This window comes from Dama dama, chromosome 4 (genome assembly GCF_033118175.1).
Source record: "Dama dama isolate Ldn47 chromosome 4, ASM3311817v1, whole genome shotgun sequence".
Lineage (NCBI taxonomy): Eukaryota > Metazoa > Chordata > Mammalia > Artiodactyla > Cervidae > Dama > Dama dama.
This window is the reverse complement of record NC_083684.1, coordinates 14,681,210-14,825,388: the sequence shown is the minus strand read 5'-3', so window position 1 is coordinate 14,825,388 and position 144,179 is coordinate 14,681,210. Positions and strand designations below refer to the sequence as shown.

Genomic DNA, 144,179 nt, shown 5'->3' with positions numbered 1-144,179 from the left:
TCAGCACTGTCTGGATGGGAGAAAACCCTGCCTGCCCAGGAGTATAGGGGTAACCGTATGTTGTTGCAAAATTGCAACAGGATCAAACAAGACCATCCAGGTAATGCAGATGGCAATCTGACAAATACTGGCAGATGGTGACTCCCCGTGACTGGTCCCGCTCGTCTACCATTCACCTAGCTTCTCACACCCACTTCCCCTTCTCCGACCTCTGCTCTGATCATTGTCCCTGTGTCACTTTACCACATAAGACGCCCCTGTCAAATGGATCCTGTCCTTGAACCTGACACTTTGCTGCCCCCACCTCGGCTTCTCATTTGACCTCATTGGATCGGCAACGGCTCAAAAATGGAGAAGAACAATAAGCATGCTCTTCAAGCCGTGTGCCGATTCTAGGGTCCATGGTGACAGAGCACCTGAACTAAGTCAGTAGTATGAAGCATAAACCCACACTGGATCATCAGAGACCCTAGCAGGGGTTTAACCAAGACAGGTGCTGGTAATGGGGGACCCAGATGTCATCTGGAGAAAAGTAAGCCAAAGAAGAAACAGTTTCTCCAGTACCACAGCAATCACCACGCAGAGATTTGTCATTAAATGTCAGCCATGTGCCAGGAATATTTCTGAGATTACTCCACTGTTTGTCTGTTTAATAAATGTTGAGTTCTGACACTCAGCCAGGCACTGCCTTGTGGGCTGGAGATGTAATTTACTGTCTCCATTTTATCCATGAAGAAGCTGAAACACAGAGACATTCACTGACTCGCCCGATGGCACACAGCTTGTAAGTGATAGAACCAGGATTTGAACCCAGATCTACTGACCTCAAAGCCCACAGTTTTCCTCTCATGTCACTCCACAGGCAAAAGCAAAAGAACAGAATTGGGAAATAGGCATAAAATAGCATAGCTTCCCAAGACCCTGATTTTTTCCAAACAGAATCATTCAGAAGTACAATGTGCTACCTTATTTTCTTTTTAATATTTCCTTTTTTCTTGAATTTACTTTTTCCAAATGGTATGCATTCAGTTCAGTTCAGTTGCTAAAAAGTCGTGTCCAACTCTTTGCGACCCCATGGACTGCAGCACGCCAGGCCTCCCTGTCCGTCACCAACTCCCAGAATCTACTCAAACTCATGTCCAATGAGTCGGTGATGCCATCCAACCATCTCATCCTCTGTCATCCCCTTCTCCTCCTGCCCTCTATCTTTCCCAGCATCAGGGTCTTTTCCAATGAGTCAACTGTTCACATCAAGTGGCCAAAGTATTGGAGTTTCAGCTTCAGCATCAGTCCTTCCAATGAACACCTAGGACTGATCTCCTTTAGGATGGACTGGTTGGATCTCCTTGCAGTCCAAGGGACTCTCAATCCAGCACCACAGTTCAAAAGCATCAATTCTTCGATGTTCAGCTTTCTTTATAGTCCAGCTCTCATATCTGTACATGACTACTGAAAAAACCATAGCCTTGACTAGATGGACCTTTGTAGACAAAGTAATATCTCTGCTTTTTAACATCCTGTCTAGGTTAGTCATAACTTTTCTTCCAAGGAGTAAGCGTCTTTTAATTTCATGGCTGCAATCACCATCTGCAGTGATTTTGAAGCCCAGAAAAATAAAGTCTGCCACTGTTTCCACTGTCTCTCCATTTGCCATGAAGTGATGGGACCAGATGCCATGATCTTAGTTTTCTGAGTGTTGAGCTTTAAGCCAACTTTTTCACTCTCCTCTTTCACTTTCATCAAGAGGCTCTTTAGTTCTTTGCTTTCTGCCATCAGGGTGGTGTCATCTGCATATCTGAGGTTATTGATATTTTTCCAGGCAATCTTGATTCCAGCTTGTGCTTCCTCCAGCCCAGCGTTTCTCATGATGTACTCTGCATAGAAGTTAAATAAGCAGGGTGACAATATACAGCCTTGACATACTCCTCCTATTTGGAACCAGTCTGTTGTTCCATGTCCAGTTCTAACTGTTGCTTCCTGACCTGCATATAGGTTTCTCAAGAGTTGGGTCAGGTGGTCTGGTATTCCCATCACTTTCAGAATTTTCCACAGTTTGTTGTGATCCACACAGTCAAAGGTTTTGGCATAGTCAATAAAGCAAAAGTAGATGTTTTTCTAGAACTCTCTTGCTTTTTTGATGATCTAGCGGATATTGGCAATTTGATCTCTGGTTCCTCTGCCTTTTCTAAAACCAGCTTGAATATCTGGAAGTTCGCAGTTCACATATTGTTAAAGCCTGGCTTGGAGAATTTTGAGCATTACTTTACTAGCGTGTGAGATGAGTGCAATTGTGCAGTAGTCTGAACATTCTTTGGCATTGCCTTTCTTAGGGATTGGAATGAAAACCGACCTTTTCCAGTCCTGTGGCCACTGCTGAGTTTTCCAAATTTGCTGGCATATTGAGTGCAGCACTTTCAGAGCATCATCTTTTAGGATTTGAAATAGCTCAATGGGAATTCCATCACCTCCACTAGCTTTGTTCCTAGTGATGCCTCCTAAGGCCCACTTGACTTCATATTCCATTAAATTCACACTAAAAATCTGTTTTCAACACAAATGGTTTATTTTTTAAATAGGATATTCTCAACATCAGTAATCCTGTATTAAGAAAAATTTCACATGTGACTCTCTATGGTAATAAAGACAATTGGAAAAGCAATTATGAGTGATCACTTGGAATATAACTGTATGTCATCACATACTTGTTAAGGTCATATTCTATGAAATATTACCTAATTTGAAAGCAGGGGTTATGCCTCACTTTTAAAGTCTTTGTTGAATTTGTTACAACATTGTTTCTGTTCCACGTTCTGGTTTTTTGGCCTGGAGGCATGTGATCTTAGCGCCCTGACCAGGGGTAGAATCTGCACCCCCTGCATTGAAAGGCAGAGTCTTAAGCACTGGACCACCAGGGAAGTCACCTATGCCTTACTCTTCTTTGGTTCCAAGCCAAGTTCCTCAAGCAGGCGTTTGTTTAAAAAAAAAAAAAAAAAAAAGTAGGTAATTAAAAGATAATAGACTTTAAAAAACTGTTTTTCTATTTACCTAACTGCACATAATGTTTTTAGTGACTCTCCTGTGAAATTTGTTTAATAAATATTGGCTCCTCAAAGATTCTGCATACTTCACTGTTTTGCAAAATAAGTCTATCTGCAGGCATATATTCACAAACTCAAAGTCTTCAGTTGTTCAGTGCTCAAGAGTAATGGAGAATTTCTGAGTTTTCTCCAGGAGGCTAGAATTATGAAAATCTTAGTTTAGGATGTACTTCTCCCTTCTGATTTAATCCAGGTGCCGGACTGTACTCTCTCTGTCAAGCAGAAGATGCAAGGTTCTTCCCAGAAATTAACTACAGGGCCCACTACAACTAGTGATATCTGGTTGGGGACATTCCCAGGTAAACGTTAAAGGTAAATGGCTTCTTCTTGATGCCTATGATAAAACAGGTAAATGTGGTTTTAAGAAGCCAGATAGATGGGCTACAGAAGGAACTGTTTAGTTTTGTAGCAGAATTTAGAGAAAATGTGGGAACCCAGAGTAGTCTTTCTAGCCAAGCAAAAGGCCCTCAATGTAAGAAAATGCGAAGATTAAATCTGGAGAGTTTTCAATAAAATTTGGTCCTGGAATAAGTATTGAGGTAAATCATCAAACTCAAGGATGCAGCTGTACGATCATTTTCTGATTTTGAGATGTCAGATTTGAAGGTTTGTCTCCTAGATCTTCTTTGTTACGTAAGAGAGATTCTAAGAATCTTAAAGGGGGTGGTTTTTTATACAGCCACGCATAACAGAGATATCAACTTTGACACATTTCCCAATCTTGTCTATGAGGTGTTTCTTTCATCCACATGTCCTGGCTACTAGTGAGTTTAGGAATCTTTTTTTAATTGAAATGTGATTGATTTACCATGTTTTATTTGTTTCAAGTGTATAGCAAAGTGATTCACTTATATATATTTTATATATATGTTCTTTTTTGTATTATTTTCTATTATAGGTTATCATAAGATATTGAATACAGTTCCCTGTTCCACACAATAGATTCTTGTTGTTTATCTATTTTATATACAGTAATGTGTATCTGTTAATCCCAAACTCCTAATTTATCCCTCCCTCTCTCTACCCTTTCCCCTTTGTTAACCATAAATTATTTTTGTATGTCTGTAGGTCTATTTATATTTTATAACTAAGGTCATTTGTATCCCTTTTTTTAGATTCCACCTGTAAGTGATAGCATATGATATTTGTCTTTGTCTGACTTCACTTAGTATGATAATCTCTAGATTCATCCATGTTGTTGCAAATGACATTTGTTCATTCTTTTTTATGACTGAGTAGTATTCCACGGTATGTATGTACCATATTTTTTATCTATTCATCTTTTGATGGACATTTAGTTTGCTCCTATGTCTTTGCTATTGTAAACAGTGCTACCATACATGCACTGGGGTGCATTTATCTTTTCAAGTTAGAGTTTTTGTCTTTTCTGGATATATGCTCAGGAGTGGAATTGTGGGATCCTATGGTAACTCTATTTTTAGTTTTTTAAGGAACCTCCATACTGTTCTCCTTAGTGATTATACCAGTTTATATTCCCACCAACAGTTAGAAGGGTTGGGAATCCATTTTTTTTAATCCCTGTGGGTACCCCTACACCTGTACATTGGAAGGTTTGGAAGGGGGGAAAAATATGTTTCTCTGAATTACCCGGGAGAAATCAGCTCTGTGGGATAAACTATAGTGCAGATATTTCTGGAGAGAAATTTCAAGGGAAGCAAATAATCCCAGAATGTTAGGTTGCTAGCTAGCCAGGTTTTACACAGGATGCTGGTTATTACACAGGATGATGGTAACACTATAGCTGATTTCAGTGATAACACTGTTCAACAGATTATGGCATCTATGCCCTTGATTCTGGAAAAGTTGGCGTCTGGATTTTTAGACATTATAATCCATAGGACCAAATGTACAATTCTGAATGACTCGTATCCTCTGTAACAACAGTGGCAGAAGCCCCAGAGCCTCCAGCAGGAATCAAACGGGAAACCACCGGGTCAGAAGGCTCACTGATATAAAAGAAAGTGAGGCTGAAACCGACTGTCCTCATGTTGAGGCAGAGACAGCTGGGTGGCGGCAGAGGGTTTCAACACACCCTCCAGCAGCCCTGGATTGGCAGTTGGGAGTTTTCAAATCAAAAATTGTATGTTTCCAAGTGTTTATACCTGGGAGCAGAAGAGCAAAACTAAGAAATGCCTGAGGTCTCCTGGAGCTCACTTCGCCCAGATGAAGAGATTACGAAAAAACAAGAAGTACATGAAATAGATGCCAACGATTCCAAAGGTGGGAGGAAGTAAAAATTATGAAGCTAAGAAAAGCTGTCTCATGAATGTGAATTATGCATGTTGGAGGCTTATGGGTTTTAATACTTTCAAGTGTTAGAATTAGTAGTACTGTCTTGTTCCAAAAATTCTAACTCATATTAAATGAATTCTTATATAAAAAATTGACTATAAACGCACTCTTCATTTCCTTGATGAGGAATACTTTCCTCCTTAAGAAGAAAATGAAGGTGGGGAGGAAGTCCTGAAAGCTCTTTTTTCACTCAGCTTCCCTGAGAAAGGGGCTAAGGAAGAAACTGGCTTCAAGCTGAAGGTTTTAAAAGTAATTGTTTTCAAAGGTGGGGTCATCTTCTACATCCCTTTTATTTTGACACTCAGTCTACTGGTAAAGGGATTTTTTTTTTAAAGTCAGTATTGGAATATAATGAACACATGATAAGATTCACCCATTTAAGTCTATGGTTTGATGACTTTTGACACAAGTATTCACTTTTGACAAAACCATCACCGCAATGAAGATGTAGACTGTTTCCATCCACCCTAGAAATTCCCTCCTGCCTCCCTGTGGTCAGTTTCTGACCTCCTGTCTTAGGCAACCACTGATATGCTTCTGCCATATTATGTTAGATTTGCCTATTCTAACATTTTATATAAAAGGAATCTTATAGTATATTTATTTTTTTGTACCTAGGTTTTCTTGATCATCCTAATGGTTTGAGATTTATCCATGTTGTTTGCATATTTCCTGCACTTCCAAAATAAACTGCTTGCACTTGAACCCACATTAGGGTCGCCTTCTGGGGCAATCCAACTCAAGACAGCAACTGTGAGTCAGATATTAGAACAATTGTTATTGACAGAGTAAGGATAGATTGGCAAGCAAACAGATAAATGATAGGTAGGTAGATAAATAAATAGATGATAGATAATACATAAAATCAAGAAAAGAATGATTGGAAAGGAAAAGGATCACAGATTTTTTATCTGGAAAGTTTGTATTGATTACGTTCATATTTCTTATTGAATGTTTAAAAATGGCAAAATTTCTATTTTTTTCAAAGATTTTTATTGTGGAATTTCAAATCTATATAAAAGTAGACAGAATAGTATCATAAATTTCCATGTACCCATTTTCCAGATTCAGCTTTCTACCTACAGCCATTCTGTTATGTTTGTACTTTCATCCACTACCCAACTCTATATAATTTTGAACAAAATACTAAATGTCATACCATTTCCCCTATGAAATGGCTAAAATATGAAAATATTTTAGCATATACATCTAAAAGATAAGGTCTATCATAAAATGTAGTATTAAATTTTTCAACTAACAAATGCTTTTTTATAGTTTGTTTAAATCAAGATCCAAATAGGTTCCCTACATAGCCACTGATTGACATTTCTTTCAAGTCTCTTCTAATCCATACTCTCCCTCCTCTATCTCACTCTGTCTCTTGCACTTCATTTATTAAATAATTACTTGACATATTTTAATTTGCCAACATTTGGCTAAATCTAATACAAATTACATTTTGCTTCCTTTGAGTCATGCAATTTATAACCCAGGGTTAATCCAATGCTTTAACATGATTTCTTCTTTTTTTGCAGACTAATGTTGGGAAGTTTTATTTGTATTTTGAGAGGCATTCTCAAAATGTAAATGCTTTGGAGGCTGTGGAAACAGACATATGTATATGAAAGTAAAATCAGGAGCACTTAGAAGCTGGATAAGTAAAGAGAATGAGAAAGCCAGCAATAAGTGTCAAATTACTTTTTAAATCTAGAGATCGATCATGTCACTTTCTCGGCTTAAAATGTTTCTGTGATTCTCTATCACACTGAGAATAAATTCAAAACTCCTTACTCTGGCCCTGTGTGACATGGAACTGCCTTTGCAATCTCACCTTATTACCTAACTCTCTTATGATGATACGATCAATCAGATGATCAATCCGATAGCCTTCTTGCCACACTTCTCACCCCAGGAGGGTTTGTGCGCTTGCTTTGTACTCTGCTGGGTAATGCTTTTCCAGAATGTAAACAAGTCTGCTCAAGATGGAGGACTAAACAGATGCAGACTACGCCCCAAGTTTAAAAACACAGAGCCAAACCTGAAAACAAAAGACACTGTTCCCATGGCCACCAGAGGAATTTAGCCCCAGTAACAAGAAGAAGTCAAAACCGTGTGGCCTGAGAATGCAAAATGGGACAGCCACTTTGGAAGACAGTTTGGCAGTTTCTTATAAAACTAAAACACATTCTTACCATCTGATCCAGCAATCACGATCCTTGGTATTTATCCAAGGGAGTCGAAAATATGTCCACACAAAAACCTGCACACGGATGTTTACTGCAGCTTTATTCATAATTCACCCACCAAACTTGGAAGTAACCAAGATGTCCTTCAAGTAGGTGCAGGGATAAATAAACTGGTACACTAGACAATGGAATGTTATTCAGTGCTAAGAAAAAATGAGCTATCCAGCCATGAAAAGACATGAGGAAACTTAGATGTATATTACTTTGTGAAAGAAACCAATCTGAAAAGGCTACATACTGTATGATTACAACTATATGACTTTCTGGAAAAGGCAAAACTATGGAGACAGGAAAAAGATCAATGGTTGCCAAAGGTAGGGAGGAAGGATGGATGAATAGGCAGAGTATGGAGGATTTTTAGGGCTGAGAAATTATCTGTATGATATGACAATGATGGCTACATGTCATTATACATTTATCCAAACCCACAGAGCTTAGGACATCAAGAGTGAAGCCTTAGGTGAATTTTGTACTTTGGGTGATTATGATGGTTCAGTGTAGGTTCATCAATTATAACAAACATACCACTGTAGTGGGGGACATGGACAGTGGGGGAGCTTATGCATGTATGGGGACAGTGAGTATATGACAGATCTTTGTATTCTCCATTCAACTTGGCTGTGAACTTAAAACTTCTAAAAAATTATCTTAAAAAAAAAAAACCACCAGGTGACTCATGTGAGGCTCTATATAAAATAAATACTCTGGAATTTTGACCTTGAACTCATGCTTAGAAATGGAATTACTCATGGGGCTTCCATGATGGTCCAGTGGTTAAGACTCTGCATTTCCAATTCAGGGAGCATGGGTTCAATTCCCTGTCAGGGAACTAAAAATCCACATGCCATGTGCCTAAAATAAATAAATAAATAGAAAAGAAAAGAAATAGAATGGAATCACTCATGACAATAGCTCATTTGAGCATAGAATTCTGGACTGAAATTCACTTTCACAAACCCAGAAATCAAGAGCTATTATTTTTCACAGACCCTCCTTGAAAAAATTATTAAAGAATGAAACTAGAAAAATAAAGGTTGTGTCATGTAAGAATTAGTAAGGACAGAAATCAGCAAAAATTGACTGGAGAATCTAAATATTAATTGATTGTAAGTTGTGTAATTATTTAGAAATTTTAAATGTGCATTGATTGTAAGTAGCCTATTTGTCTGGTTTAAGAAATAATACCAGAAAAAAAAAAAATTAACAAAGATGGGAAAGGAGCACATAGAGGAAATTTCAGTTGTCCTCATCTTATTCAAGAGGAGAATAGAGATATACAAACTTATGTAGATATTGCATGCTCTCCAGGCCAGAATACTGGAGTGGGTGGCCTTTCCCTTCTCCAGGGGATCTTCTCAACCCAGGGATCAAACCCAGGTCTCCCACATTGCAGGCGGATTCTTTACCAGCTGAGCCACAAGGGAACCCAATTCGCTTCAGTCATGGCCAACTCTTTGCAACCTTATGAACTGTATCCCACCAGGCTCCTCTGACCATGGGATTTTCCAGGCAAGGACACTGGAGTGGGTTGCCATGCCCTCCTCCAGGGGATCTTCCCAACCCAAGGATAGAACCCACGTCTCTTACGTCTCCTGCATTGGCAGTCGGGTTCTTTACCACTAGCACCACCTAGGAAGCCCCATGTAGATAATAGTTTTTAAAATATAACCTTAAGTGTACATGTGAAATTTTTGAGTAACCACCAAAGAAACTGAAATAGAACATGGTAAAGGTTTTAAAAGGAGGCCAAAAATAAAAGAAAAAGAGAGCTCAAAGAAATAAAAACCATATGGTATTGGCATAAGATAGACAAATAGGTCAATGAAATAGAGTAGAATACAGAAATAGAAGAATCCAGAAATCTATACGATCAGTAAATGTTTTACAAAGTGTGACAGCCATTCAGTGGGGAAGATAAAGTCTGCTCAACAAATGGTTCTGGAACAACTGGATGACTATATGCAGGAAAGTGAACTTGATCTCTACTCCCACCAGCATGGGATACACAGTTCTATTCATCTCTCCAAACTCATTGAGCCATATGCTTAATGCGCGCACGTGTGTGTGTGTGTGTGTGTGTGTGTGTTTCTTGTACATGAAATAGTAGTTTTTTGTAATTGATTTATGTTTGGTTGCTCTGTGTCTCCATTGCTGTGAGCAGGCTTTCTCTGGCCGTGGCAAGCGGGGAGCTGCTCTCTAGGTGCTTTGCACAGGCTTCTTGTTGCCGTGGCCTCTTGCTGCGGAGCTCGGGCTCTAGGCGCCTGGCCTTCAGTGGCTGCAGCGCGTAGGCTCAGGAGCTGTGGCGCTCAGACTCCGGCGCGTGGGTTTAGTCGTGACTCACAGGATTAGGTGCTCTGCAGCATGTGGACACTTCCTAGACCAGGGATCGAACCCATCCGTGTCCCCTGCATTGGCAGGCAGATTCTTATCTACTGTACCACCAGGAAAGTCCAATACTCGATTTTTTAAAGTTCTACTAGAAATGATTAAGAATTCCTCTCAACCTTTGCTCTCAGCCTAAATATCACCTCCTCAGAGAGGTCCTCCATAACCACTCTAGACGTTTAGCACCTTCAGCATCTTGGATTGTACTGACTTCAGCCTGAAGAAGATAAAACGTTATCTGTCAGGCGAGTGCAGAGAAAAAGAGAGTGAGCCGGGCAGTCAGGCAAGAAAAGGAAATTTATCAGAGGGAAAAGAGAGGGTGACTGGCTCTTAAGGAGAACCAGCATTCTCCATTTCTGACGGAGTCCTTCTTATACCCCACCAATGAGAAATTCTCTGAAGGGATGGTCACGTAGCCGGAGGTCTGGAATCTAGTGGTCTCACAGCTTTGAGAAGACAGGCGCCAGTGAGATAACAGGATGCCATTTGGGCAGTTTGGTCAGCCTCACAGATCACTGTGATTTATTCTTTGTTTGCGAGGTCGACATAACGAGCCATCTTTTCAATGAGACCCCATGTGGGCCCTATTGTTATCCAGCCAAAATCCCTCATCCCTTTGCTCTACAATCTAACTCCATCCCCCCTGCTTCCTCTCCCTTCTTTTTTTGTCCAACCCCTTCCTCTGTATGTTTGTCCCATTCCCTCCCACCAGCTGCAGCCTCTGCTCTATTCATCATCTTGTCTTCCCATCCCAATGTCTTCATCTTCTTCTACTGGAAATGCTTTCCAGGCCTCCTCCTCCAAGATGCTGGGGATCACAAGATAAGCGGTGATAACCACTCCTAATTGTTAATTTGGATTTTGAAACCTCATGCTTGCCCTGCCTTCTGGCAATCCTGTCAGTCTCTCTGGTTTTTCAGTACCTAATGATTTGCTGTTGAGAATCGAAAATCATTTCTGATGCCCCTGGAACAGAAGGCTACACCAGGAAAGTGGACTTGAAGCTGGATTCCTGCCTTTTCTTCTCTAAATGTTACTTGCTCATCCCCTTGGATGTGATGTGAATTCTGTCCTCACAGGGTGCCTTTTAAGAAAGGTTGATAGAAACTGTCCTTGGATATCATAAAGCTCAGCAAGGCTTACATGCACAGTTGCACAGGTTGTGCATTTCACAACATACCCTGCTAAGGCAGTAAGAGGAGCCTGAAATCCAGTCTTCACTCCCCTAAAAAAGATTTACTAAAAAAGATATACAACTTGAGAGTTAAGTTCCATTTGGGACAAAATGAGGACTGCAGCCTGGGAGGCAATATCTCAGATAGCCCTGAGAGACTGCTCCAAAACAGCAGTGGGGGAAGGTCAATAGATAAGGTTTTGGTGAAGGGGGAGTTCAGTACCATGAAGCACTCATTTTACAAGAGGTTTTTTGTTAGTCATGAGAATCTGACATCACCATGAAGGGATTTAGTGCTTCTCTAGATATGAGGAGATGCTAGGACTGAGATCATAATATCTGTTCCTAAAAACATCCAACTATCTGAAGACCTGTCCCACAAGATTCCCTGGAGCACAGAATGCCTCACTCCACCCTGAACTCCCTCAGCGGGTATTGAAGTTCAACAGCTATAGCAGCATGGGGTTCAATCTCCATCAGTCAGTTAGTCAGTTCAGTCGCTCAGTCGTGTCTGACTCTTTGTGACTCCATGAACCGCAGCACGCCAGGCCTCCCTGTCCATCACCAACTCCCAGAGTTTACTCAAACTCATGTCCATCAAGTCGGTGATGACATCCAGCCATCTCATCCTCTGTCATCCCCTTCTTCTCCTGCCCCCAATCCCTCCCAGCATCAGGGTCTTTTCCAGTGAGTCAACTCTCTGCATGAGGTGGTCAAAGTATTGGAGTTTCAGCTTCAGCATCAGTCCTTCCAATGAACACCCAGGACTGATCTCCTTTAGGATGGACTGGTTGGATCTCCTTGCAGTCCAAGGGACTCTCAAGAGTCTTCTCCAATACCACAGTTCAAAAGCATCAATTTTTCAGCACTCAGCTTTCTTCACAGTCCAACTCTCACATCCATACATGACCACTGGAAAAACCATAGCCTTGACTAGACAGACGGACCTTTGTTGGCAAAGTAATGTCTCTGCTTTTTAATATGCTATCTAGGTTGGTCATAACTTTCCTTCCAAGGAGTAAGCATCTTTTAATTTCATGGCTGCAATCACCACCGGCAGTGATTTTGGAGCCCAAAAAAATAAAGTCTGACACTGCTTCCACTGTTTCCCCATCTATTTCCCATGAAGTGACATCCTGGAATGTGAAGTCAGGTGGGCCTTAGAAAGCATCACAACGAACAAAGCTAGTGGAGGTGATGTAATTCCAGTTGAGCTATTTCAAATCCTGAAAGATGATGCTGTGAAAGTGCTGCACTCAATATGCCAGCAAATTTGGAAAACTCAGCTGTGGCCACAGGACTGGAAAAGGTCAGTTTTCATTCCAATCCCAAAGAAAGGCAATGCCAAAGAATGCTCAAACTACCACACAGTTGCACTCATCTCACACACTAGTAAAGTAATGCTCAAAATTCTCCAAGCCTGGCTTCAGCAATACATGAACCATGAACTTCCAGATGTTCAAGCTGGCTTTAGAAAAGGCAGAGGAACCAGAGATCAAATTGCCAACATCTGCTGGATCATTGAAAAAGCAAAAGAGTTCCAGAAAAACATCTACTTTTGCTTTATTGGCTATGCCAAAGCCTTTGACTGTGTGAATCACAACAAACTGTGGAAAATTCTGAAAGAGATGGGAATACCAGACCACCTGACCCAACTCTTGAGAAACCTATATGCAGGTCAGGAAGCAACAGTTAGAACTGGACATGGAACAACAGACTGTTTCCAAATAGGAGGAGTATGTCAAGGCTGTATATTGTCACCCTGCTTATTTAACTTCTATGCAGAGTACATCATGAGAAACGCTGGGCTGGAGGAAGCACAAGCTGGAATCAAGATTGGAGAAATATCAATAACCTCAGATATGCAGATGACACCACCCTTATGGCAGAAAGTGAAGAGGAACTAAAAAGCCTCTTGATGAAAGTGAAAGAGGAGAGTGAAAAAGTTGGCTTAAAGCTCAACACTCAGAAAACTAAGATCATGGCATCTGGTCCCATCACTTCATGGGAAATATGCTGTCTAGGTTGGTCATAACTTTCCTTCCAAGGAGTAAGCGTCTTTTAATTTCATGGCTGCAATCACCATCTGCAGTGATTTTGAAGCCCAGAAAAATAAAGTCAACCACTGTTTCCACTGTTTCCCCATCTATTTGCCATGAGGTGATGGGACCAGATGCCATGATCTTAGTTTTCTGAATGTTGAGCTTTAAGCCAACTTTTTCACTCTCCTCTTTCACTTTCATCAAGAGGCTCTTTAGTTCTTCTTCACTTTCTGCCATAACTGTGGTGTCATCTGCATATCTGAGGCTATTGATATTTCTCCCAGCAATCTTGATTCCAGCTTGTGCTTCCTCCAGCCCAGCGTTTCTCATGATGTACTCTGCATAGAAGTTAAATAAGCATGGTGACAATATACAGCCTTGGCGTACTCCTTTTCCTATTTGGAACCAGTCTGTTGTTCCATGTCCAGTTCTAACTATTGCTTCCTGACCTGCATACAAGTTTCCCAAGAGTTGGGTCAGGTGGTCTGGTATTCCCATCTCTTTCAGAATTTTCCACAGTTTATTGTGATTCACACAGTCAAAGGCTTTGGCATAGTCAATAAAGCAGAAATAGATGTTCTTCTGGAACTCTCTTGCTTTTTCAATGACCCAGTGGATATTGGCAATTTGATCTCTGGTTCCTCTGCCTTTTCTAAAACCAGCTTGAACATCTGGAAGTTCACAGTTCACGTATTGCTGAAGCCTGGCTTGGAGAATTTTAAGCATCAATTTACTAGCGTGTGAGATGAGTGCAATTGTGCAGTAGTTGAGCATTCTTTGGCATTGCCTTTCTTAGGGATTGGAATGAAAACCGACCTTTTCCAGTCCTGTGGCCACTGCTGAGTTTCCAAATTTGCTGATTGCAATCTCCATGGCAGATGGCAAATGACTTTGTTGTTCAGTCGTTGGCAAAGTTCTTGGTAAGTACCTATTTGTAGTTGACACATCCTTGAGCTGTGTCTGTATAGTGGACAATTAGTAAAATTGTGTACTAATTTGCAAAAAGCACTATAGGAACTAGCACGCACCCTGAAGTTTAGCCTGGGGGAGACACTAGCCAGGTAACCGGCTATGACTGGATTCAGAAGGCCTGCAGCCATTCAGGAGCCTGATTTACAGGGCTTTTCTGAGAAGATATGAAAGAAGCCACCTAAAGGCTGTGCCAGTTTTCAATGAGGCCTGTTATCTGGTGTTCAGCAAGTTAAGTGATGTAAAATCACTTAACTTGTAAAATCAGCCATAGCCCCTTGCCAGACAATTTCCATCCATCCACTCAGCTTTGGCCAGAGAGGCCCTCACTTCTTCTTGGGCCTCTGCCTCCTAGTCTGTACCCAGATCAAACTGATTCAGCCATGCCAACTTTGCTTGTATTAGTATTTGCGTGGTATAATTTATCTTCTTCCCTACTTCCCTCCTGGTGGCTCAGATGGTAAAGCATCTGCCTACAGTGTGGGAGACCCAGGTTCGATCCCTGGGTTGGGAAGATCCTCTGGAGAAGAAGATGGCAACCCACTCCAGTACTCTTGCCTGGAAAATCCCATGGATGGAGGATCATGGTGGGCTACAGTCCATGGGGTCGCAGAGTCGGACAGGACTGAGCGACTTCACTTCAGTCTTACGATGTTTCTCTCGTTGACACTCGGTAGTCTCAATGCCCTTTTGGACGTTGACCCTCCGCAGGCTGTGGATAGTCCTGGTATACGCCTGTCTCCTGCACAGTGAGTTCTGGCTGGGCAGGGGCTGTCTTCTTTGCTTTAGACCTACGCATCCCTCCCATAGCTTCTCAAACAGTGCCGTTGCTTCACGGTCTTCCAAAGTAGGGTTGCCTCCTATCTCTCAACAAAGTAGGAATTTCACCCTTTTTTTCTTATTTCTTTATTTTTCCGCTGCCCTGGGTCTTCACTGCTATGCGCAGGCTTTTCTCTGGTTGTAGTGAGCAGGGGCTAGTCTCTAGTTGCCATGCACAGGCTTCTCATTGGAGTGGCTCCTCTCATTGCAGAGCATGGTCTGTAGGGCACAGGGGCTCAGCCGTGGTGCCTGGGCTGACCTGCCCCTCGGCATGTGGGAATCTTCCCACACCAGAGATCGAACCCATGTCGCCTGCGCTGGGAGGTGGATTCTTAACCACTGGACCACCAGGGAAGTCCAGGAATTTCAGCCTTAATGAACACTGAAGCAGAGGTCACAGAACCCCAAAGACACAGAGAGGGCTCCCATCTTTCACTTGGCCTTTACTGCGTAAAACTCATGAGACCGGATATCATCTACTCAGCTCCCAGCCTCTGCCTCCTTGTACTTTTCTTCAGCTGACCATTCACAGCTGTCCCAAGAGAGAAGGTTTCCTGTCCCTTCTCATCGTTTCACTCGGGACAGAAACGAAAGTCCTTTCATAACAGTGAATTAGCATTCTCTTACCTTATTTGAAACATTGATGAACCACCTTCTCCGAAATTTTGGGTAGAAATATAAATGTCAGGGGTAATTTTCAAGTGGGAGATTTTGTTGACAATTTAAACACTGTGTAACTATAAGAAAGAATATTTCAACAAAGGACACTGACACTCTACTTAAGTCTTCCCTCTTGCTGCAGATAGCCTTGCCTTTACTGGCAGAGGGGCACAGGTCTTGGTGTAGCTCACAAAGGAAACTTATATGATAGCATTTCATGGTCTTTCTAAGGAAGAGACTTCCTGAGTTCCAATGGACTTCAATAAAGCTTGGCTCATAGTGGGTGCCAGAGTATGCCTTGGAATGAATGATGACTGCCTCTTCCTGGAGGTCTGATCTTCCCATTTCTCAAGATTATAACAGGTCCATTTACTGGATGGATGAACCATAAACTCTGTAAGGTCACTAGCAGCACCCAATGCAACTAAGAACAAATCTCCCATCTCCTTCCAAGCTCCTCACCCGTTAACACTCAGCTCTCTACATTTGTTGTTATTCAGTGGCTAAGTCATGTCCAATTCTTTGTAACCCCGTGGACTGCAGGGACCCTGTCCTTCCCTGTCCTTCACTATCTCCCAGAGTTTGCTCAAATTCATGTCCGTTGAGTCAGAGATGCCATCCAACCATCTCATCTTCTGTCACCCCCTTCTCCTCCTGCCCTCAATCTTTCCCAGCATCAGGGTCTTTTCCAATGAGTTGGCTCTTTGCATCAGGTGGCCGAAGTATTGGAGCTTCAGCTTCAGCATCTGTCTTCCAGTAGATATTCAGGGTTGACACAAAACACTAGAAAAAATCAAAACATCCCATCCACATGAGATAAATGGCTCTGAAGCCATGTAGCTTGTCTGTGAAATACTGACTTTAGCAAGGGTAAGTGAACATTCATCTAGGATGGAAAAAAATCACCTTGGACCACCCACTTCCTTTGGCCTCTCGCCTTCTGTCAATGAGAGATGGTGCCTCTTCACGTCTTTCCTTGCAGCTAAGCCAGAGCTCTGACTGAGTCATTGGAATAACCTCTGCCAGCTGTGGGCGAAGCTGTTTGGAAGTTATAAATCAAGCCGCCGTTGTCATCAAGGGCTGGATGACACATCAGTTTCTCCCTTGCCCCAGTTTCCATCAACTGCTCACGGCCACAGGAAGCACACTGCTGGAACAGCACCTGAGACCTAATCTAAGGCTTGGTGGGGAAGGATTTCTAATTGCTCATCCATCCCTTCCATGGTTACTGTTACAAAAGAATCACCCAAAACTTGGAAATAAGGCAAAAGTCTTTTTATTATCAGGCTAGAGCATTGTCTAAAAGCCCTCAAAGGACCACCTGACTCTCCAAGGAAATGTGAATTTATATATTGACCAAAGACCCAGCTCTGCAAGAGTAGATAGTAACTTGGAAAAAACTTAGAGAGTACGAATTATTTTTATGTGGTAGAGATGCAAATGATTTCTGACTAGCAGAGAATATATACCCAAATAGTATGGATATATTGTTCTTATATATATTAACCAGTCTTACAATTTTATATATTACTTAGTAACTAAATTCTAGCATCCTTCTATTATTTTAAGAGCACTGTACTTTTATGTATCAGTTCTCATATCCTCTCTGAAGCCAACTCTGCCATCCTGCCGGTTCTCTCATTAATGAATTAAATAAAACTTTGGTACATGCTTGTTGTGCATTTGTTTGAGATTTTAATATTTTCTAAAATTATTCCTTGACAGTATGGAAGGAGGTGGGAGGCAGCTTGGGAGTTATGAGCTCTTTGTTTCTGACCTGGGGTCCAGAAGAAGAGAAGGCTTTGAGGATGCTACCTGCACAGCTTCTGTCCTGCAGGTCACCCTAAGCTCTCCATCTGCTAGGGACCCAGCTCTGGAGACAGAGATGCACATATGTGTTAGCAGTTGCCTGCTTGGGCCACCTAGTTACCTAGTGATGAGAGAGATCATGTTGCCTTTCAACATTAGAGGAGATATTGAAGATCTAATGAAACCCCATCAACCCCCTCCCCACCCTGCTCTTTTTTTTTTTTTTTTTTTTTTGGCTTCATCTGGCCTCATCATGCGGCATGTGGTATCTTTCTTCCCTGACCAGAGATCAAACCCACACCTCCTGCATCGGAAGCACAGAATCTTAACCACTGGACCACCCAGGTAGTCCTTCAATCCCATCAACTTGATTCAAGGAAGTGATGTATTGCCTCAAGCCCAGCTCAAAGAAGTGAATTTGAATAAGATCCATGTGGTCCAAAGCCCTCTCCACATCACAGCATCTTTCCTAATGCTCTGATATGCCAGCTTTCCTTCCATCAGGACCACAGCACCCTATAATTAGCAGTATGGAGTAGTAATAACAACTAATGCTGATTGTGTGCCTAATATTTACAGGTGAATTCTAAGTACTTAATATAAACTAACTCACTTAAAACCACTCTATAAGGCAGGCACCATTAATTATCACCCTCTCCATTTACAGAGGAAGGTAGTGAGGCACTAGAAAAACCAAGTAACTTCCCCCAAGATCTCACAGCTCATCAAAGGCAAACCTGAGGTTTGAATGCTCAAAGAATTTATACTCTAACTGCTTCACAATAGGCTCCATTCACAAACTAGAAGTTGAGGACATTCCTGGTGGTATTAGGGTTAAGACCCCATGCTTCCAGTGCAGGGGGTGTGGGTTCCATCCCTGGTCAGGAAACTTAAGGTCCCACATGCCAAGTGACACAGACAAAAAAAAAAAAAAATAGACACTGCACAAATTCAACTTAAAAAGCTCAACTTTTGGGATAGTGAAAAAGTTCTGGGAATGAATAGTGGTGATAGTCACACATTGTCGTAAATGTCCTTTATATGCCACTGAATTGTGTATGTAAAAGTGGTTAAAATGGTTAATTCATATGTTATGTATATTTTACCACAATTAAAAAAAAACAAAAACTCAGTTTTACTACATATAGCCGTATGACTTTGAGCAGATTAACTTTCTAAGCCTGATTTCCTACCTTAAAATGGAGATGATAATAAAGTACGTGCATCATGGTGTTATTGTAAGGGTTGACTTAGTTGATTCAAGTAAATTGCTCAGCAGAGTTCCTGGCACATAGGAAGACAGAAAAGATCGTTAGCCTTTAAAAAAATAAAAAGTAGAAATTCTTACCAGCAAGAGTAGGAAATGTGAACTTCACTGTTTATCTATGAAAGACTACCTTGTACTCTTGTGAGAGGAAGAAGCATTAGCCAACCACCAGTCATCCCACCATCCAACCTCAACCTAGAAGGGACACACCAAGGGAACCTCATCTCCACAGCCATTGTGCTCAGATACAAAGAAGAGAAAACCACCATCATGATCCTGTATTTGGGAGCCCTTCTTAAATGCTAGGCACCAGCTAAACCCTTTGCATTATGATCCTACTGTCACAATCATTATATGAGATCAGCATTACTACTTGCATCTTAGGAAAAAGAAGATCCCACAGATGCAGAGAAGTTCATCAGCTTGCTTAAGGTCACCCAGCTGCTGAACAACAGACCCAAGATTTGAACCCAAGTCTATGCATCTTAGTCAGTTCTGACTATTATAACAAATCACCATACGCAAAACAGCTTCAACAACAAACCATTTATTTCTCACAGTTCTGGAGTGTGGCAAGTTCAGGATCAATATGCCAACAGATCTGGTGTCTGCACAAGACCCACGTCGTGGTGTGCAGATGGCCATCATCTTGTATCTTCACAGCAGGGAAAGAGAAAAGCAAGCTCTCTCCTTTCTCCTTCTAAGGGCGCTAATTCCATCCTGAGGGCTACGCCCTCATGACCTAATTACCTCCCAAGGGTTCCACCTCCTAATATCACCACACGGTGGGGTAGGTTTCCAACATATGAATTGGAGGGGATGCATTAACACTCTGTAAAAATAATTCCAAAATACCTATACTATATACCACCTTGCTGCTCTGCCACCAAGAATGTGATAGGTTTGGAGCAATATTAACCAGAATTCAAAACACAAAACAAGAACAAATCCAAGTGAAGGAAGAGGAGAGGGTCATCCTTTGACTTTGAAATGGAAGAGACCAGGGGTCCTAGATGCAGCAGGAGAGGAGGAGAGGCCTATTGGGATGCTACACAAGAAGAAATGTATGCTCCATCCCTCTTTGTAGAGGGAGCATCCTTGAGACCCATGAAGACACCGGGCTGTGTTTTGGGAGTGAGACATTGAAAACACTGTGATGATGATAAGGAGGAGAAAGAGATAATGAAAATAGATGCAAGTAACAGAAACAGAGTTGCTTTGTTTTGTTTTTAAATTTTTGGCTATGCTGCGCAGCATGTGGGATCTTAGTTCCCTAAGCAGGAATTGAACCCACCTCTGTAGCGGAAGCATGGAGTCTTAACCACTGGACCACCAGGGGAGTCCCAGAAACTGAGTTCTGACCTCTTGGAACAAAACAGGAGTTGATTCACTTAATCAAGGCAAGCCTGGAAGAATAGATTGGAAAAACTAGAATCGATGGGACCAAGTGCTTCCAAAGGGTTAAGAGGCAGGAAACACAACAACTGTCATTTGTAGGAGACCGCCACCGTCACTCTTTATATCCCTCAACTGAGCCCCCATATCCTAGGAAGGTCATATGTCTGTTCATGATGCCCAACTCCTTGAGGCTAAGATTCTGGAAGAGACAGGCTTTAGACCTCTGGCTTCCATAACCGGAGGAAAAGCATTGCTTTCCACCAAGATCTCACACCTGGGGAATGACTTCCAAATGAGAAGATAAGTGGCTGCTGAAAAGCACAATGCCCTCCACGCCAAACCCCTGCCAAAAAATTCCAGTCATTGCAATGTCTATGACATATATTAATATTAATAGCCCTTTCATGATTTTTACAGTCCCAGTATACTTGAATAATATAAATATTCAAGATGAAAGGGTAAATTTTGTGTTCATCAACGAAAATGTCTTGCACAAACATTTAAGTCTTACCAAAAAGTCATACCCATTCTAAAGAATAGCGTTTTCAGTTAGGACCTTCTCTGTATGGAATTACTTCATCTCGGACAGTAAGGAGAGAGAGTACAGGACAAGTCAAAGAAAGAGGTTACATGCTATCCAGCAGTGAATTATTACCTATTAATCACAACAGGAAGAAGAACAGAAAGCAGAACCAAACAAAATTATCTCTGTGGTAGAATTCCTAGGGCAATTACCAGAGGCCAGAACACTCTCACGTGGATGGAAGAACCTGAGAAGAACAAATAATTGAGGACAAAAGTTTTAAGTTTCTTTGTTGCTCTTCCTGCTTCCCTTGGTAAACTGGGATTTTCACTTTACTCATCTCCATCTTTTGCAATATGGTAAACAGGTTTTGCGATGATTCAGGACGGGGCGTCCAACCACACTAGACACAGTGTACCTACCACTGTTCTTCTAGCCAAGTGTGATTTCAGTAGTCCACAATTGCCAGTGATCAGATGAAATCTTTGATTCCCACCATGGGGCCCAGAAAGAGTTTTGCATCACCTTTTCCCTGAGAGACCATCCTCACAGATTTTGGGGCATGTGTGTGTGCTCTGTTGCTCAGTTGTGTCTGACTCTTTGTGACCCCGTGGACTGTAGCCCACAAGGTTCCTCTGTCCACGGAGTTTTCCAGACAATAATACAGGAGTGGTTTGCCATTTCTTCCTCCAGGGGGTCTTCCTGACCCAGGGATTGAACACAAGTCTCCTGCATCTCCTGCAGTGCAGGTGGATTCTTTATTGCTGAGCTACCAGGAAGCCCGCACAGACTTTGGGGATAAAACCCCAAAATAAATTTTAACAGAAATAATTGCCTTTCGATGGAAGAGGGCCACTAAACCATCATATCACCTACCCTAACCTCCTTTATTTTTTTCTTTAGTTTCATCTCTTTCTTCCTCTCCTACGATATTGTGACATTGTCTTTTTTCTCCATCAAGCATTATTTTACTCTTCATTCTTCACTGAATTCCTCCTACAGTGTGTATTTTTCAGGAACTAATCCTGTTGCAAAAGATAGAAACCCAGCTCAAAATAGATGAAAGAAAATGTATAAGTTCACACAATTTGGAAATCAGTCCAAACAGTAGATATGCAGGTATAGCCAGATCAAGGGACTCAAACTATGTCATCACTCTGATTTTTCTTCATCATTCTGGTACATTTTCCTCTATCCTGTCTTTATTCTCGACCAGATTCTCCTCTGTGGGGTCTAGAAGCTGCAGTTTAACATGGACATTACAGTGAGAAATGATAGCCTTTTTCTCCCAGTGCCCATTAGCAATCCTCCCACAGTCAGGAGTCATGACTAGTTCTTCTTTGGTCATGAGTCCACCTCTGAACCAATCACTGGATCCAAGAGTATAAATTGATTGGCCAGCCTGGGTCACATGCCCACCCCATGACGGGGGTGTGAAGTCCGTTGAATGACCATCTCACTAAAATCCTCCACCAAAGGAATGCTAGGCAGGCAAAAGAATAAGCAACTTCAGACTACAAACTTATATTCAACCTTTACATTCATTCCCAACTTCCTTTCCTTTTGCTTCTTGTTTCTTGCTGTGGAATTCTAATCTGGATATTAAGCTGAGTCTCTCAAACACCCACCTCGTCCTGCCATGGACACCCTACACTTGAGATCCCAGGAGAAATATTGGCTTATAAGATAAATCAACAGAGAAACATTGTTTGGAACTTCTCTAGACCAAGTGTTCAAGGGTCCTGGGTCCCTGAGTGGACGTTTATGTGTGAGTTGGACTGGAGACTTACTGGGCGGGAGTAAGAGCCATTTGAATGGATTTACTCTTCCTCAGGATTACATCATCCAGAATGGCATCCCAAAACACAGATTTATCACCAGTATAATGAAACTCATGAAATTTAATGTTCCATTCAATAATGCAGTAAAGTTTATTTTTAGACCTTTATCAGCTCCCTATGTAATAAAAGAAATCATATTTTTGCCACATGCTTTTTTCTGATTCCTTCCTCCTATCCTAGGTTGTGAGGATGGCCCGCTTCCCTCTGCCAGCATTGGGAAAATACAGAAAATGAAGAGATAAATGGGGCATGGGTATGGGTTTGCATGTAATTTGCATGTGATGCTGTGTGCCCGGGTATTAAATGTACCTTGCATCCTGCCCTTGAACAGCAAGCAGGACTGGGGAAGATAAAATAGTTTTTGCCAAGAGTCCTGTTGTTGAAACACCTGTTCATTATGCCTTCCCCTAAGAATATGATAAATTCCCCAATATTTGGGCTTCCCTCTGCCACTAGCTCTTACTGTTTTATTGTAGTAAACCAGGAACATCAATTACTGTGCAGACATGGTCCAGACATGGAGCTTTGTATGTAGTACTTGTCTCTCTTATTTTCTGAGAACCTGTAGGTAATGTGCTAAAATTGAGATATACCTAACTTATATGTTTTTAGAGTTTTTTTAATCTGGACCATTTTTAACATCTTCATTGAATTTGTTACAGTATTGTTTTTGTTGTTTATGTTCTGGTTTCTTGACCATGAGGCACATGGGAGCTTAGCTCCCCAACCAGGGACTGAACCCACACCCCTGCATTGGAAGGCAAAGTCCTCACCATTAGATCTCCATGGAAGTCTCCGAAATTTATTTTAATGCTTATTAATACTTAAAGGTAACTTAGCCTCTTCTGATTTAAAATAGGGTCTCCAGGTGACTGTAAAGTAGAATTCCAGATCCCTTCTCCTACCAACTCTTTCTCTTTTGCTTGCCCTAATCCTCAGAATCTGGGTCCATAGGAGCTGGTGTGTTTTCGAAGCACCAGGGAAGCAGTGGTGTCTCAACTTCACCGGCTTTCTGGTTGGATTTCTCATCCTCACATCAGCCCCTAGCTCAAGTGGCCCCTGCTACAATATTCCCCTAAACCACGCTACAGACGCCCTGGGTCTTCATCCTGGAGTTCTCTTCCTCTCTCCATGAGCCTCAGTGACATTTCCAGACCTCCCACTTCTGCCCAAACCCAAGGGGTCATGGCCAGAGTGGTGGTGAGAGGTGGTCGGTCTTTCTCCAACCAAATAGACTGCACTGTGGTTTCTTTCCCTCTGTTGTTGTTTTTTGTTCCTAAGTCATGTCCATCTCTTTTGTGACCCCAAAAGATGGCCCTAAATCTCCATGGGGTTGAAAAATAGAAAAAGAACCTGCACATTCTAGAAAGGAAATGAGACAAAGGGAGGTTTGCGATGAGCAAGATGTCTGCTTCCCTCGTGTCAAGCTGGTTTTCTTTCTAGTTACTTTCATGCCCCCTCTGTTCACCAGCTCCTCCCCTTTTACCTCTACCAAGTGAACTTGGCTACACCTTCCTTAGTATCTCACGTTGCTCCCTTCAGCTGAACTTCTGCAAGTAACGATGCTGGCTTTTCCATTCTGCATGTTCATATAGAGGCCACAGGGATGGTTACCATGGACACCAATCCAGCCAAAAGACCTCAGGGCCCATGCTTGAGATGGGAGGCCTCATCCTGTTATCCCCAGGGCTCCTTGGGTAGACGAAGGGAGAAGAGGGGCATGGACCACTGGTTACAGACAATGAATCCAATGCCCTGGATGGAGTAGTTGCAGTGAGACATCAGTGTACAGTGAGAAAGACTCAATTTCACTGTGGTCCTTGCCATTTCTTCCTTTTCTTCTCCCATCCTGCTCTCTTTTCTTCCTTCATCTCTCTTTCTCTTCCCCTCTCCTGGCAGGCAGTGGAATCCAACCTGGATTTCAATTCTAGCTCTGCCTTTTGCTAGCTGTGTGACAATGATCGAGGAATTTAACCTCTCTGGTACTTAATTCCCTTGCTTATTAAACAGGGGTGAAGATACCTACCTCTGTTCTCTAATGAGAACTAGATGAGAGAATGTCTGATATCTATCCAGGGCAAAGTAAACACCCAATTAATGCTCTCCATGGTGATCATGTCTCCCCTTCAGTAAGTCCTATTGAAACTATGCAACTCAGATTGGGACTCAAACCCACTGTCCTTTTTTTTTTTTCCAAGTTTTTATTTATTTTATTATTTTTGGCTGCCTTGGGTCTTCATTGCTGCACATGGGCTTCTCATTGCAGTGGCTTCTCTTGTTGCAGAGCACAGGCTCCAGTGAGCACAGGCTTCAGTAGTTGCGGCGCATGGGTTTAGTTGCCCTGTGGCATTTCAGCACGTGGGATCTTTCCAGACCAGGGATCAAAACCTATGTCCTCTGCAATGGCAGGTGGATTCCCAACCACCGAACCACGAGGAAAGCCCCTCAAACCCATTGTATTTTAATTGAATCGGCCCACCTGGTCTCAGGACTTAATGAAGCTCAGGTTTTTTATGTCTCATCACAGAAGAGTGATAGGTAAAAAGTAGATTTATTGAGAAAAATATACACTCCACAGACCGAGTGTGGGCCATCTCAAAAGGCTTGGAGAGCAGCCCTGAAATATGGGACAGTCAGTTTTTATGGGCTGGGTGATTTCATAAGCTAATAGGTGAATAAATGGGAGGGTCACTCCAACTGCTTCGGGGAAGGGGTAAGGATTTTCAGGAATTGGAGCACTGCCCGCCATCTGGCCTTTTATGGTCGGCTTCAGAACTGTCCTGGCACCTGTGAGTGTGTCATTTAGCTAATAAATTACAATGAGCATCTAACGAAGCTCAATCCACTGGGAGTTGAATCTTCCAGCAACTCTGGCCTAGTTGGTTCTAACCAGCTTTTTTTGGTCATATGCCCAATGGAGCTATCATTCTTTTAAAAGTTGTGCCCTGCCCCCTTCCCTCCTGTCTCCCTATTCAACCAACAGAATTCACAGGGGCTGCAAGGAAGGAAGCCACAACTTTAATGAGAAGCTTGAGATTCCTTTTTATTCCAAGATGCTTAACATTTCCCACTGATTTGCCTACATAGCCTCATCCTCCCAGTTAGATGTGCTTAACACTCTGGGCATCTTCTTACTGTAGGTATATATTTTTCCGCTAAGATAATCAAATATGCCAGTAGGGCTGAAGGAAGCAAAACAGAGCCATAGATAAGACAATTTCCCCGGCGCATAAAATGCAAAGGGGCTCTGAGCAGAGATGGCATGCCTAACGTCCAGGAGCACTGGGGAGATGTCCGGATCGGAGGTTTTCATTAACCGGAGAAAACTACGTTCGCTAAGGATATAGTCCTGGCCGTAGTCCTCTTGCACTTCAGGGGAGAGGTTGTCCAGGACAGTTCTCTCCAGCTTCTCCCACATTTGACTCGTGCCTGAGATGTCTGAGATGCGAGGAAAAAAAGAGAGACTCAGATGCTGGGAAGGCCAGAACAGGCATGTCCTACCCCTGACTGGGAAGAAGGCTCTTGTGAATTGGCTTCTGTTAGGAAGGACATTCCCAAATGCCTTTTAAAGTAAGTGTTTTGCTTTTTTATTTTTTTAAGATTTTTGGATGTGCATCATTTTTAAAGTCTCTACTGAATTTGTTACAAAATTGTTTCTGTTGTTGATGTTCTGGGTTGTGTTTTTTTTTTTGGTCAGAGAGGCATGTGGAATCTTAGCTCTCCCACCAGGGATTGAACCCACACCCCCTGCATTGGAAGGTGAAGTCTTAACCACTTGACCTCCAGGGAAATCCTAAAGTATGTGCTTTATAATGGCAATTCTATTCTTTTAAACAGGCATACAGAACAGGTTTCCACAAACTGAACAGCTCATGTAACCAGCAGCCAGACCAAGAAGAGGAAAAACCAGCCAAGGCTGCTTTCCCAGAAGCAACCGTTCCAATGAACAGAATAGAGTTTTACCTGACTTTAAACGCATGCACACATGGGTACATGTATTGTGTAGTCAATAGCTTTCCATTCTGTAAGCATACCATAAATTATTGATCTGTTATACTATGATGGCCATTGGGGTTGTTTTCAATTTGAGGCTCTTACAAAGAGTACTGCCATAAACATTCTAGTACATATCTTTTCATGACTGTTATATACAATATAAAATATAATGTATGTATTATCTATGCCAATGTACCAAGTCACCTCTGTCCGACTCTTTTCAACCCTATGGGCTGTGGCCCGTCAGGCCCCTCTATTCACTTTTAAAAGTATAGCAGTAATGCCTGTGTATAAAGTTAAATATATAACATTGGGAATCCCTGATAGCCTAGTGGTTGGAATTCCAGGTTTCCACTGCCATTGCCCAGGCTAAATCCTTGGTCAGGGAAGGTCCCAAAAGCCTTTCAGCCAAAAAAGAATAAAAAGTTAAAAAATAAATAATTTTGAACATGATTTTTTTAACATGATTTTATCTATTTAATAAATATAATTTTCATTTTAAATAACACATTAAAATTTAACACATAATGATATGTGATTAAATATATAACCACAATTTAGAAGTATAATATAGAAGTAAATTCTTGCTTATTATAGAAAATTTAATAATATCTATGTGCTGTGCTGCGTTTAGTCACTCAGTCACGTCCAACTCTTTGTGACCTCATGGACTGTAGCCCACCAGGCTCCCCTGTCCATGGAATTCTCCAGGCAAGAATACTGGAGTGGGTTGCCATGCCCACCTCCAGGGGATCTTCCCAACCCAGGATCGAACCCAGGTCTCCCTCATTACAGGCCGACTCTTTACCATCTGAACCACCAGGGAAGCCCAAGAATACTGGAGTGGGTAACCTACCCCTTCTCTAGGGGATCTTCCTGACCCAGGAATCAAACCAAGGTCTCCTGCATTGCAGACAGGTTCTTTACCAGCTGAGCTACCAGGGAAGCCCAAAAATATCTATATATTTACTTTAAAATATAGTAGCAATGTCTGCTTATTGTATAAATAATGAATAATAAGGAGATGCATGTTTTTAAAAATTAATCTCCTCTGAGGTCACTCACAGTTTTGTGTGTCCTTTTACAGTCCCTTCTACTTCATAAACATATACGTGTATGTTTGACTTCAGCTTAACTTCATTTCATTTGTGTTTTCACAAACAAAACACAGAAAGGATCATACTATATGTGTTTTCATTGGAAAACACATAGACTATGTATTCTTTGTTTGTTTGCAGGTTTTAGTTTTGGTTTGCTTGCTTAGTAATAAATCACAGACCTGCCTCCTGGTCAATAGCTCAAGGTTTAAACCAGAGCTGCAGAATTTTCCACTGAGCAGTTTTTAGTCACTGCTTCTTAATCAAAGGACGACCCAGTCGTTCCTAGGTTTCCCCATTTCAGGCAGTGCTGCCATCAACAACCTTGCACAATATATTCTTTTGTTTTTCACCCTTTACTTCTTTGGGCTACTGTCCCCAGAGGGTGATGATCTGGTCAAAAAGCAGGTATATTTTGAATTTTAATAGCTACTGCCAGATTACTTTCCAGAAAGGTTGTAGCGACCCACACTCCCTCCTGCAAAGTGTGTGATTGCACATGGGTTGCCGTGGGGGTGAGTCTTGTTTGCCAGCCTGGCTGACTCCTGGATATCAGAACAGCGGGGGAGCCTGGCTAATCCAGTTATACTCAAAGAAATGCAAACAGGGTTTCAACTGCTCATTTCTTTTCATGAAGGCATGACACCCTGACACCCATACTTAAAGAAATGATTACCCTGACAATTACCACTCACCACTCGGGGGCTTCTTTGACTTGGAATGCATGTTTGCATGATCTATGGTTCCTCCAGCTGCTTCTTCCCTAGTCTCTGCTCTCACAGACTAGGGGGGTTTCTTTTCCTCTCCTCTTCCTCCCTCCCTGAACATCTCATGGACTTTCTAACCACTCTTGCACCTGCCCTGTTCACAATCCCCAAAGCTATGTTTATTGATGACAAAGCCACCAGCCTTTGATCAAACTTCATCTACCTCTTCTGACATACAGTTGCCCATCCCCTGCCACTTTGAGGCCATACACCATAAAACTGTTAAGATGACCTGGTTCCAAATCCAAACACTACCTCATCTCAGCTCTGGGGCTTGAGAAATTCCTTAACTCCTCTGAGCCGCAGTTTTCTACCTACGAAATGGGATTATTATGATGCCTACCTCATGTGTGCTCAGTTGCTCAGTCGTGTCGAATCTTTGTGACCCCCATGGACTGTAGCCCACCAGGCTCCTCCATCCGTGGGTTTTCCCAGGCAAGAATACTGGAGTGGGTTGTCATTTCCTTCTCCAGGGGATCACATAAAATCTTAAAATGTGCTTGGAGTGCAAAATGTTTTAGCTATTTTTATTGCAAGGGACCCCAAAAATCTGATGTCTCCTTGAATGTCTTCAGAAATTCTGTGTCCCTAAAGATTCCTTTCCTCATCTCCCAATTCAAATGTCATTCTCCAAACATAAGTCCTCAGCCCTTTATCATCTGGCCTCTTGCCTTTAGAGAGCCCAGCAAATATCAGCTTTATTTTTCATTTTACTTATTCTTTTTGGCCCCACTGTGTGGCATGCGGTGGGATCTTCCCCGTGATCAGGGGTTGAACCCCAACCCCCTCAGTGGAAGCACGGAGTGCTAACCACTGGACTGCCAGTGAAGTGAAGTGAAAGACACTGCTCAGTCATGTCTGACTCTTTGAGACCCCAGGGACTATACAGTCCATGGAATTCTCCAGGCCAGAGTACTGGAGTGGGTAGCCTTTCCCTCTCCAGAGGATTTTCCCAACCCAGGGACTGAACCCAGATCTCTCACATTGCAGACAGATTCTTTACCAACTGAGCCACAAGGGAAGCCCAAGAATACTGCAGTGGGTAGCCCATCCCTTCTCCAGCGGATCTCCCCCACCCAGGAATCAAACCAGGGTCTCCTGCATTGCAGGTGGATTCTGAGCTCTCAGGAAAGCCCACTGGGCCGCCAGGGTAGTCCCCAAATGTCAGCTGTAAATTGAGAGCAGCTTAGTTTATGATATAAAAGAACCAGGCACTACACCAAGGGATCTGATTTCTAATTCCCCACCATTGTGGTGTCATAGATGTCCATGCTGGAATATCTGTTACCCACCCTACTGCAGTGTCCTCACCTGGTGAATGATATCAATTAAACATACCCCTCAGGGCTGTGATGTAAATTAAGACATATACAGAAAGGATGGGAGTAAAATTGGAATGATAATTAAGGGAACAATTTAGAATTATCCAGTAAAGTTGAAGATACTGAAAATCTATGATCCAGTCATCTCATTCCTGGGTATGTGTCGTAGGAAAAGCCACACACACACACACACACACACACACACACACACCACAGTACGTGTGCCAGGAGCTCCACAGAATTGTTCACAATTGTCCAAAGAAGAAAGAAAGAAAGGAGAAAAAGTCACTCAGTCGTGTCTGACTCTTTGCAACCCCATGAACTGTAGCCTGCCAGGCTACTCTGTCCATGGAATTCTCCAGTCCAGAATACTGGAGTGGGTAGACATTCCCTTCTCCAGGGGATCTTTTTGACCCAGGGATAGAACCCAGATCTCCTGTATTACAGCCAGATTCTTTACCGTCTGAGCTACCAGGGAAGTCCAAAGCAACCCAAATATCCCATTGATAGTAGAAAAATTTGTGGCATATTCACAGAATAGGACACAGCAATGAAAATGAATGAATTACAGCTATGTACAGCACAGATGAATTGTGAAAACATAATATTTTGTGAAAAAAGACAGACACAAAAGATTACATACATGTTGATTCTGTTCAAAGCTCAAAAACCAATAAAGCCAAACTATTGTTTGAGGATGCATGCACTCATTAAACACTGTCAAGAACAGCAAATAAACAATTGTTAGAAAAAGTGCAGGAGGTTAAGTGTTGCAGGGAGGAGAGAGCCAAAAGTGGAGAGGACCATATGGGGGCTTCTGGGAGCTGGGAATGCTTTGTTTTTTTATCTGGATGTTAAGTGCGTTAGTTTCTATAACAATTTACTAAACTGTGTATATGTGATATATTTCTCAATTTAAAAAATAAGATCAACAGCATCAGGAAGGAATGTATGGAAAATGGCTAGTGCCTGATAAGAGCAGCTCCCCCCAAATGCTAGCAATGACAATTCACTGGGTCCTTGAAACAGTCACTTAATTGCAGGGCTGCTGTCTGGTCCATAGTGCATCCCACATCTCTGTGTTAGAAGTTTACGTTGGCTGTGTCAGCAAGCCCTCAATCCTCCTGCCAGTTCACCATTCTCCCCTTTTCCACTAGCTGTCAGGCAGCTTTCCTCTCTCTGTCTCTCAGACTGTCACATTTGGCATCGTCTCCGACCCACCCTCCTTTTCCATCAACTCCCCTCAACTCTTCTCCCCACCCAGAGAGTCCCCAAGCTGAAAACCCCTCCCAGACTTCACCTCCCCCCCACCCCATTCCTACTGTTCTGGTCCCACCTCTCAACCTGGATGGGTCAGGTGTCTTTCCCCAGGTTTCCTTCCCAGATGAACCCTTCCACCATCTCCTGGCTCCTCCTGGACAGCTCTGGGAGACTCCTGGCTGCCAAATACTTCAAGACAAAGTTCTGCTTTTCTCTTTGATTTACATCTGGTGTGTTTGAGTTAATATTCAAACCTCTAGGGTTTGTTCCTTAGAGTGTTAGGCATCCCTCTCCCAGTGTGTGGTTTTTTATTAGACATGCTCTTTTACATCTTCGCTTAAATCATCAATTAAATGTTTGATGGCCCAGAACTAAGGACTGAGCCATGGGGGTCATCTGCCTCTCCCTAGAGTCCAGAGATTCAGCAAGAGGAGAAGAAAGGACAACCATCTCCTCCCAGGGTAGAAGGAGGCAGATCATATCCATATCCTCCAGAGGGGATGAGGTGGTGTTTGAAAAAATACACGACATCAATATAATTCGTTGGTGTGAGGAAGCAGGGGAGCAATTATACATTGCAAAGCCGGGCACTTGACTGCCAGTGCTTGAAGGGGTGGTGGTGTTGATCCCTGGGTCAGGCAGATTTCCTGGAGGAGGGCATGGCAACCCACTCCAGTATTCTTGCCTGCGGAATCCCATGGACAGAGGGGCCTAGCGGGCTACAGTCCACAGGGTTGCAAAGAGTTGGACACTACTGAAGCGACTGATACACGCTTAAAGGAGGCCCACCCATCCCAACCCCATTTTGGCCCACCACTGGCGGGGTTGATTGGACCTCTGTCAGAACAGAACCTCTGTCAGAATCTCTTCCAGAATGAACACTGCAGGGCTCTTGGGCTCAGACACCTACTTGTCTTGAAGCCTCCGGGCTGGATGACAGAGACTTTAACTCCCCATTTGGACAGCTCTTGTCGCAGGATTGATGAAAACATGGTCAGAGCTGCCTTGGATGAGCCATAGGCTGCCATCTTCTGCATTGGAACCCCTCCTAGGGAACAACGAGAGGAAAAAAAAAAAAAAAATCAGGTCTGAGGTTTTTATTTGTTCATCCACTAAGTTTTTAGATGGTACCTACTTCATGCCAGGAGCTGGTATCAGCGATGACTAAGGCAGACAAAGGAAGACAAGAGCCCCCCGGCACCCAAGTGTGTATTCCTGGTCACGCTGTTTTCTGGCTTCCTTTCCTTCTGCTTCCCACTGCTGTTCCATCACAGCTGGTCCAATGACAAACCAAGTATAAGGCTCAGTCTCTCCCAGCAATGAAGCTAATATAATAAAGAGCAGCTGCCCAACCTCTGACCTTCTGGTTTGGCCAACCTACATTCTGAGGTCCTGGGTGGACATACGTTGAGGGAAGGAGGGGTAGAATGGGCACTGTTCACTCCATTACTGTACTTGTATTTGGGCTTAACACATTGCCACAAGGAGTAACAGACACCACAGGGAACTGTGTGACATCTCTGTAAGAGGGTATGACCAGTCAGAATGGCCATCATCAAAAAGACTCTAAGTAATAAATGCTGGAGAGAGTTTGGAGAAAAGGGAACCCAATTACTGTGGACAGTGACTGCAGCCACGAAATGAAAAGATGCTTGCTCCTGGGCAGAAAATTGCAGCCCAGTAAAACTGGGGGGCAGAGAACACAGGCATTGAAGAGATATCTAGAAGAGCTAATTTCAATTAGCACTATTCTTCTTACATGATTGTTAAAGCTTTGGTCTCAGACTTCCCTGATGATCCAGCTGTTAAAACCCCATGCTTCCAGTGCAAAGGGTTCAGGTTTGACCCCTGGTGGGGAACCTAAGATCTCACAGGCCAGGCGGTGCAGCAAAAAAAAAAATTTTTTTAAATAAATCTTTGGCCTGGCTCACATAACTTCCTTTTGGGAAACACTCTCCCTTACCCCTCTGTCTTTGCAGGAAGGCTGTCAGTCAGGGGTATTGTCATCATCAAGAGAGGCTGACTGGCCAATCATGCTCTTGCATCCCCTGGCCATGGAGACTGGGTTGGGGCTGTCCATGTGACCTCATCTGAGCAGAGTCCTGATATAGGTTGTGGAAGGGAGATAGCTTTACATTTATTCCTGGATTCCTACGTGTGATAATGGTGAAACATCAGAACTCCTGGGGCCGATTTTGTCACCACCTCACAGAAGGTAAGCAAAAGTGGCGACAAGCGAGTTCAGAAAGCTAGAGATGGAGGGTTGCGGACCAAAATGGAAATGGAGCTGGGAGAAGAGTTTATGATGACCTTGAAGCTTGTTTGCAACCAGTCAGTGAGCTCATAAACTCCTGCTTCCTTCTTTAAGTTCCTTTGAGGTTTGGCCCTGTCACTTAAAAGAAAGAGTCCTGAGGCTTAACTGATGTAATTTCAATATAGTATCTGGCAACTAATATTAAACTCTGATTCCTGCTTGCCACACATTTAAGCTGCTTCTTATTGAAGTGATTAAATTAAGAGTTCAAAATCCAATTCCTTCCTTTGACCCGTGAGAAGGGCCAAAGAAGCTAAAGCAACTTGTTCAAACTTTCAACCCAGTTTGGACAGTTAGACTTGTCATTTCTTCGACGTTTTTAGAGATGAGGAGTACATGGCCAGCTAGAAGACAGGTTAGCAGAGGGCAGCAGTTAAGGGCTGGCTTCCGGAGCCACCTGTGCCTGTGTTCAAAGCCAGCTAAAGTTAGGAAAACCAGTTCATGTTTATGACGCCAGTCTTTTGAACTGTAAATCAAGATGGTTGTGAAAGCTGAGTGAGTGGCATAAAACAGGCTCTCTAATAGACCTTCCTGTTATTTGCGCAGGCACTGGGTTGTTTAAAAGCTCCTCCAGGTGATTCCAGTGGTCAGATTTGGTTGTTAACTGCTTCTCAAGAACATCTCTGGGTTTTTTCCATTTATTTCTGTCTTCTGGACGTGTAAATGTTAATACAGCTTGGGACCTAGGAAAACTGAGGTCTATGTTTTAGTTGTAGAAGTTTTGACTCAGAAGTTGGATAGTGACCTGGCATTGCTGTCTTATCTTTGATCTAAGTCTCAGAGATATGGGAGGGGGTGGGGGGAGGGCAGGGGTAATGTATGTTGTGTTTAAAGAGACTGAAATTAAATCTAAGGCTATGCTGGAAGAAAATGTTCCTTGTTTATATGTTTGGTTTTGATTGGTCTTGAGCTGTATATGCCTTGGTCAAAATATATTTCCTTTAAATTATGTTGAGTGAAAGCATGTCTCCAAAGGTTGCATACTGTATGATTCCATTTATATTACAATCTTGAAATAAAATTATACAGATGGAGAATAGATTCGTGATCGCCAGAATAGTCCTGAAAGGGATATCTCAGGGAATCCTTGTGCCGAAACAGTCTGTATTTTGATTGTGTTGGTGGTTTTAGAAAGCTATGCATATGATGAAACTGCACAGAATTACAAACACACACATAAATGGGTGCAGATAAAACTGGTGTAGTCTGAATAAGCTCTGTGCATGGTACCAATGGTTTCGATGTCACACTATAATTATGCAAAATGCTATCTTTAGGGAAGGCTGAGTGAAGGGCCAACAGGACTTCCCAGTCCATTTCCTTGCAGCTTCCTGAGAATCTATACTTACTTCCAAATAAAAAGTTTTAAAAGGCGTATTCTCTTTAAGACATCTTAGGGCAGGAGAATTGCCTAGCTCCCGTGTAGGTCTTTGGATATACCAAGATCATAAGGTCTCTCAACATTTTGGTAAATAAAACTAAAAATTTAAGTTTTTTTTTTTAAGCTTGTCATGGGAGGCCCGCAGACTTCCCTGGTGGCTCAGTGGTAAAGAATCCGCCTGCCAATGCAGGAGACATGGGTTCGATCCCTGGGTCGGGAAGATTCCCTGGAGAAGGAAATGGCAACCCACTCCAGTATTCTTGAGGGGAATCCCATGGACAGAGGAGCCTGGCAGGCTACAGTCCATGGGGTTGCAAAAGAGTTAGACATGACTTAGCAATTAAATAACAACAAATAGAAGACCCCCAAATCAAGGTCTGGCTAATCTGAAACATAAAAGATGAGCCCTCTAAGCACACCCAGTGTTAAACATTTCTGCTGAGGCTGCAAGCAAATTTAAAGTGACAGTGTACTGTTCGTCACTCCATCCCACATGCACCCCCATCACAGACTTGGCTAATGCAAAAGAAAAACTTTGCATTAGAGGGGTACTCGCTTCAGTTCAGTTCAGTTCAGTCGCTCAGTCGTGTCTGACTCTTTGCAATCCCGTGAATTGCAGCACGCCAGGCCTCCCTGTCCATCACCAACTCCTGGAGTTTACTAAAACTCATATCCATTGAGTCGGTGATTCCACCCAGCCTCTGTTGTCCGCTTCTCCTCCTGCCCCCAATCCCTCCCAGCATCAGGGTCTTTTCCAGTGAGTCAACTCTTCCCATGAGGTGGCCAAAGTATTGGAGTTTCAGCTTCAGCATCAGTCCTTCCAATGAACACCCAGGACTGATCTCCTTTAGGATGGACTGGTTGGCTCTCCGTGCAGTCCAAGGGACTCTCAAGAGTTTGGCACTCAGCTTTCTTCACAGTCCAACTCTCACATCCATACATGATCACTGGAAAAACCATAGCCTTGACTAGACAGACCTTTGTTGGCAAAGTAATGTCTCTGCTTTTTAATATGCTATCTAGGCTGGTCATAACTTTCATAAAAGAGTAAGTGTCTTTTAATTTCATGGCTGCAGTAACCATCTGCAGTGATTTTGGAGCCCCAAAAAATAAAGTCTGACACTGTTTCCACTGTTTCCCCATCTATTTCCCATGAAGTGATGGGACTAGATGCCATGACCTTAGTTTTCTGAATGTTGAGCTTTAAGCCAACTTTTTCACTCTCCTCTTTCACTTTCATCAAGAGGCTTTTTAGTTCCTCTTCACTTTCTGCCATAACTGTGGTGTCATCTGCATATCTGAGGCTATTGATATTCTCCCAGCAGTCTTGATTCCTGCTTGTGGTTTTTCCAGCCCAGAGTTTCTCATGATGTACTCTGCATAGAAGTTAAATAAGCAGGGTGACAATATACAGCCTTGACGTACTCCTTTTATATGGAACCAGTCTGTTGTTCCATGTCCAGTTCTAACTATTGCTTCCTGACCTGAATATAGGTTTCTCAATAGGCAGGTCACATGGTCTGGTATTCCCATCTCTTTCAGAAGTTTCCACAGTTTATTGTGATCCACACAGTCAAAGGCTTTGGCATAGTCAACAAAGCAGAAATCGATGTTTTTCTGGAACTCTATTGCTTTTTCGATGACCCAGCGGATTTTGGCAATTTGATCTCTGGTTCGTCTGCCTTTTCTAAAACCAGCTTGAACATCTGGAAGTTCACGGTCACGTATTACTGAAGCCTGGCTTGGAGAATTTCGAGCATTACTTTGCTAGTGTGTGAGATGAGTTCAATTGTGTGGTAGTTTGAACATTCGCTTAGGAGATATTAAGATTGAATGCTCGGGTTCCTGCCAATAGATTCTAAGTAGCCAGCACTGGTAAACAGCCCAGAATATGGGGTGACCTGTTATTAAGCAACTTAATGGAACACCCAGGCAACAAGGGGACTTGTTTTAACCACCTGCGTACAAACCTATGGACTATTTTGCTGCTGCTGCTGTTGCTGAGTTGCTAAGTCATGTCTAACGTTTTGCAACCCCATGGACCATAGCCACCAGCTCCTCTGTCCATGGGATTTCCCAAGCAAGAATACTGGAGTGGGCTGCTCTTTCCTCCTCCAGGTGAGCTTCCTGACCCAGGAACTGAACCCGCATCTCCTGCATTGGCAGGTGGAATCTTTACCACTGAGCCACCAGGGAAGCCCTGGACTCTTTCCATCCTTCACAACTGCAAACCATCTGTCTCTACTTGGTGGAGCCACCATGAATGCAGCATCCCACCCCCTCCTAAACCTACCAGTCTCCCCCACCCAGTTTTTCTGCCTCGGGGAACTACTCAGTGACTCTGTTGTCTGGCAAGAACAAACTCAACATTCACATTTGTCATCAGTCTGGGGTTCCTTGTCTTGGACTTCATGGTGGCCGTGGCTAAAGCAGAGGGAACCCTGAAGTTACACATTTATAGTCAGGGTCCTGTGTCCACAGCAGCTTTCTCATTCTCTAATATCTTCCCAAGACAGTACTCTCATGACCTTGTCTCAGGAGAAAGTAGTGAGGGCTCCCAGCTGGTTTCTGCTTCCTCCAAGGTCAAGTGAGCCAACTCAAGTAACAAAGTCCAGGGAATTCCCTGGCCGTCCAGGGGTTAGTGCTTCCCTGCTGGGGGCCAGGGTTCAATCCCTGGTACCTCCACCCCCCCTCCCCCAAAAAGGAACAAAGTTCATTACTATATTGCACCTTTCCAACTCAAGAACACAGACCAGGGCTTCCGTGGTAGTCCAGTGGTTAAGATTCCATGCTTCCACTGCAGGGGACATGGGTTTGATGCCCTAGTTGGGGAAGTTCTGCTTGCTACGAAATGCAGGCAAAAGGAGGAAAAAAAGAACACAGACCAACCCAGGAGAGGTAGGTTTGCTTACCTCGTTTAGGTATGGATAACAGAAATTTGAGATTAACAGCATCTCCCCAGTCCCTGAGGATTCAGCAAACTGCTCAGTATCAAAAGAAATACCTAACACCTTGTTCAAAGTCTGATTGAGAAGCAGCAGCAGCAGCTGGGAGTCTATTAGAAGTGCAAGCCCTCAGGTCCCACTCCAGACCCACTGAATCAGAAATTCTGGGGGTGAGAGCAGGATTTTTTTCTTACTGTGATAAAATACACAAAATGTAAAATTCACCATCTAACCTTTTTAAGGTGTACAATTCAGTGGCTTTTAGTATGTTTACAATATTGCACAACCAACAGTACTATTTGGTTCTGTATTTTCAATGCCCCAAAAGGAAACCCCATACCTCTCATGGCTTTTCCCTCCAGGCCCTGAGAACCACTAACCTGATTTCTTTCTCTATGGGTTTGCCTGTTTCGGACATTTCACATAAATAGGACTGTCCCAAGATGTGGCCTTTTGTGGCTGGCCCCTGTCATTTAGCACGATCTTCTCAAGGTTCACCCTTCAGCTTTGTTCCTTTTTGTGGATTAATAATATTCCACTGTGTGGACAGACCACATTATGTTCATCAGTTCATCAGCTGATGGACATTTGGGTTGTTTCCATCTCTAGCTAATATAAATAATGATGCTATGAAGACCTGTGTACAAGTTTTTGTTTGAACACCAGTTTTCTGCTCTCTTAAGCACATACTTAGGAGTAGAATTGCTGAGTCATACTGTAACTCTATGTTTAATTTATTGAGGAACTGCCAAATGTTTTCTACAGTGGGGGCACCATGTTACATTCCCACCAGCAATTCAGGAGAGTTTCAGTTCCTCCACATCCTGGCAGATCAACTGTTGTTTTCTGATTTTTCATGACAGTCATCCTAGTGGGTGTGAAATATTACCTCATTGAAGTTTTGGTTTCCTGTCATTGTTTTTAAGTAGCCCTCTTGCTGATATTAATGCATCCAAAGTTTAAAAAAATTGTCCAGATAGCATTCACTTAGGAACTAGTTATGGAAATACAGAATCTTAGGCCCTCTCAGACCAATTCAGTCAAATCCTGCATTTTAACAAGGCCACCCAATGCAAAGAGCAGACTCATTGGAAAAGACTCTGATGATAAGAAAAATTAAAAGCAAAAGGAGAAGGGGGCAACAGAGGATGAGATGGTTGGATGGCATCACCGACTTGACATGAGTTTGAGCAAACTCGGGGAAATAGTGAAGGACAGGGGAGCCTGGTGTGCTGCAGTCCATGGGGTCACAAAGAGTCAGACACAACTGAGCAACTGAACAACAAGCAGGTGATCACCGTACACAGTGTTTGAGAAGCACTGATGTAGGCAACAGCCCCCAACTGCTAACACTTCCTCATCATTGCTTAAACATACTAGAGTTAGGGTCTGTGGTTTTTCTGTTTGTTTTGGGGGTTTTTTGTCCCCCATTTTTGCCTGGTATCTCCTTGTTTGGTAGTCTGGAAGAGTGAGAGGAACACAGAATTTGGAGGAAAAAAACAGACCTGGGTACCAACCCTGACTCCACTGCTTACCAGCTGGATGATCCTGGGCTAGAGTGTTCTTGATCTAAAAGGAATTAGTCTCTGCATCCTGTAGATGTTAGAAATGAATGACTTCAAGTATGTAAGCATCTAATTAAACTCAGCACAAAGACGTTCACTCCATCTTGCTCTCCTCTCTACCCATTGTCCTACGGTTGCCCTGGCTAGTTTTAAGGAAGTAGATCTCATTTTTGGCTTCCTCTCACATCACTGAGCAGCTGAAACTGGCTGAATGATTTGCCAGATGGTTCCCTTAAGGCAGCTAGTTCGGCAAGGGAAAAAAAAAAAAAAATCCAGGCATGATCCCATAGTCAGTATCTACCTATTAGGGCTTCCCTGGTGGCTCAGTCGGTAAAGAATCTGCCTGCAGGACAGGAGATACAGGGTTCAATTCCTGGGTTGGAGGATCCTCTGGAGAAGGAAATGGCAACCCACTCCAGTACTCTTACCTGGGAAACCCCATGGACAGAGTTGCCTGGTGGGATACAGTCCCTGGGGTCACAAGAGTTGGACACGACTTAGTGACTAAACCACCACATGGACTAAGTCAAACTGAACTCAAGGTTGGATCTGCCGATACCCATAACTTGTAGACTTGTAAGACTCTCTGTGAGGCCACTGACTTTGGTGCAAAGTAATTTTCAAACATTTTTAAATAGCTTGATGAGCTGAGTGTCAACTATAAATCGGCACTTGCCAAGATCATTGCCAACGACTGAATAACAAGGGCATTCACCGTCTGCCTCTGTGGAGATTGAACCCTGCACTGTTGCGGCTGTTGACCTTTAACACCCCCTGAGGGAGTTGAGGGTGGAGTAAGGCACTCTGTGCTCCAGGCAATCTGGTGGCATGGGTCTTTAGATAGATGTTTTAGGAACAGATTCTATAACCTCAATCTTTCCATCTCCTCATATCTAAAAAAGCAATAAATCCCTTCATGGTCACATCAGATCCTCGTGACTAGCAGAAACCTTTTTGTAAATGAATGTTTAATAGTATTGAACTCCCCCCTTCATCAAAATCTTATATATCCCCCTTCCCCTACTACTTCTTCTGGAACAGTCTCTCAGAACTATCTGAGGTGCTGCCTTCCAGGCTGCAGTCTTCATTTTGCCCCCAACAAAACTCAACTCGCAACTCTCAAGTTGTGCATCTTTTCAGTCGACTTGGGCAACCACTACTGTCTCTCAGTAGAGAGGTCCCTGTTGCTAGTGTACCTTCTGCCACTGTGCTAAGCGCTCAGAACCCACAGCGCATTTAGCTCTGCGGTTGAGACCAGAAGTTCTCAACTGGGGGTGATTCTGTACCCCACCCCCACCCCCAGTGAATACGTGGTAATATCTGAAGGTTTCTCAGCACTGTGGGTGGGTACTACTTACATCAAGTGAATCAAGAACACATGTTGCTAAACATCCTATAGGGCATTAGACAGCCGCCCACAGAAAGAATTAGCCCCCTCGGAAATATCAATAACGTGGAGGTTGGGAAATGCTGCCTTAGACTCAGGTGCGGTGTCACCCTGTCATGACAGAAGGTGAAAGGGACCCATAGACAAGTGGGGTGGCCAGCCCCCAGATCACCCAGCTAGTTATACAAGAGCACAGTTCAGAGCATGAGCGGCTCAAAATCCCTGATGCCTCAGTTGTTTTTATAAGGTTTGCTTTTAGCTGTTCTCACTCAAGCACAACTTTCAATATAACACAGGTATTTGCTCTGCAATTTCTTAAGAGGACAGCTGGCCAGAAAAGACTTTCAGACCTCTCAAACATAAAGATTTTTTTACCTGCCCTTCGTCCCACCAATCAGAGAATCCTCACTCACTTCCTTCAATCCTTGGTTAAATATTTATCAAACTGCCTTGCCGGGATTTAGGTTAAAGAGCTATCCTATTCTGTGGGAGGGATGAGAAACGAACTTGCTTACGGGGTGGGGTGGGGGGTGGGGGGTGGAAATGTCCTCCCAGGTAAGTTGTGGTCAAATCTTGAAGTAGTGACCTATTGGGCTTATCTGCCCAGGAGCCATAGTGTGTGATAGGAAGCAGCAGGATGAAATGCCATGTAGTGTCACAATCAGGAGTGGTGATGCCAGCAGTGGGCAAGATAAAAAGCCACAGGGGCACACAGACCCAGCCTCTTCATAGCGGATGGCCTTTAAGTCTCTTACTCCACTACACGCCAGCTTCAAGGCTGATGCTTAAATCCATGTCATTTCATCCCATCTCACCATGTCCCCAAGAAGGAACAATCATTATTATCCCCTTTGTAAAATGTAGAAGTTGCAACTCAGAGATTCAGGACTTTGTCTTGGGTCACTCCACTGTCAGCGGGAAAGACAGGATCAAAACCTACGCAGTTTATCCCCACTCAGCTTCCTGGCTTTCTCTCCTTTTTGAAACCTGATTCTACCTATATAGCTACATGCTGCCTCTCTTGTTCTTTCTGTTTCTTGTTGCTTTCTTTGGAGAGGGGGAGATGTAGGAGGGAAGGGTGTATTCATAATGTGATCGACTCTTGTGTGCATCTCCTGGAGAAGTCTTTAAAGAAGCAATGTTTCTGCCCTGCCCCAATCCTGGAACTTCCTGTCTACAGGAGTGGTTATACTGACCCTCTTTACACCTGGGTATGGGGGCGAGGCCAAAGCTTGCAGATTAGTAGGCAGAGGAACATGGTAGAGGTGATCCTTTGGGAAAAGTCTCTGACATGATGTTAACACAAGATCCCACCTGAATCAGTGGGAGAGGCAGTGTCTTGGTGTATCAGAACATGGGGCCAAAGCTCAATTCCAGTTCTAGCTGCAGGGCTGGTTATGTAACTGTTCTGAAACTTGATTTTCACAACTGCAAAAGGAGGATACTAATACTTTGCAGGCTTGTTGGGATCATATATCTGATGGCATCCCCAAAATGCCTAAAGCCTAATAGTTGTTTGTTTAATTGCTAAGTCATGTCTGACTCTGACCCCACGGACTGTAGCCCGCCAGGCTCCTCTGTCCATGGGATTTTCCAGGCAAGAATACTGGAGTAGGTTGCCATTTCCTTCTCCATAATGCCTAATGGATGTTTCCTAATAATTATTAACATTTATTAGATGTCTACTATATGCCAGGCACCACTCTAAGTATTGTAACATCAGTTCTAAATGTACTTATTGGTCACAACTATCCATCTTCCAACCGCTCTTTGACTCTGACTTTCTTGCCTCACTCTTATAAGGATTCTTGTAACCGCATCAGACCCACCTAGATAACTCAGGATAACCTCTACCTTTCAGGTCCTTAACTCAATCATACCTGCAAAGTCCCTTTTGCCAGGTAAGGTCACATAATTCAGGTTCAGGGAATTATGGCATGGATATATTTGAGAGATCATTATTCTCTACCAGACCAGTTATCTATTCACAGTATCCTGAGACATTGTCTTTGGGGTTGCTTGCTTTGCAGCCTTGAATAACTGGAACAGAGTTATCAGTTCCAGCTTGGCTCCACCTTGCTGATGCAAACTTCCATGATAATTCTACATGATATTGTCATGCAGAGGGTGGCCAAGGTGCCAGGCTCAAGACAACCTGAAGGGTCAGGGCAGCCAGGAGCTCCCGGGAGGACTTTGGAGAATGCTTGTTAGTGACTGGCTCTCTCTCTCTCTCCATACTTCCATCCTCAAAATGAGAAAAAGCCAGCATGTACTCCCAAATAAGTACATTTTCCAAAATTACTATTACATTAGCTTTGCCAAGAGACTCATCATCAAGTCGTCAAGCTGTCATCATCTTGGATGTTAATTTCTGTGGATTAGTATATAGTGTCTTTTACACATCCCATGACTTTTCTGACTCTTGTGTTACAGTTTGGCTTCTTTTCTCCTTGCTTAAAATCTTTTCCATTGTTCTGCAAAACACTCATCAGCAAAGTGCAAGGAATTCTGCTGCATTCCTCTGCTCCTCATCAATAAGGTAAACTGTATGCATGGCTTAATATCTTTGGCTCCTGTCTTCTTACAAACGCCTGCGCTGTCAGGGACATATGCTTCCTGTCTGCTCTGATTTCATGCTATTGGTCTAACAACTTTATAAAATACCCTGGGTGATTTCTGAGTCCTATAAATGAACCCACTGCTGGGTTTTCCCTGAAACATAAGGATTCAGAGCTGGGTGTGATGAAGGAAGACTCCATGCATCCTGGTGGGTGGAGTGAGAGGCTCCAGTGGGTGACTGGCTGAGAGCAAAGGAGAGAAAGGGATAAAGAAACCCAAGAAAGCTCGAAGCTCTGAAACCTAAAGACCAGGAGATGAACAGAAAGAAGAGAGCAAATTTTTGAGTTGGTAGTAGCAAGTTTAGCTTCAGACATGTTGACTTGATGACGATGGTAAAATAATGGAATGGAAATAATTAAGGCTAGGTGTAAAGGTTTTGCATGTCTAATGGTGAGAATAGGAGATGTATGATTTAATACTCAAAAATTTTCCTCTAATGGAAGCATGTAATAAGTGAAAGTGTTAGTCACTCAGTCATGTCCAACTCTTTGCGACCCCACAGACTGTATTCCACCAATCTCCTCTGTCCATGGAATTCTCCAGGCAAGAATACTGGAGTGGGTAGCTATTCCCTTCTCCAGGGGATCTTCCCAACTCAAGAATCAAACCAGGGTCTCCTGCATTGCAGACATATTCTTTACTGTCTAAGCCACCAGGGAAGCCCAAACATGTGACAAGTCAGTTCAAAGTCTTGGCTTAAGGACTCCCCTGGTGGCCTAGAGGTTAAGACTCTGTGCTTCCAATGCAGGGGGTGCAGGTTTGATCTCTGGTCAGGAAACTAAGATCCTACATGCCATGTGGCATGGCCAAAATTTTTTTTTAAAGGCTTAGAAAAAGTTTTAGAGGCCAAGTTGAAGATGTGTGAATGGACATCCGCGTAGTATAAATTCATCACTTGCCCATTCATTCATCCATTTTTCCATTCATTTACACCCTTGCATTTTTTCATTTATTAATTGAGCTTTTACTTCATGCCAGACACAGGGCCAACAACAGATAGTGTGCATATTAGTGAAATGTAAAATAAAATCTTACGAATGAATAAGCAGCTCAAAGTTGAGCACAGAGGAAGAGAAAAACTTCCTTATCACTGTGTCAAGCAAAAGGCAATGATAAATCGTTTCAGTAAATATTTGTTGAATGAATGAGGCAAAGGAACATGTGAGACTTCCAGAAGTACCAGACTGAGGAAATTGAAGTTTTTGCAGAGGTCAAAAATGTAAAGGCTAAGTTCAGAAGAAAGGTAAGGGTGAAATACTGCCAATGTGTTTTCTCAGGATTGGTTTGCTTTAGCAAAAAAACTGGAAATATTTTGGGGTTCTCACGAAAGTTAAAATACAACACTCATTGCTCTTAACCATCTTAGACCTATCTCTCTCTCCATCCTTTCCCTCCTCCCTCCCTCTTTTCCTTCCTTCTTTCCTTCCTTCCCTGCAACCAGCAGTGTTAATGTTGAAAGTGTTAGTTACTCAGTCATGTCCAGCTCTTTGTGACCCCATGGACTGTAGCCCGCCAGACTCCACTGTCCATGGGATTCTCCAGGCAAGAATACTGGAGCGGGTTGCCATTCCCTTCTCCTGGGGATCTTCCTGACCAGGGATTGAGCCTGGGTCTCCTGCATTGCAGGCAGATGATTCTTTACTGTCTGAGCCACCAGGGAAAGTATCAATGTTAGCAACACACTCAAATAGCTGTAAAGTTCAAGGAAGTTGCTAAGTTAGAACCAGGGAAGAAAATATCAGGGACAATATCAACTGTCTAAAAAATTTAAAGAACAAACAAACAAACAAAAAACCCTTCCCCCTTGAAACGTAAAGAAACCCAAATCAAACGGACAAATAGTTGGACTTTTATTTAAAAAAAAAAAAGAAAAAAAATCTTACTCAGAGCCAACTGAGCCAACAGTGAAGATCGGTATTCCTCTATACAAAGACAGGATCCTGGAGTTTAGAGCCCACCCTCTTGGCTTCCCACTTACCCACACAGTGACTTCCCCAAACAACCCCTGGACACCACTCAAAGCCAACTAAGGTTCTGAGGAACCCCAGTCTGTAGGTTTATCATATATGGCCTTTACTATGCTGAGATAGGGTCCTTCTATGCCCATGTTTTGAAGAATTTTAATCATAAGTGGGTGCTGAATTTTGACAAAGTCTTTTTCTGCATCTATTGAGATCATCACATGGTTTTTATCTTTCAATTTGTTAATATGGTGTATCACATTGATTGATTTGCATATATTGAAGGATCCTTGCATCCCTGGAATAAACCCAACTTGATCATGGGGAATGAGCTTTTTGATGTGTTGCTGAAATCTGTTTGCTAAAATTTTGTTGAGGATTTTTACATCTATGTTCATAAGTGATATTGGCCTGTAGGTTTCTTTTCTTGTGTTTTCTTAGTCTGGTTTTGGAAATATCTATTTCCAATTTGGAGAAAAGAATTCCAATTAGGAGAAAGAATTTGACATCATCTGCATGGGCTTTTTTTTATGGACAGGAGATGTTAAACCCTTGACTTGTTAACTATCTGCCCTTTAAAATGGACAGAGATAAGCCATCAACTGTCACACCCTGTCCCAACTATCTTGAGATTGCAAAACGATGGGAACAATCTTATGGAAAATGGTGGTTGGCAGCCAACAAAAACACGGAGCTCTGACAGTGCCAAAAGAGTGAAGGTGTGCCGACTCATTGTCCAAGGAATGACAGAGCGTGCAGAAACTGGGAGGGTGGAAAACACAGGTCCTCCATCATGCTGACATGAACTGTGTGCAGGGTTTCCTGGCCAAATCTAGGAAGCTTGTGCATTAGCAGTCACGCTGTGAGGATACATGAGAACCCTATATCCCCAGTAATGAACAGATGAGTCAGAAGATAGGTAAGAGTCAGTACATGAAAGGATTTGAAAGGGAAAAAAAAGGTTTTGTACTAAGATCAATGGCAAACACAGGATGTTTGACTAATCTTCACCCAGCCCTGCATGAGAGTCCTGTTCTCTTGTTCAGCCCACAAAGAGTACTACAGGCTGCATCTCATAGGACTGGCAGCCACGACCTTGTGGGGGAAAGGCAAGCTCACCTGCCATGCTGCTGATGTTCACCAGCCTCCCCTTGGATTTTCTAAGAAGAGGCAGAAATTCCTTCGTGACTTCCACGGCCCCGAAGAAGTTCACGGCCATGCATCGTTTGTATTCGGTCATGGGAATGAGTTCCCCATCGGTTGGTAAGCCAAGGACTCCGGCGTTGTTGATCACAGCCCACAGTCCTGAGGACAGAAAGGAACAGCTCTGAGATCGGGCAATACCAAGAGAGTGCGAGGATTTTTAATCCTTCAAGCTCCAAAGTCAAAAGGACCCATTTGGGACCTGAGATCCGGGCAAGAGATCACTTCAACTCTTACACCTTTGTCTTGGGGCTTCCCTGGAGGCCCAGTGGTTAAGACCTCACCTTCTAATACAGGGTGGTGTGGGTTCAATCCTTTGTTAGGGAACTAAGATACCACATGCCTCATGGCCCAAGCCAAAACATAAAACAGAAGCAATACTGTATCAAATTCAATAAAGAGTTTAAATATGGTCCACATTAAAAAAAAAAAAAAAGTCTTGAAAAAACCTTACTCTCCTTGAATACTTGTGAAAAATTAAGAAATGGTTTTATGGAGGTATATTCTTTGGCCTCAAAGTTTATTCCAAGTCTGCCTCATGTTTCTCCCTCAAAGGAGTGTATGGAGACAGAATGATGTCTCTAGGACATGCAGGTTCAAGACAATGTGTCTCACATGCAGTGAAACAATATAAGATCCTATCTTCCCTTTTCCTTTGACTGGAAAAGTTCCCCTAGTACAGGGAAACAGGAAAACTAGAGCAGAAATGCCAAGAGCTAAGAAGACTGCAGAGTCCCTGAGCTCTGCTCCCTTCCCCAGTCAGCCTGATCCCCTTGACTGACTGGAATCACAAGGAAAGCTTGTTCACACACAGGTGGCTAGGACCCAGCTCCAAAGACACTGATTGGGGGTGTCTGGGGTGAGGCCTGACAATCTGCATCTCTAGCAAGTTCCCAGGTGACGCTGACACTGCAGGCCTGGACCTCACTTGGAGAACCACTGTCCACAACTGGTGATTTTTCAGCCTTGACTGCACATTAAAATCATCTGGGGAGCTTTTTAAAACCCCGACACCCAGGCCACACTGCAGCCAATTAGATCAGCAACTGTGGGGTAGTAAAGAAGGGGGATCTCGGCATTAACCATTTTTTAAATTCCCTATGTAGGTGATTCTGGTGTACAACCAAGCTTCGGAGTCATTGCCCTAAATGGCAGGAGAGCGGTAATACAGAAACTCCATGTGGTTTGTGGGGAGGAGGGTCTGATGCACGAGTCACATGAGAGAAACAGGCGACAGGATCCGGGGCGTGTTCAGCTAGATAGATCTGAAGCAGATTCTCTGAGTTCCCTGGGCCACTGCAGGGTTTAGACCAGTGGTTCTCAAGGAGTGGTCCAGACCAGCAGCAGCAATTGGGAACTTGTTAGAAATGCAAATACTGGAGCCCCATCTCAGACCTGCTGAATCAGAAACTGATGATCAGAAATTACTGTTGAAGCTCAGCATTGTGACATAATGTGCCCAAGTGTGAGATGCACACCCACGTGTGAGAAACACTGGGATACAGAGGCGCAGAATGAGCCTCCAAGCTAGGAAAGGCACAGAAATGGCAGCAGACACCAGCCCTAACAGCGCCCTTCTGATGACTTCAAAGAGGCAAGTAGCAGCCAACTTGCATGAGGACTGGACAGAGTATTGGACATCTCAGCAGGGTCCAGCATGAAGCACTGGCCATTAAAGATGTAATGTCCCATCCCTAGGAATTCAGGATGCCACCATGCGGAAATGAGAGAAAACTCCAAATGACTGACATGGTTTTTGCCATGGCTCAAGATAGAAATTGAGTTGACTTATAGAAAATAAAGTTACATTTCTTGCACAGCTGAGTTGGTGGTCTGACATTTACATGCAGTAATGACTGGGAGTTGTAAGTGAGAGGATGCCTGGCATGTAGTAAGAGCTCAACAGCTATTAGGAGGTTGGTGACAGGAGAAGAGGATGCCTCCAATTAATCCCTCCAAGTGATGGTTTTAATTGACTCAGTCTGATGCATACCTTTGACCAGTCAAATATACAGGTGGCAGCTTGAGAATGCCCTATGACAGGGACCAGCAAACATATCCTGTAAAATGCTGGATAGTAAATGCTTTAACATTGCAAGTCCTACTCACTCAACTCTGCCATTATGGTGTGAGCAGCCACAGACAACCTGTAAATGAACGGGAGTGGCTGCATTCCAATAAACAATAGGGACGTTGACATTTATATCCCATATAATTTTCATGTGTCCAAAAATCTTCCTCAGATTTCTTTTAACCATTTAAAAATATAAACACCATCCTGAGCTCATAGGATATACAAAAACAGGTGGCAGATCTATATAATAATCTATATACCTTTATAAAATACTCTTTAAATCACAAGGTTAAAGAGATAGAGAACAGGTTACTGCTATTGCTAAGTCACTTCAGTCATGTCCAACTCTGTGTGACCCCATAGACGGCAGCCCACCAGGCTCCCTTCCCTGGGATTCTCCAGGCAAGAACACTGGAGTGGGTTGCCATTTCCTTCTCCAGTGCATGAAAGTGAAAAGTGAAAGTGAAGTCGCTCAGTTGTGTCCGACTCGCGACCCCATGGACTGTAGCCTACCAGGCTCCTCTGTCCATGGGCTTTCCCAGGCAAGAGTACTGAAGTGGGTTACCATTGCCTTCTCTGAGAGAACAGGTTAAGGATGAGAATATTGCTCTTCAGAGGTAACATAAGAGAGTCTGGTAGTGATGGAACAGTTCTGTATTTTGAGTGGGGTGATATTGCACAAAATTACACGTTATGAAATTGCAAGTAAGCACACACACATACACACATGCACGCACATGCACTTGCATGTATAACTGATGAAATCTGAATGAACTCTGGGAATTACACCAATGCCAATTTCCTGGTTTTGATATTGTACTATAGTTACGCAAGATATTAATACTGGGGGAGGCTTGGCAAAGAGTGAATCTACTATTTTTTCAAAATGTTAAAAAAAAAAAAAAAAGGCAGGGCCACAGCTTGCCAACTCCTGCCATAGAATTCTAAGCTGGCCAATAAACTTGTTATACCTGTAGGGCTTCATAACAGTTTTTTAAAAATTAATATTAATAACAAACAAAGGGATTTCCCCCATGGCTCACATTTAAAGAATCCACCTGCAAGGCAGGAGACACAGGTTCGATTCCTGGGTCAGGAAGATTCCTCTGGAGGAGGGCACAGCAACCCACTACAGTATTCCTGCCTGGAGAATCCCATGCACCAAGGAACCTGCCAGGCTATAGTCCACAGTGGGTCACAAAGAGTCAGACATAATTGAGTACGCAGATACCAGAGCAATAATGAACAATATGTTCATACTAATTTAAAAATCTACTGTGTAGGGACACAGCACAGTTGTTGGCCCTCTTACAGGAGCTGAGGTTTTGTGGTTTATCCACGTGGCCCAGAGGGTTCTTTAGCAAACATCCTTCTTCACGATTTTAAATGACCCTGTTCTGCTGCTCCACTTTCTGTTTGACTTGAGAGGCTGAAGTCGAGAGACACCTCGAGAACAGGTCATTCTGTATCGGTGTTGAATCAGTATATTGGTAACTCTGCCTCAGTAAGGACTATTCTCCAGAATGCAGGCCCCAAAACAGCATGTATAGTGTTTTCCAAATGCTCACACCTTGGAAGGCATACTGATTGGATCCTTTCATCCCAGGACACTGCCACTGTTATTAGTATTTCAAGAAGTACTACTTTATTATTCACTATGGCCAATACTGTCCCGCTGGGCCTCTCTAGACGGTGTATATTGAACATCTCCTAACAAGACACCATCAAGTCAATAAGAGGGATAGCAAGAGACAAGGCCAGGAAAATGACATTTCTATAAAACAGCTATATTAGTTTCTTTTTTCTGGGTAGGTCAGCTGTGAAGAGGATATAAGGAGGAAGTCCTTGAGGCCTTCATGGAAAACCCCCAAGTGAAGCCAGAACAGGAGAAAGCAAAGCTAATTAAGAGAGACTAGGTCTTGATGACATTGCTTGAGTGCCTGGATCCAGACATGCCTGAAGCAAACGGGTCTTTTTAGTTATATAAGCAAAATGCATTCCCTTTATGCGAAGAGCTGACTCATTTGAAAAGACTCTGATGTTGGGAAAGATTGAAGGCAGGAGGAGAGGGGAATGGCAGAGGATGAGATGGTTAGATGGCATCACCGACTCAATGGACATGAGTTTGGGTAAACTCCAGGAGTTGGTGATGGACAGGGAGGCCTGGCGTGCTGTGGTTCATGGGGTCGCAGGGAGTTGGACACGATTGAGCGACTGAACTGAACTGAACTGAACTATGCTTTAGCAGTTTTGAATTGGGTTATGTCACTTGTATCTGAAAGAATCTTAAGAAACCTTGTGGTGAGGAGTGTGAGATGGACATCTTTGTATAATAATGCAGTAATGAGGGTGTGTGTAAGGGGTAAAGAGTGAGTTTCCAGAAAAGGAAGTGAATGATGTTAACTGGATTACTAGGAGGGTCATGCAAGAGCTGTTATGTTTGAGATGGATCTCCTGTAGAATAGAGTGTGTGGTTGGACAAAGGCAAAAGTCTAGAGAAATGAAGTGGAAGCAAGAGGGAAGTTTGGGTAAGAGGAAGCTGAAGGTACAAAGTCATGAACTAGAACATTCTATTCTGGAAACCATTCATCATTTACTGAGTGGAATAGCAGACACTGCAGATGAAGGTTTTGGCAAGGGCTCTTCTCCTGAAAGGTCTTAGAATCCCTGCGAAGGTGTTTGATGGTGAATGGAGGACCACAGAAGCGTTCAGTGAAATAAAGCATAGCTTGGCTCATGGGAGGAGCCCAAGACATGGAGGCTCAGTTTATCAAAGGAGATGCATGATACTCTAATATGCACACATTGTAAAGACCACTCTCCACCTGGAAAGCAATGGGGAAGGAAACCCGATTGCAAAGAGAGCTCAGGTGGGAGATGAGGGTCCCAGTTAAACCATGGCTCCCTAAGGATAATAGGAAGGGGCGGGATGGTAAAGATCTAGGACATAGAATTGACAGGACTCGGGACCAACAGGATGCAGAAATCAAGGGTAAGCCGCAGGCTTAAGCGACCCCCTGGTTGTTTGGCTTGAACGACTGATTAGGTGGCAGCGCCTGGGCTTCCGTAGAGGCTCAGACAGTAAAGAATTCGCCTGCAGGAGACCTGGGTTTGATCCCTGGGTCGGGAAGATCCCCTGGAGGAGGGCATGTCAACCCACTCCAGTATTCTTGCCTGGAGAATCCCGCTAGACAGAGGAACCTGGCGGGCTACAGTCCACGGGGTCGCAAAGAGTCGGACACGACTGAGCGACTAAGCACAGCTGGTGTCTGAGCCAGGGCCTCAGTCGTCGGATGCAGGAGGGGAAACTGACTTGCAGACTAGAAGCAAGGAAAAAATAATAAGGTCCGTTTTTGACAAATTGAGGCAGGATATCTGGCAACCAGTTGTATATGCCTATAGGTCCTGACGTTGAAAAGAGTGCTAGGTTGTTAACACAGATTCAGAAATTACTGGATTAAATGGCAGTGTCTCTCAACTCTGGCAGAATATTAGCATTGCTGGAGGAGCTTTAAAATGTGCTAATACCTGGGACCCCCAAATGGGATCTTCTTTATAGGGGACCTTCCCAGCTAAAGGAGAGCACCAGTACCAGCCTCACTGCGGAAGGATCTGCTGAGTTACTGTCTGTAGATACCGATTTCATCTGCTGGGGAAAAGTCCCCAGGCTGCGTGGGAATCACAGACGTGTGACCTGTGCTTCAGAAAAGCTTGGTTTAATTTTCCACTGGCATTACCTTAACATCTTAAACATTTTGTAAACAAGGGGCCCCACATAACTTGCAATTTTGCACTGCATCCCCTAAATTACATAGCTCATCCTGGGTCCACACATAGGTATTTTAAGACACTTCCCGGGTGAAAATTCCTGGTATAAGAAGAGAAACAGGATAGCCCAGGAAATTTGGAGTGGGGTCTGGGGACGGAGACCTCAGTAACATTCACTTTTAGGGGACTGGCACGGCGGACAGAGGAAGGAGGTTCATACAAGAGAAGCAGAAAGAATGATCAGAGAACTTGGGGAGCAAAATGTGGCTGGAGACCCCCAAAGCCCAAGGAGGGGAGGTAATCAACACATTCAAACACTGCGGAGAAGTTAAGAGCTTGGTGTTCAGGATAACTCACACAGATTCCCTTGGCCAGACCAGTTAAGGAGCTGTGTCAAGAAGTGAAAACAGGGCAGCAGGATTCGAAAGAGCTTGGCTGTGAAGGAAGAGAAAGGCGGGGGCTAAGGGAAGACAGCCATTATGAAGCTATTTTCAGTCTAATACATGTTAGTATCAGTAAGAGGAAAGACATGTGGAGGGGCAGTAAGTAACAGGAGAGTGAGTGAGCAGAGGTTGAAGGGAATGAGATGGAGAATTCTGTAAGTTCTGAGGAAGGACCATGCCTGACTCTTTCCCAATGTCTTCATATCTGCAAGAGGTCCCAGCAAGGGGCAGGGGCTCAGCGCAGGGGTCTCCAGGTGCCAGGATAGACTGGGCGGAAGTGGTAACTAAAGGCTAGAACCAGTGTTGGGCATTTGCAAGGAGGGTGGCGGGCAGTCGAGGGCACAGGTAGCTGAAGGCAGTACCTTTGTTCTGCACCTTCTCCTTCACTTTGCTGTAGGCCTCTTTTATCTCCTGCGTGTTGGTGATGTTCAGCTGGAGCACAGAGAGATGCTTGGAGCAGGTTCTTCGTAATTCCTCTGCTCCGGACCCCTGTTCATCCAGAACTCCGGCAAACACAGTGAAGCCCAGCTCGTCCAGATACCTGGCCAAACCATGGCCAAACCCAGAATCGCAACCTGCAAGGGGCCAAAGCAGTACAAAATGGGCTCAGACTAAAATGGCAGGAGAAATTACTGAAGAAAAACTCACTGCATGCTGTTTATGATGGTCTGTGTTCTCTGTAGAGAGTGGGTCTTGAGGAAGTTTTCTCCTTTGCTAAGTGGAAAATGGGCAGAGAAGCCACAACAGACAAATTTCTCCTTATTAAAAAAAAAAAAAAATGGAGGTGAGGAAGAATTTGAGGTGGGGACATAAGTGGAAGGAGAAATGCTGATGAGGGAAGGGGTCCAGGAGTGACTGGTGGCCAAAGAATGTAGCAGAGAAAACTAAGACATCTGACAGAAGCTTTTTTACACATCTCTACGTGTAGTATTTGATGTAATAACCTCCATCACTGCATACAACCTTCAGTAAAATTTTCATTACAAACTAACAGGTTGGAGTTGGTTTTTCTTTTTAAAGATATAACAAAATGTCAGATGCTGCTTCAAAGTGACCCAGGACAATAGCAGGGGCTACCCACAGGGTCCAATTCCTTCTGAATTATGAAAGATGAAGACTCCTAGCCACCTGCCCTTCTCACCCCCTTAGACGCTTTCCCCTAGCCATGGCCTTCTCCCAAACCACTGAACCCTAGGAAGACATCTGCAACAGAAACCAGATAGAAATCCCTAAGTGCACTGCTTTATGAAACCAGAGGATAAGATCATATGCAAAACATAAGTCAAATTGCAGAATTTTTTTTTTCACTAATCAGAAAAGGTCCATTCCTGTAAATGCTAGAAGGAATTTGGTCCATGTGCTTCAGAGAACACAAATACACAGTTAATTTTTCCAATCCAAATTTCTTGCCTACTTTATTATTTTTTTTTAATTTGCTGTACAGTTAGATTTTATTTTTTCCCCATTTATTTTTATTAGTTGGAGGCTAATTACTTTACAATATTGTAGTGGTTTTTGCCATACATTGACATGAATCAGCCATGGATTTACATGTATTCCCCATCACGATCCCCCTCCCACCTCTCTCCCCACCCCATCCCTCTGGGTCTTCCCAGTGCACCAGCCCCGAGCACTTGTCTCATGCATCCAACCTGGGCTGGTGATCTGTCTCACCCTTGATAATATACATGTTTCGATGCTGTTCTCTCAAAACATCCCACCCTGGCCATCTCCCACAGAGTCCAAAAGTCTGTTCTGTACATCTGTGTCTCTTTTTCTGTTTTGCATATAGGGTTATCATTACCATCTTTCTAAATTCCACATATATGCATTAGTATACCGTATTGGTCTTTATCTTTCTGGCTTACTTCACTCTGTATAATGGGCTCCAGTTTCATCCATCTCATTAGAACTGATTCAAATGAATTCTTTTTAATGGCTGAGTGATATTCCATGGTGTGTATGTACCACAGCTTCCTTATCCATTGTCTGCTGATGGACATCTGGGTTGCTTCCATGTCCTGGCTATGATAAACAGTGCTGTGATGAACATTGGGGTGCACGTGTCTCTTTCAGATCTGGTTTCCTCGGTGTGCATGCCCAGGAGTGGGATCGCTGGGTCATATGGCAGTTCTATTTCCAGTTTTTTAAGAAATTTCCACACTGTTTTCCATAGCGTCTTGCCTACTTTAGTTGGACCCTTTAAGGTAACTTTTTTGGGTGTTAGTTCTAGAAGGTCTTGTAGGTCTTCACAGAAATGTTCAACTTCAGCTTCTTCAGCATTACTGGTCGGGGCATAGACTTGGATTACTGTGATACTGAATGGTCTGCCTTGGAAACCAACAGAGATCATTCTGTCATTTTTGAGATTACATCCAAGTACTGCATTTTGGACTCTTTTGTTTACTATGAGGGCTACTCCATCTCTTCTAAGGGATTCTTGCCCACAGTAGTAGATACAATGGTCATCTGAGTTAAAGTCACCCCTCAAAAAATGTCCTTTTCATTATAGGGGACTGGAATGCAAAAGGAGGAAGTCAAGAAATACCTGGAGTAATGGGCAAATTTGGCCTTGGAGTACAAAATGAAGCAGGTCAAAGGCTAACACAGTTTTGCCAAGAGAACGCACTGGTCATATCAAACACCCTCTTCCAACAACACAAGAGAAGACTCTATACGTGGACATCACCAGATGGTCAACACCGAAATCAGGTTGATTATATTCTTTGCAGCCAAAGATGGAGAAGCTCTATACAGTCAGCAAAAACAAGACCAGGAGCTAACTGGATCAGATCATGAATTCCTTATTGCCAAATTCAGACTTAAATTGAAGAAAGTAGGGAAAACCACTAGACCATTAAGGTATGAACTAAATCAAATCCCTTATGATTATACAGTGGAAGTGACAGATAGATTCAAGAGATTAGATCTGATAGAGTGCCTGAAGAACTATGGACAGAGGGTCATGACATTGTACAGGAAACAGTAATCAAGACCATCCCCAAGAAAAAGAAAGGCAAAAAGGCAAAATGGTTGCATGAGGAGGTCTTACAGATAGCTGAGAAAAGAAGAGAAGCTAAAAGCAAAGGAGAAAAGGAAAGATATACCCATTTGAATGCAGAGTTCCAAAGAATAGCAAGGAGAGATAAGAAAGCTTTCCTCAGTGATCAATGCAAAGAAATAGAGGAAAATAATAGAACGGGAAAGACTAGAGATCTTTTCAAGAAAATTAGATACCAAGGGAGCATTTCATGCAAAGATGGGCACAATAAAGGACAGAAATGGTATGGACCTAACAGAAGCAGAAGATATTAAGAAGAGGTGGCAAAAATACACAGAAGAACTATACAGAAAAGATCTTCACGACCCAGATAATCATGATGGTGTGATCACTCACCTAGAGCCAGACATCCTGGAATGCGAAGTCAAGTGGGCCTTAGGAAGCATCACTACAAACAAAGCTAGTGGAGGTGATGGAATCCCAGCTGAGCTATTTCAAATCCTAAAAGATGATGCTGTGAAAGTGTTGCACTCAATATGCCAGCAAATTTGGAAAACTCAGCAGTGGCCACAGGACTGGAAAAGGTCAGTTTTCATTCCAAAATCTAAGAAAGGTAATGCCAAAGAATGCTCAAACTACTGCACAATTGCACTCATCTCACACACTAGTGAAATAATGCTCAAAATTCTCCAAGCCAGGCTTTAACAATATGTGAACTGTGAACTTTCAGATGTTCAAGCTGGTTTTAGAAAAGGCAGAGGAACCAGAGATCAAATTGCCAACATTTGCTGGGTCATCGAAAAAGCAAGAGAGTTCCAGAAAAACATCTATTTCTGCTTTATTGACTATGCCAAAGTCTTTGTGTGGATCACAACAAACTGTGGAGAATTCTTAAAGAGATGGGAATACCAGACCACCTGACCTTCCTCCTGAGAAATCTGTATGCAGGGCAAGAAGCAACAGTTAGAACTGGACGTGGAACAATGGATTGGTTCCAAACAGAGAAAGGAGTATATGAAGGCTGTGTATTGTCACCATACTTATTTAACTTATATGCAGAGTACATCATGAGAAACGCTGGGCTGGAAGAAGCACAAGCTGGAATCAAGATTGCCGGGAGAAATATCAATAACCTCAGATATGCAGATGACACCGTCTTTATGGCAGAAAGTGAAGAAGAACTAAAGAGCCTCTTGATGAAAGTGGAAAATGAGAGTGAAAAAGTTGGCTTGAAATTCAACATTCAAGAAACTAAGCTTATGGCATCTGGCCCCATCACTTCATGGCAACTAGATGGGGAAACAATGGAACAGTGAGAGACTATTTTGGGGGGCTCCAAAATCACTGCAGATGATGACTGCAGCCATGAAATTAAAAGATGCTTGCTCCTTGGAAGAAAAGCTATGACCAACCTAGACAGCACATTGAAAAGCAGAGACATTACTTTGCCAACAAATTTCCATCTAGTCAGAGCTACAGTTTTTTCCACTTGTCTTGTATGGATGTGAAAGCTGGACTATAAAGAAAGCTGAGCACTGAAGAATTGATGGTTTTGAACTGTGGTGTTGGAGAAGACTCTTGAGAGTCCCTTGGACTGCAAGGAGATCCAACCAGTGCATCCTAAAGGAGATCAGTCCTGAATATGCATTGGAAGGACTGATGCTGAAGCTGAAACTCCAATACTTTGGCCAACTGATGTGAAGAGCTGACTCACTGGAAAAGACCCTGATGCTGGGAAAGATTGAAGGCAGGAAGAAAAGGGGACGACAGAGGGTGAGATGGTTGGATGGCATCACCGACTCGATGGACATGAGTGTGAGAAAGCTCTGCAAGTTGGTGATGGACAGGGAGGCCTTGTGTGCTGCAGTCCATGGGGTCACAAAGAGTCAGACTCGACTGAGTGACTGAAATGAACTAAACTTAAGGTAAATTTAGATAATTCTGTTTCATTAATGTGGAACGGGATATGAATTCTGATCATGGGATGCAGTCATTTAACCAAATTATCAAGCTATCCACAATGATGGTTTCTTTGAAACAGTTCTTCTGAGCATGAGGCTTCTTTCTTGCATCAGATGAGTAAGGACTCAAAGGGGCAGGGAGAAGTACTTGTCAGTTTGAAAGTCACAGACAGTTTATCCTTCTATAATTAGTTTAGGAGAAAAAAGTGAAGAACCCACTGTAGCAGGAAGAAGCAAGAATCTTCCAGGGTCTGATATTTGATTAATATTGTTACTGTGCATTGCCATTGTTTTTCCATGGCAGAACATATGACAGAGGCTTGAGAACATGCATGCCTGAAGCCAGATTACTCTTATGTTCCATAACTATGTTGCTTGCAGCACCACAGAAGTTGGCTGTGCCCCAAATGGGGTGCTGGTCTGTTCCCACAAATCTTTATCCCAGTCTTCATGGCAAGGAGGGCACTGCCATGTGCTCTCAGCCAGTCTCTCGTCCAAGGTTCCTGGTTTGGTTGACTACATCCTGCTCAATACAGCTTTTGTCATCACAGCTCAAGATATGATGACTGATTTCAGCCCGAGGAAACTGAAGGCGTTGAAGGGACAAGTCTCCAGTTTGTCTGCGACATCAGGATGATTCTTTCTGCACTTGATAAGTTGATAAGGAAACCTGTAGGCCCTGATCTGGTGGTTTTTATCATAAGGGCATTGTAACAGCTTTTCAAGGTTCAGAGTATCGATATAAGTTTCTTCCATGTTGGGGATTATGGAGCCTAATCCAAAATGCTGAGCTGAGACACACTCTCCCAACCGTGGTCTTCGCCCACACCCTGTGCCCCAGCAACGGTTCACTTCCGGTCCCTGACATTACGGGGTGGGGCCCCACTTCCTATGACGCAGGGCTGGGCGTCAGCAGAGCGTGGGGATGGGGGCAAAAATCTCAGAATTTGAGATGGGAGTCTACCCCACTCACTTGGAGTGTATTATGGACTCTAGAAAAGTTGGTTTATACCCACAAATATAAAACAGAGATATCTGAAATTTTAAGATGGAGACATCGTGGACATAAACTCACCCTTTGAGCCATACCAGAATAAATGTGTAACAATTACTGAGTCTCTACAGCTCTAAAGATGAGAGATCATATTCACATTGGCTGTGCCAGCTGGCCTTTCCTGTAAACCCTGAAGGACATGCCTTGTCTGCAGCTAGGGGCTACAGTCAGGCATGCCCCTAAAAATCAGCAAGTTCAGGAAATCAGAGAGCACACTGATCATCAACTCAGGGATCAATATGCAAGTCATTAGAAAAGATATCTGACTTTAAAGCTGACAACACCTCCCTGGAGGGACTTCCCTAGTGATCCAGTGGTTAAGAATACATCTTGCAATGCAAGGGTTGCAGGTTCAATCCCTGGTCAGGGAACTAAGATCCCACATACTGCAGAGCAACAAAGCCTGTGGGCCATGACTAGAGAATCTGTGCACTGCAGCAAAAGATTCTCTATGACACAGCAAAGCTCCCACGTGCCTCAACTAAGACCTGATGCAGCCAAAGTTAATTAATTAATTAACTTTTAAAACCCCTTCATGGATCACAGTCTTGTCATGGTGAAGAGGCTTGCATAACTCAATGAAACTATGAGCCATGCCATGCAAGGCCACCCAAGATAGACAGGTCATAATGAATGGTTCTGACAAAACATGATCCACTGGAGGAGGCAATGGCAAACCACGCTTGTACTCTTACTGCAAGAACCCCATGAACAGTATGAAAAGGCAAAAAGATAAGACACTGGAAGATAAGCACCCCCAAAGTGTCTGATATGCTACTGGGGAAGCGTGAAGGGCAATTACTAATAGCCCCAGAAAGAATGAAGAGGCTGGGCCAAAGTGGAAACGATGCTCAGTTGTGGATGTATCTGGTAGTGAACTAAAGAGCCTCTTGATGAAGGTGAAAGAGAGTGATGTAAAGTAATTAACCTCCAACTAATAAAAATAAATGAAAAAAAAAAAAAGAAAGAGGAGAGTGAAAAAGTGGACTCAAAACTCAACTTTCAGAAAACTATGATCATGGCATCCGGTCTCATCACTTCATGGCAAATAGATGGGGAAACAATGGAAACAGTGAGAGACTTTTGGGGGGCTCCAAAATCACTGCAGATGATGACTGCAGCCTTGAAATCAAAAGACACTTGGTCCATGGAAGAAAAGTTATACCAACCTAGACAGCACATTGAAAAGCAGAGACATTACTTTGCTGACAAAGGTCCATCTAGTCAAAGCTATGGTTTTTCCAGTAGTCATGTATGGGTGTGAGAGCTGGACTATAAAGAAAGCTGAGCACTGAAGAATTGATGCTTTTGAACTGTGGTGTTGGCTAAGACTCTTGAGAGTCCCTTGACTGCAAGGAGATCAAACCAGTCAATCCTTAAGCAAATCAGTCCTGAATATTTATTGGAAGGGCTGATGCTGAAGCTGAAGCTCCAATACTTTGGCCACCAGATGCAAAGAACTGAGTCATTGGAAAAGACCCTGATGCTGAGAAAGACTGAAGGAAGGAGGAGAAGGGGATGACAGAGGATGAGATGGTTGGATGGCATCACCGACTCAATGGACATAAATTTGAGCAAACTCTGGGAGTTGGTGATGGACAGGGAGGCCTGGCATGCTTCAGTCCATGGGGTTGCAAAGAGTCGGACGTGACTGAGTGACTGAACTGAACTGGTGGTGAAAGTAAAGTCCAATGCTGTAAAGAATAATATTGCCTAGGAACCTAGAATGTTAGGTCCATGAATCAAGGTAAATTGGACTTGATTGTGAACCTGGCCCCCATCTCTGCAACCCTGCTCAAGTTATTTAACCTCTCTGTGCCTCAGCTTCCTCATCTCTAAAATGGGCTTGATAACGGTGCCTACATCAGTTATCATTTGTGATGTGCTTAACAGTGCCTGGAATTACTATAATAGATCTTTTTTAAAAAAATAATAATACTAGGTACACGACATTCTTCCTGAATTTCAGGTGTTTACATGCATGATCTTAGTAGATGGGAAGTTCACCTCTCCTGATGGCTAAATATCTCAGTTAAGACTCAGCCAGCTTGATTCTGCCTCCCTCATGTCTGAGCCTAGGGTAACATTACATAAAGTAGTGCAGAGCCTCCACTTATTCATCTGGGAAGTGGGGTTATAACAGTTCCTCCCTCCTAGGCTGACCTTGGAAGTCAACAAGACAGAGAATGTTCTGCACAAAGCCCAGCATATCATACGTGACTGTTACCAGTATTGCGGCTCTAACCCAGACATCATTTCTGATCTGCAGTGTGAACGATCAGGCTATGCTAACCCTGGTGCCTTAGGGCTGTATAGGGGCCAGCGGGCCTTGAGAATGTAGGCGGCTGGGAGCCACTCCCTGCCAAGGTAGAGTAACCCTTGTGCACTCCAGAAACCCAAAGACAAGGCAGGGGCCTTTGTGAAAGCTCCTTTCCCTGGTGGCTCAAATGGTAAAGAATCTGCCTGCAATACAGGAGACCCAGGTTTGATCCCTGGGTCGGGAAGATCCCCTGGAGAAGGAAATGGCAACCCACTCCAGTATTCTTGCCCGAAGAATTCCATGGACAGAGGAACCTGGTAAGCTACAGTCCATGAGCTTAGACACAAAGAGTCAGACACAACTGAGCAACTAACACTTTGTGAAAAGGCAAAATGTTTCATAATTTACCCATAAGTAGCTCAGTTGGTAAAGAATTCACCTGCAATGCAGGATACTCAGGTTCAATCCCTGGGTCAGGATGATCCCTTGGAGAAGGAAATGGCAACCCACTCCAGTATTCTTGCCTGGAAAATCCCATGACAGAGGAGCCTGGTAGGCTATAGTCCATCGGATCATAAACAGTCAGACCCAGCTGAGCAACTAAATCACCAGACTCTGAAAATTATCAAACCTAGTATGACTCGAATGCTTACCAAGACCCATCCAGCTTCACACATATTAACTCCACCCACCCTGGGAGATAAGTCATTTTACTATCATCACTCCACAAAGGAGGAAACTGAAACACAGAAGGGTTAAGTCATTTAGCTGGACATGGCAGAGGGAGGTTGAAACCCAGGCAGGTGTTGATTTATAAACATCTGGAGTATGAAATATTCTATTCTTCCAGAGCACAGGGCTTAGCATATAGTAGGTGATCAATAAAAGGCGTGTTTTAGGGACTTCTCCAGCAGTCCAGTGGTTAAGACTCTACACTTCCAATCCAGGGAGACAGAGTTTGATCCCTGGTGGTGGAAATAAGATCCAACATTCCATACAGCACAGCCAAAAAATTACACACACACAAAAAGCATGTGTTGGCTAAATAGGCATTTAAGAGGGCACTGGCCTTAATGCCTTAAAAATGCAGAGAGTCTTATGTCACTAGTATAGAGGGTTCCTAGCCTCTAAGTCCTAACAAACACCTGTTGAGTTGGATGCCTACCCCAAGAGAGGGTGGAGGTAATGCTGGAGGTGGTTTTAAGCTGTGCCCTTTGAGATCATTCTGTCTCTAGTGGCCTGGAAAATTATCAGCTTGGAGCAAGCAATGAATACTAGAGTCTCGTTTTTGCAAAACTGGAGTGAATGTGAAATTATGATTTATTCTAAAATATTAATAAAGCCTCTCAATTTGTGTGAAAAACAGAAATGTGAATCACTTTAATTCAGAAGAGTTAAGAATCATATAGTTTCTGAGCTGGTGGGCTAACTGTAAGTGGATTTATGCTATTGCCGCATGGGGGCACCAGATTAGCTGGTGAACAGAAACATATCTCATCATTTGTTGGGTCAAGTCGTCAGCAAGTTGTGAATAATTCAAGTTCTGGAGTTCTTCAAGGCTAGGTCCCCTGAATGAAACACACCTGTTAAGAATTAATAGCATGTGCTCTTGGACACAAGCTGGCTTCTTGGAAGCTGCATTCAGAAAAGGATGAAGAGGGAAGAATTTGCAACCCTGTAAATGGTTTCTTTGTTGTTGTTGTTGTTATTGTTGTTTAGTCGCTCAGTGTGTCCGACTCTGCAACCCCATGGACTGGAAGGCTCCTGCCACGCTCCTCTGTCCATGGCAAGAATAGAGGAGGAATGGGTTATCACTTCCTTCTGCAGGGTATCTCCTCTCAGGAATCAAACCCACATCTGCGTTGGCAGGTAGGTTCTTTACCCCTGAGCTACCAATTTCTAGACAGTGTTAAAACATCATATAAGTAATAAAACTTTAAGAGCAACATTTACCCATAACATCACCAATCTAGCATAAGTTTTATAACTTTCTTGCTTTTCCTTCTAGTCTTTTTTTCCTATACACTGTTCTTTAACAACTATAATTATAGCACACATATTTTTGACAACTAATTCTTATATTAGTATTATATAAACCAGTTTTAGCTATTTCCACCATCTGCAAAAGCATAAATCATCATTTTTCACTACTAGATAGAATTCTCCCTATAAAAATGCAGCAGAGAGAAAGACATGATGAGAGCCCGGATTTTAGAGCCAGGTTACTTGGGTCCAAATCCTGGCTCTGCTACTTACAAGCTGTGTGACTTTGGCCAGTCAGTTTACCTCTCTGTGCCTCAGTTTCCTCATCTATAAAGTGAGATGATACTAGGACCTGCCTCATAAGATTGTCCGAAAGATTAAATGATTTTATATACTAGAGTAATTGCAACCACATGGCAGTTGCCATCCAGGTGTTAAATAAATAGCAACTGTGTTTCTGTTTAAATCCATGCTACTCCTTTCATTGGCTATTTCTGGTTCCTAGAACCAAAAGGATTTTGAGTTCTTGTCTCAGAAGAGCATCACAGACATTCTAACCATGGTGATGAATTGGCCAAATACTGTGCTTTCTGCCAGCAGTCTCATCTCTCCTAGACTCTCCTTCCCTACAGCTCCTCAAAGTCTCCCTTTGTCAATATCTTTGAACAACAGCAGCTTAAAGCAGAGTTTCTCAGGGGGTGGGCCTCTTCAGAGGTGCCAGGGCCCATTCTCATAGTGGAATTTCACTTCTCTTCATTGGAAGGACTGATGTTGAAGCTGAAACTCCAATACTTTGGCCACCTGATGCGAAGAGCTGACTCATTTGAGAAGACCCTGATGCTGGGAAAGATTGAGGGCAGGAGAAGGGGACGACAGAGGATGAGATGGTTGGATGGCATCACCGACTCAATGGACATGGGTCTGGGTAAACTCCGGGAGTTGGTGATGGACAGGGAGGCCTGGCATGCTGCGGTTCATGGGGTCACAAAGAGTAAGACACGACTGAGAGACTGAACTGAGTGGAATAGATAAACACAAATGGAGGACCTGTCATGTATCAAATAAGAGGATACTATCTGAATGTGTGTTTTACTATCTGAATATGTGTATTTTACGAAATACAGTGTATTTCGTAAAAATTTAAACAGAGGCTAAAGTCCAGGGGTTTCACCTGAAAACCCAGATCGGTGGTTTCTCTTGATTAACCAGAAGATGGGCCAGCTGTGGGCCTGCGTTCCCATGAGGAACCGGTGTGCTGAAGCTGAGAATCCCAAAGCTGCCCCCTGCCGCTCCAAGTTCCCCACCCCCCCCAATGCTCTCAGGTCCGGGTTTCCCGCTTCCTATTGCGCATGCGCGCCTCTATGCCACCCGCCTTCGCCACTGTGACCCGCCCCACCTCTGCAGCCTTTTGAACCCAACACACCTGCCATACTTTGTCCCACTTACAAAGGTCATCTGGATCTAGAGTTATTTATCTGGAAAACCGTGGAAAGCTAGGGAGGAAAGGACTTTCCCCTCCCTTGTTTGAAATTTAAGCACTCCAAATTGCCACCCTCATGTTGACTCTGCCTGGTCCCTATAAAATAGATTAAGGTATAATAAAGTGGTAGACACGTAGAATAAAACTCTCAGGAACCTAATACTTCCCTGAGAGCCATACAAGTCTCAGCTCCTAATCCAGGAAGAGAAAATACTTGACAGTTATACCACTGACACACCTCCTGTGTTGACTTTGGCACTCTAAAAAGATAGTCCTGTTGGGTGGTGAACCCCTGGGAATTAGCTAGATCTTTTTTTGCTTAATTGGAGGCTAACTGCTTTACAGTGTTGTATTGGTATCTGCTGTACAAAGTTCGTGTTAGTAGCTCCGTCATGCCCAACTCTTTGCAACCCCATGGACTGTAGCCCACCAGGCTCCTTTGTCCACTGGATTCTCCAGGCAAGAATACTGGAGTGGGTTGCCATCCCCTTCTCTAGGGCATCTTCCTGACTCAGGGATGGGACCTGTGCCTCCTGCATTGGCAGGTTGATTCTTTACCATCTGAGCCACCAGGGAAGCCCCTACGACAACACGAATGAGCCATAATTACATATATATACGCATCTTCTGCCTCTTGTGCCTCCCTCCAACCCCACCTTCCATCTCCCCTTCTAGGTCATCACAGAGCTTAGCTAGATCTTTCATGTCAATTTTTAAAAATAATTTTAAATTTTATTTTTTGGCTGTGCGGGGCCCTCATTGCTGTGAAGGATTTTCTCTAGTTTGGGTGAGTAGGGACAACTCTCTAGTTGTGGTACACAGGGCTTCTTATCGTGGTGGCTTCTCTTGCTGCTAAACACAGGCTCTAGACGTGCAGGCTTAAGTGGTTGCGGCCTAAGAGCTTGACTGCTCTGCAGCAGGTGGGATCTTCCCGGACCAGGGATCGAACCCGTATATCTTGCATTGGCAAGTGGATTCTTTTCCACTGAGCCACCAGGGAAGCCCTCATGTCAAATTTTTAATGAAAATGAATTTTTCCTGGACTGTAAAAACCTTTATGAATATTTCTTCAGTACTACTGATATTCCTATGTTAAGATGGGCAACTGAGATGCCAAGAGATTACTCATTCAAGGCTACACAGCTGGGATGTGCAAGAGTTGGCTCTCAGAGTAACATGGAAATGTACATTACCATATGTAAAACAGATAGCCAATGGGAGTCCACCGTATGACTCAGGGAAGTCAAACCCAGGCTCTGTAACCACCTAGAGGGGTGGAATGGGGAGGGAGGTTTGAGCGAGGTTCAAGAGGGGGAGACATAGGTATACCCATAGCTGATTCATGTTGATGTTTGGCAGAAACCAACCCAATACTATAAAGCAATTATCCTTTGATTAAAAATAAATGAATTTTTTAAAAACATAGGGATAATAAAAGGTTCTTGTGAACTGAAAACAAAACAAAAAAGAGCTGGCTCTCAGACCCCAGATTTGCTTCTTTCATGTTCTATTATTGCTATGATTCATTTATTGTCTCCTTGAGCACTTGGCAGTGGTGGGGATGGGGGCACCAATGATGAAAGCTCTCTGCCTAAGAGGGGTCTCCATCAGTGATGCCCGTTCCCTTCACACAGGGTGGAATGCCATCATCCATGCAGCAGTGCAAATGACTTACAGCTGATTTTCTGGATGGAAAAATGCAGTGGGTTTGTTCTCAGTGGTATATAAGGAAGCAACTCCTAGTCTTGCAAAATAAGCAACCAATCAAGGTAGCTCTGCTGGGTTTGAGCAAGTGGCTGGATTTCCAGACCACAGTCTAGTCCTGATGCCTCTTCTGAACTCTACCTGCTGCAATTTCAAGTTGAACCAGAATTCATCACCAAATGCCCCCAACTGCTTCACCTTCTGGAATTTCTTGTTCTCCTAGTTACTCAGGACCAACACCTTCTCTCCCAATGCTCACTTCCATTCAGTGCCCATGCCTGTCCTCCTAAGACTGATATCTATCTACACCTCCTTTCCAGCATCTCATGACAAAAAACCCTAGCTGAGCTCAGCCTCTCATCAGATTGTTAAGTTAGGGATTGTTTTTGCTGTTGCTTAGTCAATCAGTCAGGTCTGACTCTTTTGTGACCCCCATGGACTGTGGCCTGCCAGGCTCCTCCCTCCATGAAGTTTCCCAGGCAAGAATACTGGAGTGGGTCACCATTTCCTCCTCCAAAGAATCTTCCTGACCCAGGGATCAAACCCGTGTCTCCTGCATTGGCAGGTAGATTCTTTACCCCTGAGCCATCAGGGAAGCCCAAAGTTAGAGGTATATATCCTCAAAAGCTACAGAAAATAATGTTGTAATTGTTTAAAATTTCATATTATGTCTCTTAAGGGTATGCCAGTTAAGAAACACTGGACATGAAACTCAGTACTGACGGGGATGATGCTCAGTCAGCTGAGAAGGCCAGAATTTCAGAAATCCTCAGTCAAGCACAGAAGCCATTAAAAAGAGGTAAGTTAAGGATCTAGACAAGATTCATGGGGTAAAACAGAGTTGGACATGACCGCAACTGAACAACAACATGCAGAAACCATGAACGCTTCTCAACATCCCACAGCATTGAGGACATTTAGTCATCATATCTCTTAGGCTTCTTCTCAGACTTTTTCTTGCCTTTGATGTCTTTGATGGTTTTAAAGAGTACTGGTCAAATATACAGGGCTTCCCAGGTGGATCAGTGATAAAGAATCTGCCTGCCAAAGCAGGAGACGCTGGTTTGAACCCCTGGTTGGGAAGATCCCTTGGAGAAGGAAATGGTGACCCACTCCAGTATTCTTGCCTGGAAAATCCCCTGGTCACAGGGGGCTGGGTGGCTACAGCCCATGGGGTCACAGAGAGTGGAACACGACTGTGTGTACAAGTATATTGCACACACACATGGTCAAGTATATTGCAGGATGCCCCTCTGTTGGAATTTGTCTGATGTCTTTCTTATGTTCAGGCTGGGGTTATGAGCTTGGGGAAGGAGATCACAGGTACAGTGCCATTTTCATCACATTGTATTAAGAGTACAAACAAGCAACAAGACATGAATGTTGAAGTTGCCTTTGATCACCTGGATGAAGTAAAGTGGGGAAATTTCTCCACTATAAAGTTACTCTTTATCCACCCCCCTCTTCCGTACTATACTCTTTGGAAGGAAGCCTCTATGTATTAATACCTACATAAATTATTTGGAACTCTTGTACATGGGAGATTTGTCTCTTTTCCCTCATTTATTAATTTGTTTTTATCTTTATGGACTCATGAATATTAATTTTATGCTTTGGGTTATAATCCAATACTTGATTTTAGTGCTCAAATTATTCCAGCTTAAATCATTTGGAGCTCTTTCAGTTGGCTCCCATGAAAGTATATTTTTTATTCTGATTTTATAGGTGAGGAAACCAAGCTTCAAAGAATATAAAGTTCCCACCATCACTAAACTAACAAGAGCAGGGGTGCAATTAAAATCATTAGATTCTAAAGCACAGAGGTTTTTTTCCCTACTCACCATTGGCTACTGAACATAGCCAATCTTTGTTGACCAATGACTAGTGTATCTTTCACCTGATGGAGTTACTTAAGGCAATAAGTTTTGAGACTACCAGTCTGTTATGTACATTACAGGGAAACTTCCTCATTTTTTGATTTTTTATACTTTGATGAATTTTCACATAGTGAATCCACTCATGCAGCCAGCACCCACATCCAGACCCAGAGTTTCACTAGCTTACCAGAAATCTCCCTAGTGCCTTCCTCCAGTAATCCCCACCCCAGAAGCTACCATTGTTCTGGCTTCTAACAGCAGATCAGGTGTGCCTGATTTTCACTTTAAGTAATTGGAGCCATCCATTATTCCTTTTGGAGGCTGGATTCTTTTGTTCATCCTCATTTGTTTTCATGTGGTTTGGTTAGTGGAGTTTTTTAAAAAGAGGTTCCAACCACTTATTTCATAAGAAAGGCTACAAACAAGGTAACACTTGTAAAAACATGTTAAGCAACTCCATTAAAAAAATAGCACACTACTATCTAAGAAGCAAATTTACTTAAGATTAATGTTACACAAAGAAGGGAAAACTCCCTGGAGATGCCACTAAATTGCCCCATTATACCAGGGAGGCTCAGTTCCTCCTCCCTATCATTATCTATAATTTCATCTACCAAGGGCTCTCTTAAAAATGTCTTTGTTAGTCTCTTTCACAGCAAAGGTGCTTCTTGACTGACAGGATGTCCTTCTTGCCAACACATAGCCCAAAACTCTAGGTTGCTTCTAACATCTTATGGTGCAAGATGCTACCTGCCAAACTGGACTAAAATACTGCCCAGAAACCCAAGAGATCTGTTGATCTACAGAATTTCTCTTTCTCTTCCATTAGCCATCACCGCCAGTGACCTAGTTCCTCCTCAAAGGGCCCACAGGGGGTCTCATCAATAAGATGGCTGGTTATGTCAACTTCGCAAACAAAGAATAAATCACAGTGATCTGTGAGGCCGACCCAATTGCCCAAATGGCATCCTGTTATCTCACTGGCGCCTGTCTTCTCAAAGCTGCAAGACCACCAGATTACAGACCTCTGGCTACGTGACCATCCTTTCAGAGAATTTTTTTGTTGATGGGGTGTAAGAAGGACTCCATCAGAAAGGGAGAACGCTGGTTCTCCTTAACAGCCAGTCACCCTCTCTTTTCCCTCTGATAAATTTCCTTTTCTTGCCTGACTTCCCGGCTCACTCTCTTTTTCTCTGCACTGGCTTTACACCCCCCAACAGAGGTGCAGAACCCTTGATGTCCCTGCCACCACCCCCCTCTGATGGACCTCATTCAATCAAAGCACACGCTCCCTCAGGACCCACTCCCCCACCACATGCTCCTAACCAACCAGAGACAGCACAAGAGGGGAAAAGTATTTGCCATCCCCACTCACACACAAAGCATTGTGTTATTTTCTGGTTGGAGCCAGGCTTTCATTCTATTGTTTTCTACTTGGAGTCAGGTTTCTAATTTCTACTGCATCCTTACCACCATATCTCTCACTGACTTGCAAACCTCCTCTGGCTCCCTCTTGTCTGATAAGTGATGGATGAAGTATCCTGCTTGGGTTTCAGTAATTTCTTTAATTTGTTCACACCCAGCCAAACCCAAGATCAGGCTCTACTTTGTATTCTAGTCAGGCTGGTTTCTTCAACATCCCACACATGTCCTGCTTTGCCTCTCTTGTGTGTTCCTGCCTATCCTTCTAATATGTATGCATTTGTTCATTCGTTCAACAGCTATTTTTTTTTAACAGCTATTTGTTCAGTTCAGTTCAGTCACTCAGTCATGTCTGACTCTTTGTGACCCCATCGACTACAGCACGCCAGGCTTCCCTGTCCATCACCAACTCCCGCAGTTTAATCAAACTCATGTCCATTGAGTCAGTGATGCCTTCCAACCATCTCATCCTCTGTCGTCCCCTTCTCCTCCCATCTTCAATCTTCCCCAGCATCAGGGTCTTTTCAAATGAGTCAGTTCTTCACATCAGGTGGCCAAACTATTGGAGCTTCAGCTTCAGCCTCAGTCCTTCCAATGAACACCCAGGACTGATCTCCTTTAGGATGGACTGATTGAATCTCCTTGCAGTCCAAGGGACTCTCAGGAGTCTTCTCCAACACCACAATTCAAAAGCATCAATTCTTTGGTGCTCAGATTTCTTTATAGTCCAATTCTCACATCCATACATGACTACTGGAAAAACCATAGATTTGACTAGACAGGCCTTTGTTGGCAAAGTAATATCTCTGCTTTTCAATGTGCTGTCTAGGTTGGTCATAGCTTTTCTTCCAAGGAGCAAGAGTCTTTTAATTTCGTGGCTGCAATCACCATCTGCAGTGATTTTGGAGCCCCCCAAAATAAAGTCTTTCACTGTTTCTATTGTTTGCCCATCTATATGCCATGAAGTGATGGAACCAGATGTCATGATCTTAAATTTCTGAATGTTGAGTTTTAAGCCAACTTTTTCACTCTCCTCTTTCACTTTCATCAAGAGGCTCTTTCGTTCCTCTTCACTTTCTGCCATAAGGGTGGTGTCATCTACATATCTGAGGTTATTGATATTTCTCCTGGCAATCTTGATTCCAGCTTGTGCTTCATCCAGCCTGGCATTTCTCATGATGTACTCTGCATAAAAGTTAAATAAGCAGCATAACAATATACAGCCTTGACATACTCCTTTCCTGATTTGGAACCAGTCTGTTATTCCATGTCCAGTGCTAACTGTTGCTTCTTGACCTGCATTCAGATTTCTCAGGAGGCAGGTAAGGTGGTCTGATATTCCCATCTCTTTAAGAATATTTATTATTTATCAAGCTATTTATTAAGTGCCTACATTGTGCTGTGCAGGCTCCCAGGTGGCTCAGTGGCAAAGAATCTCCCTGCAATGCAGGAGACTTGGGTTCAATCCCTGGGTCAGGAAGATCCCCCAGAGAAAGAAATGGCAAGCCACTCCAGTATTCTTGCCTGGGAAATGCCATGGACAGAGGAGCCTAGTGGGCTACTGTCAATGGGGTCACAAAAGAGTCAGACATGACTTAACAACTAAACCACAACAACAGCTGTGTGCTATGCACTGTTCCTGAGGGTCCCGCAGTACATAAGGCCATCCAAGTGCCAGTCCCATGGGCCTTGCATTATAGGCGGAGATGGGACACATTCAATAAACACACGGACAGATGCATATGGTATTAAGAGACAACGAGTGCTGTGGCCAGAGAGGAAGACGCCAGGTTCTACACGGAGGTCAGGGAAGGCACCTCTGGGCAGGAGCAGTTGAACAGTTTTCCCAGGGAAAACTGTTCAGGCCCAGGGAAGAGTAGGTGCGAAGGCTCTCAGGGACATAACTGTTAGAGGAAGGACAAGGAGGCCTTTGTGACCACAGGGGAATGAGTGAGGAAGGGAACAACAAGAGGTGAATCAGAGCAGTGGTTCAAAGCCAGTTCATGTGGGGCCATTAAGCCAATGGTTCTCACCTGGGGTGATTTGGCCCCCACTCCAGGGGACATCTAACAATATCTGCAGACATTTTTGGCTGTCATGGTTGTGGGGTGCTACTGGTATCTCACTGAACGCCAGAGTCTAAGGATATTTTTAGTATCCTACAGTGTACAGAGTGACACATCAAGGAATTATCCAACCCCAGTATCAATGGTGCCAAGGTAGAGAAACCCCGCTTTATTTATTTATTTGGCAGTGCCTGGTCTTCATTGTGGCATACAAATTCTTAGTTGCAGCATATGTGATCTAGTTCCCTGACCAGGATCAAACCTGGTCCCCCTGCATTGGAAGCACAGAGTCTTATCCACTGGGCCACCAGGGAAGTCCCAAAACCTTGCTTTAAACCATGGTGATGACTTTGGCTTTTACTCTAAGTGTGATGAAAAGGCATTACAAAGCTTTAAACAAAGGAAAGACATGAACTGACTTTGATTTTGAAAGGGTCACTTTAGATACTGTGTAGTAAATCATACTTTGAATAATGAGTGATATAAAAGGCTACCATTTATAAAGCCATTTAAAAGGCTACCAATCTGAGACACTGTGCTACACCCCTTAAACTAGGATATCTTGGTAACTTTCTTCATTGTTCCTACCACTATCTGACATTGTATGACATATTGGTATGTTAATTTTTAAATATTTGTCTCCCCCAATAAAATGCAAATTCAGAGAGGGCAAGAACTTTGCTATGTGACCTGTTGAATCTCTAGCCCCTAGGACAGTGTCTGGCATACCCTGGGAACTCTGTATTTGTTGAATGAACACATGGCTCTTGGGGTCAATCCATTTATCCCTATTTCACAGACAAGAGATCAAGTTTCAGCATTTGTTGCCTGAACAACACTATGAGTAAATCTCATTGGTGTTGTGTGGCCCATTTTCAGGGGATCATCTCCCATTTTGGTGACAATTCCCAGAAATAAAAGTTCCCAGGGGACACTATTCCAAGTGGCTTGTCTAAGCTATTGAAGCTATTGCTACACCTTAATGATTTTGACATCAATATCTATTTAGTCATTCATTTGCCAAGTTTTTACTGAGATCATACTATGTGCCAGGCACTATGCTAGGCACTTGGGATATACTGGTGCGGAAGATCAGTGTGATCCCTGTCTGACTGACATATGTAAACTGTTGGTGCTGTGTATATTTCACTTACTGTATAGTTCTACTCAGTGCTCTATGGTGACCTAAATGGGAGGGAAATCCAAAAAGAGGGGATATATGTATGTGTAGAGCTGGTTCACTTTGCTGTACAGTAGAAACTAACAAAATATTGTAAAGCAACTATGCTCCAATAAAAGTTATTAATTTTAAAAAAGAAAGGAAAGGAAAAGACAGATCAGTATTCATATAGGAATATCCAAGATGCATTGCTAATTTGCCTGTGAGGAAGTATACTGTGATAACTTTATTATGAAAGAGCCCATGAGATACTATAAAGGTATATACACTTGTGTGAGCACCAAGAAAAGCATGGAACCATAATGACCAAGAAGAATATTAATTTGAAACAACTGGGAATAAAGGAAATAAAAACCAATTTTTAAGTACAAAAGAAAATGTGAACTCCATCTGTATTAGTCAGCTCAGGCTGCCATAACAAAATAGCATAGACTGGATGGCATTTCAACCATAGAAATCCATTCTCCCACAGTTCTGGAGGGCAGAAATCAGAGACCAGGGTGCAAACATGAGCAACTTCTGGTGAAAGCGATCTTCCTGGCCCTCTGCAAGGAAGTCCACTGCAGACCTCTTCACTGTGTCCTCACATGACAGAGAGAGGGAGAGAGCTCTCTGGCATCTCTTCTTGTTTTTTTTTATTTGTTTATTTGACTCCACTGGGTCTTAGTCATGGCACACAGGGTCTTCCATCTTTGTTGCAGCATGCAGGACCTAGTTCCCTGACCAGGGATTGAACCCGGACCCCCTGCATTGGGAGTGCAGAGTATTAGCCCCTAGACCACCTGGTAATCTCTTCTCATAAAGATACTGATCCCATGAGGGTCCCACCCTCATGAACTTATCTAAACCTAGTCACCTCCCAAAGGCTCCATCTCCAAACACCGTCACAGTGTGGGGGGCAGGGGGACTAGGGTTTCAACATATGAATTCGGGGAGAATAGAATTCAGACTATACCACCATCCTCACTAAGTTTACAGTCCTGTGTGGGATATAGACATTACCTGTATGATATTAAAAAAATGATGCACTGTGGTTGAGTGCTACAGAGGAACTAAATGAGTGCCGTGTGATGAGTAATTGAGGCAGAAAGGAGGGACCAGACTTAAAGAAGCGGTCTTCTTCAAGGAAGTAAACAAATCACCAAAAATGTGGTATAATGAAAAGTACCTCATTAATAACTTTTACAGAGATTACATATTGAAGTGATAAGATTTTTAATATATTGTATTAAGTTAAATGTATGATTAACATTTGTTTTACCTATTTCTTTTTCATTTCTTTTTGAATGTGACTACTATAAAAATCTAAATTACTTATGTAGCATGCATGTGTGCATACTCTGTCGTGTCCAACTCTTTGCAACCCCATGGACTGTATGTAGCCTGCCAGGCTCCTCTGTCTATGGGATTTTCTTTCCCAGACAGGAGTGGGTTGCCATTTCCTCCTCCAAGGGATCTTCCCAACCCAGGGATCAAACCCACATCTCCTGTGTCTTCTGCACTGTTAGGCAGATTCTTTACCAATGAGCTACCACAAAGTACTTATGTGGCTTCCATGGTATTTCCACTGGACAGCACTGCCTTGTACTATTCCCTTCTACCTAAAAACACTAGTGGAGAAGAAGAGTGATTCCCCAAAGAGACAGAGGTGGAGGTGATGAAAATCAACATGTCAGGAGGTTGAGAGGTCAAGCTGGCAGGTGGAGTTGGCAGAAATGACTAAGTGACCTTTTCAGAAGAGAACAGTCTACTAATGGTCCCAGCTTTCTTTTGGGGGTTATTGACAATTGGGATTTAGATAGTAGTGACAATTGGATGACCTTATGAGTATACTAAAATCCACTGCATTGTACACTTGAAAGGGCGAATTTTATGGTATGTGAATTTATAGCTCAATAAAAAGTAAGATATAAAAAAGAATAGAATAGGGCAGTCTAATATCTACCATGTCTGCTATGACAGAAGACACCTGAATTTTCTGGAAAGCTTACTACGATTTGTGTGTGGAAGTGTGTGGGTTTGAGAGTGAGTGATTAAGGAGACAGGGCTCTTGCGTGTTTTGGTGGAAAGCAGGGCGGAGAACAACACTGCACCTTCACTTGGAGAAAGATGAACTTGAGGATTTGCAAACACACTCTGGAGGACATGAATGGACCTACTACAGGGGATAACATAGGAGCTTAAGCACGTGACATCTTGACCTAATGAGGCAGGGTGACCTTCCCTGATGTCTGAGTTCCTTCAGTTATCTGCTTGATTAAATTCAACTGTGAACCTCTATCTATGGTTATACTTTCTAGAACCTCCTTGCCTAGTGCCAAGGGGATGCCCCGCCCGTGGGTGACTCTCCATGTCCGTCTTTGTGTTGGTTCCCCAGCTGCAGCCAGAGATGAAGCTTCCCCCGGGGGACAACGACACACAAGTGGAGCTTTCTCTGTGCTCAGTCTCGGAGCTGATTCACACACCTTTAGAAGCTAGCCCCAGCCAAAGAGTCCCACTCACGAGTTCACTCAGCTTCTCTCTGCCCCCACACAGGACTGGACGCTGGGGGTAGAATGGTGACAGAGATCAACCCAGTCCCTGCCCTCTAGGCACTTATAGTCTGGTGGGAAACTCCAAGTCCAAGGCTAGCAGTATGGACTTTACCCATTCCTGCTAAATGTATGATTGTTTGGCTATGCTGATATTTGTTGTCTCGGTTTGCAGTTCCTGTCATTGTTTTTAATTCAGGAGAATGGAAGATGGTGATGATTTCCATGAACCCTCATCTCCTCTGTGGACTCTGCTCAAGGGTTATGATAATCTTGGCCTGTTTGGAACGCGTGCCTCTTCCAAATCTCCACTGCTCTTCGTGCTTTATGGCTTGGCTTCTTTTCTCTGTGGTTCAAGTCACAACTCCCTGATCTTCATGGGCTCTGTGGGCTCCTTGTGTTTCTGTACCTGCAGTGCAGACCAGTCCTGTGCTAGGAAAAATTTCTAGAAACACCTGGTTGCTGACTTATTACTAAATACAGTTATTGTTAGACAAAAAAACCATGGAGACCTGGCAGTCATGACCAAGAGATGTCATTTAGTAAAATGTGTGTTTAATCAAATACTAACGGTAGGGTGAACATTTCTTAGAAGTATAGTGGCATCTGTTGTATCTGCTGCTCTGTAAGGCAGGATATCCTGGGTAAAGAGATGGCAAATTGGCTGATTGGAAGGAAAGCCAGTAATGGATGTGAGAAGAGTCAAAAGGCAGTGAAATTCTCCCAGGCACATAAAAGTCAGGATCCCTATCCTAGGCCTAAGGGGCAAAGGAAGGGATCAGTTGCTGAAATCTAGAGAGTAAACTGTGACATTCCATTGGGGAGTTAGGCAACCCCTAATTCCCTAGTGGCTCAGCAGTAAAGAATGCAGGAGGCACAGGTTCAATCCTGGGTCAGGAAGATCCCCTGGAGAAGGACATGGCAATCCACTCCAGTGTCCTTGAAGAGGAAAAGTTGAAATTTTACATAACCTCCTGCTCCTTCTGCCTCTGTAACTCAGCTTGCTCCTTGCAAAGTCTGGATCACATAGGTCATGTGGTCTCAGAAAGTGGGGACTCACAATACTAGGAACTGGAGCTTATTTCACTCACTCTTGTCCTGCTCTTTGCAATCACCAAGTCCCTACAAACCCGCTTAATCATGCCTGTCCATGTATAAAAACTCTGTAACCCCTTTGTTCAGGGCTCAGAGCTTAGAGTGTTAACTCCTCTGGGCCTGCCAGTGTGAAAAACCGGAATTCTCCAACTCTCCACGTATGGTGCTTGGTTTCTTGAGTACTGGTTTCTGCAACATTTCTGGAGGCCCCAGCGAGATTCCAATCACGCTGGCCTGTTGAGCAGCCGGACTGGTGGCTCAACCAGGCTGCAGCAAAGGAGCCCTGAGACGGACGAGGAGGTGTGCCACCTAACAGTATTCTGGGTTCTCTTTCAGACTGGTGTTCCGATTTTCTGGACGGCCGAGCCCAGACTGGACTCATTGGAGGGACGGACCGACTCACCAGGAAAGGCCACAGGATCAGAAGGCCCTGGGGCCAGGCCCCAGCCAGGTCCTACCCCAACATGTAGAAGACTGGCCTCTCCTCGGGGCTCACAGGAAGGCAGCAACAGTTAAGGAAGCCTGGGGACCCGGGAGAAGGGAGGCTTTGTGATAACCTCTGAATGATTGCAAGTGCATGACTGCTGATTGAATGGACTGAGAGAAATTTTTCTTTTTGGAAACTGCAAAACCAACTCTTTTTTAATATACAATTAAAAACAACTAGTTTGTTAAAAGGCCTGCCCAGGAAAAAGATTGAAGTTAACCCTTTCCATGTCCTTGAAATACACAACCAACTTTGCCTGAGACCTCAGCCTTTGGCAAATTGGAACTTCAAGCAAAGAAAACAAGGGGGGAGTCAAAGAGATATTTTAAACCTCAAACAGAAAGCTGTCAGATCTCTGTCAGTCTGTCTGTCTGGATTTGTGTATGTCTTTTGTTTTTTTCTGATAATATTGTTAAAGTTGTAAATGAGTTCTAATTTAATTGGCCTAAAGAAAAGCAAGCACTTACAAATCAAACAATTCTAAATACAAAAAAAAATTAATCTAAATAAATTTCAGATTCACATAAACTGGGAAATATTCAATATTAAATATCTAGTATTAACATTTCCTAATGTAATAAGGAAATAGGAACTGTGTTTTTAATAAAGAAGATATAAAAAATAAAATTACATTTTATAAAGGGAAAAGAAAGTAGGTCTGATTTACAGGTTGCTGTTACAAAAAGTGATTAGATTTGTGGAAAGTGACCCTGAAAAAAAAAGTTTGTGCATGGTTAGGACTGACTGGTCAAGATTAAAATAAATTTAATTAAGTTTACCTGAAAGATGATGCTGTGAAAGTGCTGCACTCAATATGCCAGCAAATTTGGAAAACTCAGCAGTGGCCACAGGACTGGAAAAGGTCAGTTTTCATTCCAATCCCAAAGAAAGGCAATCCCAAAGAATGCTCAAACTACCACACAATTGCACTCATCTCACACGCTAATAAAGTAATCCTCAAAATTCTCCAAGCCAGGCTTCAGCAATACATGAACCGTGAACTTCCAGATGTTCAAGCTGGTTTTAGAAAAGGCAGAGGAACCAGAGATCAAATTGCCAACATCTGCTGGATCATCAAAAAAGCAATAGAGTTCCAGAAAAACATCTATTTCTACTTTATTAACTATGCCAAAGCCTTTGACTGTGTGGATCACAATAAATTGTGGAAAATTCTGAAAGAAATGGGAATACCAGACCAGCTGACCCACATCTTGAGAAACCTATATGCAGGTCAGGAAGCAACAGTTAGAACTGGACATGGAACAATGGATTGGTTCCAAATAGGGAAAGGAGTACGTCAAGGCTGTTTATTGTCTCCCTGCTTATTTAACTTATATGCAGAGTACATCATGAGAAACGCTGGGTTGGAAGAAGCACAAGCTGGAATCAAGATTGCCGAGAGAAATATCAATAAGCTCAGATATGTAGATGACACCACCCTTATGGCAGAAAGTGAAGAACTAAAAAGCCTCTTGATGAAAGTGAAAGAGGAGAGTGAAAAAGTTGGCTTAAAGCTCAACATTCAGAAAACTAAGATCATGGCATCTGGTCCCATCACTTCATGGCAAATAGATAGGGAAACAGTGGAGACAGTGTCAGACTTTATTTTCTTGGGCTCCAAAATCACTGCAGATGGTGACTGCAGCCATGAAATTAAAAGACGCTTACTCCTTGGAAGGAAAGTTATGACCAACCTAGATAGCATATTAAAAAGCAGAGACATTACTTTGCCAACAAAGGTCCATCTGGTCAAGGCTATAGTTTTTCCAGTGGTCATGTATGGATGTGAGAGTTGGACTGTGAAGAAAGCTGAGTGCCAAAAAATTGATGCTTTTGAACGGTGGTGTTGGAGAAGACTCTTGAGAGTCCCTTGGACTTCAAGGAGATCCAACCAGTCCATCCTAAAGGAGATCAGTCCTGGGTGTTCATTGGAAGGACTGATGCTGAAGCTGAAACTCCAATACTTTGGTCACCTGAAGTGAAGAACTGACTCATTTTAAAGACCCTGATGCTGGGAGGGATTGGGGGCAGGAAGAGAAGGGGACAACAGAAGATGAGATGGCTGGATGGCATCACCAACTCGATGGACATGAGTTTGAGTAAACTCTGGATGTTGGTGATGGACAGGGAGGCCTGGCGTGCTGCGATTCATGGAGTCACAAAGAGTCGGACACAACTGAGCGACTGAACTGAACTGAACTGAAATGAGTTTAAAGTAAATTGATGCAAAACCTTAAATTTGGCGTTTCTCTCTGTTAAGAGGACATGCTTTCTTCAGATGTTGAACTGCTTTTAATTATAGATTTAAGTTTCTTTACCTCTTAGTTGATCTGTTATATATTTACCTTTGAAATCTTTTGTTAACTTTGGCCAAGTGAATAACTATTATTTCACAGTAACTTATATGATCCTACCTGACTGAGTGTTATAAACCCTTTTGACATTTATCAACAAAACTTCCTAAATAACTTGACTTCTAGCTAAATTTGGGATGCTTCTGAGGGCCCTTGAGACATCCCAAAGAGCTATGAAGATACCTGGGTTCATTAGATGTGGTAAATTACATGAAAAGTACTGTTGAAGTGGTGATAAATCTTTTCTGATTATACTGTATGGTTGATGTTACTAATATAGATATCCTAAAATTATGTTAAATTCATATAGATCTGATATTCCCTGATAAAATATGGTCAATTATAATTCTAGTTATCATATTAAAGTGTTACATATCACAACAATGATCAGGTTTCTTTGTTAATTGCAATAGAATCAGATTTTAAACATGCCTTCTATGGTTTTACTCTCATGCCTTTAGAAGAATACTGCTAGTTCTTCAAGATTTATGGAAAAGACTTTCTAAGATTAAATAGATAAACAAATTTTGTTATTAATAATAGGCTGATACCAGACTAAAATTTGGTTTTCTCTCTGTTTAGAGAAAAAAGTTTTCTTAGAATGCAGCTTTTGATAATAGATTATGAATTTCTTTGTCTTTAAGTGATTTATATTTGTTTTTAAAATGTTTTTGTTAAAGCAAATAAACTTTTTGGTAAAGTAAATAAACATTATTTAAGATTATGGTACATGTAGACAAAGCTCATTCTGCTTCTACAAAAAAAAATAACCCCTCACAATAAGACTTTTGCTATCCTGATGTCCTTAAAACATGTTAATAGTCTGCTCCTAAATCAGGAAATTAAGAATGGTTGAACAACAGCTGAAAATCAAAGAGCCAAGGCTATGGGAAATCCAAGATGGCTGCTTGGCTTTTCCCAGCTCCCTGACGGACCTCATTTTTATTTGATGGGTTAAAGCCTTCCCTGGCTACAGTGTTAATGCCCTTACAATGAGTTCTCCAAAAAGAAAAAAATTATGTTTCACTGAATATTAAGTTCTAGTTTTGTTAATTAAGGCCTGTGCCTACTAAAACTCATTTCCAAGATAGTTTCTTGTTATGTTATATTGCTAAAAGGTTTAAGTAAGTTATTATAAAGGACCCTCTAAGATTGTTTTTAAAGCTTATCTCAGTAACCAATTTTTGGATAAAGGTCATATGTTCCATGATGTACAACCAGGAGATTAACACTTGGCTATAATCATTTAACTGAGTCAGATGACCTGGGGTATACTGGGCTATACCCAATGAAAGTTCTTGACTTAAATTCTTGCTGGTGACCTTACTAATAACTGTTAGCTATATTATTTTCTATGTAGCTTGTTTCAGAAGATTACAGCTTTACATTACCAAATGTGTGACTGAGCCTGTGGTAAAATGCTGATATGCAATTCCATATGAGATCAATAATTGTAATAATGTGACTCTAAATATGGGAAGAAGCAATAATAGAAAATATTTTCCTGGACCAAGAGGCAAGTAAGACAGGTATGGTCCAGAGACTTTTGCTACATACAAGGCCTGGTCTAGTGACAACATATTGAGTGGCCTGTCAATAGAATCTTTGTTAGACCTGGGAATGAGCCTTCCCAGCCCAAGGGACACAATGACCATGAAATGCCCCCAGAACATGGTCAAATATGTGGCATGAAGAGGCCCTGCTGACTGAAAGTTGGCCCTTGCCAGATGCCTCTACAAAGATTAAATCATGACCACTGAAAGATGCTGACCTTCAACACCCCCTTGAAAGCAGTTCAAGGTGGAAATGAAAAATAAGACACTCTGTGCTCTGGGAAAAAAAAAAAAAGCCAGAAAAACAGACCTTCAGATAGTCAGATGTTTTCAGGTAAAGATTTTTATGATTCCAAATTCTTGTATCTTCTTGTACCTCGGTTCAGTTCAGTTCAGTTCAGTCGCTCAGTCGTGTCCGACTCTTTGCGACCCAATGAATCGCAGCACGCCAGGCCTCCCTGTCCATCACCAACACCCAGAGTTTACTCAAACTCATGCCCATTGAGTCGGTGATGCCATCCAGCCATCTCATCCTCTGTCGTCCCTCTCTCCTCCTGTCCCCAATCCCTCCCAGCATCAGGTCTTTTCCAATGAGTCAGCTCGTCACATGAGGTGGTCAAAGTATTGGAGTTTCAGCTTCAGCATCAGTCCTTCCAATGAACATCCAGGACTGATCTCCTTCAGGATGGACTGGTTGGATCTCCTTGAAGTCCAAGGGACTCTCAAGAGTCTTCTCCAACACCACAGTTCAAAACCATCAATTTTTTGGCACTCAGCTTTCTTCACAGTCCAACTCTCACATCCATACATGACCACTGGAAAAACCATAGCCTTGACCAGATGGACCTTTGTTGGCAAAGTAATGTCTCTGCTTTTTAATATGCTATCTAGGTTGGTCATAACTTTCCTTCCAAGGAGTAAGCGTCTTTTAATTTCATGGCTGCAGTCACCATCTGCAGTGATTTTGGAGCCCCCAAAAATAAAGTCTGACACTGTTTCCACTGTTTCCCCATCTATTTGCTATGAAGTGATGGGACCAGATGCCATGATCTTAGTTTTCTGAATGTTAAGCTTTAAGCCAACTTTTCCACTCTCCTCTTTCACTTTCATCAAGAGGCTTTATAGTTCCTCTTCACTCTCTAGAGAAACACTAATGTCACAAACCAATATCCGGACCTAGTTCTCCTGGCTAGTCCCCCAGCAGCTTAGCTACTTATATTAATCTTTTGGCCAAATATCTTTAACTTTCTTCTTAAGTTTCTTTCTCCAAGTAGTAGTATGGCAAGAATATCCCCTGGCCAACACCCAGACAGTGCTGGAACAAGCTACCTTATCATTCTGTGGACTCTCCCCTCCCTCCATAAATGCACCCCAAGGTCCTCAGGCTATTCTCCCTTTGGGATCTTATACGGGAGACCACCCCCAGTGATAGAAAAGCTCAAGTGAGACCACCAACAGCTAGCTGACCTGGAGATGTTCCAACACCTCCAGGCCCTGGGAAAAGTCTTCCGCCATATTGCCTGAGAAACCTTAGAAAGAACACCCATTCCCTTGAACAACTGGGTTCACCCCTATCAGCCAGGAGATGAGATATGGGTTAAAGACTGAAAACATGAACCACTTCAGCCAGTTTGGACAGGCCTTCACACGCTCATCCTGGCAATCCGTACTGCTGTTAAAGTTACAGGTGACATCCCTTGGATCCACCACACCAGAGTCAAGAAGGCAGCAGCTTCCTGTGATGAGGACACCTGGAAAGCAGTTCGGGACCCCAAAAACCTCCTCAAGGTCCAGTTCCAAAGACAAAGGCCCTCACCCAGGAAGGACGCTGAGCCGTGCTCTAGTCACGCCGGAAGCTGACTAGACAACACACAGTGGAAGCTTGAGGATCCAGCTATCAAAATATTGATGGATTTTCATTGTCAACCCTGGCTGAGATGATTTTTACAGAATAAAAGAGGGCTAGACCCACTCCAGTACTCTTGCCTGAAAAAATCCTGTGGATGGAGGAGCCTGGTAGGCTGCAGTCCATGGGGTGGCTAGGAGTCGGACATGACTGAGCAACTTCACTTTCACTTTTCACTTTCATGCATTAGAGAAGGAAATGGCAACCCACTCCAGTGTTCTTGCCTGGAGAATCCCAGGGATGGCAGAGCCTGGTGGGCTGCTGTCTATGGGGTCGCACAGAGTTGGACACGACTGAAGTGACTTAGCAGCAGCAGCAGACCTACTGACAGTTAAAAAGGGAGGACTCTGCCTGTTCTTGAATGAAGAATGCTGCTTTTATGTAAACCAATCAGGAATAGTCAGGGACATGGCCCAACAGCTAAGGCAATGAATCATGGAAAGGGGAGAGGAACTAGCAAATTCCTGGGGTAACTGGAAGAGTATCTGGAGCTGGGCATCGTGGCTTCTCCCATTAACCAGTCCTCTCTTCATGCTCTTTGCAGCGCTCTTGTTTAGCCCTTGTGTTCTCAATGCTATTAGCCAGTTCATAACCTCTCAGATTGAATCCATAAAGTTACAAATGGTAATAGTTCAATATAGCCCCCTAAACGATGGGGAGCTCTGAATGTCCTACCAAAACCTGAGATGATGCTTTCTGCAATGAGTGACAGAAGCATCAAGAGGGGAGAATGAAGAGGAAAAGTTGAAATTTTACATAACCTCCTGCTCCTTCTGCCTCTGTAACTCAGCTTGCTCCTTGCAAAATCTGGATCACATAGGTCACGTATTCTCAGAAAGTGAGGACTCACAATACAAGGAACTGGAGCTTATCTCACTTACCTTTGTCCTGCTGTTTGCAATCGCCAAGCCCCTACAAACCTGCTTAATCATGCCTGTCCAGGTATTAAAACTCTGTAATCCCTTTGTTCAGGGCTCAGATTTTAGAGTGTTAACTCCTCCGGGCCCACCAGGCATAATAAACCTAAGTTCTGCAACTCTGAGTGTGGTGCTTGGTTTCTCGAGTACTGGTTTCTGCAACATTGTTGCCTGGAGAATTCCGTGGACAGAGATGCCTGGCGGGCTATAGTCTATGGGGTTGCAAAAAGTTAGACCTAAACAACATCAGTGACCCTGCAGAAAGGGCATCAGGAGGAATAAGCTGATTTCATGCTTCTCCCTTCCTACAACCTCTGACCTTTGCTCTCCACTGACAGAGGTCAGTCTCCAGGATAGAAAGCAGAAGTGGGGAAGATGCATGGAGAAGGGTGGGTCCATGTGGATTTGCCCGTGGCCAGCACATCTGCTCAAACATCCATCCTCACTTCCTCTGATGGGACCTTACTTTGGTTTGAGGGAATCTTATGAGTTGCATTATTTCCCCCAAAAAGATATGTGAAAGTTCTAACCTCTAGGACCTCAAAATGTGACCTTTATTTAGGAACTGGCTTGTTGCAGGTGAAATTAGTTAAGATGAGGTCATACACAGCAGAAAAGAAAGAAGAAAGTGAAGTCACTCAGTCGTGTCCGACTCTTTGCGACCCCATGGACTGTAGCCTACCAGGCTCCTCTGTCCATGGGATTTCCCAGGCAAGAATACTGGGGTGGGTTGCCATTTCCTTCTCCAGGGGAACTTCCTGACCCAGGGATTGAACCCAGGTCTCCCGCATTGCAGGCAGACACTTTACCCTCTGAGCCACCAGGGAAGCCATACGCAAGTAGGGAGGGCCCATATTCCAATATGACTGGTGTCCTTATTAGAAAAGGAAAATTTGGACACACAGGCAGGAGACTGTCATGTGAAGATGGAGGCAGAGGTTAGAGTTATGCTGCCACAAGCCAAGTATCACCTGGGGCCGCTGGATGCTGGAAGAGGCCTCCTTCTCTAGAGGCTTCAAAGGGAGTGAGGCCCTACTCACACCTTAATTGTGGAGTTCTGGCATCAGAGCCATAAAATTGGCATAAAATTAAAAATGGAAGGAGGGGAAGGGATAAATCAGGAGCCTGCAATGGACACACACACACACACACACACACACACACACACTATTATATATAAGATAGATAACCAACAAGGATCTACTGCATAGCATAAGGAACTCTACTCAATATTCTGAGAAAGCCTATATGAGAAAAGAATCTTTAAAAGGCGTATATGTGTCTGGATATAACTGATCACTTTGCTGTATGCCTGAAACTCACACAGCCTTGTAAATCAACTACACTCCAATGAAAATAAAAATACCAACTATTCTGATGTTTTAGGCTGCCCAGAATATGGTCCCTTGTCAAAGCATTTCCAGGACACCACAAGGGGGCTACACCTTCCCCACCACATGGCACCACACGACAGTCCAACTCTGCTCGGATTAGGGAAAAGGGTGCTTGCCTCCTGGGATGTGAATTTTGAACATGAAAACAGGAAGCTAGAGAAGTCCTAAATTCAGATCCCTGCTTTGCCACTTGCTGGCCTGATGGGACTGGAATGAGCCAGTCCAAGGGAAATTCAAACCCCTGGGGCTTGCCTCCTGGTTGGGATTTTTAAGCCACTAGGAGACCTCAAAGGGCTGCCTCCTGAGGGGGCTCATGCTGTGAACTAACAGAAACTGACAGCCCTACTCTCAAAGACTGCTTGCTAGAACCATCTTGAAGACATGGACCTTCCCTTTTCTGGTGAATGAGAAAGAGGAGGCCATTACTGCCCACATTCAGTTCACTGGGTCTAAGACATAGTCGGAAAATATCATCATCAACTTCATTATTCAAAAAGCCTGGAGAAGGAGGAGGAGCGGAGAAACAGGAAGACCCAGGCCTAGCTTTCCAGATTTCTGCATGAAGCTGGGAAGCCCACCTGAATGTGAGTGCACAGCAGAGAGGGGCACCACCTTCCCAGGCCCACGACCCACCAAAGGGGGCACTTGGTGTTGGCCGTTTTCCTCCCAACGACCAGCCCCATGGGAATCATCTCAGCAGACTGGCCACAGCGCTGTTGTTAAAACGTGGACACAATGTGATTTGTGGTCACACTGCACACAGGTCATCGTTGATATGCTTGGCACCAAATAAGACCTTGAGGGTGCAGTGTTAATTCCTGCCCTTGGTGATGGTGAGCTCTGATGGAAACCTACTCCAGCTGTCAAGGGCATGGGAAGGAATGCCTGGGAGCTGGGAGAGCTGACCCAACACTCAAGGACAGTCTGCCGATTTTATAGATAAATTAAGGCTCTGCAGTGTTAATCACCCAGAGGTGGGAGGCCAGAATTTGCTGACTCCAAAGTTCATACTCTTTCTGTTATGCCAGGTCATCTCCCACTCACATGCCCAGCAGTCCTGGCTTATTCATGAACTTAAACATTCATGAATTCATACATTCATGCATGCACTTCTTCAATGCATGTTTATTGAGTAGCTACTGTGTCCCAGCAGCTGTGTTAGATATGAGTAAAGCAGAACTGAGTGAGATAGTCAAGGTAATCTAGTGGGGAGAGGGGAGTGCAGATACTTAATAGATAAATAAATGTGTATTTAATTTCTAGATGAGAAAAGTACCATATCAAAGTAAGATAAGGAGATTGAGAATAACAGCTGGAGACTTAAAGTCGCAACACTAGGGAATGCTCACTCAACGAGGTAATATTTAAGACACTAGTGTTTCAACTGGTAAGTGATTTTGTCCCCATGGGACATTGTCTGGAGACAATTTTGGTGATCACAGTAAGAAATGGCGGGTAGGGTGCTATTAGTGTCTAGTGAGTAGAGGCCATAAATCCTTCTAAACATCCTACAATGCATAAGACAGCTCCCCAAAACAAAGAATTTTCTGGCCCAGAGTGTTAATGGCACAAGACTGAGGAACCCTGATTAAGACAAAGATATGAAGATGACCTTTGCCGACAAAGTAGTCAAAGCTATGGTTTTTCCAGTAGTCATATGCAGAGGTGAGAACTGGATCATGAAGAGTGCTGAGCATGGAAGAACTGATGCTTTTGAACTGTGGTGCTGGAGAAGACTCTTGAGAGTCCCTTGGACTGCAAGGAGATCAAACCAGTCAACCCTAAAGGAAATGAACCCTGAATATTCACTGGAAGAACTGATGCTGAAGCTCCCATACTTTGGCCAACTGAAGCAAAGAGCCAACTCACTGGAAAAGACCCTCATGATAGGAAAGATTGAAGGCAAAAGGAGAAGAGGGCGGTGGAGGATGAGATGGTTAGATAGCATCACCAACTTAACGGACATGCATTTGAGCAAATTCTGGGAGATGGTAAAGGATACAGGACCCTGGCGTGCTGCAGTCCATAGAGGCACAGGAGTCAGACATAAATTAGCGACTGAACAACAACAGCATTAAGATGAAGAAGATGCTAGCCCTATTCGCCTGCCCCAAGCATTCCAGATGAGAGGGAAAGCATGTGTAAAGGCTACAACGCCAGGAAAAGCTTTGTGTCTCAAGCTGAGGAATAGGGGAGAAAGTTACAGAGTGAGAGGGACCAGGTTGTACAGGGCCCCTGGTCTTGGGCAGAAGTTTGGCTTTTTATTCTTTGCCATGGAAAGCCTTTAAAGGGTCTAAAACTGGAGAGGGGCACTCTGGCTCCTCTGCAGAGAAGGAGGGGCAGTGAGGGAAGAGTAGAATCCCAGAGACTGGGAACTGCCCAGAAAGATGAGGGCAGCCTTAACTAAGCCCAGAGGTGGTACAGGAGAGAAATGGGTGTATCAGTGACAGCTACAGCCCTGGCTATGAACTGGATCTGGGGAAGAAGAGGAGGAGAAACAGGGATTCTGGTCTCCAGGGTGCTAGGCCGTGTGGACCTCCAGATGAGGAAGACTGAGCCAAGGCCAGGTAGGAGGGGTCCCAGATCAAGAGCTCGCCTTCAGACATGGCAGGTCTGAGACACCCAGTGTACTTGGGTAGGTAAGGTGTTGGAAAGAGGAGTTACTCATAAGAGGCCTTGCAACTGTGCTTGCAGATCTGCCCCAAGCAGGGGACCTTCTCTGTGTCCATGGCAGCCCACACCTGGCTGAGAAGCCTCACCCCTGTATGTTACCAAAAGAACTCCCTGTTTCGTGTCTATTTAAAATCCTGCCTCTGCTGCTGCTTTGGCTGTGGTTGGCTGAGTTCCATCTGTCAAAACAAAGAACGGCTCAACATCTGGGATGTTCTCATGCTACCTTCAGTTCCAGACCCTTTGTTCTGAGAGTCTCTTGTTTACAGCAGTGTCAGTCTCCTGCTGAAGCCTGAGGGCTGCTTCATCTTTTCCATCCCATTGGGGATTGAATATTTAGTCTTCTTTCCAACCTCTTTTTTTCCAAACAACTCCCAGCATACTCTGCCACCATGTACTCAAAGCAGAGAAAAATACATTGAGACCAGGCCTATTCTTCAAGCTGTAGTTCAACCCTCTATTTCCTTTTTTTTCCCCCTACCTTTTGACTGCCTTCACCCATTTCCTCCTTCCCCCACCCTCATCTCTGGTAACCACAAACTTGGCCTCTTTTTCTATGAGTTTGTTTATTTTTGAAGCATGAGTGATCTACAAGACTGTGTTATTTCCTGCTATACATTATAGCTATTTGGTATTTCTATGCATTTCAAAATGATCATCATGATAAGTCTTGTTATAATATGTCAACATACAAGGATATGACATAGTTATTGACAACATTCCCCACACGGGTACATCTTGTACCCATGACTGGAACGTTGTGGCTCTTAATCTCCCTCATCTATTTCTCTCCTTGCCTACCACCTGTTTGTTCTCGGTATCTATAATCCTGTATCTGTTTTATCATGTTTATTTATTTGTCTTGCATTTTAGATGCCACATATAAGTGAAATCATACACTGTCTTTCTCTGTCTGACTTATTTCACTTCATGATACCCTCTAGGTCCATCCGTGTTGTCACAGATGGCAAGATTTTGTTTTTCTTTATGGTTGAGTAATATTCCATCATGTGTGTTTGTGTGTGTGTGTGTCCCATCTTCTTTATCCATTTCCTTTTATTCCCTTTTATTATTATTGGACACCCATCATTGACTTGATCTGTACCTGGCACTTGGGGATACCATGATCAATGAGAGTGATATAGCCCCTGATAGGGCCCCTGATAGAGACCCAGGCTTGATTCTTGGGTTGGGAAGATCCCCTGGAGAAGAAAATGGCTACTCAGCCCAGTATTCTTGCCTGGAGAATCCCATGGACAGGAGAGCCTGGCAGGCTATATATAGTCCATGGGGTTGCAAAGAGTTGAACATGACTGAGCAACTAACACTCTCACTTTCAATATGGAGCTCACACCTTAGGACAGGCTGTCTCAATCTCAGCAAGGTGTACGTCAAGGCTGTATATTGTCACCCTGCTTATTTAACTTTTATGCAGAGTACACCATGAGAAACGCTGGGCTGGAGGAAGCACAAGCTGGAATCAAGATTGCCAGGAGAAATATCAATAACCTCAGATATGTAGATGACACCACCCTTATGGCAGAAAGTAAAGAAGAACTAAAGAGCCTCTTGATGAAAGTGAAAGAGGAGAGTGAAAAAGTTAGCTTAAAGTTCAACATTCAGAAAACTAATATCATGGCATCTGGTCCCATCACTTCATGAGAAATAGATGGGGAAACAGTGGAAACAGTGGCTGACTATTTTTCTGTGACCAAAATCACTGCGGATGATGATTGCAGCCATGAAATTAAAAGACGCTTACTCCTTGGAAGGAAAGTTATGACCAACCTAGACAGCATATTAAAAAGCAGAGATATTACTTTGCCAACAAAGGTCCATCTGGTCAAGGCTATGGTTTTTCCAGTGGTCATGTATGAATGTGAGAGTTGGACTATAAAGAAAGCTGAGCACCAAAGAATTGATGGTTTTGAACTGTGGTGTTGGCGAAGACTCTTGAGAGTCCCTTGGACTGCAAGGAGATCCAACCAGTCCATCCTAAAGGAGATCAGTCCTGAATGTTCATTGGAAGGACTGATGTTGAAGCTGAAACTCCAATACTTTGGCCCCTGATGCAAAGAGCTGACTCATTTGAAAAGACCCTGATGCTGGGAAAGATTGAAGGCAGGAGGAGAAGGGGACGGCAGAGGATGAGATGGTTGGATGGCATCACCGACTCAATGGACATGGGTTTGAGTGAACTCTGGGAGTTGGTGATGGACAGGGAGGCCTGGTGTGCTACGATTCATGGGGTTGCAAAGAGTCAGACACGACTGAGTGACTGAACTGAACTGAATTATTTGTTGTGGGGACCATCCTGTGCATTGTATGATGTTTAGCAGATTCCCTGGCTTCTACCTATTAGATGCCAGTAGCTTGTTCCAATCCCCTCAAGTTGTCACTACCCAAAATATCTTCAGTCATTGCTAAAACTTCTTCTGGGAAGCAAAACTTTCCCAGTCAAGAGATATTGTTCTAGAATGAAGAGGACATTAAATAAACACTCATCAAGGTAGATAAATGTGATGACAGAAGCATAAACAAGAGAGATTCCATTTATCTTGGCAAGAATGGAGAGATGAGTCCAATGTGGAGACTACCTGTTCCAGCCCAGAAAAATAGCTGGTATTCCTTCCAACATGAGGCTTTCTCTGATTACTTGTCTTCTGTCTTCCCTAGTTTCCTACAGTAGCATTCACCGACCCTGTACTAGGCAGCCAGGTACAGTACTGAACACCAGGCATGCTTTATATCATTGTATTCTTGTAAGTACCCTATAAGCATAATTGGACCACAAACCACTAAAGACTCACTACATAAGTAAATTGAAATAGTAAATTGAATGAAAGCTGAGACAGTGACTGCTTCTACTTCTTGTTCATCCTCCAGGCCACAGCCTCCCATTTCATCAGTTACCACAACCTTTTTGAATTGTCAATATCTCCTGCCTTTTGAGCCTCCAAAACTACTCCCCCCAATTTTCCCATCACCCAAATTTCTTTGTTTGATCTTACTATTCCCTAGGCCTGATCTCCCATCTTGCTTCTTCCTTTTCCCACCAGTGTTCTCAAAACTTCAGAGTTGCCCAGCCATCTCCTTCACTGTCCTTACACTGGGGGGCCTTCTTATACCCTTTACTGAAATCATTCTCATCAGTTTCCCCAAAGCATAGAATCCAGAGGTATCCTGTCATCCCATTCAATCTGTCCTCCATGTTTGATGTTATTTAAAACTCTCCTCCTTGGAACTTTCTTCTTCCTTGGCACCCTGCACCCTTCAGGTCTACCTTCTGCCTCCTATCCGATAGATCTGGGTAGCCTCCACTGTTCCTCCAAGTTCCCAGTTCCTTTTCCCAATCTCTATCTACACTCATTGCTCAGGCATTGTTTTAGCTTTCAGAGCTTTATTTAACCTACCTTTGTGGAAGACTAGCTTAACTCACTTTTGCAATGCATCTGGACACTCTACCTGAATACAACCTTGACATCTCAAATTGAAAGTGTCCCAAAGAAAAGGCTCTATCTTTTCTTCAAAGTCAGTTCTTTCCCTCAGCCTCTCAAAATCTGTTGTTTCTTTTAGTAGGAAGAATCATTCTCGGAGCTTCAGAATGAATTGTCTACATTCATTTTTGTTCATGAAGTCACTCCTTGAACCTGTTGTGGGCACCATGCTTTACATACTGTCTGCCCTCATGGAACTCGCAGTCCATCTGGCAAGACAGATGGTCAAAAGAAAGTGCAAAGAGCTTTGATGAGGGTTATAGTAGGAGAAGTCTAATGTGTAGTGAGTCTCTCCTCTTCTTTACCACCTAGACCCAAAGAGCTGGTAAGTGTTCTGGTTCTCCCATCATTGTGCCCCTCCAATCAGCTGCTTGCTCTCCAAACTCCTGGCCACTGCCTTGGCCTCCTAAGTTGTCTTATTTCCTCTTATTTCTTTTCACTTCTCTGAATTCTCACATGTTATGTTGCCTTGTAATATCTTCCTTCTTATCGGTCCCCTCACAACACTATAAGTTTATTCAGCATAACTGTGTGTGTGTGTGTGTGTGTGTGTGCACGCACAACTGATCATTCAGTCATGTCTGACCTCTTTTGTGACCCTGTGGACTGTAGCCCACCAGGCTCCTCTGTCCATGGAATTCTCCAGGTAAGAATACTGGAGTGGGTTACCATGCCCTTTTCCAGGGCATCTTTCTGATCCAGGGATTGATCCGGGGTTTCCCTCACTATGGGCAGATTCTTTACTGTCTGAGCCACCTTGGAAGCCAAAGAGAGAGAATATTGCATTTAAATTCTAGCACTGACACTTACTTCTTTTACATTATATGATCTTAATTGTGTAATCTCTTGAAAGCCTCAACTTCTACATCTTTGAGTGGGATTAATAATAGACATTATCTATCAATGTCTCAATTATGATTTTCAAGTGAAGTCGCTCAGTCGTGTCCGACTCTTTGCGACCCCATGAACTGTAGCCTACCAGGCTCCTCCCTCCATGGGATTTTCCAGGCAAGAGTACTGGAATGGGTTGCCATTTCCTTCTCCAGGGGATCTTCCTGACCCAGGGATCGAACCCGGGTCTCCTGCATTGTAGGCAGGCACTTTACCATCTGAGCCACCAGGGAAGTCAGCTGGTAAAGAATCCACCCGCAATGCAGGAGACCTCGGTTCAATCCCTGAGTTGGGAAGATCCCCTGGAGAAGGGAAATGCTACCCACTCCAGTATTCTGGCCTGGAAAATTCCATGGACTACAGGTGATTTTAGAACATGGGTATTGGGCTTGTTGCATATATTCACCCTACCTAAAGCTTTTCATTATTCATAAGATATTTGTGAAAATTAAATGAAATTAGGAGAATGCTAATCACAGTGCCTGTCACAGTTCCTAACACATAGATAGCCTCCAGAACAAAGTGGTCCTCAGCAGTGAAGGAAGGGTCACTCTTCATGCCACCAAATCCTTGCTGGGCTGGGATTATCTTATCTCTTTATTGGTTTGTACTGTGTTCTTCTCCACTGGAACTAAGCTTCAAGAGGGCAGAGACCCTGTCTGTCTTCGCTCCCCATTGTATGTCAAGTGTGCTCAGGAGGCAGTTGATGAGTGGTAATCGCAAACATGAACTGTGAAGACACACCATCATGGTTCCCTCATTCTACATAGAGATAATTAACCTCAGAGAGGTGAAGCAGCTTGTTCAAGGGCCCAGAGCTAGTGAGTGGTCTAATACCTTCTTTTAGATGTTGTGCATCTTAAGAGTACATCTGTGTATATATGTTTATATGTGTGTGATGGAATGGGTGTGGGGGATAGGTTGTGGGAAAACAGCCCACCATTGACCCTGTTTAAGTTTGTAGTCAAACCTCCCTGGACCTCTATCATACAAGCCACAGTTTAGATACAGCATTCTCCATCCAGAGAGCTGGTTTTCTGAGCCTAATATTAGGAGGGGAACACTTCTTCCCCACTGCACATGCTTCAGAGCAAATGATCAGGACTGAGAGAAGCAGAGGAGAAAAATCAAGAGGCCAGAGTGTCACATGGAAGCTCTCCTCTCTTTCTCAGCATCTCCCAGCCTGCAAAACACCTGTGTTATTGGGCTATGATAGCCTAGCTGTCCAACCCAAGTCCTACCTTGTGGGCAAGGCTTGAGTCTTTTCAGCCCTGCCTTGACTGGATGCACCATTTGCTGTTGTTCAGTCACTAAGTCTGTCCAACTCTTTGTGACCCCACGAACTACAGCACTCTAGGCTTCCCTGTCCTTCACTATCTCCTGGAGTTTGCTCAAACTCATGTCCATTGAGTTAATAATGCCATCCAACCATCTCATCCTCTGTCACCCCCTTCTTCTCCTTCCCTCAAATTTTCCCCAGCATCAGGGTCTTTTCCAATGCACCATTATTACCACACAACTAAGATACCTTCCTCAAGGCTTATATCAGGAATAAAACTGACATCTTGATTTCCACCTGCCTATCTCTATGAGTTCAGAACTCAGCTGGGAGTATTAGAAAGGGACTTTTGAACTGACCCCACCAAACAAAGCAACAACATCCAAGGAAGAACTTTGCATGTATACTGATTTAATTTTATTTCATTAATTCCAGTTTGGTTTGTATCGCTAATACCAAGATGGCACATGATGTTAAATCTGAGTCAACATCTCAAAGGAATGTGAAAAAATTGGAAAGGGTCCAGAGGAAACTTAATAGAATGGTGAAAGTTGAAACCAGGCCATGGTAGGGAAAGGTAAAACGGATCAGAAGATTTAGTTCAAAGCAGATTTGGCTATGATATGACAGAGTCTTCACATTTTTCAAGGGCTACCATGCAAAAGAGTGGTTTAATCAGATTATGTGACTTCCAAGGGCAGAACTAAGTGCACTGATGAATGTTCCAAGGAGGCATAATTTGGCTCATTATAAAAATTATATTTGCAATGACTAGCACTGGATAGACGTATAGTTACCACCTACAGATGGCCCTTTATGTGTATTGTCTCATTTCATCCTGGCAGCAGTCCCGGTGAGATCAGTATATGATTATCTCCATTTAACAGATAAAGAAACTGAGGTTCTGGCAGGTAGATTAATTTGCCCTAGGTCAAAAAACTAATAAGTGGCAAGGCAGGAGTTAGTAAATGCATCAGTCATTGTCCTAAGTGTGCGGTCTTAACCACTACATGATACTATTCACCCTGAATGACAGCGACCAGACCTGCACTTAGATGCACCTGTGTTGTTTCAAAAGAGGAACAGAGTTTTGGTTTTGTTTCTATTCTTCTTTTTAGTGATGCCCAGGTTTGGTTTGACTTTCTAGGCTACAGGACCTCAGTAAATATGAGTGTTTATAAGAAAATAGGATTCAGGGCTTCCCTGGTGGCTCAGTGGCAAAGAATCTGCCTGGAAACACAGGAGACACAGGTTCAATCGCTGGTCCAGGAAGATCCCACATGCTGTGGCTTAACTAAGTCCATGCACTGCAACTACTGAGCCTGTGCTCTAGAGCCCAGGAGCCACAACTACTGAAACCCACGTGCTGCAACTAGTGAAACCCACGCGCCCCAGAGTCCATGTCTGTAACAAGAGAAGCCACTAGAGTGAGCACCCCACACACCGCAACAAGAGTAACCCCTGCTTGCTGCAGCTAGATAATAGCCCATGGGCAACGAAGATCCAGCACAGCCAAAAATACAAGTAGATAAAGTTATTTTTTCAAAACAGGATTCAATGAAACCCAGATCCCTTCCCAGTGTTTCAATTGCCCTATCAAAGCCTTTGACCCATAAAGATGACATTGGGGTTTCACTCAACCTAAGACCATGTTGGGCGCTGACTGTTTCAAGTTAAGATCCATCCAGTGCAGTCCCTGGGCCTTGAGTCCTCTGCACACAAAGAGCATTCCACACAGGTCCCTAATAGCTTCTGTTTTTGAATTTTAGAATTGTTTTTCAGTGGACATGTATCTTTTCAGTGTCCTGTTTATGGCCTAAAATCCACGTGAGATGGAAAATCTGAGCACAGAGGAACTCATAAGGTATACCAGTGGGCAAGGGAGTGGAAGTGGGGGCCAGGGAGCACATGCTGGGTGTGGTAAATTCTATGTTAAAGAGGAGATACCCCTTTGTGACAATGGTGGGTGGGATGGATGCAGACGTCCCTGGATCACCCAAGCCAGACATGCTCCTCCATTCCACTCCATGTCTGTCCTAGACTCCCTCCTGCTCCCTGCTTACCTAGCCCTGTCTTATCCTCTTTGGCACCTGGATTCACTGACTTGTGTTACCCCCGGGTGTCTGTTTTTCTCCATTTTGTTCAGTGCAGCAGAACTATATGAACCATCTACTCCTTAACCTGATGTCCCTGGCCTTGATTCAGAACCTCTGCCCACACTGTGTCCTAGTGCATACTTATTGACATCCTATGATCTCATCTAATCACCAGCTCTGAGGGCCCAGCACTGGAGGGTAGGGGATGATGCAAAGGACCAGCATCTGGAAAGGGTTCATTGTTAGGAATATAAATAGGGGACACCAAAATGTGTGGGGCAATCAAGGTTCAGAGCAAAAAACAAATGGACAAGGCAGCTATGTCCACAAGGCAGTAAGCAAGGATAATCTTAGATCAATCTTCAAAAAAAATTTTTTAATAGGAGTCTAATTGCTTTATATCGTTGCGCTAGTTTCTGCCATACCACTACATGAGAAATATGAAACACTTCATGTATTTGTGTGTTATCCTTGCCCCAGGGCCAAGTTAATCTGTGTCATTCCAATTTTAGTATATGTGCTGCTGAAGCGAGCACTTCGATGGCTTTTTTGAGATGAACTTGTTTGGACCAGGAATCTTTCTGAAGAGGGCTAAGGACAAAGGCCACCTAAGTGGGAGGGGTAAGAAGAAGGACAGGCAGGAGTCAGAGGACAGAGCAGTGGGGGAGAAGTGTGGACATATAGTGTTCTGGAAGGCAAAGGAGGCCGTGTCAAGAAGGAAAACACAGTCAGCAGTGCTGGCGTGGGAGCCATGCTCAGGGGACGAGGAGGGTACCAGTGACACTTGGGAGAGCAGCTTCAACAGCTGGGGTATGACCAGAGGGTGTTCTGTTCGTGCTGCATCCTGGGTGACCAGGCGCACGCTTCGAACCAAGTCATCACAAAGCCCTGTCCAGAGAAAGCCGAGAATGGCGTCTCTACAGAGCAATGGGCCCTCCGCAACTCAGCCAAGTCACTCTGACCTTTCTACACGGGTGACCTCAGGAAAAAGAACCAGCAGAGATAAGTCCTTAAGCAAGGGAGTCTATGGGGACAAACCCATTGTGTCCAACCAATGACCACGACAAGGAGAGGACATTTCACCCACTTGGTTCATTCACTAATGGCTCTCTCACTCATGAACACTGAGATGGGTCTAATGTGCTCAGAGACAGAGAAGGAACTTGGTCATAAAAGAGATCTGGTCTCTGCCATCAAACAGCTTACAACACATTTGGGGGAACTTCATTCCATGAATATATCCGCCAACCTCAACACGCCATCTAAAATGCCTAATAAAGTCCCCATTCAGATTTTACAAAATTACCCAAGTTAGCAATACCTTTTTTATGCCTCTCTGTAGAATGCTAAGGTTAAGCTTAAAATGAATGATCAAAGAGGATTTGTGTTCATTAAAAACAATCTGATAGACTGACTAAATTATACACTCACTGAAGACTGTATTGATTCCTTACAATACATACCAATGACCTCTTCCCTTGAAGCATTAACCATGATATGTTGCTTGTGTTTCTCTTTCTCCATTCTCCTTCTCCAAACCTAATCAAGATCTAGGTCTGTATTTCCAACGGTCCCCTCACTGCCCTCAAACTCAAACCTGAAGTTAGATTCACCATATGGCATCTCTCCATTATCACCCTTTTAAGGCATCCTCATCCCTATCTGTGGTACCTTTCATTTTATCTTCTCTCATGAGCATATTCTGCATCCAGACAACTACCAAGTTATGTGTCAAGCAGGGTCTTGTGCCCATAAAAGATGTTCAACACTTACTTGCTGATGAATGGACACATTTTATATTCTTGAAACATTTATAGCCGACTGGTAACTGTAGCTATGGCACTGATAGTGACAGCTGTTAAGAGCAAGGCTTTGGGTGGCAGATGGGTCTGACCTGGGTTTAGTCTCATAAGACGCTTGCTCCTTAGAAGAAAAGTTATGACCAACCTAGACAACATATTAAAAAGCAGAGATATTACTTTGCAAATAAAGATCTATCTAGTCAAAGCTATGGTTTTTCTAGTAGTCATGTATGGATGTGAGAGTTGGAATATAAAGAAAGCTGAGTGCCAAAAAATTGATGCTTTTGAACTGTGGTGTTGGAGAAAACTCTTGAGAGTCCCTTGGACTGCAAGGAGATCCAACCAGCCCATCCTAAAGGAAATCAGTCCTGAATGTTCATTGGAAGGATTGATGCTGAAGCTGAAACTCTAATATTTTGGCCACCTGATATGAAGAACTGATTCATTTGAGAAGACCCTGATGCTGGGAAAGTTTGGAGGTGGGAGGAGAAGGTGATGACAGAGGATGAGATGGTTGGATGGCATCACCAACTCAATGCACATGAGTTTGAGTAAGCTCCAGGAATTGGTGATGGACAGGGAGGCCTGGTGTGCTGCAGTCCATGGGGTCGCAAAGAGTCGGACACGACTGAGTGAGTGAACTGAACTGATGTTGCTTAGTATTCCAAGGACTTTGGACACATCATTTCCTCATTCATAAGATGTTAGTTATTAAGGTTGTGGGAATCAAATATAAAAAGTATGTAGAGCTCTGAGTGCAGAGATGTTATTTCCTTTAGTCCCTAGTCCACTGTCAGCCTAGAAAAGGAAATGGCAACTCATTCCAGTATTCTTTTTTTTTTAATTGAAGGGTAAGTGCTTTACAGAATTTCATTGTTTCTGTCAAACCTCAACATGAATCAGCCATAGGTATACATATATCCCCCCCATCTTTTGAACCTCCCTCCCATCTCCCTCCCCATCCTAACCTTCTAGGTTGATACAGAGCCCCTGTTTGAGTTTCCTGAGACATACAGCAAATTTCTGTTGGCTCTCTATTTTACATATGGTAATGTAAGTTTCCATGTTACTATTGCCTGGAAAATCCCACGGGCAGAAGAACCTGGTGGGCTACGGTCCATGAGGTCTCAAGAGTCAGAAGTAGCGACTAAACCACCACCACCCACTGTCAATGCTTATCCCCTTCAGCAGTCTAATGTTAAGTTTAAAGGAGCCCAGAGAATTCCCTGGTGGTCCAGTGATTAGGACTCCTGACTTTCACTGCTGAGATTGCAGGTTCAATCCTTGGACAGGGAAGTAAGATCCCCCACAAGCCACGTGTTACACGCCCCTCCACCCCCTCACCAATGCCGCCAGAAAAACAAATTCAAAGGAGCCTAAATCCCAAGCTGATGCCAACAGTATTCCATTTTAGAACACAAATTGGACTGTTTAGTAAGTCCTAGAAAGGGATGACCATCCACCTAGGACTCTGTTCGGGGCGTACGATAAAGACTTCCACATCAAACATATTCTTCTTCCCTTCCCTGATCTCTCTTCCATTGTACCTAGTTTTGAAAATTTCATTAAAAATTATGCAATTCAAAAAAAATATCCAACTGAACAAGTTTTAATGAGTGCTGGCTGTGTGTGTCATGTCTGATTAACCAGTTGCCTGGAAGACCTTATTTTCCTTGTAGAAAGTAACTTTTTCAGATCCTAATGAGCTCCCTCCCACACCCAACACTGGGCTTCATGCTACTCTGGGAATCCTTCTGGAGGTACCCTCTGTTAGAAAAAAGCCGTGGGAGGAAAAAAGCCACCTCTAATGACCGGTGGTAAAGGCCTTTATTGAGCGGTCACTCTCGGGCAGAACTCCCGGGGGCGGGTGAGTGAGGAGACAAAGGGAGTCTGCAAGGTATGAGGGGTGGGGAGGGGTTTTATAGCCAGGGCCGGCGTTTAAGCCAGGTCTTTTCATATAAGGAAGAAAGCGCGGGCTACAGAGGCGGTCAGTGTCCGAGGGCTCCAGGTCGGTACCTGATTGGACCAGGCTGCAGGGGGTCAGTCCCCGGAAGTTTAGCCAGCCTCCGGAATTTGCCTTGCGGCACTTTCCCGGGGCATGCCCCGACCTTTCACCCTCCATTTCTTTGTCAGCCATTGTTTTTCCTTTTGGTTCTCTTTTTATCCTACCTAACCTCACCCATTACCACATCAACAGACAAAATCACCTCTCTTCCTCCCTCCCCCTCCTCTTTCTCATCCACTAACTCCATCTATAACTGTGAGTGTGAGTGTGTGTGTGTGTGTGTGATCATTTCCAGTTTACAGAGGAGAAACCAGTTTAAAGCCTAAAACCAGGTACTTTGAAAGATCACACTGCTAGTAAGAGGTATCTAGCAGATATCAGACTGCCCCAGATCCTTGACCATTTTAAAAAATTGTTTTAATTGGAGTATAATTGTTTTACAGTATTGTGCTAATTTCTGCTGTACAATGATGTAAATTAACTATGGATGTGTGCTACGTCACTTCGGTCATGTACCACTCTTTGTGACTTCATGGACTGTAGCCCTCCAGGCTCCTCTGTCCATGGGATTCTCCAGGCAAGAACACTGGAGTGGGTTGCCATTCCCTCCTCCAGGATATCTATATGCATACATATATCTGGGGCTTCCCAGATGGTGCTAATGGTAAAGAACACTCCTGCCAGCGCAGGTGATGCGGGTTCAGTCCCTGGATGGGGAAGATCCCTTGGAGGAGGGCGTAGCCTATAGTCCATGGGGTCACAAAGAGCCGGACACGACTGAGGCACTTAGCAGACAAGCACACACATTTATCCCCTCCTTCTTTGGCCTCTCTCCCACCTCACCCCAATCCCACCCCTCTATTTCCTTCCTCCAGTGGTCTTCCCAACCCAGGGATCAAACCTGGGTCTCCTGCATTACAGGCAGAGCCTTCAGCATCTGAGCCCCCGCGGGAAGCCCCTTCCCACTCCTCTAGTGTGAAAGAAAAATTCAAAACGACTCCATTTTAGATAGCACTGCCATTCTGAGTGAAAACCCCTCCCGAGAAGAAGAAAAAAACTTTTTCAAACCAACCAATCAGAAGGAGACAAGTTGCCCTCCACCCCTAGGCAATCTAAGAAGGGCGGGAAAGTCCCTCACCCCACCCTCACCCCACCAAGACTTCCCGCTTCCCCTGCTGCACAGTATGAATTAACCAATCCCCTTAAGCTTCCCTTCCTGCTTCCCCTGCTATACAGTATAAAAAAGATTCGCCGCTTTCACTTGGGGCTCCTTCCCCATTGTGTGAAGAGAGCCCGTGCTCGAGCGTGTAATAAACTTCCTCACCGCTTTTGCATCGATCCGCGGCTCCTGTGGTGTTTGGTGGGATTCCGCGATCCGGGTACAACACTAGGTCATCACAAAGCGCTGAGCTGAGCCCTCCTCCCACCCCCCCCACCCCCCCCCCACCCCCCCGTGCTACACGGCAGCTTCCCCCAGCTCTCTATTTTGCACACGGTAGTGTATATGCACCTTGACCATCTGGAAGGGCTCTCATCCACAGCACACTTCACTCCCAGCAAGCAGAACCTGTGATCTGGTCCACCGGCTGCCCAGAATGCTGGGGTCCTTTCAGGCAGTGGCCATGGAAACCAGAGGGCTTCCCTGGTGGCTCAGATGGTAAAGAATCGCCTGCAATGCAGGAGACCTGGGTTCAGTCCCTGAGTTGGGAAGATCCTCTGGAGGAGGGCATGACAACCTATACCAGTATTCTTGCCTGGAGAATCCCCATGGACAGAGGAGCCTGGCGGGCTACAGTCCAAGGGGTCGCAGACTCGACTGAGCGACCAAGTACACATACAGCAGGGAGAGCCAGCTGGAGTTTAAGCCTCTCCTCCTCTTGCCAAAGGGGGTGGGGGTGACAGCCCTTAACTAGTTATTGACAGGTATGAGGGTATCCCCTGGCCCGCATTAAGGACAGCTCTCCCTGTGCCGCCCGGGCCTCCTGATCTTCCCCGGGCTACTGAGCTAATACAGGAGCCAAACGCACTTCCCTTGTTGCTGAATTGGGGCTTGGCCTCCTCCCCTTCCCTGTTCATCTTCCCTACTCCAGGACCTTTCACCCTTAACCTGTAAACCTTTCCAATAAATTCCTTTCACACAAATCTTCACCTCGATCCCTGCCCCTAGAGAACCTACCCTGAGGCAAGGTGCATGCAAGGTTCCAACCCAAGCTTGTCAGGTCTCAACCCTCTTTTGCCTCCACGGTGCTTGACATGCTGTTGCAGAGTGGCTGGGCCCTTCACTAATCTCACAGCCATTTAAAAAAATTGACTGACTGCCATAAGCCTGAGGGGCCTTGAAGACAAACGTGGGTTTGAATGCCCTATGTGCTATAATTATATGTCTCGGAGACAAAAGCCCTTTATCTTAGCAAAGTGAAATAGGGGACTCAAGGAAAAAGGTTTTTTGAACTTGTAATTGTCCTACACCAGGGTCCATAATTAAGTAGACACTACAGTGGACTTTATCCTTTTAATATGATCTCTTTGTTAAATGGTTTTGTTATGAGAAATGGAATATTTCCTGCTATATCCATAAATAAGAATATCACAGTCATCAGGGATTGCAACCCTCCAAAGTGAGGTGGTGAACCCTAAGGGCACTCAGGAAGGAAAAGAATACCTCCCACCTAGCAGCCATCAGACTTCAGCCACTCCCTGCAGTTGAACCCTGAGGAAAGGAAGCTCAGGATGTGAAAACACAGGATGCTGGCCCCAGGCAGCCAAGGCGTGTATGAAAGGAAAGATTTTAGTGAGCCCGCATCTTCCCATACAGCCCGCATCTTCCCAAGTTCCTTAACTTAGGATATTTGATTTTCTTTAATTAACAACAGCCTTCTGATGTTCAGACTACCTGCCCTTCGTTTCAAAAGTTCTGTGTAACAGGTCTCCTCTCCTCGCCTCCTCCGAGCAATTTTCTCAGGGTTTCTTGAGATGCTGTCTCAAGTAACAGCTTGAGAGGCTTGGCTTGAGGCCCTAAAAATTTCCACCAAGTAAAACATAATTCTCAACTTTTAGATTATGAATATTTTTAAAGTCCACAGTTATATAAGTAGTATAACTACATTAGACAAGCTCTGAGGGAAAAAACAAATCTAAGTACTCTGATCCAACCATTCACAGACTATTTCCTTCTAGTGCTTTTCACGTTCATGTGACACGGATATAATCTTAGCCAAACACCAGGATCCCCTGGTGCTTTCCCTTAGTTCAGTTTCCATGTTATAGCACAGTTGTCAGGTCATTTTATATGAATTTTTCAAATTCTCATTTTATATCCAGAGACTATACCATCATTTGTCACCATTTTGTTTTTTCTTCATTTTAATGACATTTGTTGCTTTCTTTCTAATTTTACAATGTTGTCACCATTTTGATTGCTTTTGATATTTCACAATTTTAAATAATTTTGTAAATGTACCAGTTTGGTTTGCATCTATCCTTTTTCTCACATTTCAGATTCTTCTTTAAGAGACATGTCCAAAAAAAAAAAAAAGAGGGAGGAGCCAAGATGGCGGAGGGGTAGGACGGGGAGACCACTTTCTCTCCTACAAATTCATCAAAAGAATAACTGCACGCAGAGCAAACTTCGCAAAACAACTTCTGATCACTAGCTGAGGTCATCAGGCGCCCAGAAAAGCAGCCCATTGTCTTCGAAAGGAGGTAGGACAAAATATAAAAGATAAAAAGTGAAACAAAAGAGCTAAGGACGGAGATCCGTCCCGGGAGCTCTTAGGCGGCATTGCTTGGGGTAGGGTCCGGGCCTGAGTGCCCTGAGGACAATCGGAGGGAGCTTCTGTGAGTTGCCAACTTGAACTGTGGGAGACCAAAGGAGAGAGAGTAAATTAGCCGGCCCGAACACACTGCCGGCCGTTCGCAGAACAAAGAGACCGAGAGGGTCCAGAGAGGAGCTCGCAGGCTGCGGACCGGCCCAGCCGCGCTGGAGGCAGGAGGCAGGGGGGAGGGGAAGGTCGCGGCGAGACACAGGGCGCAGGCACCCGACCGGCGCGGGTGGGGACTGGGGCTGGGGACGCGGAGGGCAGAAGGCGCGCGCACCCGACTGGCGCCAGCGGAAACTGAGACTGGGTCCGCGGAAGGGAGGGGGCGCGCCACACCTGGGGAGAGTGCGCCCACCGAGCCCCTGGCTGCCTGGACCGCTCTGACGGGGAGGGCACAGAGAGCAGGCGCAGCTTTTCCTTCCGCGCTTTTATGGAACACCCGAGGGCTGGAACCTCGCGCAGCGCGGGGCGCGCTCCATATAGAACAGCCGGGAACCTGAGCAGCGCAGAGGAGAGAGCAGCATCAGCCCCTCCTGGCAGCCCCAGCCCATCCCCGCGGCGCAAGCTCGTCCCCACAGCGCCAGCCCCTCCCCGCAGAGCGACGGAACTAGCTACCTGAATAAGAGTCCACCTCCGCCCGCCTGTGCCAGGGCGGAAATGAGGCTCTGAAGAGACCGGCAAACAGAAGCCAAATAAACAAAGGGAACCGCTTCAAAAGGGACTGGTGCAACAGATTAAAATCCCTCTAGGAAACATTGTCTACACCGGAGGAGCCTGTAGATATCGAGAAGCGTAAGCTGGAACGAGGAGCTATCTGAAACTGAGCCGAACCCACACTGACCGCAACAGCTCCAGAGAAACTTCTAGTTATAATTTTACTTTTTTCTCTTTTTTTTATTTTTTTTTTATTTTTTTCTTTTTTATTTTTTCTCTTTTATTTTCCTTTAAAATCCCCTATTACTCCCCCATTACTCCTTAACTTTCATTTCCATAGACTTTTACGATTTTTTAATTAGGGGGAAAAAAAAATTTTTTTTTCCTTTTTTTTTTTTTTCTTTTTCTTTCTTTTTTTTCTTTCCTTTCTCTCTTCTATTTTCTATTTTTCTTTTTATCTTATTTCTTTTAAAGTCCTCTAGTACTCCTCTACTACTCCTTAATTTTCATTTTCAATACACTATAACCTTACAAAAAAAAAAAAGAAGAGAAGCCCTATTTTTAAACCGAAGATTATTCTCTCCCAATCTTGACTCTCTGTTTTCTACCTCAGAACACCTCTATTTCCTCCTTTCCCCTTCTCATCCCAATCCAATTCTGTGAATCTTTGTAGGTGACTGGGCTACGGAGAACACTCTGGGAACAGACAGCTGTGTAGATCTGTCTCTCTCCTCTTGAGTCCCCCTTTTTCTCCTCCTGTTCATCTCTATCTCCCTCCTCCCTCTCCTCTTCTTCATGTGACTCTGTGAACCTCTCTGGGTGTCCCTAACGGGGGAGAATCTTTTAGCCATTAACCTAGAAGTTTTCTTATCAGGGCTGCATAGTTGGAGAAGTCCTGAGACTACAGGAAGAATAAAACTGAAATCCAGAGGCAGGAGACTTAAGCCCAAAACCTGAGAACACCAGAAAACTCCTGACTACAAGGAACTTTAAGTAATAAGTGACTGTCCAAAAGCCTCCATACCTACACTGAAACCAACCACCACACAAGAGCCAATAAGTTTCAGAGCAAGACATACCACGCAAATTCTCCAGCAACGCAGGAACATAGCCCTGAACATCAACATACAGGCTGCCCAAGGTCACACCTAACACATAGACCCATCTCAAAACTCATTACTGGGCACTCCATTGCTCTCCAAAGAGTAGAAATCAAGTTCCACGCACCAGAACACTGATGCAAGCTTCCCTAACCAGGAAACCTTGACAAGCCAATCGTCTAACCCCACCCACTGGGTTAATCCTCCACAACAAAAAGGAACCACAGACCTCCAGAATACAGAAAGCCCACTCCAGACACAGCAATCTAAACAAGATGAAAAGGCAAAGAAATACCCAACAGGTAAAGGAACATGAAAAATGCCCACCAAGTCAAACAAAAGAGGAGGAGATAGGGAATCTACCTGAAAAAGAATTTAGAATAATGATAATAAAAATGATCCAAAATCTTGAAAACAAAATGGAGTTACAGATAAATAGCCTGGAAACAAAGATTGAAAAGATTCAAGAACTGTTTAATAAAGACCTAGAAGAAATAAAAAAGAGTCAATTACAAATGAATAATGCAATGAATGAGATCAAAAACACTTTGGAGGGAACCAAGAGTAGAATAACGGAGGCAGAAGATAGGATAAGTGAGGTAGAAGATAAAATGGTGGAAATAAATGAAGCAGAGAGGAAAAAAGAAAAAAGGATCAAAAGAAATGAGGAAAACCTCAGGGACCTCTGGGACACTGTGAAACACCCCAACATTCGAATCATAGGAGTTCCAGAAGAAGAAGACAAAAAGAAGGGCCATGAGAAAATACTCGAGGAGATAATAGCTGAAAACTTCCCTAAAATGGGGAAGGAAATAGCCACCTAAGTCCAAGAAACCCAGAGAGTCCCAAACAGGATAAACCCAAGGCGAAACACCCCAAGACACATATTAATCAAATTAACAAAGATCAAACACAAAGAACAAATATTAAAAGCAGCAAGGGAAAAACAACAAATAACACACAAAGGGATTCCCATAAGGATAACAGCTGATCTATCAATAGAAACCCTCCAGGCCAGAAGGGAATGGCAGGACGTACTGAAAGTAATGAAAGAGAATAACCTACAACCTAGATTACTGTATCCAGCAAGGATCTCATTCAGATATGAAGGAGAATTCAAAAGCTTTACAGATAAGCAAAAGCTGAGAGAATTCAGCACCACCAAACCAGCTCTTCAACAAATGCTAAAGGATCTTCTCTAGACAGGAAATGCAGAAAGGTTTTATAAATGTGAACCCAAAACAACAAAGTAAATGGCAACGGGACCACACCTATCAATAATTACCCTAAATGTAAATGGGTTGAATGCCCCAACCAAAAGACAAAGATTGGCTGAATGGATACAAAAACAAGACCCCTATATATGCTGTCTACAAGAGACCCACCTCAAAGCAAGAGACACATACAGACTAAAAGTGAAGGGCTGGAAAAAAATATTTCATGCAAACGGAGACCAAAAGAAAGCAGGAGGCGCAATACTCATATCAGATAAAATAGACTTTCAAATAAAGGAAGTGAAAAGAGACAAAGAAGGACACTACATAATGATCAAAGGATCAATCAAAAAAGAAGATATAACAATTATAAATATATATGCACCCAACATAGGAGCACCGCAATATGTACGGCAAACACTAACGAGTATGAAAGAGGAAATTAATAGTAACACAATAATAGTGGGAGACTTTAATACCCCACTCTCAACTATGGATAGATCAACTAAACAGAAAATTAACAAGGAAACACAAACCTTAAATGACACAATGGACCAGCTAGACCTAATTGATATCTATAGGACATTTCACCCCAAAACAATCAACTTCACCTTTTTCTCAAGTGCACACGGAACATTCTCCAGAATAGATCACATCCTGGGCCATAAATCTGGGCTTGGAAAATTCAAAAAAATTGAAATCATTCCAGTCATCTTTTCTGACCACAGTGCAGTAAGATTAGATCTCAATTACAGGGAAAAAATTGTTAAAACTTCAAACATATGGAGGCTAAATAACACGCTTCTGAATAACCAACAAATCATAGAAGAAATCAAAAAAGAAATCAAAATATGTATAGAAATGAATGAAAATGAAAACACAACAACCCAAAACCTATGGGACACTGTAAAAGCAGTGCTAAGGGGAAGGTTCATAGCATTACAGGCTTACATCAAGAAACAGGAAAAAAACCAATTAAATAACCTAACTCTACACCTAAAGCAATTAGAGAAGGAAGAAATGAAGAACCCCAGAGTTAGCAGAAGGAAAGAAATCTTAAAAAGCAGGGCAGAAATAAATGCAAAAGAAAGTAAAGAGACCATAGCAAAAATCAACAAAGCTAAAAGCTGGTTTTTTGAAAAAATAAACAAAATTGACAAACCATTAGCAAGACTCATTAAGAAACAAAGAGAGAAAAACCAAATTGACAAAATTAGAAATGAAAATGGAGAGATCACAACAGACAACACTGAAATACAAAGGATCATAAGAGACTACTACCAGCAGCTCTATGCCAATAAAATGGACAACTTGGATGAAATGGACAAATTCTTAGAAAAGTATAACTTTCCAAAACTGAACCAGGAAGAAATAGAAGATCTTAACAGACCCATCACAAGCAAGGAAATCGAAACTGTAATCAAAAATCTTCCAGCAAACAAAAGCCCAGGACCAGATGGCTTCACAGCTGAATTCTACCAAAAATTTAGAGAAGAGCTAACACCTATCTTACTCAAACTCTTCCAGAAAATTGCAGATGAAGGTAAGCTTCCAAACTCATTCTATGAGGCCACCATCACCCTAATTCCAAAACCAGACAAAGATGCCACAAAAAAAGAAAACTACAGGCCAATATCACTGATGAACATAGATGCAAAAATCCTTAACAAAATTCTAGCAAACAGAATCCAACAACATATTAAAAAAATCATACACCATGACCAAGTGGGCTTTATCCCAGGAATGCAAGGATTCTTTAATATCCGCAAATCAATCAATGTAATACACCACATTAACAAATTGAAAGATAAAAAGCATATGATTATCTCAATAGATGCAGAGAAAGCCTTTGACAAAATTCAACACTCGTTTATGATTAAAACTCTCCAAAAAGCAGGAATAGAAGGAACATACCTCAACATAATAAAAGCTATATATGACAAACCCACAGCAAGCATCACCCTCAATGGTGAAAAATTGAAGGCATTTCCCCTGAAATCAGGAACAAGACAAGGGTGCCCACTCTCACCACTACTATTCAACATAGTGTTGGAAGTGCTGGCCACAGCAATCAGAGCAGAAAAAGAAGTAAAAGGAATCCAGATAGGAAAAGAAGAAGTAAAACTCTCACTGTTTGCAGATGACATGATCCTCTACATAGAAAACCCTAAAGATTCTACCAGAAAATTACTAGAGCTAATCAATGAATATAGTAAAGTTGCAGGATATAAAATTAACACACAGAAATCCCTTGCATTCCTATATACTAACAATGAAAAAACAGACAGAGAAATTAAGGAAACAATACCATTCACCATTGCAACAAAAAGAATAAAATACTTAGGAGTATATCTACCTAAAGAAACAAAAGACCTATACATAGAAAACTATAAAACACTGATGAAAGAAATCAAAGAGGACACAAACAGATGGAGAAACATACCGTGTTCATGGATTGGAAGAATCAATATTGTCAAAATGGCTATTCTACCCAAAGCAGTCTATAGATTCAATGCAATCCCTATCAAGCTACCAACGGTATTTTTCACAGAACTAGACCAAAGAATTTCACAATTTGTATGGAAATACAAAAAACCTCGAATAGCCAAAGTAATCTTGAGAAAGAAGAATGGAACTGGAGGAATCAACCTGCCTGACTTCAGGCTCTACTACAAAGCCACAGTCATCAAGACAGTATGGTACTGGCACAAAGACAGAAATATAGATCAATGGAACAGAATAGAAAGCCCAGAGATAAATCCACGGACCTATGGACACCTTATCTATGACAAAGGAGGCAAGGATATACAATGGAAAAAAGACAACCTCTTTAACAAGTGGTGCTGGGAAAACTGGTCAACCACTTGTAAAAGAATGAAACTAGAACACTTTCTAACACCATACACAAAAATAAACTCAAGATGGATTAAAGATCTAAATGTAAGACCAGAAACTATAAAACTCCTAGGGGAGAACATAGGCAAAACACTCTCCGACATAAATCACAGCAAGATCCTCTATGACCCACCTCCCAGAATGTTGGAAATAAAAGCAAAACTAAACAAATGGGACCTAATGAAACTTAAAAGCTTTTGCACTACAAAGGAAACTATAAGTAAGGTGAAAAGACAGCCCTCAGATTGGGAGAAAATAATAGCAAACGAAGCAACAGACAAAGGATTAATCTCAAAAATATACAAGCAACTCCTGCAGCTCAATTCTAGAAAAATAAATGACCCAATCAAAAAATGGGCCAAAGAACTAAACAGACATTTCTCCAAAGAAGACATACAGCTGGCTAACAAACACATGAAAAGATGCTTAACATCACTCATTATCAGAGAAATGCAAATCAAAACCACAATGAGGTACCATTACACGCCCGTCAGGATGGCTGCTATCCAAAAGTCTACAAGCAATAAATGCTGGAGAGGGTGTGGAGAAAAGGGAACCCTCTTACACTGTTGGTGCGAATGCAAACTAGTACAACCGCTATGGAAAACAGTGTCGAGATTTCTTAAAAAACTGGAAATAGAGCTGCCATATGACCCAGCAATCCCACTTCTGGGCATACAAACTGAGGAAACCAGATCTGAAAGAGACACGTGCACCCCATTGTTCATCGCAGCACTGTCTATAATAGCCAGGACATGGAAGCAACCTAGATGCCCATCAGCAGATGAATGGATAACGAAGCTGTGGTACATATACACCATGGAATATTACTCAGCCATTAAAAAGAATTCATTTGAACCAGTCCTAATGAGATGGATGAAACTGGAGCCCCTTATGCAGAGTGAAGTAAGCCAGAAAGATAAAGAACATTACAGCATACTAACACATATATATGGAATTAATAAAGATGGTAACGATAACCCTATATGCAAAACAGAAAAAGAGACACAGAAATACAGAACAGACTTTTGAACTCTGTGGGAGAATGTGAGGGTGGGATATTTCAAAAGAACAGCATGTATACTGTCTATGGTAAAACAGATCACCAGCCCAGGTGGGATGCATGAGACAAGTGCTCGGGCCTGGTGCACTGGGAAGACCCAGAGGAATCGGGTGGAGAGGGAGGTGGGAGGGGGGATCGGGATGGGGAATACGTGTAAATCTATGGCTGATTCATAACAATGTATGACAAAACCCACTGAAATGTTGTGAAGTAATTAGCCTCCAACTAATAAAAAAAAAGAAGTAAAACACTGCCAAATTGAAAAAATAATAATAATAAAAAAATAAATTAAATACAAAATTTAAAAAAAAAAAAAGAGAGAGACATGTCCATATCTTGAATTATCAAGTAAAAGAATAACATTTGTGGTTTTGAGGTACACTGCCACATTTCTCTATGTACACCCCAACCCTAAAATGTGTACTGATTTATAATATAAGCCAACCTGAAGCAAAAGCTGTTCCAAGTCATGATGACTTATTTTTTAATGACTTATGAACTGGATTACTATGATGGAGCAGTCAGTCACCCATAGCCAGATATTCTTGAGAGGGAAGTCAAGTGGGCCTTAGGAAGCACTGCTGTTAATAAAGCTAGTGGATGTGACAATTCCAGTGAAACTATTCAAAACCCTAAAGGACGATGCCATCAAGGTGTTGCAGTCAATATGTCTGGAAGACCCAGCAGTGGCCGTAGGACTGGAAAAGGTCAATTCTCATCCCAATTCCCAAGAAGGGTAGTACTTAAACAATGTTCTAACCATCGGATAATTGCATTCATCTCCCGTGAAATAAGATCATGCTTAAATCCTTGCATACTAGGCTTCAGCATTATGTGAACCAAGAACTTCGAGATGTCCAAGCTGGGTTTAGAAAAAGAAAAGGAACCAGAGATCAAATGCCAACATTCACTGGATCATAGAGAAAGCTAGGGAATTTCAGAAAAACAACTATCTCTGTTTCATTGACTATGCCAAAGCCTTCAACTGTGTGGATGATAATAAACTGTGGAAAACTGTTAAAGAGATGGGAATACCAGACCATCTTACCTGTCTCCTGGGAAACATGTATGTGGGTCAAGAAGCAACAGTTAGAACCCTGTATGAAACAACTGATTGGTTCAAGACCGAGAAAGGAATGTGACAGGGCTGCCTGCTGTCACCCTGTTTGTTTAATCTATATGCTGAGCACATCAGGAGAAATGCCGGGCTAGGTGAGTTACAAGCTGGAATCAACATCGGTGGGACAAACATCAACAACTTCATTTATGAGGATGATACCACTCTAACGGCAGAAAGTGCATTTAGAAGTCCTAAATGCAAGTGGCAGCCATGCTGTACTGGAGCAGCCGTGTGGAGATACCCCACGTCCAATGTGAGGAGCGGCGCCTGCGCTTAGCTGGAGCAGCCATGTGGAGATACCCCACGTCCAAGGTCAGAGAAACCCCAGTAAAATGGTAGGTGCTGGAGTGGCTGTGAGGAGATATCCCATGTCCAACGGCAAAGGAGAAGCCCCAACAAGATGGTAGGAGGGGCAAATTCACATTTAGAATCAAACCCCATTCCCGCCAGAGACACTCAGAGGACTCAAACAAACTTTGTGCACAGGACGCAGGGACCCCACAGAGACTGAGACAGAACTGTGTTTGAGCATCTCCTGTGGAGGTAGTGGTCAGCAGTGCTCTGCTGCAGGGACAGGAGCTCTGGGTGTGGGTATGGCATAACTCCTCTTGGAAGAGGTCACCATTAACCCCATTATAGAGCTGCCAGAACTTACACAGGACTGTGACTCTTGGAGGGCACAACAGAACTTTGTGCACCAGGACCCAGGAGAAAGGAACAGTGACCCCACAGGAGACTTGCCTGTGGGTGTCTGGGAGTCTCTGGCGGAGGCGTGGGTCGGCGGTGGCCGGCTGCAGGGTTGGGGGCACTGAGTGTGGCAGTGCATGCATGGGACCTTTTGAGGGAGGTCATCCTTATCTTCATTACCTCCACCACAGTTTGGCCCCAGGTAAATAGCAGGGAGGGAACACAGCTCCACCCATCAACAGAAAATTGGATTAAAGATTTACTGGGCATGGCCCTGCCCATCAGATCAAGACCCAGTATACCCTCAGTCTATCCCATCTGGAAGCTTCCATAAGCCTTTTATCCTTCTCCATCAGAGGACAGACAGACTGAAAAATACCATCACAGAAAACTAACCAATCTGATCACATGGACCACAGCCTTGTCTAACTCAATGAAACTATGAGCCATGGCTTGTAGGGCCACCCAAGACGGATGGGTCATGGTGGAGAGTTCTGACAAAATGTGGCCCACTGGAGAAGGGGATGGGAAACCACTTCAGTATTCTTGCCTTGAGAACCCCATGAAGACTATGAAAAGGCAAAAAGATAGGACACTGAAAGATTAACTCCCCAGGTTGGTAGGTGCCCAATACGCTACTGGAGATCAGTGGAGAAATAACTCCAGAAAGAATGAAGGGATGGAGCCAAAACAAAAACAACACCCAGCTGTTTATGTGACTGATGATGGAAGCAAGGTCCAATGCTGTAAAGAGCAATATTGCATAGGAACCTGGAATGTTAGGTCCATGAATCAAGGCAAATTGCAAGTGATCAAACAGGAGATGATAAGAGTGAACGTCAACATTTTAGGAATCAGTGAACTAAAATGAACTGGAATGGGTGAATTTAACTCAAAAGACCATTATATCCACTACTGTGGGCAGGAATCCCTTAGAAGAAATGGAGTAGCTCTCATAGTCAACAAAAGAGTCTGAAATGCAGTACTTGGGTGCAATCTCAAAAACGACAGAATGATCTCTGCTCATCTCCAAGGCAAACCATTCAATATCATGGTAATCCAAGTCTATGTCCCAACCAGTAATGCTGAAGAAGCTGAAGTTGAACAGTTCTATGAATACCTACAAGACCTTCTAGAAAAAACACCCAAAAAAGATGTCCTTTTCATTATAGGGGACTGGAATGCAAAAGTAGGAAGTCAAGAAACACTTGGAGTAACAGGCAAATTTGGCCTTGGAGTACAGAATGAAGCAGGGCAAAGGCTAATAGAGTTCTGCCAAGAGAATGCACTAGTCATAGCAAACACCCTCTTCCAACAACACAAGAGAAGACTCTACACATGGACATCACCAGATGGTCAACACCAAAATCAGATTGATTATATTCTCTGCAGCCAAAGATGGAGAAACTCTATACAGTCAGCAAAAACAAGACCGGGAGCAGAGTGTGGCTCAGATCATGAACTCCTTATTGCCAAATTCAGATTTAAATTGAAGAAAGTAGGGAAAACCACTAGACCATTCAGGTATGACCTAAATCAAATCCCTAAAGATTATACAGTGGAAGTGACAAATAGATTTAAGGGACTAGATCTGATAGAGAGCCTGATGAACTATGGACAGAGGTTCGTGACATTGTACAGGAGACAGGAATCAAGACTATCCCCCAAAAAAGAAATGCAAAAAAGCAAAATGCCTGCCTGAGGAGGTCTTACAAATGGCTGTGAAAAGAAGAGAAGCAAAAAGCAAAGGAGAAAAGGAAAGATATACCCATTTGAATGCAGAGTTCCAAAGAATAGCAAGGAGAGATAAGAAAGCCTTCCTCAGTGATCAGTGCAAAGAAATAGAGGAAAATAATAGAATGGGAAAGACTAGAGATCTTTTCAAGAAAATTAGAGACACCAAGGGAACATTTCATGCAAAGATGGGCATAATAAAGGACAGAAATGGTCGGGAACTAACAGAAGCAGAAGATATTAAGAAGAGGTGGCAAGAATACACAGAAGAACTATACAGAAAAGATCTTCATGACCCAGATAATCATGATGGTGTGATCACTCACCTAGAGCCAGACATCCTGGAATGTGAAGTCAAGTGGGCCTTAGGAAGCATCACTACGAACAAAGCTAGTGGAGGTGATGGAATTCCAGTTGAGCTATTTCAAATCCTAAAAGATGATGCTGTGAAAGTGTTGCATTCAATATGCCAGCAAATTTGGAAAACTCAGCAGTGGCCATAGGACTGGAAAAGGTCAGTTTTCATTCCAAAATCTAAGAAAGGTAATGCCAAAGAATGCTCAAACTACCACACAGTTGCACTCATCTCACACACTAGCAAAGTAATGCTCAAAATTCTCCAAGCCAGGTTTCAACAATATGTGAACCATGAATGTCCAGGTGTACAAGCTGGATTTAGAAAAGACAGAGGAACCAGAGATCAAATTGCCAACATTTGCTGGGTCATCGAAAAAGCAAGAGAGTTCCAGCAAAACATCTATTTCTGCTTTATTGACTATGCCAAAGCCTTTGACTGTGTGGATCATAATAAGCTGTGGAAAATTCTTCAAGCGATAGGAATATCAGACCACCTGACCTGCCTCTTGAGAAATCTGTATGCAGGTCAAGAAGCAACAGTTAGAACTGGACATGGAAAAACAGACTGGTTCCAAATCGGGAAAGGAGTATGTCAAGGCTGTATATTGTCACCCTGCTTATTTAACTTATATGCAGAGTACATCAAGAGAAACTCTGGGCTGGATGAAGCACAAGCTGGAATCAAGATTGCTGGGAGCAATATCAATAACCTCAGATATATAGATGACACCACCCTTATGGCAGAAAGCAAAGAAGAACTAAAGAGCCTCTTGATGAAAGTGAAAGAGGAGAGTGAAAAAGTTGGCTTAAAGCTCAACATTCAGAAAACTAAGATCATGGCATCCCGTCCCATCACTTCATGGCAAATAGATGGAGAAACAGCGGACACAGTGGCTGAATTTCTTTTGGGGGGCTCCAAAATCACTGCAGATGGTGACTGCAGCCATGAAATTAAAAGACGCTTCTTCTCCTTGGAAGAAAAGGTTATGACCAACCTAGACAGCATATTACAAAGCAGAGGCACTACTTTGCCAACAGAGGTTTGAATAGTCAAGGCTATGGTTTTTCTAGCAGTCACATATGGATGTGAGAGTTGGCCTATAAAGAAAGCTGAGCACCAAAGAATTGATGGTTTTGAACCGTGGTGTTGGAGAAGACTCTTGAGAGTCCCTTGAACTGCAACGAGATCCAACCAGTCCAGCCTAAAGGAGATCAGTCCTGAATGTTCTTTGGAAGGACTGATGTTGAAGCTGAAACTCCAATACTTTGGCCACTTGATGTGAAGAGCTGACTCATTTGAAAAGACCCATGATTATGGGAAAGATCAAGGGCAGGAGGAGAAGGGGACAACAGAGGATGAGATGGTTGGATGGCATCACCAACTCAATGGAGTTTGAGTAAACTCTGAGAGTTGGTGATATACAGGGAGGCCTGGTGTGCTGCAGTCCATGGGGTCGCAAACAGTCAGAGACGACTGAGTTACTGAACTGAACTGAACTGAAGAGGAACTAAAAAGCCTCTTGATGAGGGTGAAGGAGGAGAGTAAAAGAGCCAGCTTAAAACTAAATATTAAAAAACCTAAGATCATGGCATCCGGCCCCATTACTTCATCGCACATTGAGGGGGAAAAGGTGGAAGTAGTGACAGATTTCCTCTTCTTGGACTCTAAGATAACTGTGGATGGTGACTGCAGCCATGGAATCAGAAGACATTTACTTCTTGGCAGGAAAGCTACGACAAATCTAGACAGTATGTTGAAAAACAGAGACATTATTCTGCCGACAAAGGTTCACATAGTCAAGGCTAAGGTCTTCCCAGTGGTCACATATGGCTGTGAGAGCTGGACCATAAAGATTCAGAGCGCCAAAGAATCGATACCTTTGAACTATCGTTCTATAGAAGATTCCTGAAAATCTTTTTGACAGCAAGGAGATCAAACCCATCAGTCTTAAGGGAAATCAACCCTGAATACTCACTGGAAGGACTGATGCTGAAGATGAAACTCCAGTATTTTGGCCATCTGATGCAAACAACTGACTCATTGGGAAAGTTCCTGATGTTGGGAAAGATTGAGGAAAGAAGGAGAAAAGGGCATCTGGGGATGAGATGGCTGGATGGCATCGCTGATGCAATGGACATGAACTTGGGCAAACTTTGGGAGATGGTGAGGGACAGGGAGTCCTGGTGTGCTGCAATCCATGGAGTTGTTAAGAGTTGGACATGACTGGGTGACTGAACAACAACAAGGGTCTAACTAACTAAATTCATTTAAAATTTCCCTATTTAGTACAAAGGTCTTGAGAGCTTCTCTAGAATTATATGGAATCTATGGCATTCCTCATGAAAGTGACTTGAAAGGCACAATTCAGTCAGCCTTAAGGTACGTCCTTCCTTTCTTAAGCCTGAATTTTCTAATTGCTAAGCATTTCATTGAGGGATTAGTCACTGGGTTTGAGTTGCCTAATTGAATCAGTCATTTTCCATGCCACTGAACACAAGTCAGGACATTTCAATGACTGATGTGAGCTGAGCTGGGTGTGTATTTGGTGCATTTCTCATGCCTCTGTCTTCAAAAGCATAGGATAAAGAACGCTGACAAGATAAACAAGCAAGAGACAATTCCTGTTTTCTCGGTTACCTTGAAGTTTGCCTCTGTTTATCCTAAGCTTTAGTATTCTTATATATTAGTCTGCTGCTTCTAGAAATCCATTTCCCAGGAATATTTGGACTTCCTGGAAATCATGGCCATTAGTGTCAACAGCAGCATCATGATTGTTTTTTTTAACACGCTTCATTGTTCTCTTCTTTCACGCAAGTGGAAAAGTACAAAAAAATAAATTGGAACTGGACTTACTCTGAAGACTGTGGGGACTTGCTACTACAGACTGAACAGAAAAATTCATACTGTTCTTACAGCTTTTCACCCAGCCAGAACATTTGAGTGAAACAGTGGAAAACCCAGCCAAGTCCTCCAGATGCATGATTCCAGGTAACACCAGATATTAGCGTAGATAAACATCCCATGGATCAACTGAATTTTCTACCTTTGAACTGTTTTGGTAATTTTTTTTCTCATTGCAGAAGCTTGTTTTCTGCAGCACTTCAGAACTCCAGCAAGTGCCTACTTGCGTCTCATTTTAAGAGAGAATTCCATGATTGAGTTAAAAGTCAAGAGCAAGATAGACAAGTCAGTTTCTAGTCCCTTTCTCGGTGACTTGGGAATTCGCCTGATTTGATTCCATTCACACTGCCTGTTTGCCTTCTCTGCACTCCCGGGGGTCACAACCTAGGGGTGGAGAGTGGGGTAATGACCTCTCTCCCAGCAAATGGTTCTGCAGCTGCTGTCCTCACCGTGGCTGGACTTTCTGGGTGAGGATAGCACTGGGTAACCCTAATTAAAGTCCTATCCAAGCTCAAACTTCACAACCAAACAAACCAGTTTTACAATACCCAGGAATTTAATTTGGCCTCACACTTGCAGCAGGGGGAAAAAGCAACACAAGAAAAGGGAAAAAAGCTAGCACCTCGGCCAACCGGCAGCCAACCGCCTTCTGAACACCTTGCCAAATTGATCTAATTAAGAAACATTAGCGGTCCCAAGACAGGTCTGAAGACAAAGGTTCGGATGAGACACGCTGTTCTTGACAGCAGTTGGGGAAAACCGCAAAGTTTTCCAGCCCGGGTGAGTCTCTTCGATATTTAAATAACGAAGCAAAGTACAAGGATAACCTCAATTTGACAGCTTTTTTGTGCATCTCAGGAATAAAAAGCCAAGTCTAAAACACATTAATCTCAGAACAAAATTTGGTTTTAGCTTAAAAAAAAAAAAAAAAAACTATAGGGTTTTCCTGGCTACGATGAAACGAACTGCCTTGGCTTATTTGTACATATCCTAGGAAATTAACAAAATCGTGACTTAGATACATGTTCCCTTCCAAGTCCCTCTTACCACCAGCCTCATCAAGAGCACCTTCTAAAGAAAGCAGATCAAATCGTTGTAGTGAAAGACACTGGGGATGTGCTTGCATTTACTCCATGCCAGGTATTTTCTTTTTAAACCTAATCTGAAAAATAGTCCTGCTGAGGCGAAGCAAGGGCCAGTTCCGGCCCTGAGCAGGGCTGTCCACTTACCTGTGATCAGCACCGCCTTTTGATCCACAGGTAACAACTCTTGGCCAGAAAAGTAAGTATACATGACGAAATACAACAGGGAGAAGAGGACTAAGCCCCAGAAGAGGGACAGGCTGATCAGGTAAGCTCCTCCCCAGAGGCCCGCCAGGCAGACCACCTTTCTCCCCACCTGCCCTGGGCTCGTCTTGAGTTTGCAAAGAATTGTTCCTCCCAGCAGTGCGGTGACAGTCAGGCAGAGCCAGCCTGGCTCAGAAAAGAAAGTGCCCATTCTCGGCGGCTCTGCACCCTTCCGTGTTCACGGCCAGTGAGGCAAGTGGGCAAAGGCAGTCTGGAGGCAGCCTGGGTTATATGAACAGGGAGACAAGAAGGGAGGGGGAGAAAGCAGCCCCAGCTCACTTAAGCATACTCATACAGCCACATAGTTCCTGGTGGATAATTTAAATCAGTCTGCAGTTTAATATAAATACTGGAGCACTGACTATTTGATTACTACCCCCCCACGCCCACTGCACATATGTCACAGATGTGTACTCACCCACAAAAAAACACATGCATCATATTTTTTTTTGTAATCACCTCTGGAGAGATAACTAGTTGGGTAATAATTGACAGAATTCAAACTGTCTGAACTGTGAATAATGAAACCTCTAGCTCACAGAAGATTTCTTCTCCTTTCAGAGCCTGTGGTATGTGGGTCAAGCCTCTTTTCTGACCCAGGGGTATGTGTGTCTGTGTGTGTGTGTCTATGTAAATCCAGGCAACCACTCTGGAAGATCAACTCTGGAAGGGAAACAGATCACTGATTTCGTCCACATCTGCAGCACTCCTGCCATCTCCCACTGGAGCCAGGCTGAAGGGTTGGATGGAAAGAGAATGAAGTAGAGGAAGAGATTCTTGGCAGAAGAGAAGTGCTTTGGTCTCACCAGAGGAAAGACAAGCCAGGGAGAGATAACGCTATAATAAAAATATGACTAATGGTCGATAGATATCTATTTGTGCCAGGAGCCATGTTCAGCGGAGACTCGATTTTCTGCCAACCTCTGCTCCAGGCAGTAGCTTTCAACAGTCAATATGCACAGCATCTCTGAACACAGTATCTCTGTGAAGTAACTTCTATCACTGTAGTAATGTTATGGGTGAGGACATTGAGGCACAGAGAGCTTAAGCGACTTGCCCAAGATCACACGGAAGTGGGAACAAGCAGTCTTATTTCAGAGTTTTATGCTCTAACCACTCTACTGTCCTAGGGGAAAAAAATTAAAGACAATTAGTATATTATGTACTAGCTCTTCTTTATTTTAGCCTCATTTGAAGCATGAAATAGTTCAAGGTGGATGTTACTATGCACATTTTACAGTGTGGAAAATTGAGGCTGGAAGAGGATAAGCTACTTAAGAATAGTGGGTCAAAAAAAAAAAAAAAAAGAATAGTGGGTCAAGACCCACAGCCATGACTCAATTTTCTCAAAAGGCAGCACTCGGGAGCATTGACAATGCTGACAGCCCCAAGAGGTCACCACCCCACTTGAGTTTACAGCCTCCTGTGCTCTGGGCACCTGTCTAAGAGGGACCCAGAATTCTGATAAAGCTGACTGTTGGCATCTCTGGAGAAACAAGAAAAGTCCTCAGTCTGAGGTCGGATTGGCTGTATTCAAATCCAATCTCAGCTCTGCAGCTTAATAGCTAGGTTGTCTTGGGTGGGTGATTCTTTTTCCCTAAACCCTCATCGCCTCAGCTGTAAAACCATAAAAACACTAAGGTAAAGTGCTAAGCATATCCTGCCTGGCACACCAGAAGGAGCCTCATCAGTGCTGGCAATTTGCATTTCTTCAACAAGAGAGAAAGAACCAGGGGAGGAAAACAGAGCACCTAGTGGCATGTAGATTTCTCACAAACCCTGCTGAAGTTAGCACATGCTGAGGGTGGGGAGGAGGTGTGGGATTGTGTTGCTCTTTAGTTGCTAAGTCGTGTCTGACTCTTTTGTGATCCCATGGACTGTAGCCAGCCAGGTTCCTCTGTGAATGGGATTCTCCAGGCAAGAGTACTGGAATGGGTTGCCATTTCCTCCTCCAGGGGATCTTCCCAACCCAGGGATTGAAGCCACATCTCCTGCAATGGCAAGTGGATTCTCTACCCCTGAGCCACCAGGGAAGCCCGAGGTCAGGGGAGAGGACTCCAGTGATGGATGATGGGGCGGAGGCAGGACTTTGGAGGATGTGTACCTAGCAGCCCATCAGGGAAGAAGGTAGGTAGAGCTTTGGATCAGAGTCGGGGAAGCTGTCTTCTGGCCTCAGATGAGCCTGAGATGAACCACTGGGCTCAGCCAGCTCAGCTGTAAAGGGAGATGAGGCCGAGCCACCTGGTCTTGGCGCTATCTCAAGACCCAAGGAGGGATAGTTCTTGGATTTCCCTGGTGGTCCTGTGGTTAATCGCCTTCTGGACCATCACCTCCCAATGCAGCAGATGGAGGTACAATCCTTGGTCAGGGAGGTAAGATCCCATGTGCCTCGCGGCCAAAACAACCAAAACATAAAACAGAAGCACTATTGTAACAAATTCAATAGAAACTTCTAAAAAAAAAATGGTCAACATCAAAAAATCTTAAAAAAAAAAAAAATGAGGGGAGATTGGGCCTGAAACTTATTGTGCTGTGGGACCATGAGGGGTGACGACAAAGCCATTATGGGGGTCTCACTTGGGGCAATGGCCCTTCTTGTCTGCCCTCCCGGCCACAAGGACATCAGAAGTTGTCGGCTTCAGGTCAGGGAGCTGAGGGGTAAGGATCTGAAATCCCGCTTGGTGAGCCCCGAGATCGCCCTCACTCCACACACCCCATTTCCTCCTGTCAACTGTCCGCAAACCCGTCCCCCGAGCTGGTACCTCATGGTCCTTGTGGCCTCCTCAGCCAGGAGGATTCAGTCAAGCTAGCTCTGATGTCAGATGGATTCTAGGTGAGAATGCGGGAGAGTTATGGCTCTTGGTCGGGGCCCTCCGTGCTTTTTCTGGCCCCTGGGGCTGGGACCTGACCCCGACGCGGGTTTTCTGACAGTGCACACCCACCAGAGACAGAGCGAATCTTCTCCTGGTGGCGGCCCATGTGGCTTCCCAGCTGCTCGATGCTGGGGCCCCCAAGGAAAAGGCAAAAGATGCTGTGATGTAGGGGAAGGGGGTATGCTATATTAAGAATGCGAGCTTTATTTTCTTATTTCTGTTGAATGTTTTGATGTACAATGTTGTGTTACTTTCTGCCACACAGAAAAGTGATCCAGTTATACATATAGACACATTCTTTTTGTATTATTTTTAATTATTTATTATTATTGTTATTATTTTGGCTGTGCTGGGTCTTCGTTGCTGGGCAAGGGCTTTCTCTAGTTGTGGCCAATGGAGGCTCCTCTTTGCTGTGGTGCACAGGCTTCTCATTGCAGCGGCTTCTCTTGCCGCAGAGCATGGACTCTACGTGCATCGGCTCAGTAGTTGCGGCAGGCAGGCTTAGTTGCTATGTGCCAGGTTGGATCATCTTAGACCACGGAGCCAACCCATGTCCCCGGCGCTGGCAGGCGAAGTCTTAACCACCGGACCACCAGGGAAGTCCTGTACACTTTCTTATTTTAATTTTATTTTCCATTAGGGCTTATCATAGGTTATTGAATATAGTTCTCTGTGCTCTACAGTAGGACTTTATGGTTTATCAGACAGTAGAAAGTGAAAGTGAAAATGTGAGTTGGTCAGTCGTGTCCGACTCTTCGCAACCCCATGGACTGTAGCCCGCCAGGCTCCTATATCCATGGAATGCTCCAGGCAAGAATACTGGCATGGGTAGCCATTCCCTTCTCTGGGGGATCTTCCTGAACGGGGGATCAAACCCAGGTCTCCTGCATTGCAAGCGGATTCTTTACCGTCTGAGCCACCAGGGAAGCCCTTATACTGACTAACTCCAGCCTCCCACTCCATCCGCCCCCTAACACTTTCCCTCTTGGCCACAAGTCTGTTCTTGTCCGTAAGTCTGTTTCCTGTTTCACAGATAGGTTCATTTGTGTTGTGTTTTAGATTCACATATAGTAGTATCCTATGATATTTGTCTTTCTCCTTCTGATTTACTTCAGTTAGTATGATAGTCTCTAGTAACATCCATGTTGCTGCAAATGGCATTATTTCAAAGTATACATGAGCTTTAAAGACTCACAGGACTGAGTTTGAACCGTGACCCTGCCAACTTACTAGCTGTGAGGCATTGGGCAAATTACCTGCCCTTCCTGAGTCTCAATCCTCTCCTCTGAAGGAGGGTAGATGGTGGTGGAAAGGGAGGGGTTTTACCATTGGGAAAACAGACATGGGACTGCAGAATTCCCGGTTGAAAACTAGTTCAATCCCACCTGATCTTTGGATATGTCTTCGTTCAGATTGAGGACTCCAGGGCCCTAGTCCATCTGAGGGGCTGCTCTACCTCTGAATGAGGACTTCTTCCATCTGACTGAGCTGAACTGGGTCTCCTGTTCATCCCCATTATTCTATCCCAGAGCTTTCCTTGAGACCATTTTTGCTTGACCAATGTTCCATTTCTGGCAAACTTGCACTTAGCTTTCCAGGGGGGTGGTGCCAATTGGATCAAGTCATTCTTGTTAATGGTGTCAATGAGCCAGTGTGTTGCTTCCTTCTGCCAGCAGAGGTCACTTTTTGAAGGCACCTTCTGGCCCAGACGGTAAAGAATCTGCCTGCAATGCAGAAAACCTGGGTTCAATCCCTTGGTTGGGAAGATGGCAACCCACTCCAGCATTCTTGCCTGGAAAATCCCACGGACAGAGGAATCTGGTGGGCTACAGTCCATGCAGTCACAAAGAGTCAGACACAACTGAGCGACTAACACTCTGAAGACAAGATATCTTATCCCATTTCTCAACCCAGGGAAGGGGGGGAAATGCTGAGAATCTGGAATGTATATTTTCTTAGAATTGATGGCTCTTGAGTTGAAGAAGTAAAACATGGATTCCCTCTGTAACATCCCCACCAAGTGGTCATCTTGTCTACTGCCAGTATGCCTCTCATGACAGGCACTCAGAAGCCCCTGTAGCTTTTGAGAACAGTTGAGAACCAGTTGAGAACAGTTCAGAGTGTTAGAAAGCTCTCCTCTAGTCTGAATTGTATCATGTCACTTGTCCATCGTTTTTCAGAGTGTCACACAAGCCACCTTAGTAGTCCCTGTTTCATTCAGACGTTTGAAGACTCCTGTGGTGTCTTACTTTCCCCAAGTGGGTGGCCCTCAGTTCTCTCGGTTGCCCCTTATGTAAAGTAGAACATAATCTATCTGGCACTTAGTGTCTGAAGGAGCCCTAAGTTTAAGAGTTCAAACATTTTTAAAAAAACCATGTTGTTGCAGTAACTGAAGAAATGTTGTTATAATGAATGTAATAGCATGATGACAACATAATTCATCCAGTAGAGAACGACCTTGTGTGGATGTCACCACGACCCAAATGTCGAGATACGGAGACGACGGTGCTGTCATATGGCTCATCCCACGGACATCAGGGTGGTCTTGGAGTAGCACGAGGTTTGCCATGTTTTTCAAGCTTTGGGATGATAACTAACATTTTAAGTGTTTAGCTGTAATTGTGCAAATATTATATACCCGTTCTCTAGTTCACATTTGGGAGTTGGGAGAGACACAACAAGGTGGTGCTGGATGGAGTCTTTTTTTTCTGCCACTGAACTATGGTCGGGTGAAAATGTTGAAATCATTAATTTCAAATAGATCAGATCTAAATTTATTGTATAGGGTTTCAAAAATGCTTAGCAGCCTGGCCTTTCCTAGAATAGAACTCAAGTACTTACTTCTCCTCTGAAAGGTCAGGCCCAGAAGAGGTCACAATATTTTTAGTACAGTGCAAACAACACAGAATAGAGTAAGATGATCACCTCCCCTATCCCTGAAGAGATATCTTTAGTTATATGTCCAAAGACTCATTTGGTCTTTTGACAGTAGTGTACTGTGGCTTACTCCCATTGTGTTTGCTATCAAGTAAAATTCAAATTTTTGCAGCTTTCTTGTCACTTTTAAATTATTTTGGTGTCAAAAATATAAATGTAAGTAAATATCCATGAGTCCATGCTGATACAGATAAATGATTAAATAAGTAAATAAATGGAGAAAAGACAAATCTCTCATGCAGAAAATTTCCAATTAATTTACATAGATACACCCACTCAAGGAGGTGGAACAGAACTCACACTAAGAAGTGTGGGCTGCACATAGTGACTTCCTTCCAAAATACACAACCTGGAAGCTAAGACAGGAACCTGCCATGGAGAAACATGAACAAACTCCGTCTCAGCCAGGTGATTGAGATCAACATGACCAGTGATAAGTCACATAATGAAAATGGCACAATTATCCTTGCATAACATTCTGCAAAACACCTGGCCAACACTCTTCAAAGCCATCAAAGTCATCAAAAACAAGGAACTGCTGAGAAACAGTCACAGCCTAGAGAAGTCTAAGGAAACATGACAAGTAGATGTAACGTGGGATCTTGGATGGGGTCCTGGAACAGAAACAGGACCAGGACATCGGGTAAAAAGTATAGACTTTAGTTAGTAATAATGTATCAGCATTGGCTCATTAGCTGTGACAGCCACCCCGCAGTAATGGAAGATATAGGGGAGAATGGGTGGAAGTACAGAACTCCATAATAATCTTTGTCTCTTAATCAAACAGTTTAATTCATTTTGTTAAATGTGAGTGTTGATATATTTAGTTTAAACCCATCATTTTACTGTTTACCTTCTATTATTAGTCCCTTCTATTCTATATTACTTTTCTACTTTTTTACTTCTTTTGCATTAATTATTTTTCAGCCCATCTTCCACCCTCCCCCCTCCTTACATTTACAGTTACATACTTTCAAAAAATAGATTTATTTATTTGGCCACACCAGGTCTTAGTTGCATACCAGGTCTTTGATCATCCAACTCGATGCAGCATGCAAACCCTTAGTTGTGACATGTGGGATCTAGTTCACTGACCAGGGACTGAACTCATGCCTCCTGCATTGGGAGAGTCTTAGCCACCAGACCACCCGGGAAGTCCTTGACAGTTACACACTTTTTATGATTCTTTTAATAGTTACTTACGACACGTATCAAAGTCAACATGACTTGGCATTTTGGCTCCCTATCTACACAATAGAGGACCTTTGAGCACCATAGCACCGTTCCACCCTTCCTGACTTGAATGCAATGTTGTCATTAATTTTTATTACCTAGATATGTCAAATCACATATGATACTACTATATTTGTCTTATAAGTCAAATGTTTAGCTAATTTTCCCACAAAGTTGTTACCTTTTGTGACTTCTCATTCTTTCTCATATCTTCAATGCTTAATCCCAAAGTACTTTTTCTCTGGTGTTTCCTTTAGTGTGGGGGCCAGTGAGGAAATCTCTCAATTTTTGTTTTTCTAAAAATGTCTCCATCATTTTTTGAAGAATATTTTCACTGGGTATAGAATTTCTTGTTGGCAGTTGTTTTCTTTCAGCATTTTTATTCCTTTGGGGAGATATGTTTTCTGTTTTATCTAGGTCTACTGGATAAGTTATGAAAGTGAAGTTGCTCAGTCATGTCTGACTCTTTGCAACCCCATGGGCTATAGCCTACCAGGTTCCTCTGTCCATGGAATTCTCCAGGCAAGAATCCTGGAGTGGGTTGGATTTCCATCTCCAGGGGATCTTCCCAACCCAGGGATCAAACCCAGGTCTCCTGCATTGCAGGCAGATGCTTTACCCTCTGAGCCACCAGGGAAGGCCAAACATTCAGAAAGCTCAACATTCATTAAAGCTCAACATTCAGAAAACTAAGATCATGGCATTTGGTCCCATCACTTCATGGTAAATAGATGGGGGGAAACAGTGGAAACAGTGTCAGACTTTATTTTTGGGGGATCCAAAATCACCGCAGATGGTGATTGCAGCCATGAAATTAAAAGATGCTTACTCCTTGGAAGGAAAGTTATGACCAACCTAGATAGCATATTAAAAGGCAGAGACATTACTTTGCCAACAAAGGTCCATCTGGTCAAGGCTATGGTTTTTCCAGTGGCCATGTATGGATGTGAGTGTTGGACTGTGAAGAAAGCTGAGAGCCAAAAAATTGATGCTTTTGAACTATGGTGTTGGAGAAGACTCTTGAGAGTCCCTTGGACTGCAAGGAGATCCAACCAGTCCATCCTAAAGGAGATCAGTCCTGGGTGTTCATTGGAAGGACTGATGTTGAAGCTGAAACTCCAATACTTTGGCCACCTCATGTGAAGAGCTGACTCATTGGAAAAGACCCTGATGCTGGGAGGGATTGGGGGCAGGAGGAGAAGGGGACGGCAGAGGAAGAGATGGCTGGATGGCATCACCAACTCGATGGGCATGAGTCTGAGTAAACTCTGGGAGTTGATGACGGACAGGGAGGCCTGGCGTGCTGCGATTCATGGGGTCGCAAAGAATTGGACACGACTGAGCGACTGAACTGAACTGATTGGATAAGTTCTCAGCAAAAGTGCTGATCCTAATTACCTTGTCTGCTGTTACTGAAAGCAAAGTTCCTGATTCTCTTTTTATACCATCTGGTAAGACTCACCTCTCCCTGTCCTTGTATGATATGTTATTTATATAAAAGTAGAAATCCTGTTAAAAACAGGTCCACTGTGCTAGCCTCCCAGCAACATGTCATGGGGAACATGTCTACAGGTATCTTCCATAGATTTATCTAGGTGTTAAAATAAGACATTTAATAAAATACTAATTCATTCATCACATATTTATAGAGTTCATACTATGTGCCGGATGCTGTTCTAGGTACTGTGAATGCAACAGTGTGGGGGGGGGGGGGAATGACTTGGTTCACGCTCTCATAGAGTTTAAATTCTAGTCAGGGAAACAGACCATTAAATAGCTAATTACAACATAGCTATGAGAGATGTACCACTGGAAATCATTTTCTCAGGTTGATGTTAATCATCTGACATGTCTTTATCTTGCCAACAGTGATATCAAAAGTGACCTTGTCAAATCCTTTGCTGAAATCCAAAGTCAACATGTTTATTCATTCCACCAATCAGCAGAGTACCTTTAATCTGACATATTTATTTACTGGTCAACCATGTTAATTCCTGGGAACTGTGGATTCCTCTTCTAATATTACCCAAACTGTTTTTTAATAAAACCCATGATGAGAATCTAATTCCCTGCTCTGGTCTGTGATTTTCAGAAGGCATTTTCTTTCCCTTTTTAGAAGAAACAAAAACTGGGAGTGTAGGGCTTTCAGAACCCTGAAGCATTTCTCAGAATAATTAATTAATACACAAAACAAAAAGATGTGATATACTATGTCAGAAACAGTAAACATGTGGGGGAAGTGGTAAAAAGGCAAGATTGTTAAAATGTATTTAAACTTAGGAGATCAGCAACTTTAAATATATATACATATACACATATATATATATATATATACACACACACACACACACAAATATGTGTGTTTGCATACATATATACACATACATACCTCACAGTAACCACAAACCAAAAATTTATGACACATACACACACAGAAAAAAGAAAGGACTCCAAACATAATACTAAAAATAGTCATCAAGTAACAAGGGAAGAGAAGAGAAGAAGAAAGGAACAAAAAAGAACTACAAAAACAACCCCAAAACAACAAAATGGCAATAAGTACATACCTATCAACAATTGTTTTAAATGTAAATGAACTAAATACTTCAATCAAAAGACATAGAGTGGCTGAATGGATACAAAAACAAGAGCCATATATGTGCTGCCTGTAAGAGACTCACTTCAAATCCAAAGACACCGACAAACTGAAGATGAGGGAATGGAAAAAGATATTTCATGTAAGTGGAAATGAAAAGAAAGCTGGAGTAGCAATACTTATATCAGACAAAATAACTCTAAAACAAAACTGCAACAAGAGACAATAAAAAAACATTGCATAATAATTAAGGAATCGATCCAAGAAGAAGATTTAATAGTTATAAATACATATACATAGCTTCCCCAGTGGCTCAGTGGTAGAGAATCTGCCTGCAATGCAGGAGACCCAGGAGATGCAGATTTGATCCTTGGGTCAGGAAGATCCTCCAGAGAAGGAAATGGCAACCCACTCTAGTATTCTTTCCAGCAAAATCCCATAAACAGAGGAGTCTGGCAGGCTGCAGCCCATAGGATCACAAAAAGTTGGACAAGACTGAGTGACTGAGCATACACATAGACAGCAATGTTCATTGCAGAATTATTTACTATTGCCAAGATATGAAATCAATGCAAGTGCCCATAAATTAATGGATAAAGAAGATATACATAAACACACATATATATATACACACCCACACATACATGCATACACACACAAACACAATGGAATATTACTTAGCTATAAAAAAAGAAGAAAATCTTCCTATTTGCAACAACATGGATGGATCTAGATAGTATTATGCTCACTGAAATGTCAGAGAAAGACAAGTACTGTATGATTTCACTTATATGTGGAAAGTAAAATAAATAAATAAATAAAAACCCAAACAAATGAATACACCTAACAAAGCAGAAACAGAGTCACAGATACACAGAAAAAATAGGCATTTGCCAGAGGGGAGGGTTGGGAGGGGAGGAAAGAAATAGGTGGGGGAGATTAAGTACAAACTTTTAGTTGCAAAATAAGTCACAGGTGTGAAATGTACAGTTTGAGTCAATAACTGTGATTCTTTGTGTGGTGACATATTGTAACTAGACTTATTGTGGTGGTCCTTTTGAAATGTATAGAAATTCAAATCAAGAAGTTTTGTAACAGGAACTAACATAATGTTATGGGTCAATTCTACTTCAAAGACAAACAAAGAAACTTACAGAAAAAGAGATCAGATTTGTGGTTACGAGAAATGGGTGGGGGTGGGGAGGACAAATTGAAGGAAGGCAGTCAAAAGGTAAAAACTCCCAGTTATAAGATAAATTAGTACTAGTACAACATGATAAATATATCAAAAATTAACACTGCTGTTATATGTGAAGATTGTTAAGGCAGTAAGTCCTAAGAGTTTTCATCATACATGAAAAAAAAATTTTTTCTATTTCTTTAATTTTGATCTGTACAAGATGATGGATATTCACTAAACTTACTGTGATGATCATTTCATGATGTATGTAAGTCAGATCATTACTTTTTAATTGAAGTATAGTTGATTGACAGTGTTGTATTAATTTCTGCTATACTGCACAGTGATTCAGTTACGGTTTATCATGGAATATTGAATATAGTTCTCTGTGCTATCCAGCAGGACCCTGTTGTTTATCCAGTCTATATAGAACAGCTTCCATCTGCTGACCTTAGCTTCCCACTCCATTCTTCCTTCGCCCCACCCCCTTGCAACCACAAGTCTGTTCGCTATGTCAATGAGTCTGTTTCTGTTTCATAGATAGGTTCATTTGTGTCATATTTTATATTCACACGTAAGTGATCTGGTGGCTCAGATGGTAAAGAATCCGCTTGCAGGAGAGCTGGGTTCAATCCTTCGGTCGGGAATATCCCCTGGAGAAAGGAATGGCTACCCACTCCAGTATTCTTGCCTGGAGAATCCCATGGACAGTCCATGGGGTTGCAAAGAGTCAGACACGACTGAGTGACTAACACTTTCATAAGTGATCTCATATGAATAGTTGTCTTTCTCTTTCTGTAAGTCAAATAAATCATTATGCTGTGCAGTAAAACCAGAAGAAAAAATTTAATCCATGACTATGCCTACTGCCTTTGCATACTGTTCTGGAGATAGTGAATGACAGAGGAGCCTGGCATGCTGCAGTCCATGGGGTCGCAAAGAGTCAGACACGACTTAGCAACCAAACAAAACAACAAAACAACAAAGATGCCCATTGCATCAAGGTTGCTTGTAGGTAAAATCCAAATCTGGGTCTCAGCTTCATAGAGGAAGGTATCATATCTTTAGGTTCAGTAACACTTTATATTTTTAGTTTCTAGGCTGCACAACTCTTCCTGTATAATTTTCTTAGAAAATCTTCACTGTGGTTCATTCACTGGTTTTCCTGGAACTTTAACTAAATAATTAGACTGCAACTTAACAATAAAATTGCCTAAATCGGTAGTTTCCAAATTTTTTGCTTCATAGACCAGTAAATTATTTTTAAGATGCAAGAGATACACATGGAGTCACCAATAGTTAGTTTTGCCAAGTGGAAACGCATTAAGAAATCAACTACCAACAGTCTACACAAGAAAAGATATTGTAAGACTGAAAAGATGGGCATAGTCTCAGTATGTGGTTTCATGCTGATTGATTTTAACCTTTTAAGAAACTTTCTATGTTGTCCTTCTCTTTCAGGTGTCACCCAAAAAAAAAGTTGTCACCAACTGGCAGTGGTGAATTTCCACTTGGGAACCAAAATGTGAAGTCTAAGAATGGAAAAGGTCTTGCTCTTAAGACGATAGGATTTCATGCTTAAGAGACGTAGGGAATAAGTTATGGGTTCTGTGGATAGGAAACAGCATCCCAGTTGTTAAAAATGTTGGCTGCACTGAGTCTTCACTGCAGTTCCCAGGCTCAGTAGCTGTGGTACTTGGGATTTCCTAGTTGAGGCGAGTGGATTTACTTGCTCCACAGTATATGGGAACTTAGTTCCCCAACCAGGGACTGAACCGCGTCCGCTGCATTGGAAGGTGGATCCTTAACCACTGGCCCACCAGGGAAGTCACAACCCCAGCGTATTTATCTCTGTTCTTGTTTGGGGGCCCATCCCCTTCTTGACTCTTAGTACTGACCACAGCAAGGGGCAATAAAGAACAAGCACCAAAAAATGGAAAGGCCAGATACACACACACACACACACACACACACACACACACACACACGCACACACACATACCCACCCTCTAAGTTCCATAAGTATGTTTGAGCAGATCACGAGGTAGTTCTCCTCCTGCCAAGTGGGTTTGTAATCTCAACTAGAAAAAGATTTCAATATTCCTCTGCCACCTGATGGTAATTTTGGCTTTATGTTCACACAGATATATAACTCGGATATTTCCAAGTCTGGCTTTCTGAGACCTTCTTTCTCTCTCGTAAGGCTGGAGTCCTAATGCCTTATCAGAACTCAACATTATCCCTGAGGATTTGGGAGGAGTTCCATTCCTCATAAAGCCTTTCGTGCCATCAGTAGGTTCAGGGAGGTCTGGCTCCTATAGGAAATTGGGTTCCCTTGGACCCCAGAGATTCCCTTCAGGCTACTGCATGTGACTCCGAGCTCGGAGCCTTCCCTTCACCCGACAGGAAGACGGCCCCGATTTTGGTCGCAGGAAGGTGAGTCGGGACAGGCTCCACGGTTCAACACCCTGGCCCACGGTCTCCTGCAGGAAGGCAAGGCTCCCGCCTAGGACGGACCTTCGCTGTGAGCTGCAGGGTGGGAAGCGGCCACTAGAGGGCGGCACAAGGACCACAGAGCCGCAGGGCTTCCACCCCTACTCTGAAACCCCTTGGCCCTGCTGGTCTGGAGCATTTTCTCAGGCTGGTCCTCTCCCCAGGACTCGATTCTGCTTGCTTCGGGTACTTTTGTGCTAATAAAATAATTGAGTGGAACAGCAACCAGTGACAAACACAAGTTTAGCCGTCCTGGTTGCAGCCCAGGTGAGGCGCGGACAACCTTCCTGCTGGGCTTTTCCATCACCCCTGGAGCAGCCCCAAGGCGGGACCCGAGGGCTCCTGGACCCGTGACCAGATGACCATTGATTTAATCTAAACTTGCTGTGAGGAACCTGAGGAGCAGATGGGGATAACATTTTTTGCTAGAATCATACAGATAAGGGGGGCTTCCCAGGTGGTACAGTTGGTAAAGAATCTGCCTGCTACTGCAGGAGATGCAAGAGACCTGGGTTTAATCCCTGGATAGGGAAGATCCCCAGGGAAGATCCTCTGGAGGAGGAGATGGCAACCCATTCCAGTATTCTTGCCTGGAAAATTCCATTAACAGAGGAGCCTGGTGGGCTACAGTCCATGGGGTCTCAAAGAGTCAGACATGACTGGGCAATTGAGCACACACACACACACACACACACACACACAGACACACATATACACAGTGAGCATCAGAATTTGGTATATGACCAGGGCTCTTGCTGTGTGTGTGTGTGGGGGGGGGGTGTATATATGTGTATGTGCGTATATGTATATGTATGTGGGTGTGAATATATATGACTCTGTGTATGTATATGTGTGTGTGGGTATCTGCGGGAGTGTATATGTGTACGTGTGGGGGTGGGCATGTCTCTGTATGTGTGTGAGTGTATGTATGTGTGCCTGCTTTGTGTGTGTGGAAGGCTGGTGTGAGTTCCATCCTTGTTCCATTACAACTCTCAAGCCCAGCTGCTAAGCATCTCCTTGAGCTCTGCAGACTGTAAACTGGAGATAATATTAATAGCATCTCCTTCATTGTGTTCTTAGGGGGATTGTATGAGCTCAGTGTTTTAAGAGGTCTTTCTTATCTCTCTTTGCTATTCTCTGGAACTCTGCATTCAGTTGGGTATATCTTTCCCTTTCTTCTTTGCCTTTTGCTTCTCTTCTTTTCTCTTCTCTTCTCTATGTGTAAAGCCTCCTAGACAACCATTTACCTTCCTGCATTTCCTTTTCTCTGAGATGGTTTTGGTCATCACCTCCTGTGTGATGTCATGTACAGGTTAAGTGTTTTGTACAATGTCAGGTCCAAAGTGCTCATTCAACAATGGTTAACTTCAACGGTTGACTTCAGGAATCTCAACCTTATTTGTGAGTCAGAAGATCATCCTGACCTTCATTTTCTTTATATTTTCAATGACATTTCTACCCATGGAGACTACAGCCAACTTTGCCTTTAGGAACCAAGTATGACTGTAAATCGAAGAGTGAAGCAATGAGGGTGTATGGGGTGGAGTGAGGTACTAACGTCAAATGATAACAGGTTGATGTAATAATTGGTGTTAGTCTATTTCATGATTCATCGATTATTTACTAAGTGTCCATTCAGCACCAATAATTGGAAATATGACCTTCCTTGTCCTTGAGGGACTCTGTGAGTAAAGGAATAAGGTGTACTCATGAATCCATTGTCCTTTCCTCCCATACATTGTGTATCAGAGCAATAATATTAGTAAAGGGACATCTTGAAAGATCCATAAATCCATTTGGATTTATCTACTTGGAGACTGACAAGGGTTCTCCATCTACATAGCTCCACTTCTGATGAATACATTAAGGAATCAACTCCAAAACTTTCTGTTTCCAAATATTCCTCTCTCTTCTTAATCTACCTCTTAAATGTCTTGATGTTAGTCTCCATCTCCTGCCTCCACTTCCCTTCCTCACTCTTAGAAAGGACTGGAGTGTGAGAATTCTACCCTGAATAGAGATGGTAATGACATGAATGCCCCACTCTCACCAGGCTGAATGTTTTCCCAGCTCCTTCCCACAAGCAGACTTCCCTGGTGGCTCAGACGGTAAAGCGTCTGCCTACAATGTAGTAGACCTGGGTTCAATCCCTGAGTCAGGAAGATCCTCTGGAGAAGGAAATGGCAACTCACTCCAGTACTCTTGCTTGGAAGATCTCATGGACGGAGGAGTGTGGTAGGCTACAGTCCATGGGGTCGGAAAGAGTCGGACACGACTGAGCGACTTCACTTTCACTCTCACTCTCCCACAGCAGAAGGGAGGCCATGCATCCCCTTCGGTGCTGATCAGCCAGGCCAGAGAAACATCCCCATCAAGCAGCGATGCAGCAGGGCCTCTGGAAGCAATTCTTGAGTGTGGTCTAGAGATAGCAACTGCTTTTCACTGATCCATGACGAGATGATGATCATCAGCAAGGACAATGTACTGAACTTTCTTAAGACTGAATTCATTTCATTTAAAGTATTATCAGTGGAGAGATACCCTTCCTCTCTTTTTGTCATTAAAATATCTATTTGTGTATAAAACAGTGGTGATAGGATATCACAGTTTGGTTGTTTTTTTTTTTTTTTTTTAGTTTGGTTGTTTTTTTAAAAAATATATTTAATTTCCTTTCTTTTAAAAAAGTATTTGTATTTTTGGCTGTGCTGGGTCTTAGTTGCAGCATACGAACTCTTAGTTGCTGTGTGCGGGTTCTAGTTCTCTGATTGAACCTGGGTTCCCTGCCCTGGGAGCATGGAATCTTAGCCACTGGACCACCAGAGAAGCCCCTTGGTCGTTGTTTCTGTTTTGATTTCCTTGGCAAAATTAAAAGTTGGCAAACCAACACGTCTCCCCAGATTTTGATCTGAAATTTTAGCAGGGTTCAAAATTCAAAAATGTGACAGTCCCGCTAACACACCACATGGTAGATCTGAGTAAGATAAACCTTGGGTATAAATCCAACTCTGTTGCTTCCTTGATTGCATGAACTGCCCTGTCTTGTTTGAGCCACAGACTGCTCACCAATTGTTCAGTTGCTCAGTCATGTCCAACTCTTTGCGACCCCATCAACTGCAGCAGGCCAGGCCTTCCTGTCCATCACCAACTCCCAGAGTTTACTCAAACTCATGTCCATTGAGTTGGTGATGCCATCCGACCATCTCCTCCTCTGTCATCCCCTTCTCCTCCCGCCTTCAGTCTTTCCCAGCATCAGGGTCTTTTCCAATGAGTTGGCTCTTCATATCAGGTGGCCAAAGCATTGGAGTTTCAGCTTTAGCATCAGTCCTTCCAGTGAATATTCAGGGTTGATTTCCTTTAGGACTGACTGGTTGGATCTCCTTGCAGTTCAAGGGACTCTGAAGAATCTGATGCCTTCGAACTGTGGTGCTCACCAATAGTGGGATAATAATTTGTACCTCATATTGGTTATAATCTGTGTGTAAGTGACCTGACATATTAGAGTCTTTTATGGCAGCCATTAGACAAATATCTTTTTAGCCTCAGCAAAAACTCTTGCAATAGAATTTTTTCACTTCCTGTCCCTTCTTGGAATTTACAAATTGAAAAATAGGAGCCACAGGCAACCAGTGCACTGCTTGGTGTGGGCTCTTTCCTACGGTCATGGCTCCCAGGCTGAAGGTTCACAGAAGGAGACATGCTGACGTCTGTATCTCCAGGAGGGAGATTAAATCTCAGATGAATCTGTAAGAAAGAAGACATTTCAAAATTTGAGAGCACAGCTGAATGCCAAAAGTAAATTATACCATAAGCCAGATGTTCCAGGAACTTCTTTTCCATTTTTTTTTTTTTTTTTTTTTTGCTTAAAGGAAAAGCTTTAGTTCATAAAGAAAACAATGAGCAGAAATAGTTATCACAGAAGTGTTCATGGTTATTTGAAATGAGAACATTTGATAATAATCAAAGAGGTGCACAATGATTTACAGAAAAGTTGTTCATTTAAGTGTTATTTATCATGTGTTAAATGCAGAAACATCCTAAATGACTTACCATATAACCAGATATGTTATATAAATTACGGCACTTTCATTTGATGGACTGCTATACAGCGATTAAAATTGTGTTGTTGGAGAATATTTAATGTCTTGAGGAAAGGTTTGCAATATTTTTGAGCACAGAGAGCAGGTTACAAAGTAAAATGTATAATGTGATCATATTTTACGCCCTTATCATACAGGTATCAGTTGGAACTTCTTAAACTTTGGGATCCAGATAAGATTGGCTCAAATTCCCAGTCCCACAGCCTGGGGAAGTAAAAGCCTCACCAAGATTTCTCCAAGGTCCTAAGGACCTACCTTCTCACTGTTCCTTCTGCTTCTTTAAGTCATTGCTTCTCTCTACCATTTTGAATTCAATGTGAAACCCAACCTCTCTTTTCTATTTGCAAAACAAAACTGAAAGCAGTAAAGTCAACTGTGTTGAACTTCCTTCTACCTTCAGTGGCTTTGGAGTTCAGGTAGGAGAGATGGACAGGATGGAGGAAAAATTCTACCACTGTAGTGGACTGAATCATTAGCATATGTTCAGGTCCTAAATCCATGAACCTGTGAAGGTGACATTATTGTAGAGGAGGGGGTCTTTGCGTATGTAATTAACATAAGGATCTCTAGATAAGATCGTTCGGGATTACGACCGCCCGATTCCCAGGACAGGTATCCGTGTAAGACACAGAACAGAGACCGAGGGAGATGGGTTGAACGCCCTGGGAAGATGGAGGCAGAAACTGGAGTTATGGCGCCACAGCCAAGGAATACCTGGAGACACCAGAAGCTGGGAGAGACCAGGAAGTTCCTCCCCTAGAGCCTTCAGAGGGAGCACGGCTCTGCCCATACCTGGAATTGGGGCTTCTAGTCTTCTGAACTGTAAGAGAACAAATGTCTGTTGTTTAAGCCACCAACTGAAACAGCAGAGAGTGAAAAAGCTGGCTTAAAACTCAACATTCAAAAAACTAAGATCATGGCATCTGGTCCCATCACTTCATAGCAAATAGATGGGGAAAAAATGGAAACAGTAACAGACTTTATTTTGTTGGGCTCCCAAATCACTGTGGACAGTGACTGCAGCCATGAAATTAAAAGACGCTTGCTCCTTGGAAGAAAAGCTATGACCAACCTAGACAGTGTACTAAAAAGCAGAGACAACAACCTTTGCCAACAAAGGTCTACACAGTCAAAGCTATGGTTTTTCCAGTAGTCATGTGTGGATGTGAGAGCTGGACCACAAAGAAGGTTGGATGGCATCATCAACTCAGTGGAAATGAATTTGAGCAAACTCTGGGAGATAGTGAAGGATGGGGAAGCCTGGCATGCTGCAATTCATGGGGTCACAAAGGGTCACACATGACTGAATGACCGAACAACAACCACAAAGACACCAAGTCTGTGGTCATTTATTATGGAAGAGCCAGGAAACTAACACAATCCCCTAAGTGTGTGCAACTGTAAAGGGACCTGTACCTACTAACAGGGGCCTAGGTGTCCTCCCTCCATCAACGCAGAGAGTGTCACCAACCTCGTGGATGCTCCTTTAAGCTTCTCTCACTCTCTTTAGCCCCCTCCTCTTCCTCCTTCCCTTCCTGTCCCATAGTTTCACACTTCTCCTCCTTCCATCCTGTAGAACTCTCTGCTCACAGCTCGCTCTAATGCCCCAATTCACACGTCCCAAACTTGCTTAACCACATCCTTCCTATCTCACTGAGAGCAAGGCCACCCTTCCAGTGGCACAGCGCTGGATTCCCCTTCACTCTGAGCTCTGACTCAGTCAGTTCAGTTACTCCATCGTGTCCGATTCTGCGACCCTGTGGACTGCAGCACGCCAGGCTTCCCTGTCCATCACCAACTCCCAGAGCCTGCTCAAACTCGTGTCCGCTGAGTCGGTGATGCCATTCAACCGTCTCATCCTCTGTCATCCCCTTCTCCTCCTGCCTTCAATCTTTCCCAGCATCAGGGTCCTTTCCAAGGAATCAGTTCTTTGTATCAGATGGCCAAAGCATTGGAGCTTCAGCTTCAGCATCAGTCCTTCCAATGAATATTCAGGACTGATTTCCTTCAGGATTGACTGCTTGGATCTTCCTGTAGTCCAAGGGACTCTCAAGAGTCTTCTCCAACACCACAGTTCAAAAGCATCAATTCTTTGGTGCTCAGCTTTCCTTATAGTTCAACTCTCACATACATACATGACTACTGGAAAAACCATAGCTTTGACTAGATGGACCTTTGTCGGCAAAGTAATGTCTCTGCTTTTCAATATGCTGTCTAGGTTGGCCATACCTTTTCTTCCAAAGAGCAAGTGTCTTTTAATTTCATGGCTGCAGTCACCATCTGCAGTGATTTTGGAGCCCAAAAAAAACAAGTCTCTCACTGTTTCCACTGTTTTCCCATCTATTTGCCATGAAGTGATGGGACCAGGTGCCATGATCTTTGTTTTCTAAATGTTGAGTTTTAAGCCAACTTTTTCACTCTCCTCTTTCACTTTCATCAAGAAGCTCTTTAGTTCTTCTTCACTTTCTCCCATAAGGGTGGTGTCATCTGCATATCTGAGGTTATGGGTATTTCTCCTGGCAATCTTGATTGCAGCTTGAGCTTCATCCAGCCCGGCATTTCTCATGATGCACTCTGCATATAAATTAAATAAGCAAAGTGACAATATTTACCCTTGACATACTCCTTTCCCGATTTGGAACCTGTCTGTTGTTCCATGTCAGGTTCTAACTGTTGCTTCTTGACCTGCATACAGGTTACTCAGGAGGCAGGTAATGTAGTCTGGCATTCCCAACTCTTTAAGAATTTTCCACAGTCTGTTGTGATCCACACAGTCAAAGGCTTTGGTGTAGTCAATAAAGCAGAAATAGATGTTTTTCTGGAACTCTCTTGGTTTTTCAATGATCCAGCCAAAGTTGGAAATTTGATCTCTGGTTCCTCTGCTGTTCCTAAATCCAGCTTGAACATCTGGAAATTCACACTTCACATACTATTGAAGCCTGGCTTGAGAATTTTGAGCATTACTTCACTAGCATGTGAGATGAGTGCAATTGTGTGGTAGTTTGAACATTCTTTGGCATTGCCTTTCTTTGGGATTGGAATGAAAATTGACCATTTCCAGTCCTGTGGCCACTGCTGAGTTTTCCAAATTTGCTGGCATATTGAGTGCAGGCACTTTCACAGCATCATCTTTTAGGATTTTAAATAGCTCAACTGGAATTCCATCACCTCCATTAGCTTTGTTTGTAGTGATGCATCCTGACTCAACCCATCCATCAACAATCTTGTGGGCGATGCCTGCAGAATTTACCCACTACCTGACAACTATGCTGCTACTCACCTGGTCCAATTGACCATCACCTCCTGCCTGGATAACAGCAACAGCTCCCTCATGGGTCCTTCTGATCCACCTTGTCTCCCTATAGTCTGTTCTCAACCCAGCCCTGCAGAAATCCTTTCATAACCTTAGTGCTATCATGTCACTCATCTGCTGAAAACCTGGGTCAGAGCCAAAATCTCTAAATGGCTCCAGGCTAGATGACCCAGCTCTTGGTGTTTTTGATCTCTGACTTCTGTCCCCTTATTCATTCCATTCAAGTCACAAGGGCCCCCTTGACAACTCCTCAAACACACAGGCTGGATCTTGCCTTGGAGCCTCACTTTGGCTCTTCCCTCTGCCAGGAATACTCTTGTCCATTTGCTTATTTCCCTCTCCTTCTATGATTCCTTCTTCAAAGTCTCCGCTCAGTGGATCCTGCCCCCAGCTCTCTCCCCCTCAACAAGCTGTAAATTTTCTCATGAAAGCATAAGTAACAAACTCATAGCAACAACAAGGGCTACAATCTGTCTACTCTTTCTTTCTACCAAAAATGAAACAGTTGTCATGAGAATGTTGTTATGTTTATTCAAACTGGAATACAAACTCATTTTTTTTCTAACAGATGATCATTAAATGTAATTTGGGGCATATAACTCAGAAAGGATTCAAATACTTTGATCTGTCTGATTGATTTCATAATGTGGAATGGCTTTGCTTATGATACGTTGAATATTTTCCATAAGTTAAATGAGGTAAATCTTCACGTACAGAGTTGTTTTAAATGATAGTTAAGGTACATGGTAAGACTGTGTTCACAAGATTGCATTTGTGTTGAAATGAACACTCTTTTGATTTACCCAATTCTGAAAACACTTAGTTAAATACGATGCTTCTGAATGAACCAGTGACAGGTCATTCCACAGGGCGATCTCATGGATAGGCAGGAAGCCTTTCTCCTGGTATATTCTCTGAATCTTCCAGCTTCCCAACACCCTGTGGTCCATGTTGTGCCTTTTGTCCCCAACATCCTCCCCTGTATTGTCCCATTTCATGTCCTTCTCTCTTATCAAAGGCTGTCTCTCAGCTTCATCTCGTTTCACAGGACTTGGGGGAGCGATGCAGGGGCTAGGTGTCTTTGGATCCTGGGAGTGAAGGAAGGGAGAAAGCAGGCAACTTCAGAATGGAGATGATCAGATCTTGCAGACCACCAAGGTTACCTTGCTGACCCCCTGGAGTGTTCCTCTGATTAGGAAGCCATCAGGAAAACAGTGAACATAGAAGAAATGGAAAGAGAGAATAAGGCCAAGAGACTTGGCAAGGCAAAATAAAGCTCAAATAAAAATGAAGGGAAGAAATGAAGTATGAAAATGGTACGGCCAATGTCAGGTGTTGCTGGAAATGAGGGATTCACTTCTGGATATCGGGTTAAGATAAATGGACCATTCCCATAAATGCATCCCAGTGCCTGTTCATATATATTTGGGAAATGTCAGCTCAGGGTTCAGAATTGAAACCAAGAGAAATGAAGTGTTCTTTTAAGTGAAGGATGTAGGCATGAAAGAAAAAAAAGACTCAAGATTCAGTCTTAGGTTTTAACCCAGTTAGGAGGTGGGAAGAAAATACAAAGTTTCTGAAGAAAGAAAATGAAGAGGAAAGGATGAAGCGGGACGAGAAGACAGAGAAGAACATAAATACCGCGTGTTAAGGAGAAAGGATTCTCCATGAAAAATTTAGGGTAAGCAATACTGTCTGTGACAGAGTAATTCAAATGAATGACAACAAGAATGTGAAGCTTCTTTACAAAAAGAAAAATCTAAACAAATGGTAAATTTTGATTTGTCTTATATAACTGAATCCCTAATGAAACATCTGTGTGAGAATTGCATTTAGTATCATGTAATGAACTCACAGCATTCACACTTGCCTTTGGTTTTATAGATGGATCTGAATAGCTTATATGTTGCTTTTCAAGAAACGCCACCTGAATGTTCCTTACAAACAAAGATGGAGAAATAAAAGGAACTTCATCTCGGTCCTGTGTACCACCTATTCATATTACATCGTGCTGCCACAGTTTCTGAGGGAAGAGAACATTTGGGTATGCTGTGGGTTAGGTAAATACCCACTAAATATTGATGCAAGCATAATTAGAATGACTGAAATAATCCTGGCATAAAATTACCCTCGCAGTTAGAAGAGAGACAAAATGAAGTAATTTGATCATGAAAATTAATACAAGTCAACTCTCACTTTTCAATGCAGCTAATTGAAAACCATCTATTATTCAAACCTCTTTCCCTCCGGGTTTGTACTGAGAAAGAGGGCAGGGAGAGAAGTGCCCCGGGGAAAACTCTCCTATTGAGATGGTGGAGCAAGAGAATCATTTTTATTTTTCTAAGGCAGTGGCTCCTAAACCTTTCCCTGTATTGATTTTGCCACCCATGGCACATTTTTGTGGGCATGTCCAGGGTGAAAGGACAGCTGGTCCTCTTTCACTCTATGTTGAAATGATGAAACTGGCATTTATTGTAGTTGAAATCCTTTTTGAGTAACAGTTTTATTGAGATATAATTCACAGATCATACAGTTCACCCATTTAAAGTACACAAATCAGTCAGTTTTAGTATTCACAGCAGTATGCAACTGTTACCATATTTTATCACCACCCCCCCCTCAAATGCCTACAGGTAGTTCCTGAGATCACTTTCCAAATGAACTACTTGCACTTGAATCCTTGCCTCAAAATCTGCTTCTGCGGAAACTCAAGCTAGAACATGGTGGTTCTCCCACAGTCCAATCACCGGAATTCCTAGCAAAGTCTATTTTGAGGCATGTCACCCGCTCCTAAGAGGACTCCCCACATAGAATAAGGAAATATTGATGGGGTTTATGCTTTATTTCCTAAAGGGAATTCAAAAGAAGCAGGTCTAAGACTTCCCTGGTGGTGCAGTGGATAAGAATCTGCCTCCCAATGTAGGGGACACAGGTTCCATTCCTGGTCCAGGAAGATTCCACATGCCAGGAACAACTAAGCCCAAGCTCCATAGCTACTGAAGCCCGCACACTCTAGGACCCATGAGCTGCAACTACTGAAGCCTGTAAGCCTAGAGCCTGTCTTTCTGGAGGGGTGGGGAGATGCATCTCTCTTTCCTAGTTGGTATTGCCATAATAATCCTTTCTCTGTGGCCCTAAGAAGGAAGTCGACAAAGCTGGTTTGCACAGGTTGAGCATCTTATTCATAGTTCTTGTTGTTCAGTCGTTAAGTCACAACTGACTCTTTGCGACCCCATGGACTGCAGCACACTAGGCTTCCCTGTCCATTACCAATTCCCAGCGCTTGCTCAAACTCATGTCCATCGAGTCGGTGATACCATCCAACCATCTCATCTTCTGTTGTCCTCTTCTCCTTTCTTCAATCTTTCCCAGCATCAGGGTCTTTTCCAATGACTCAGTTCTTTGCATCAGGTGGCCAAAATATTGGAGCTTCAGCTTCAGCATCAGTCCTTCCAATGAATATTCAGGACTGATTTCCTTTAGGGTTGACTGGTTTCCTTTAGGGTTGACTGGTTTGATCTCCTTGCAGTCCAAGGGGTTCTCGAGAGTCTTCTCCAAAACCACAATTCAAAAGCATCAATTCTGTGGTGCTCAGCCTTCTTTATGGTCCAACTCTCACATCCATTCATGACTACTGGAAAAACTATAGCTTTGACTATACAGACCTTGTCAGCAAAGTAATGTCTCTGCTTTTTAACATGCTATCTAGGTTTGTCATAGCTTTCCTTCCAAGGAGCAAGTGTCTTTTAATTTCATGGCTGCCATCACTGTCCACAGTGATTTTGGAGCCCAAGAAAAGAAAATCTGTCACCACTTCCACTTTTTCCCCTTCTATTTGACATGAAGTGATGGAACCAGGTTCCATGATCTTAATTTTTAAACATTGAATTTTAAGCCAGCTTTCTCACTCTCTCCTCTTTCACCTTCATCAAGAGGCTCTTTAGTTCCTCTTCAATTTCTGCCATTAGGGTAGTATCATCTGCCTATATGAGATTGCTGATATTTCTCCTGGCAATCTTGATTCTAACTTGTGACTCATCCAGCCTGGCATTTCACATGATGTACTCTGCATGTAAGTTAAATAAGCCACAGGAAGAGAACTGGTCAAATGGGAGAAAGGGGAGCTGAGAGACAGGGAGATGGCACTCTGATGATGTTTAAGACTCTGAAGCTAGATCCAACTTTTGAGCTTCCAGCTACAGCAGCCAATCATTTATACCTTTGATCTACCCGTGTTGGGGTAGATTTCTATGATTTGCAACCTGATTAACATGGTTGGTATCTACATTCTTCAATCTCTGAAAACAGTAAAGAACGAAAGTGGCAAAGGCAAGTGTCACTATCTTTGGGGGTCTTTTGTGTTCTAATAAGAAAGCTTCAATGCTTGAGCCCTGAGCAGAGAACCCTTGGCCAAGATACTCAAAATAACATGTAGTTTTAATCAGTGCTATGTAAACAGCTTAATCCAAGAAGGAAAAAGAAAAACCATTGACCCAAATAGGATATTGGTAATTCTGAATAAGTGCTACAAATGCTTATAAAAGAATGCATAATTGCTGAATAAATGAAATACAAACATCCATTTTGTTACTTGGAGAGTTCTTTAATACATAATGGGGAAAACGGTGTATTGAATGCACTGTAAGCAATAAATGCCTGTTTCCTTTTCTAAAACAAATCAATTATTGAAACCATTAACCACCATGTAAATGTAACTCTATTTTTTTCCCATTTATTTCTCCCTTTTGAATCTTTCCCATTAGTGGAAGGAAATAGGTTTATCCAGGAGATGGAGCAGCATGGTGGAATGAGCATGGAGTGGAGTGGGATTTGGAAGCCTTGCCTGTTAACCCCAGCTCTGCCAATTACTAGTTCTGTGACCTTGGGTAAGTCACTAAATCTTACCCGGGTTCCAGGTGTAGCAAGAGACCACTGTCTGGAATCTCTTACCCACATCTGAGAGTCGTAGTGATAAAAACTTTTAGGGCATCGTCTCTCAGTCTTTATTGTTCATAGGAATTCCCTGGGGACTTCCAAATTTCACAAGACCTTTGCAGATTCTTGTTATGTTTGAAGTGGGATCCAAGATCTGCATTTTGAATAAGCTCCCAAGTGATGTTGATGTGGCTGCCTTCACACTTTGGGGTAACAAGGTAGAGGGTACCTTCCAGGCTCACAATGATTTTCCTTCTTCTAGAAAATGCCCTGGATTTTAGTGGTGGGCTATTAATAGTTGCTCTTATACCCGCTTGCCATAGCTGTATCCCCATAGCTTGTTCCCCCTTGCCACCTCTGCTACATTAGAGGTGATTTCTGACCCAACCAGGGTCAAAAGAAGGTCTCATCTGCAAATCTGGTTTTGAACAGACAACCAGAATTGGGACATTCACTCACTTGCTCATTCATTCAGCAGTTCTTTTCAAATTCTCTCTATGCCAGATACTCTAACGAGCAGA

General features: G+C 43.3%; 1 protein-coding gene, 3 non-coding genes and 1 pseudogene across 5 annotated transcripts; all 5 read right to left on the bottom strand.

The window, feature by feature from the left end:
• Window positions 1-25,131: 25,131 nt before the first annotated feature.
• On the bottom strand, window positions 25,132-118,329 carry HSD17B2 (hydroxysteroid 17-beta dehydrogenase 2). 2 transcript variants are annotated; one of them, XM_061138260.1, is made up of 5 exons: window positions 117,885-118,328; window positions 53,009-53,221; window positions 46,278-46,463; window positions 31,897-32,034; window positions 25,157-25,982 (listed from the first exon to the last, which is right to left on the bottom strand). In XM_061138260.1, exons 1-5 carry the CDS (start codon window positions 118,150-118,152, stop codon window positions 25,624-25,626), a joined length of 1,164 nt encoding a protein of 387 aa, XP_060994243.1. In that variant the 5' UTR covers window positions 118,153-118,328; the 3' UTR covers window positions 25,157-25,623. The 2 variants fall into 2 exon arrangements, with proteins under 2 accessions (XP_060994248.1, XP_060994243.1); XM_061138265.1 differs by lacking the exon at window positions 53,009-53,221 and having other exon boundaries at window positions 25,132-25,982; window positions 117,885-118,329.
• On the bottom strand, window positions 57,849-58,988 carry LOC133050027 (gametocyte-specific factor 1-like; annotated as a pseudogene).
• LOC133055343 (small nucleolar RNA SNORA17) lies at window positions 76,315-76,471 on the bottom strand. Its single transcript, XR_009692630.1, has one exon. It is a non-coding gene; the product is annotated as a small nucleolar RNA SNORA17 (small nucleolar RNA).
• On the bottom strand, window positions 92,090-92,162 carry TRNAC-ACA (transfer RNA cysteine (anticodon ACA)). Its single transcript has one exon. It is a non-coding gene; the product is annotated as a tRNA-Cys (tRNA).
• Window positions 95,739-95,840, bottom strand: LOC133055307 (U6 spliceosomal RNA). Its single transcript, XR_009692602.1, has one exon. It is a non-coding gene; the product is annotated as a U6 spliceosomal RNA (small nuclear RNA).
• Window positions 118,330-144,179: the final 25,850 nt, after the last annotated feature.

What these genes read in the sequence shown, in the direction of transcription:
- HSD17B2 (XM_061138260.1), bottom strand. Translation starts at nt 118,152, where the DNA reads ATGGGCACTTTCTTTTCTGAGCCAGGCTGGCTCTGCCTGACTGTCACC. An exon ending in AAAGGCGGTGCTGATCACAG is followed by an intron (nt 53,222 to 117,884) that starts GTAAGTGGACAG and finishes GGCCCCTTGCAG; the next exon opens with GTTGCGATTCTGGGTTTGGC. An exon ending in GCCCGGAGGCTTCAAGACAA is followed by an intron (nt 25,983 to 31,896) that starts GTAGGTGTCTGA and finishes CTCGCATCTCAG; the next exon opens with ACATCTCAGGCACGAGTCAA.